The 139,744-nt window shown below is 46.4% G+C and overlaps 9 protein-coding genes across 28 annotated transcripts; 6 read left to right on the top strand and 3 right to left on the bottom strand.

Annotated features, from left to right (window-relative positions):
- Window positions 1–5,680: 5,680 nt before the first annotated feature.
- Window positions 5,681–7,660, top strand: LOC103000247 (mast cell protease 3-like). The gene is given in 6 exon segments (XM_057542692.1): window positions 5,681–5,729; window positions 5,948–6,095; window positions 6,575–6,658; window positions 6,660–6,708; window positions 6,903–7,157; window positions 7,496–7,660. Coding segments are annotated over 6 exon segments (750 nt in total).
- A 2,783-nt stretch (window positions 7,661–10,443) lies between these two features.
- On the top strand, window positions 10,444–13,459 carry LOC102999976 (granzyme H-like). Its single transcript, XM_007193762.3, has 5 exons — window positions 10,444–10,525; window positions 11,610–11,770; window positions 12,194–12,329; window positions 12,531–12,788; window positions 13,202–13,459. The coding sequence occupies exons 1-5, from the start codon at window positions 10,472–10,474 to the stop codon at window positions 13,343–13,345; spliced, it is 753 nt and encodes a 250-aa protein (XP_007193824.1). The 5' UTR covers window positions 10,444–10,471; the 3' UTR covers window positions 13,346–13,459.
- A 26,888-nt stretch (window positions 13,460–40,347) lies between these two features.
- LOC103009512 (cathepsin G) lies at window positions 40,348–43,038 on the top strand. Its single transcript, XM_057543191.1, has 5 exons — window positions 40,348–40,433; window positions 41,173–41,317; window positions 41,767–41,902; window positions 42,051–42,305; window positions 42,753–43,038. The coding sequence occupies exons 1-5, from the start codon at window positions 40,379–40,381 to the stop codon at window positions 42,912–42,914; spliced, it is 753 nt and encodes a 250-aa protein (XP_057399174.1). The 5' UTR covers window positions 40,348–40,378; the 3' UTR covers window positions 42,915–43,038.
- Window positions 43,039–54,182: 11,144 nt separating this feature from the next.
- On the bottom strand, window positions 54,183–83,376 carry LOC103010732 (cathepsin G-like). 13 transcript variants are annotated; one of them, XM_057543185.1, is made up of 14 exons: window positions 83,250–83,359; window positions 72,221–72,272; window positions 71,692–71,778; window positions 70,267–70,307; window positions 69,957–70,013; window positions 69,109–69,539; window positions 68,701–68,813; window positions 68,434–68,570; window positions 57,377–57,496; window positions 56,782–56,898; window positions 55,898–56,042; window positions 55,313–55,448; window positions 54,910–55,164; window positions 54,183–54,462 (listed from the first exon to the last, which is right to left on the bottom strand). In XM_057543185.1, the coding sequence occupies exons 10-14, from the start codon at window positions 56,834–56,836 to the stop codon at window positions 54,301–54,303; spliced, it is 753 nt and encodes a 250-aa protein (XP_057399168.1). In that variant the 5' UTR covers window positions 56,837–56,898; window positions 57,377–57,496; window positions 68,434–68,570; window positions 68,701–68,813; window positions 69,109–69,539; window positions 69,957–70,013; window positions 70,267–70,307; window positions 71,692–71,778; window positions 72,221–72,272; window positions 83,250–83,359; the 3' UTR covers window positions 54,183–54,300. The 13 variants fall into 13 exon arrangements, with proteins under 13 accessions (XP_057399168.1, XP_057399170.1, XP_057399172.1 ...); XM_057543187.1 differs by lacking the exon at window positions 69,957–70,013; XM_057543189.1 differs by lacking the exon at window positions 69,957–70,013 and having other exon boundaries at window positions 69,109–69,254.
- On the top strand, window positions 68,727–71,511 carry CMA1 (chymase 1). Its single transcript, XM_007180660.2, has 5 exons — window positions 68,727–68,784; window positions 69,401–69,551; window positions 70,292–70,427; window positions 70,647–70,901; window positions 71,368–71,511. The coding sequence occupies exons 1-5, from the start codon at window positions 68,727–68,729 to the stop codon at window positions 71,509–71,511; spliced, it is 744 nt and encodes a 247-aa protein (XP_007180722.1).
- A 233-nt stretch (window positions 83,377–83,609) lies between the features above and the next one.
- Window positions 83,610–86,771, top strand: SDR39U1 (short chain dehydrogenase/reductase family 39U member 1). Of its 3 annotated transcripts, XM_007180653.2 has the most exons (6): window positions 83,610–83,649; window positions 83,957–84,063; window positions 84,157–84,239; window positions 84,615–84,736; window positions 85,584–85,727; window positions 86,004–86,771. In XM_007180653.2, the coding sequence occupies exons 1-6, from the start codon at window positions 83,634–83,636 to the stop codon at window positions 86,414–86,416; spliced, it is 885 nt and encodes a 294-aa protein (XP_007180715.1). In that variant the 5' UTR covers window positions 83,610–83,633; the 3' UTR covers window positions 86,417–86,771. The 3 variants fall into 3 exon arrangements, with proteins under 3 accessions (XP_007180715.1, XP_028021932.1, XP_057398388.1); XM_028166131.2 differs by lacking the exon at window positions 83,957–84,063; XM_057542405.1 differs by lacking the exons at window positions 83,610–83,649; window positions 83,957–84,063 and adding an exon at window positions 83,665–83,930.
- A 1,337-nt stretch (window positions 86,772–88,108) lies between these two features.
- On the bottom strand, window positions 88,109–95,757 carry KHNYN (KH and NYN domain containing). Of its 2 annotated transcripts, XM_028166130.2 has the most exons (7): window positions 95,557–95,757; window positions 93,616–94,736; window positions 93,327–93,457; window positions 93,144–93,240; window positions 90,406–90,513; window positions 90,096–90,197; window positions 88,109–89,556 (listed from the first exon to the last, which is right to left on the bottom strand). In XM_028166130.2, the coding sequence occupies exons 1-7, from the start codon at window positions 95,755–95,757 to the stop codon at window positions 89,304–89,306; spliced, it is 2,013 nt and encodes a 670-aa protein (XP_028021931.1). In that variant the 3' UTR covers window positions 88,109–89,303. The 2 variants fall into 2 exon arrangements, 1 of the variants encoding a protein (XP_028021931.1); XR_009007424.1 differs by lacking the exon at window positions 88,109–89,556 and having other exon boundaries at window positions 90,332–90,513.
- Window positions 95,758–95,769: 12 nt separating this feature from the next.
- CBLN3 (cerebellin 3 precursor) lies at window positions 95,770–106,201 on the top strand. Of its 4 annotated transcripts, XM_057542406.1 has the most exons (6): window positions 95,770–95,897; window positions 96,764–97,801; window positions 98,095–98,214; window positions 98,554–98,667; window positions 104,966–105,031; window positions 105,987–106,201. In XM_057542406.1, exons 2-6 carry the CDS (start codon window positions 97,502–97,504, stop codon window positions 106,062–106,064), a joined length of 678 nt encoding a protein of 225 aa, XP_057398389.1. In that variant the 5' UTR covers window positions 95,770–95,897; window positions 96,764–97,501; the 3' UTR covers window positions 106,065–106,201. The 4 variants fall into 4 exon arrangements, with proteins under 4 accessions (XP_057398389.1, XP_007180711.2, XP_007180713.2 ...); XM_007180649.3 differs by lacking the exons at window positions 95,770–95,897; window positions 105,987–106,201 and adding an exon at window positions 105,195–105,780 and having other exon boundaries at window positions 96,611–97,801; XM_007180651.3 differs by lacking the exons at window positions 95,770–95,897; window positions 98,554–98,667 and having other exon boundaries at window positions 96,611–97,801.
- A 3,319-nt stretch (window positions 106,202–109,520) lies between these two features.
- NYNRIN (NYN domain and retroviral integrase containing) lies at window positions 109,521–127,704 on the bottom strand. Of its 2 annotated transcripts, XM_007180648.3 has the most exons (9): window positions 127,337–127,424; window positions 121,682–121,731; window positions 119,302–119,945; window positions 117,596–119,182; window positions 116,514–116,644; window positions 116,277–116,373; window positions 114,570–114,671; window positions 114,246–114,347; window positions 109,521–113,014 (listed from the first exon to the last, which is right to left on the bottom strand). In XM_007180648.3, exons 3-9 carry the CDS (start codon window positions 119,787–119,789, stop codon window positions 110,173–110,175), a joined length of 5,349 nt encoding a protein of 1,782 aa, XP_007180710.2. In that variant the 5' UTR covers window positions 119,790–119,945; window positions 121,682–121,731; window positions 127,337–127,424; the 3' UTR covers window positions 109,521–110,172. The 2 variants fall into 2 exon arrangements, with proteins under 2 accessions (XP_007180710.2, XP_007180709.2); XM_007180647.2 differs by lacking the exon at window positions 121,682–121,731 and having other exon boundaries at window positions 127,337–127,704.
- Between the last annotated feature and the right edge of the window lie 12,040 nt (window positions 127,705–139,744).

Raw genomic sequence — 139,744 nt, 5'->3', positions numbered from 1 at the left:
TTAGAACATTTCCTCACACCATATACAAAAATAAACTCAAAATTTATTAAAGACCATAAACCATTAAATTCTCAGAAGAAAACATAGGCAGTGCACTCTTTCGCATAGACCTCAGCAATATATTGGGGTTTTTTGGATATTTCTCCTCAGGCAAGGGAAACAAAAGCAGAAAGAAACAAATGGGACCTAATTAAACTTAAAGGCTTTTGCACAGCAAAGCAAACCATCAACAAAACCAAAAGGCAACCTACTGAATAAGAGAAAGTATTTGCAAGTGATATGTCTGATAAGCAATTAATATCTAAAATATATAAAGAACTCACACAACTCATTATCAAAAAAAAAAAAAAAACCCAATTGAAAAATAGGCAGAGCACAGGGAACTATACTCAATATCCTGTGACAAATCATAATGGAAAAGAATATGAAAAAGAATATATATAACTGAATCATTTTGATGTGCAGCAGAAATTAACACAACATTGTAAATCAACTATACTTCAATTTAAAAAAGTTTTTTAATGGGCAGTCATCTGAATAGACATTTTTCCAAGGAAGACATGCAAATGGCCAACAGATACATGAAAAGACGTTCAGCATCACTAATCATCAGGTAAATGCAAATCAAAATCACAGTGAGATATCACCTCACACTTCTCAGAATGGTTATTGTCAAAAAGATAAGAAATAACAAATGTTAGCAAGGATGTGTTGAAAAGAAAAAACTGGTATCCTGTTGGTGGGAATAAAAATTGGTTAAGCCAGTATAGAAAACAGTACTGAGGTTCCTCAAATACTTAAAAATAGAACTACCATGTGATTCAGCAATTCCACTCCTGGGTATATATCTGAAGAAAACAAAAAAAACTAGTTCAAAAAGTTATACCAATGTTCACAGAAGCCAAGCTATGGAATCAATCTCAGTGTCCATCAACATATGCATGCATAGAGAAGATGTGGCATATATACATGCACAATAGAATATACTCAGCCATAAAATAAACAATGAAATTTACCATTTGCAACAACATGGATGGACCTGGAGGGTATTATGTTTAGTGAAATAAATCAGATAAAGACAAATACTGTACATTTTCACTGACACACGGAATCTAAAATATAAAACAAATGAATGAATGTAATAAAACACAAACAGACTCATAGATACAGAGAAAAAAGCTAGTGGTTACCAGAGGGGAGAGGGTAATGGGAGAAAGAAGATAGAGAAAGGAGACTAAGAGGTAAAAACCACTAGGTATAAAAATAAATAAGATACAAGGATGTAATGTACAACACAGGGAATATAGCCAATATTTTATAATAACTTTATAGTGAGTATAAAAATGTAAAAATACGGACACCTGAAACTAATATAATATTGTAAATCAACTATAATCTAATTTTTAAAAAGTGACTAAGTGGAAAAGTATATCAATTTCTTACATGGATTATTGACTTTAAGGCAAAAAATGCTTTAGTATTTATGGCATATAGTGGTGAAATGTATGACAAAAAGAACTCAAAGGGTGAGAAGGAAGACAAATGAAAATATATCATTACAATGTTCATATATGAAGTGGTATAGCATGAATTCAAGGTTGCCTGTAATATGTGAAGGAGGCATATTGTAATCCTAGAGTAATAGCTAAAATAATATAGAGAGATATAACTAAAAGCCAATAAAGAAGACAAAATGAGATACAACAAAATATAGCAGGAAAAGTAGGGCAAAAGAACAAAGAATAAATCACATTAATAGAAATCAAATAGCAATACGATATTCTTTAATCCAACCCTATCAGTAGCTGCATTAAATGTAACTAGATTAAATACGCCAAAGGACAGAGATTGTTAGTCTGGATAAAAATGCAAGACTCAACTTTGTGCTGTTTAATGAGAAACATCTTAAATATAAAGACATGGATAGGAGGAAAGTAAACTTATGGGGGGAAAAAAGATGTATCCTGCAACACCAATTAAAAAAAAGCCTTACCCATGGTATATGCTGTTTAACTTTAGAACTTTTGGCCATCCAAGAGATGAGATAGAGTAGAATAATTATTTTCTTTTTTTCCTTTTGTTTTTCCTATTTATCTGAATAAGAGTGAAGTTGAGACTCTTTATTATTTTTTACATATATTTTACTGTGAATGCTCAGGTCTTTTGCCCATTCTATCAGGTTTTTGGTCTGTTTCTTCTGGATTTAGAGATCTTTGAATATTAGATTAGCTCCTTAATTGTGACATAGGTTGCAATAATTCTTTACAAGTTTGCTGCATGTAATTTGAATTTTCTTACACTCTGATATACAAACTTTAAAATTTATTTTTTCAAATCATAATTTATTTATCAGTCTTTCTTTTAAAGTGTATGAATTTAGAGTCATTGCTAGAAAGGCTTTCTCCACTCTCACTTTCTAAAGGATTTTACCCATGTTTATTTCTAGGCAATATATGGTTTTTTTTTTCTTTTTTTTTTTTAATATTTATTTATTTATTTATTTATTTATTTATGGCTGTGTTGGGTCTTCGTTTCTGTGCGAGGGCTTTCTCTAGTTGCGGCAAGTGGGGACCACTCTTCATCGCGGTGCGCGGGCCTCTCACTGTCGCGGCCTCTCTTGTTGTGGAGCACAGGCTCCAGACGCACAGGCTCAGTAGTTGTGGCTCACGGGCCCAGTTGCTCCGCGGCATGTGGGATCTTCCCAGACCAGGGCTCGAACCCGTGTCCCCTGCATTGGCAGGCAGATTATCAGCCACTGCGCCACCAGGGAAGCCCAATATATGGTTTTATTTTGTGTATTTCAGTATACAAATATCTTACCTATTTGGACTTTATTCTGGTGGTTTCTGTGAGATACTGCTCCAACTTAATCTCTTAACAAATGACTATCCAGTTGTTCCTAAATCATTTATTAAAAGTCCATCTTTTCCCTTATGATTTGAATTGCTACCTTATTATAAACTTCATTTCCATATATACTTGTGAATGTTTCTGAATTTTTCCATTGTGTTTCACTAGTCTCTCTCTCTGTTCATGATACAACACCACACTGTTTTTCGGAAAGAATTTTTATAGGCGTTCTTAAGATCTGATAGGCTAACCCTCTGCCGTACTATTCCTTTTTCTTTTTGACAGTTTCCCTAGTGATTCTTTCAGGCTTATTTTCCACACCAATTTTACAAACAATCTAGACCTTGTGTAACACCAGGTGAAAAAACTGGGTGGGTTTTTTAAAATCACATCATATATATTATTTTTATAATCCCATTTATATATTAGCTTTGGGAGAATCAGTACCTTTTTGGTGTAGATCTGTCATATGTGAGAACTAAGAATATCTTGCTGTTTCTAAAGTCTGCTTTTGTGTTTTTCAGAAGTTCTTTAACATTTTGCACAAATAGGTTTTTCACAATTCTGGTTAAGGTTTTCCTAAGCCCCTCATCTTTTTTTGCTGCTACTGTAACAGATTTTCTTCCCAGTTATATCTTCAAAGTGGTTATTATTTGTATATATGAAAGGTACAGATTTCCTTTTAATTTTGAAAAAATCTCTAGCTTATAGAAAAGTTGCCATTGCAATACAAAAACTTTTGTCTTCCAGACCCATTTGCAAATAAAGTTACTGACATGATGCTCCACCAACTTCCCAAATACTTTAGAGTGTAATCCCTACAAACAAGGACACTCTTACATAACCACAGTCCTACGATCAAACCCAGGGAATTAACATGGATGCCACCAATACCATCTAATCCTCACACAGTGAGAAACCTGGCTCATTAGCTTAATATGTTGACTTATTTGATTAATCCCCACAGAGATTTATATAACAGATCTCTCACTCATCTTCTCCAAGTGCCTCCCCTGCTTCCCCCAGCCCAGGCTCTGGTGATCCACATCAGGCAGCCCCTTCATACCAATGCCCACCTCACCCTATTTATCCTGCTCTGACACATCCTGCCAGACTCCCCTCCCGCCCCGCCCCGACTCCATGAAGGCCTTTAAATCTCCCTTGAACTCCGATACCACCTAATAGCCAGTCCCTGTTTGAACACCCTCTTCAACCCACTTGGGCATCCACTCCCTGCCTCACATGTATTCTAATTACTCATCCAGGCTGCCCAGTGCAGGGTGTCCGAGCCCATGTAGGGAGTGTGTCCACACAGGAGAGAGGCCTGGCGTGGGCACGTTCCCACCCCACGCAGGCTTGGCTCGGACACCACGCTCTCATTTACTGTGGCTCCCCTGCCAGAATCCCTACTGAGAGCGTGCGTTGTTTCTTTAAGGTTTTGTTGCTTTTTAAGAGACTTGGGATCAAGATATTTAGAACCAACGATATTTTCAATTCCATGACTCTCTCCTTCTTTTCCATTATGGGAACATGATCAGGATAATTTGTTTAGCAAATGGTACAGGGACATCAGAATGCAATTCTCTGGTTAGTGGTGTGGGAATCCTGCTTTGGCACCCTGGCATCCATTCTCACTTCACGTGGTTATCAGTAATTCATTAAAAAGAGTAACTCTGGGGACAGGCAAACTTCTTCCATTCTCAGTGCACGTGGGTTGGACAGAGCAGACGCCAACCTATCCAAAGGCACTGACCGAGGCTTAGACGTATCAGTGGTTTCAGTGGCTCTGACTAACTCTCCAGACCCCTAAAGCAGTGTGGCAGATTCTGCTTTGCTATGACTGCCGTTGTGTATCTCCCATCCCACACGCTCTCCTTACATGACTACAACACTCCTCCTGCTGGGAGGTGGGGTCTATGACCCTTCCTTTTTAATCTGGTGGGGGCTCTTGATTGCTTCAATTAGAGGAATATGGTAGAATAGATGCTTCTGCCTGGCTCGTTCTTTTTTTAGCAGATGCTCATTCTGGGAAAGCCAACCACTGTGTTGTGAGGGAGCCAAACAATCCCATGAACTGAGACTACTTGAGGGGACCTGGTGAAGAGAAACCAACGAACAGCAAGCACTAACCACTGGATAGGTGTGAGTGAGCCCTCGGTTGATTCAGCCTCCAGGATTCAAGCCTCCCTGACACCAAGGGGAACGGAGGGGTACCATCCACACTGTATCCTGACCAAAATGCAGATTCGTGTGTAAAAGCACTGTTGCTGCTCTTCTTAAACCACTCAGTTCTTTATAACTGGAATAAGTCCTCTTCAGCATCACTCTCACACCATTCTGTCCATCCCATACCAAGGATCTCACCATCCTTGTCTGATCATGATGGCTTGTCTCCTCCACCAGAAGCAAGAGATCTTATCTCCAATGTTTCCCACAGTCTCACACCAAAAGAGGCCTCAATACACAATCACCCTGGTGATCTAAAGACAACCAAGAAAATTTATATATTCTTGAATCTATCATCATGAGACCCAGGTTGCTAGGGCTCAGGGACCTGCTATTGGCTGATACAACATCTCCAACTACCCTTACTTGGAGCTGCCTTTCTTGTTTTCTGCTGCTGTGGTGGCGCTGAGCCGAGAGCTACGGGTCCTTCTGTGGTGACTGATAGTTCATGCTCCACTCAGACCCCAGGACTTGATCAGACAGAGCTGTGAGACTTTCAGAGAAACCTCATTTGATAAAGGTCACAACACCAGAGGGGACACTCAGGGTTAAAAGACCAGAAGGAAGCAGCGGCAGCTCAGATGTGGGCAGCCTTACTAGAGAGATGCTCTCGCTCCTGCTGGCCCTTCTTCTGTCCCCCACTGGGGAGGCAGGTAAGTGACTGTCCTCACCATCAGAGGCCCAGTCCCATCCTGCACTGGAGCAACCCTGGTCAGGTGCTCCACTCATACATGTCCTGGCCCTGGTCCATCTCCAGGAACTTTCTGAACTCTGGTCAAAATCCCTCAAAGACCAGCAAATCTGCTCCCATCTCCCCTCTCCAGCCTTTGGCTCCGTGAGCACAGCGGGCAGGCTGCAATCTTTCTTCCAGGGAAAATCACTGGGGGCCATGAGGCCAAGCCTCACTCTCATCCCTACATGGCATTTCTTGAGTACCATGTTTCAGAGAAAAGTTTCATCTGTGGGGGTCTCCTTGTGCGTGAGGACTTCGTGCTGACAGCAGCTCACTGCTGGGGAAGGTGAGGAGCAGCACCTGGGCCCCCACCCCTCTGTAGACCCCTCACAGGGAACCCCCTTCTCAGGGGCTGCAGACCTGGGCCACTAAGTAACATAGGAGAGCTCTTCAGAGGACAGGTGAGCTTTGGGGAGAGAGGAACAGGTCAATGCGAGTGGCCCATGGAGAGAAGGGACTGATCAAAGGTGGGATGGAAGGAAGCTGAGGTTGCACCCTGGAGTCCAGAGTGCAGATGTGAGAAATTCCTGGTTTTCCTTAGAGACAGTCAAGCTCTGTGCACGACTGAACACCCTAAGTGGACTCCAGGAACTTGCACCCAGCCCTGGCTGCCAGGAAGCAGACAGCACAGAGATGCTCAGCCCTAGGTCCCATACCTAGAATTTTCTCCCCTCCAGTCCCGCCCTGTCCCAAGCTGTGCTCTTTCCTTACGGCTCCTGGCCCGTATTTCCTGTGACTCCACCTCCCTCTCTGCTCTCGGTGCAGCTCAATCAACGTCACCCTGAGGGACCACAACATCTACCAGCAGGAGAGGACCCAGCAGGTCATCCCAGTGAGAAGAGCCATCCCCCCGAGGCTATGATCATAATAAGTGGGTCAACGCTATCATGTTACTGCAGGTAGGGCACGTGGCCGCACTGGTTCTTGCACACTTTCATCCTGGGGTTTTGAATCCCCCATGACCTCATTCCTGTCCCTCCTTCCAGTACGACCCCTTCAGTTGTCCCAGGGAAGTGAGGAAGGCAAACCCACAACTGTCCCTGAGGGCTTTGTGGGCCAAAAGTAGGTTAGAATGCCTTTCCTCTGCCTTCAGCTGAGGAGGAAGGCCTACCTGACTGCCGCTGTGATCCCCATCAGGCTGCCCTGGAGGAGGGAGCTGGTGAAGCCAGGGATGGTGTGCAGTGTGGCCGGCTGGGGGCACCTGGGCGTGAACAATCCCGTGGCGGAGAAACTGCAGGAGGTAGAGCTTGAAGTCCAAAGGGATGAGGAATGCATCTCTCGCTACAAAGATTACAACACCACCACCCAGATATGTGCAGGGAACGCAAGAAAGAGGAAGGGTTCTTTTCTGCTGAGATCCCCAGTGTTATCCATGCAAAGCCCAGGTCACAGCCAAGCTGTGAGGGTCCGGAGCAGTGGGAACTAATCATATCCCTGTGTCCCCAGCCTTTTCTCCTATCCAGTCTCTGTCCTGTTTCCCTGGGGGCATGGAGACTGTCCCACCATCACATATGGGCAGAGGCTTCCTTGGGGAGGAGAAGGGGAGATTGTCAAGGCCAGGCTGAATCCTCAGGACCAACAGCCCCTGATATCAGCCAGGGCCCCCAACAGAGACCATCCACCCTGGGGCGGCACGGAGGACCACACCTGAAGAAGGTCCGGCTCAGCCCTTCCTCTCTCTGCCCACAAGGCACCTCTGGGGGCCCCCTTGTGTGTAACAGCATGGCCCAGGGCATTGTCTCCTTTGGAGAAGAGAATGGGACACCTCCAAATGTCTACACCAGAGTCTCGAGTTTTCTGTACTGGATCCAAAAAACAATGAGCTACTACAAACTGCAGGGAGCAGATTGAGGTGCCCCTGGAATGGATCCCTCCATCTCCTCTGGGCTAAAGGTCAGAATGGCACTGGGCCAAAAAGGGGTGAAGGGAGGACTGCCTGGAACTTAATAAACTTTCATCTCTTGAGCAGAAATCATTGATTCCTATTTTATTCATTCAAACACATTCATTAGGCACCTAATGTGTCTGGCAACCATCCGTTCACATTTCTGATCTGTTACGGGCTTCCCCCTCCACCACACCACCCACCCTTCCAACTCTAGAATAAAAATTCCTGCTGCACTGACAGCCAGCTCCCTCCAGCCACTCGTCCCCAGTGCCAGCCTCCCCTGCCAGGCTGACCATGGGCTCCATCAGAAAAGGGAGACACCTCCTCAGGAGAACACGACCCTCTTCTCGAGGACCCTCTTATCGCATCCATATGCCCTCCTCCTAATCCACACCCACTCCCCTGCCCCACCCTATCCCAGTGCCAATGTGGCAACATAAGAGAATCCAGATTTGGAAGGAGGACCACCTGAGAAGCTCTGGGGTTGAGGGGGGGCACTTCTCACCCCCAGAAACAGAAATGTGGGGAGGCTTTAGAAATGTGTAGTGCTCCCATGCAGAGTTCCCTCTCCACATCAGAGCAGCCAGAGCTCCCAAGGCTGAGAGAGTTTCAGGGGGGCCTTCAGTATTCCCAGGCTCAGCTCAAGTGCCCGTCCCAGCTCTGTCCTGGAGTCCTGAGCCCAGGACCCTGTGCAACCTCCGGTGTCCGGACAGCACATCCTCCTTCGGCCCCAAGTGGCCTCGAAGGCGCTCTTCCATCTTGGTCTGAGCCAGCGTCTCCTCAACTCCCACTCTTTTCACCTATGTGTGTTTAAATATATTTATTTCCAAAGGAAACTCACTGTAATGAAAATTATTGGTTTCAAGGGTATCCTAATGTTTCAAAGGTGTCTGTAGCCCATATTTTATTGAGTAAATTTTTTCTTCTATTTTTCAATAATCTCTGAATTTTTAATATAAGAACGTATTCAGAAAAGCAACCTCATTTTTAAAACATGCAGCTTCGAGATGGCTGGGCTGAAGAGAAGAACTGGTTTGCTGAATGCTTGCATGGTGAGTGAGCTTCATCTCTGGCAAAATGTGTTTTGGGTATAAAAGTAACATGTATTCATCATAACATATTCATCATAGAAAGACAAGTAAATACAGAACATATAAGTAAGAAAATTAAAATTACCAAGAATTCCACCATCCCAAGATCATCATCATTCATGCTTAAGCATGTTTCCTTCCCCTCTTTTTCTATAAGTCCATAGAATGCTGTTTCTTCAACTGACTTGGGTTTGGGTTGTTTAGAACTCCTCATGCCTTCCCTGCCATCACTCTTCCTTCTGTCCTCATACTGGTGAGAGTGGTGGATCATCTGCAAATGTTTAGGATTACTATGCCCAGGGCCATCAGAGACGTGGTTCTCTGGACAGAGAATACTTAGTGGGTAGTAATTATTAGGATGACCGGCATCCGTTTCACCTTCAGTGCACACCAGTAAGCAGCATTTCTATAGAGGAAGCCCCTCCCCACTCACAGGCACCCTGATTTGAGTGGGACAGCCCCCATCTCAGCTCGAGGGGTGCTAAATACCTCAGCACAACCCAATCAGTCACTCACTTCCAATGGACCCAGTGATGGTTTGTTTGGGTCAAGTGAATACCAAGTCCAGGAATTTTGTTCAAGATTGTGGGATAAGAAAAGCTCTCTTGGACTTCCCCGGTGGCACAGTGGTTAAGAATCCACCTGCCAATGTAGAGGACATGGGTTCGAGCCCTGGTCCGGGAAGATACCACATGCCACAGAGCAACTAAGCCTGTGCACCACAACTATTGAGCCTGCACTCTAGAGCCCGTGAGCCACAACTACTGAGCCCACATGCCGCAACTACTGAAGCCCGCATGCCTAGAGCCCGTGCTCTGCAACAAGGGAAGCCACTGCAATGAGAAGCCCGCACACCCCAACGAAGAGTAGCCCCTGCTCGCCACAACTAGAGAAAGCCCGCGTGCAGCAACAAAGACCCAACGCAGCCAAAAATAAATGATTAATTAATTAATTTGAAAAAACCAACTACAAAAACAAAAAACCACCACCAAAAAAAAAAAAAGCTCTCTTTGTTGCAGAATGTTTACATTTAAAGAGGCGATTCTAAACACTTCAAAAATATGAGGCTGGGATGGTGGCAACATCAGAAATGGGGTTGCTGCGTGGGGTACTTGGGTACGTCTAGGTCTATCTGCTCCTAAAGCAAGTCCAGCCTCTACCTCACAATGGCACCAAGCAGACCCCCCTCACCATAGTCCTTGCCATCTTGTTCTCTACCCACAGATTCTAGGTCTACTCCAGCTGACCGCCAACCTCTCAAGGGCAGGAGCTGTGTCTCTCATATTACACAATAGGACCTAGCCTATTGTGTAATTATTCAGGATTTCACCAGAATCGAAAAAGAACCAAGAGTCGAAAAATGAAGATATTCTTGATTCAGTCACTGAGGGGCTTCTGGGACCCAGCCCCTGTGCTGGCTGAACCACAGCCTTCACTTTCTTGTTCTTTCTTCTTGCTTTGTGACTCAGCGGTGGGAGTACAAGTGTGGTGACAGTGTCGTTCTCACTTAACCCACGGCAGAGAACGTGGACGACCATGTTGCATGCTGACACCCGGCTCGGGGGGAGCACAGGTCTGGGAGGTCTGTGTGTGCACTGAGCCTGCCCTTCTTCCTTCCACTGTGTTTTGTGTCTGGAAGAAAGAAACACCAGCAGCTCCAACCTAGGCAGAACTTCGGGGAAGATGCAGCCTCTCCTGCTCCTAATGGCCTTTCTTCTGCCCCCCGGGCTGGGACTGGTGAGTGACAATCCCCATTCTTGAGGCCAGAGCCCATCTCACTAAACCTACCTTCTGCCCAGCTCAACTTTCTCAACCCCAGCTCCCATCCCAAACCCAGACTAACAATTTCGATGCTGCATAGACACTCAGCGAGGATGGATGGCAGAAAGGAAGGGTGGGTCTCAGCCTAAAAGCTCTCGTGGGTCTTAGCCTCTCTCTCACCAGCAGGGAAAGTGGGTTGTGTATTTGGCAGAGGATGTGAAGCTACAAAACACAGGTAATTAAAATCCCTCACTTCAACCCAGGAATAGGCAGCTCAAGTGAACCCACTATAGTATAGGAATTGTCAGTGGACCCAGCTTAAGAACCAATGAAATTTCTCAGTGCCCTCCACCCCTCACTCCTGCCCAGGAGAGGAACCCAGGGGGTGATTGATCAGAAGTGGCTAGATGACAGCACCCAAAGCTCTCCGGTGACTTGACTCTGCCCCAGGACCCAAGCAGCTCATTTTCTGCCCCATCTCCCCCACCTCCCAGGTCCTTGGCTGTCCCACTGCCTTTGGCAGTGCTCTCCCCCCATCCCTATGGCCTTGAATCCCACCAGCACGATCCCCACCAAACCTCAGCCTAAAGCTAATTGGAGGCTATTCACTCTTGCAGCCAAAAAACATCTACTGAGATCCTAGGTTGTGTTAGGCCCAAGGACATGAGGATTTTAGAAAATCCAATTCCGTAAGCTCATAGGTAATTATTAGAAAATGGCACAAATCAAGATGTGAGCAGAGGCTTAGAGGGGTCCCGGAGACTCAGCGGGAGTGAGGGCTCATCAGGGAGTCCCGTCCACGATTCTCTGGGCCTCCACCGTCCAAAAGGCAGACCCGCCCTCCTCCACACATGTGTCTGATGCAGGACCTGGAGAACAAGCACTGACCCCTTTCTCAGAGGGAGATTCTGAGGCTTGAGGTTCAGAAAAGGTTATCCTGCTGCAGTGAGAACCTGGGGGACTCTCCCCCGGTGTCTGCAAGGCGCTGTCAACCCACCTTGACTGCCACCTCCCTGAACCTCCATCCTGACCACACCTCTCCCATCACCCCATCTTCCAGCCTTTTCTTTCAGAGGAGATCATCGGGGGCCACGAGGCCAAGCCCCACTCCCGCCCCTACATGGTGTTTGTTCAGTTTCTGGATAAGGAGAGTTGGAAGAGGTGCAGCGGTGTCCTCGCGCAAAAGGACTTTGTTCTGACGGCTGCTCACTGCAGAGGAAGGTGAGGGCAGCAGCCAGCCTACCCCTCCTGAGACCCCGACAGGGACCCTGTCCTCTCCCCAGGGGCTGAGCCCAGGGGAACCCCTCCCTCACCCTGAGAGCGTGGTAAGTCAGGACCACAAGACCTCATCAAACAAGCCATCTTAAGAGCCGCACTAGGGTGACGAAAAGCTGAGAAATGGGGCAGGTAAGTTTTGAGGTCAGAGGGTCAGAGGTGAGAGCAAGAGGCAAGGTTGAGAAGCGAGGGCCCACACGGGTCAAATAAAGCATCAGTGGAGGATGAAAGGGGGCACAGAGAGTGAAAATCCAAACTCAGAGTAATTTCACCATATTGCCTGAGAAAGCTCCCAGGATCCCTGCCCTCAGGTCATTGAGAAGCACAGGGCACAGAGTCCCCCCAACTCCTGCTCTGCTCTCTGTGCAGTTTAATCAACGTCACCCTGGGGGCCCACAACATCAAGAAACAGGAGAGGACCCAGCAGATGATCCCAGTGAGACGAGCCATCCCCCACCCAGACTACAATCCTAAGAACTACTCCAATGACATCATGTTACTGCAGGCAAGGAAACCTCCCCACTCCTCCTGCCCTCCTGGGGACAGATCGTTTCCCCTCCACTACCGCCTGTCCCTTCCCTCCCCCCCATCTGGCTGCCTGACCAGTCCCAGTGGCTCAGGTGAGGGGGGTGGTCAGTGCGGCCTCATCATGGCACCCAAGCCCAGAGACCATTGGCTGAGCTGGACTCTTGCCTCTTCCCATCAGCTGGAGAGAAAGGCCAAGAGGACTGCAGCCGTGAGACCCCTCAGCCTGCCCAGGGGCAAGGCCCGGGTGAAGCCAGGAAAGGCGTGCAGTGTGGCCGGCTGGGGGCAGGTGGCTGTGGGCACTCCAACCACCACCCTGCACGAGGCAGAGCTGACGGTGCAGGAGGATCCAGTGTGCAAATCCCTCTTCCCCGGCTATTACAGCCAGGCCACCCAGATTTGCGTGGGGGACCCGAGGAAGGTGAAGGCTGCCTTCAAGGTCAGGTTCCTCGCATCTAAGCACACAGGCCCCGGGGAGAGGATCTTGGGGAGGTCTGGGAAGGGGACAGGCCACATCCTCATCCTCAGCTTGAGAGCTTGGGCAGCCAGGTCCACTAATCCAAAATTTAATTCTCTCCCCTGAGTGGATCAGGGTTGGGGGTGAGGAAGGATCAGTCATCCCGTAGCTGCGTTATCACCAGAGTTTCCATGAGGACTGACAGAAAGCTAGACCTGAGTCGAGCTGCAAAGAACAGTCAGAGCCAGGCTGGACCCCAGGAGCGAGGGAGGTGACCAGGCCTCCTCTGGCCCACATCTTCCTCACAGCCCCTGACAGAGACCACCCAGCCTGGGGTGGCAGGGAAGACAGGACCGTGAGGAGGCCCACTCAGCCCTTCCTTTCTCTACCCACAGGGTGACTCCGGCGGGCCCCTCGTGTGCAAAAAAGTGGTCCAGGGTATTTTCTCCTATGGAAAAGCGAACGGGAAATCTCCAGGAGTCTTCACCAAGGTCTCACCCTTCCTGTCCTGGATAAAGAGAACAATGAAGCGCCTCTAACAGCAGCTTGAGACTGACCTTCTTCTCTGCTGACCATCATTCTGCGGCAGCGGCAAGAAGTCCATAAGGCTTAGCAGTGGGATCACAGGGCCACAATAAATGGATCTCTAGAGTGATTACGACTGAATTCCTATTTATTCATTGAACCACCTCAATATGCAACCACACTGCTCCAGGACGCCCTCTGCTGTCAGTTCTGGGTTTTGCTTCCCCCTTTCTCCCCAGCCCTCGCTCCTCCCTAAATCCCATGCTGTCTGTATAGAGTCTCATTGATTTCTCAATCATGCCTCTTTGGTGCTTAGCCTTCTGCCAGGTCTGAGTCTAAAGTCAGGTCCATTAAAAAGGACAATCTTCTCTCCCCCAAAATGGTCCTCTCTGGGCCTTAGAAATTTCTTACCTTCTCTAAGCCAACCACTGTCACCAACCCCTCTTCAATTTGGCAGAACAAAGAACAGGTCAGAGGAAGGAAAATAACTCCAGGGACCTAGAAGGTCAGGGGGTCATGCCATGGACACTCAGTTTCCTGTTTCCAGGGCCTCTCTCTCCAGTGAGGGCAGGCTTCTCCCGTAACCAGGACCGTCTAGAGCTTAGGAGGCTGAGATGTTCCCATGATGGCCCTCAGCCTCACTGGGGTCCCATCTCCCTACTCTGCCCTGGGCCCAACATGGGACTCAGTCAACCTTGCTCCCTGTCTACCGTCCCACACCAGCCCCTGTTTTCTATCTGAGTGCCCTGGCCACCAGCTCCTTTCCATTCCAGCGCACGCTGTTTTGAGCCAGCCTCCCCTCTCATCTCCCTAACAGAGCTCCCAGGGCCCCATGTGAATTCTCCTCCTTTGCCTGTCCCCTCCAAACCTGACTTGCCAGCCAGTACCTGCTGCTTATCAGAGGAGCCAGGACCCATCTCCCACCTGGGTGGGGCCATCTCAGGCCCTGGATCCAACCCAGCATCCTCCAGGGGCTCAGCCACCTCCAAGGCCTGTGTAGTCACTCAGCAGCCTAAGCCCTTTTCCGCCTGGCCTGGCCTCGGACCCCTGACTCTCCCTGCTGACAACCAGGTTATGGCAGCCTTGTGAGCCAGAGGGACCTGGGGCTGCTGGGTGGGAAAGTACCACTTTGCCATCCATCAGTAGATCAAATGTTGACCTCTCTCTGTACCAGCACATAACAGGCTCTGTATCTGCCATTGGGAAACTCACAGTGATGAGAAATTTCCTCTAAATTCCGCTGGTTCCTCTCCTTCCACTAGGAAGTTCAGTTTGACACAGATGGACCTGTATTTGTAATCTGGAAGAAATCTTGTCTTGAAAATAATTAAATTCTCTGTATTTTAGCTGGATTGCACATTAGAGTTTCACATGCATGATCCTGTTTGATTCCAGAAGGGCAATGTGAAATTGGAAGAGGCTTGGTGACCCACAGGTCCTGGGGTTTCCAATCTGTGCTCTGTGGAGTCCATGTCCGGAGGAGAGGGAGGGAAGAAGGAAAGAGGCAACCAGAACAGCCTGATCTTTAGTTCAGTTTAGTTTAGTTTAGAATGGCACATTCACATTATATATTATGTAGCCATTACCATCTACATTATCCACCGCTCTAGAAAACTAGGCTAAGAAAACAGAAGAACAAAAACTAAGCTGAGAAAACAAAAGAAAGTAAACCAGGCTAAGAACATTAATAGGCAAATCATAAATAAACTGAATAAACACTTGGGAAAAAGTGAAAGCTCACTAATTAATCAATGCAAATTAAATAATTAATAATTTTTGCTTATATAATTGAGAAGGATTGACAAAAATGATAATGATATGCAGAATGGACATCGAGAAAATGCACTATCACACAAATATCTTTAAGAAAAAAAGAGAGGAAAAAAGGTGTCTGGTGTAACCATCAACCACACGGAGAAAAGTGGAGAAGGTAATGCCTAAAAAAGTTACACAAGTCAAATCTTAGAAATACTAATTAATCCAACACTAACTGGGGTTTTGCTTTTTAGAAGTTTGATAGCTTTGAACCAACTATGGAAATTTTAAAGTCATGATATAGAATTACAATTGCCACATGAAAGAATGTTCATTAGATTTAAGTCAAAAGCAGGTTAAGAGCAGCATATACTGCAGTCAATTTTTGTTTATACGTACATTTTCCTTTTAGGCCTTTCTTCCTGCACATCCACTTATCTCATTTTTCTACAACATTTATGTATGATTTAGATAAGTTAAGTGCCTGTTTATTAAATATGAAGAGATTCTAAAATGATCTTCACTAATAGATTTTTTAATAAAGTGAGGAAAAGGTTTGTTGAATGAACTATAGGATCCAAAACTGAACGTACTGTAATCACATCTGTAAAAAATACACATGTAAAAAATCTGGATGGAAATACATCCGTTAACAGTGGTCAGTTGGATGGTGAGATTAGGGCTGACATTTTTCTTCTTTCTGTTTTTAATTTATTCACTATTTAAAATTTATCATTAGTAAAACAATTCTATTTTTAAAAACATTCCATGTTAGAAAAAGGCTGGCTTAAGTAAGTTGGCACTTGTTAGTTAAGATAACCCTGACAATTCTAACAGATAAACTTGAGCATTTCGTGGCTAGCACAATAGAAGTATATTTCTTGCTCAGGCACAGTCTATTTCTTGCTCAGGCACAGTCCAAAGTGAGTATTCCTGCTGAGCAGTGCCCCCTTCCACTCTCAAGTGTCCCAGTTGGGTAATAAATTACATGGTCAGCCTAAGATTACGAGACACAGTCTCAGTTCCCTAAAGATGCTTCCAAGTTCCCTGTGTTCATCTGTGTCAAATCCTGGAACGGGAAGAAACTAGATGGTCAGGCATGGGAGTTTACAGCCCAGCTCTGGAAGGGGCTCACAGCGTTTCATTCACATCCCATTTCCTGCGACAGTGACAGAGTCACACCTACCCTCAAGGTAGACTGGGCAGTGCAGTTCACCTATGTCTCCTGGAAGAAAAGAAAACTGGTTTTGCTAAGCTGCCAGATCTTCTCTACCACGGCGCTTAATACTGTGTGCTGTTTAAAAGGATCATGGGCCCTAAATTTTTTTTCTGCTTATTTTTTTATAGAAAAATCAGATTTAATTAGATAAATTTTCATTTATTTGTTTTTGCTTTTAGATTTTTTTATTTATGTCTTTTTATTGAAGTATAGTTGATTTACATTATTATATTTGTTCTAGGTATACAGCATAGTGATTCAGTATTTGACAGATTATACTCCATTAAAAGTTATTACAAGGGCTTCCCTGGCGGTGCAGTGGTTGAGAATCCGCCTGCCAAGGCCGCGGACACAGGTTCGAGCCCTGGTCTGGGAAGATCCCACATGCCGCGGAGCAACTGCGCTCGTGAGCCACAACTACTGAGCCTGCGCGTCTGGAGCCTATGCTCCGCAACAAGAGAGGCCGCGATAGTGAGAGGCCCTTGGACCGCGATGAAGAGTGGCCCCTGCTTGTCGCAACTAGAGAAAGCCCTTGCACAGAAACGAAGACCCAACACAGCCAAAAATAAATAAATAAATAAATAAATAAATAAATTTTAAAAAGAAAAGATTACTATCTCAAAAAAAAAAAAGTTATTACAAGATAACGGCTATAATTCCCTGTGCTGTACAGTATATCCTTGTTGCTTATCTATTTTATACACAATAGTTTGTACCTCTAAATCACATACCCCTAAATGCCACTCCCAGCTTCCCTCTCTCCTTTGGTAACCACTCGTTTGTTTTCTATATCTGTGAGTGTGTTTCCACTTTCCATATACATACATTTGTACTATTTTTTAGATTCCACATATAAATATCATATAGTATTTATCTTCTAACTTATTTCACTAATCATAATATTCTCTAGGTCCATCCACACTGCTGCAAATGGCAGAATTTCATTCTTTTTAATGGCCAAGTCATATTCCACTGTATATGTATACCATTTCTTCTTTATCCATTTGTTTAATTGGCACTTGGGTTGCTTCTGTATCTTGGCACTTGGAAATAGTGCTATTATGAACACTGGGGTGCATGTATTTTTTCAATTAGTGTTTTTGTTTATTTTTCTGGATATATACCCAGGAATGGAATCACTGGATCATATGGAAGTTTTATTTTTAGCTTTTTGAGGAACCTCCATACTGTTTTCCATAGTGGCTGCACCAGCTTACATTCCCACCAGCAGTGTAGGAGGGTTCCCTTTTCTCCACATCCTTTCCAACATTTGTTATTTGTGTTCTTTTTGTTGATAGCCATTCCGACAGGTATGAGGTGCTATCTCATTGTTGTTTTGATTTGCATGTTGAGCATCTTTTCATGTGCCAGTTAGCCATTTGTGTGTCTTCTTTGGAAAAAAATGTCTATTCAGGTCTTCTGCCCATTTATTGATCGGGTTGTTTGCTTTTTGATATTGAGTTGTATGAGCTGCTTATATATTTTAGATATTAACCCCATGTCAGTCATATCATTTGCAAATATTTTCTTCCATTCCATAGGTTGCCTTTTCTTTGGTTTCTTTTGTTTCCTTTGCTGTGCAAAAGCTTTTACATTTAATTAGGTCCCATTTGTTTATTTTTGCTTCTATTTCCTTTGCCTTAGGAGATAAATCCAAAAAAATATTTTTACAATAGGCAGTGTTCTGGCTATGTTCTCTTCTAGGAGTTTTATGGTTTCAGGTCTTACATTTAGGTCTTTAAACCATTTTGAGTTTATTTTTGTTTATGGTGTGAGGAAGTGTCTAATCTAGTTGTTTTACATGTAGCTGTCCAGTTTTCCCAGCACCACTTGTTGAAGAGATTGTCTTTCTCCATTGTAGACTCTTGTCTCTTTTGTTGTAGGTTAATGGACCATAGGTGCATGAGTTTATTTCCTAGGTTAAATGGACTGTAGGTGCGTGGGTTGTATATTCTATTCCACTGTTCTATGTGCCTGTTTGTATGCCAGTACCATGCTGTTTGGATTACTGTAGCTTTGTAGTACAGCCTGAAGTCAGAGAGAGTGATAACTCCAGCTTTGTTCTTTTTTCTCAAGATTGCTTTGGCAATTTGGGGTCTCTTGTGGTTCCATATGAATTTTAGGACGGTTTTTTCTAGTTATTTGAAAAATGTCATGGGTATTTTTTTAATGTCAATTTCTTATTAATTTATTTATTTTTATATTAATTTTTGGCTGTGTTGGGTCTTCGTTTCTGTGCGAGGGCCTCCTCTAGTTGTGGCAAGCGGGGGCCACTCTTCATCGCAGTGCGCGGGCCTCTCACTATCATGGCCTCTTTTTGTTGCAGAGCACAGGGTCCAGATGCACAGGCTCAGTAGTTGTGGCTCACAGGCCTAGTTGCTCCGCGGCATGTGGGATCTTCCCAGACCAGGGCTCGAACCCATGTCCCCTGCATTGGCAGGCAGATTCTCAACCACTGCGCCACCAGGGAAGCCCCTGTCATGGGTATTTTGATAGGGATTGCATTAGCCTGTAGATTGCTTTGGGTAGTAAGGTCATTTTAACAATATTAATTCTTCCAGTCTAAGAGTGCCAGATATCTTTCCATTTCTTTGTATCATCTCCAATTTCCTCATCAGTGTTTTATACTTTTCTATAGGTCTTTTACCTCCTTGGTTAAGTTTATTCCTTAATTTTATTCTTTCTGATACAATTTTATTTTTTTAATACCTTTATTGGAGTATAATTGTTTTACAATGTTGTGTTAGTTTCTGCTGTACAACAAAGTGAATCAGCTATAAGTATACATATATCCCCATATATGGGCATCCTTGACTGTGAGTTTGTCATAAATGGCCTTTATTATGTTGAGATGTGTTCCCTGTATACCCACTTTGCTAGGAGTTTTTATCATGAGTGGATGTTGAGTTTTGTCAAGTGCTTTTTTTGTGTCTAGTGAAATGATCATTTGATTTTTTATCTGTGCTTTTTTAATGTGGTGTATCACATGGATTGGTTTGTGAATGTTGAATGATCCTTGTGTCCTGGAATAAATCCAACTTGATCACATTGTATGATCCTTCTTATATATTGTTGGATTTGGTTTGCTAATATTTTGTTGAGGATTTTTATATCTATATTCTTCAAAGATATTGGCCTATAATTTTTTTTGTAGTGCCTTTGTATGGTTTTGGTATCAGGGTAATGGTGCCATCATACAATGAATTTGGGAGTGTATCTTCCTCTTTAATTTTTTGGAATAGTTTGAGATGGATAGGTATAAGCTCTTACTTATATGTTTGGTAGAAGTCCCCTGTGAAGTCATCTGGTCCTGGACTTTTGTTTGCTGGGAGTTTTGTTAATTAGACATTCAATTTCACTACTAGTGATCAGTCTGTTCAAATCACCTGTTTCTTCCTGACTCTGTCTTGGCAGGTAGTGACTTTCTAGAAATTTGTCCATTTCTTCTAGGTTGACCAGTGTGTTGGCACATATATGTCTGTAGTATTCTCTTATGATTTTTTGTATCTCTGTGATGTCAGTTGTTATTTCTCCTCTTTCATTTCTTTTTTTTTTAATTAATTAATTTATTTATTTATTTTTAGCTGTGTTGGGTCTTCGTTTCTTTGCGAGGGCTTTCTCTAGTTGTGGCAAGCGGGGGCCACTCTTCATTGCGGTGCGCAGGCCTCTCACTATCGCGGCCTCTCTTGTTGCAGAGCACAGGCTCCAGACACGCAGGCTCAGTAGTTGTGGCTCATGGGCCCAGTTGCTCCGTGGCATGTGGGATCTTCCCAGACCAGGGCTCGAACCCGTGTCACCTGCATTGGCAGGCAGATTCTCAACCACTGCGTCACCAGGGAAGCCCTCATTTCTTATTTTGTTTACTTGGGGCCTCTCTCTTTTCTTCTTGGTGAACATGGCTAAAGGTTTATTAATTTTGTTTATCCCTTCAAAAAAATCAGCTCTTGGTTTCATTGATTTTTTTTCCCATTATTTGTTGTCTCCATTTTATTTATTTCCTCTCTGATCTTTATTATTTCCTTCCTTCTGCTGACTTTGGGCTTTTTTTTTTTTTTTTTGAATGCCTTTAGATGATAGGTTACCTTGCTTATTTGAGATGTTTCTTGTTTCTTGAGGAATGCTTGTATTGCATTAAATTCCCTCTTAGAACTGCTTTTGCTGCATCTCATAGATTTTGGAGTGTTGTGTTTCCATTTCATTTGTCTTTCTTTACACATGCAGTGAAAAGACAATGGTGGTGGCAACACAAGCTCATCAGTAGAAGTTCCCCAAGGAGCTTCCAAAATGTCCTTCTAAGAGTGATGTTAAAACAGCCCTGATGATGTCCAGAATGCCTCAAGAGTACACTGGTCTCCTACAAAGCCAAGACCAACCATGTTGATTTTGACCAAAGAAGCAGCAAAAGAGGGACGGGGAAGTGATCCAGCACCATCTGGCAACTGCCTGCCCAGAACATTTGGATTGTTGGTGGTGTTTGGAGCCCAGGGAAGATATGGGAAACACCCTATCTAATGTCCCAACATCCCAGAGAAGAAAAAAATTGTAACTTATGGAAATGTAATAAAACAGTCTGAAGTAGATGTAAGTAGCTATGGATATTGTGAAATGTATCACAGTCTTATTTGTTCAAATATCACACTTTCTTTCATTAAAACAGAAAATAAAAGCATATATACCTCTCTCTACTGTCATATATCCCCTCTCCACCCAAATGTTCTCTCTAATCCCTGACCTCTGGCTTTTGTTTCTCTCTATTTTAATGTCAAAGCCATCAATACTTTTATTGATGATTAATACTTTTATGTAACGTATTTTAAATATTTACCTATCATGAAGATATTGTTGCATTATATTTTCAAATACTTATTCACACTTGGATCTATAATCCACCTAAAATGGATTATTGGGCATGGTGTGAAATAAGGGTCAGGTTTTTTTTCCATGTCTAAATTTGTGTTCTTATAGGACACCATAGAGACATTTATTGTCCTAGCACCACTTACTGATGAGAAAAAAAGAAAATAGTCTTTCCCCCAGTCTCTGCCATAAAACCTCCATCATAAACCAAGTGTTCAATATGTGTGTATCAGTGTCCATATCTGTGTGGGATCTCTTATTTCTTGTCCCTTAGTCTATGTCTCTATGCCCTCATCAATACCACACTATTGTCATTACTATGACTTCATTTGCTAAAGCAAGACCTCCCATCTTATTCTCATTCTTCAAGACTGTCCTGGCTAATGTGGGCCATTGATTTTTCCACATCTATTTAGAATCAATTAAGTTCTATGAAATACATCTTGGGTGCAATGAATCTATAGATCACTTTTTTGGAGAACTGACATTTTAAAAATATTTTCTCTTCCAAACATGAACATAGAATATCTCTAAGCTTAGGTCTTCTTAATATAATTCTATCATTATCACCAAAGAGGTCTTGCACATCTTTTTTTAGATTTATATTTAGTTATTTGATAATTTTCATGATTTAAACATTAACATTTTCAAATTTCATTTTCCAACAATATTACAGTATATATCAAAATATGATTAAAGTTTAAGTTGATTTTGTGCCCAGCAAATTTGTCAAACTGTCTAATTAATTGTAATAATTGATCTGCAGGTTCTTGAGCATTCTCTGGGTACACTATAATATCTCAAATATTCAAAGTTTTATTTCCTCTTTTCCTGACCTTATGCCTTTCACTTCTATTTCCTGCTTAACTGCACTGGGTAAAATCTATAGTATAATACTGAAGACAAATGGTGATTATGGCTATCCACGTGTCCTTGTATTTTTTTGCTCTCAAACAAAAACATTGTGGGTTTCAGCATATAATGATTGCTTGGGGATTTTTATGGAGACATTTAATCAAATTAAAGACATTCTTTTTTTATTTCTAGTTTGCTAGAATTTTAATTAATGAGGGTGAACTTCAGAAATTGCTTACTCTGTTTTGCTTTAATTGAATAATCATTTTATCAGTCAATGTATTGTGTTATAGCAATTGGGTTTGGAATGAAATGCCACCTACTCCTAAACCCAAATTAGTCCTGAGATAATATTTTTCCTTATTGAATGATTTGACTTACCTCAATATTCAAGTGATATTAGCCTGAAATATTCCTTTCCCATACTGTCTTCACTGGGTTTGGCATCGAGGTTTTGCTAGTCCCATAAAGGAGATCAGTAGTGTCTACTCTCCAGAAGACATTATATAGTGTTCTTTGACTATTTTGTAGAGATGTGCAGTGAAGCTTTATGAGCGTGGGGCTCTCCTTGATGGAATGTTTTTGAAAACTGAATCAATTTATTTGTTTATAGGAAAATTCAAACGTCTTGGGTACATTTCATTAACTTATATTTTTAGGGATTTGTCAATTTAATGTATATTTTCAAAATTATTGCCTTCCCAATGACATATAAGATAACATAGATATGATTTATACATATACACACATATCTCCTAGATAGAAACCCTTTCTCAGTTATTGCAAATATTTTCTCCCACCCTGTGGCTTTCCTTTTCACTATCTTAATAGAATCTTTGATAATCAGAATTTCACCTCTATTCATATTTACCCAACAAATTTTTCTTTCTTTTTTTTTTTTTAATTTTTATTTACTTATTTATTTATTTATGGCTGTGTTGGGTCTTCGTTTCTGTGCGAGGGCTTTCTCTAGTTGTGGCAAGCAGGGGCCACTCTTCATCGCGGTGCGCGGGCCTCTCACTATCACGGCCTCTCTTGTTGCGGAGCACAGGCTCCAGATGCGCAAGCTCAGTAATTGTGGCTCACGGGCCCAGCCGCTCCGCGGCATGTGGGATCTTCCCAGACCAGGGCTCGAACCCGCATCCCCTGCATTGGCAGGCAGATTCTCAACCACTGTGCCACCAGGGAAGCCCCCAACAAATTTTTTAAATAGATCAATTTATCCATTTTTACTTTGTAATTACTGAAGTTTAGTACTTTTTATATCTTAAATTTTTTCCCAATGTCATGTTTATAAAGAAATTCTCCTATCTTCTAAAAGTTTTTTCTTTAAATTAATTAATTTGAGGTACAGTGTTAAATGGTCATTTTATTTTTATTCATACATACTCAACATATTTTACTACAAATTATCTTTTTTTTTTTTTTTTAAATATTTATTTATTTATTTATTTATGGCTGTGTTGGGTCTTCGTTTCTGTGCGAGGGCTTTCTCTAGTTGTGGCAAGCGGGGGCCACTCTTCATCGCGGTGCGCGGGCCTCTCACCATCGTGGCCTCTCTTGTTGCGGAGCACAGGCTCCAGATGCGCAGGCTCAGTAATTGTGGCTCACGAGCCTAGTTGCTCCGTGGCATGTGGGATCCTCCCAGACCAGGGCTCGAACCCGTGTCCCCTGCATTGGCAGGCGGACTCTCAACCACTGCGCCACCAGGGAAGCCCTACAAATTATCTTTAACATTATTAATCATTTTGAACTCGTTTTTTTCCCATTATGTTTTATATTTTGACTCATTATTGACACTTGACCATTGAGCAGTATAGGAGTTAAGGGGATCAACCCTCCACCCAGTGGAAAATTCAAGTAAAGCTTATAGTCAGCCCTCCGTTTTGCGGTTTTGCATTCTCTTATACAATCAACCATGGATAGTGTAGTATGGTAGTATTTACTATTGAAAAAAACTCGTGTAGGACAAGAGACAAGACGGTGGAGTAAAAGGACTTGATCTTACCTCCTCTAAAGAAAACACCAAAATCACAACTAACTGCTGAACAATGATTGACAAAAAAGACTCGAACCAACCAAAAAAAATATTCAACACAGAAAGACAAATAAGAAGCTGCAATGAGATGGCAGGAGGGGCACTTACACAATATAATCAAATCCCATACCCACCAGGTGGGCAACCCACAAACTGGAAAATAATTATATTTCAGAGGTTCTCCCACAGGAGTGAGACTTCTGAGCCCCATATCAGGATCCCCAGCCTGGGGGTCTGGCATCAGGAGGAGGAGCCCCAAGAGCAATAGACTTTGAAGGATGGGGGGCTTGAATGAAGGAATTCCACAGGACTAGGGGAAACAGAGACTTCACTCTTGGAGTACGCATGCAAGGTTGCACATGCACTAGGACCCAGGACAAAACAGTGACTCCATAAGAGCCTGGGTCAGACCTACCTGTGGGTCCCGGAAGGTCTCCTGGGGAGGCAGGGATCAACTGTGGCTCACTGTGGGGGCAAGGACACTGGTGACAGATACCCAAGGGACTCATCAGTGTGAGATCTCCCAGAGGTTGCCATTTTGGCACAGAGACCTGGCCCTACCCAACAGCCTGCAGAATCCAGTCCTGGGACCCCTCAGGCCAAACAACCAAAGGGTGGAAACACAGTCCAACCCATCAGCAGACAGGTTGCCTAAAGTCGTCCTGAGCCAAGATCTGTCTATAAACACCCCCCTTGACATGGCCCTGCCCACCAGAGGGAAAAATCCCAGCTCCACCCTCCAGTGGGCAGGCAACAGTCCTGCCTACCAGAAAGCCTGCACAATCCTCTAGACCCACCTCACCCACCAGGCAGCAGACACCAGAACCAAAAGGAATTACCATCCTGCAGCCTGAGGAACAGAGACCACAAACACAGAAAGTGAGACAAAAAGAGATGGTGGAGAAATACGATCCAGACAAAGGAACAAGATAAAACCCAAGAAGAACAACCAAGTGACGTGAAGACAGGTTAGCTAACTTAAAAAAATGTCAGAGTAATGAGAGTAAAGATGATCCAAGATATAGGAAAAAGAATGGAGGCACAGACAGAGAGGATACAAGAAATGTTTAGTAAAGGTCTAGAAGCTTTAAAGAACAGAGATGAACAATACAATAACTGAAAACTACAATACAGTAACTGAAATAAAAAATACACTAGAAGGAATCAATAACAGAATAAATAAGGCAGAAGAATGAATAAGTGAGTTGGAAGACAGACTGGTGGAAATCACTGTTGCAGAACAGAATAAAGAAAGAAGAATGAAAAGAGATGAAGACAGTCTAAGAAACCAACATTCACATTATACGGGTCCCAGAAGAAGAGAGAGAAAGGAACTAAGAAAATATTTAAAGAGATAATAGCCAAAAACTTCCCTAACATGGGAAAGGAAATACTCAAGCTCAGGAAGCACAGACAGTCCCATACAAGATAAGCCTAAGGCGGAATACACAAAAACACATACTAATCAAATTAACAAAAATTAAATACAAAGAGAAAATATTAAAAGCAACAAGGGAAAAGCAGCAAATAACATACAAGGCAATCCCTATAAGGTTATCTTTTGATTTTTCCGCAGAAATTCTGCAGCCCAGAAGGGAGTGGCATGACATATTTAAACTGATGAAAGGGAAAAACCTACAACCAAGAATACTCTAGCCAGCAACGCTCTCATTCAGATTTAATGGAGAAATCAAAACTTGACAGACAAGCAAAAGCTAAGAGAATTCAGCACCACCGAAAACAGCTTTCCAACAAATGCTAAAGGAACTTCTCTAGATGGAAAAGAAAAGGCCACAACTAGAAACAAGAAAATTACAAATGGGAAAGCTCACCAGTAAAGGCAAACATACAGCAAAGGTAGGAAATTATCCACACACAATTATGATATCAAAACCAACAATCATGAGAAGAGGAGAGTACAAATGCAGTATATTGGAAATGCATTTGAAATTAAGAGACCAGTATGTATGTATGTATGTATGTGTGTGTATATATATATATATATATATATATATATATATATATATATATATACACACACACATACATATATACATATATACATGGCTGGCTGTATCAAAACCTCACTGGAACAACAAACCAAAAATCTACAATAGATACACACACAGAAAAGGAAAAGTAATCCAAACACAACACTAAACATAGTCATCAAAACACAAGAGAAGAGAACAAAAGAGGAAGGGAAGAACAAAGGGCTTCCAAAACAAATCCAAAACAATTAACAAGATAGCAATAAGACCATATGTATCAATACCTACCTTAAATGTAAATGGATTAAATGCTCCAACCAAAAGATATAGACTGGCTGAATGGATACAAAAACAAGATCCGTATATATGTTGTCTACAAGAGACCCACCTCAGATCTAGGAACACATACAGACTGAAAGTGAGGGGATGGAAAAAGGTATTCCACACAGATGGAAATCAAAAGAAAGATGGAGTAGCAATACTCATATCAGATAAACTAGACTTTAAAATGAAGACTGTTATAAGAGACAAAGCAGGACACTACATAAAGATCCAGGGATCAATCCAAGAAGAAGATAAAATAATTGTAAATATATATGCACCCAACATAGGAGCAGCTCAATATACAAGACAAATGCTAACAGCCATAAATGGAGACATCAACAGTAACACAATAATAGTGGGGGACTTTAACACCCCACTTACATCAATGGACAGATCAACCAGACAGAAAATCAATAAGGAAATATGGACCTTAAATGACACAGTAGACCAGATGGATTTCATTGATATTTATAGAACATTCCATCCAAAAGCATCAGAATACACATTCTTCTCAAGGGCACATGGAACATTCTCCAGGAGAGATCACATGCTGGGTCACAAAGCAAGCCTTGGTAACTTTAAGAAAACTGAAATCATATCAATCTTCTTCTCTGACCACAACACTATGAGATCATAAATCCACTATAAGAGAAAAACTGTAAAAAACCACAAACACTTGGAGGCTAAACAATATGTTATTAAACAACCAATGGATCACTGATGAAATCAAAGAGGAACTCAAAAAATACCTAGAGACAAATGAAAACTAAAACACAATGATCCAAAACCTATGGGATGCAGCAAAAGCAGTTCTAAGACGGAAGTTTATACCAATCCAATCTTACCTGAGGAAAAAACAAAAATCTCAAATAAACAACCTAAAGCAATTAGAGAAAGAAGAAGAACAACAACAACAACAAAACCCCAAAGTTGGCAGAAGGAAAGAAATCATAGAGATCAGAGAAAAAATAAATAAAATAGAGACACAGAAAACAACAAAAAGATCAGTGAAACTAAAAGCTGGTTCTTTGAAAAGATAAACTCTAGCCAGACTCATCAAGAAAAAAAGGGAGAGAACTCAAATCAATAAAATTAAAAATGAAAAAGAAGTTACAACAGACACCACAGAAACACAAAGGATCTTAAGAAACTACTACAAGCAATTATATGCTAATAAAATGGACAACCTAGAAGAAACGGACAAATCCTTAGAAAGGTACAATCTTCCAAGACTGAACCAGGAAGAAATAGAAAATATGAATAGACCAATCACAAGTACTGAAATTGAAACTATGATTTTAAAATTTCCAACACACAAAAGTCCAGGACCATATGAGTTCACAGGTGACTTCTATCAAGCATTTAGAAAAGAGTTAACACCTATCCTTTTGAAAGTATTCCAGAAAAAATTGCAAAGGAAAAAATACTCCCAAACTCATTCTATGAGGCCACCATCACCTTGATACCAAAACCAGACAAAGATACTACAAAAAAAGAAAATCAATATCACTGATGAACCTAGACGCAAAAATCCTCAACAAGATGCTAGCAAACCAAATCCAACAATACTTTAAGAGACTCATACACCATGATCAAGTGGGATTTATGTCAGGGATGCAAAGATTTTTCAATATCCGCAAATAAATCTGTGTGATACACCACATCAACAAATTGAAGAATAAAAACCGTATGATCACCTCAAAAGATGCAGAAAAAGCTTTTGACAAAACTCAGCATCCATTTATGATAAAAACTCTCCAGAAAGTGGGCATAGAGGGAAACTACCTCAACATAATAAAGGCCATATATGACAAACCCACAGCAAACATCATTCTCAATGGTGGAAAATCTGAAAGCATTTCCTCTAAGATTAAGAACAGGACAAGGATGTCCACTCTCGCCACAATTATTCAACATAGTTTTGGAATTCTTAACCGTGGCAATCAGAGAAGAAAAAGAAATAAAAGACATCCAAATTGGGTAAGAAGAAGTAAAACTGTCACGGTTTGCAGATGACATGATCCTATACATAGACAATCCTAAAGATGCCATCAGAAAACTACTAGAGCTAATCAATGTATTTGGTAAAGTTTCAGGATACAAAATTAATACACAGAAAACTCTTGCATTTCTATACACTAACAATGAAAGATCAGAAAGAGAAATCAAGGAAACAATCCCATTTACCATCACATCCAAAAGAATAAAATACCTAGGAATAAACCTACCTAAGAAGGCAAAAGACATGCACTTGGAAAACTATAAGACACCGATGAAAGAAATCAAAGACTACTCAAACAGATGGAAAGATATACCATGTTCTTGGATTGGAAGAATCAATATTGTCAAAATGACTATACTACCCAAGCCAATCTACAGTCAATGCAATCCCTATCAAATAACCAATGGCATTTTTCACAGAACTAGAACAAAAAATACTAAAATTTATATGGAAACACAAAAGACCCCAAATAACCAAAGAAATCCTGAGAAAGAAAAAGGGAGCTGGAGGAATCAGACTCCCTGACTTCTGACTATACTACAAAGCTACAGTAATCAAGACAGTATGGTACTGGCACGAAAACAGAAATATAGATCAATGGAACAAAATAGACAGCCCAGAAATAAACTTACACACCTGTGGTCAATTAATCGATGACAAAGGAGACAAGAACAGTCTCTTCAATAAGAAGAGGTGCTGGAAAAACTGGACAGCTACATGTAAAAGAATGAAACTAGAACATTATCTAACACCATACACAAAAATAAACTCATATGGAGTAAAGAACTAAATGTAAGACTGGATACTATAAAACTCTTAGAGGAAAACATAGGAAGAACAAACTGTGACATAAATTTCAGCAATATCTTTTTGATCCACCTCCTAGAATAATGAAAATCAAACCAAAAATAAACAAATGGGACCTAATGAAACTTAAAAGCTTTTAGGGGCCTCCCTGGTGGCGCAGTGGTTGAGATTCTGCCTGCTAATGCAGGGGACGCGGGTTCGGGCCCTGGTCTGGGAGGATCCCACATGCCGCGAAGCGGCTGGGCCCGTGAGCCACAATTGCTGAGCCTGCGCGTCTGGAGCCTGTGCTCCGCAACGGGAGGGGCCACGATAGTGGGAGGCCCGTGCACAGTGATGAGGAGTGGCCCCCGCTTGCCGCAACTGGAGAAAGCCCTCGCACAGAAACGAGGACCCAACACAGCCATAAAAATTAAAAATAAATAAATAAATAAATAAATTTAAAAAAAAAAAAGCTTTTAGACAGCAAAGGAAACCATAAACAAAATGCAACCCACGGAATGAGGGAAAATATTTGCAAACAAAGCAACCAACAAGGGATTAATCTCCAAAATATACAAACAGCTCATGCAGCTAAATATCAAAAAAAAAAAAAAAATCAAAAAATGAGCAGAAGACCTAAATAGACATTTCGCCAAAGAAGACATACAGATGGCCAAAAAGCACATGAAAAGATGTGCAACATCACTAATTATTAGAGAAATGCAAATCAAAACTACAATGAGGTATCACCTCACACCAGTCAGAATGGCCATCATCAAAAAGGCTACAAACAATAAATGCTGGAGAGGGTGTGGAGAAAAGGGAACCCTCCTACACTGTTGGTGGGAATGTAAATTGGTACAACCACTAGGGAGAACAGTATGGGGGTTCCTTCAAGAACTAAAAATAGAACGACCATATGATCCAGCAATCCCAGCCCTGGGCGTATATCCAGAGAAAACCACAATTCAAAAAGATACATGTAACCCAATGTTCATTGCAGCACTAGTTACAACAGCCAAGACATGGAATCAACCTAAATGTCCATCAACAAAGGAATGGATGAAGAAGATGTGGTACATATATACAATGGAATATTAGTCAGCCATAAAATAGAATGAAATAATGCCATTCGCAGCAACATGGATGGACCTAGAGATTATCATACTAAGTGAAGTAAGTCAGACAGAGAAAGACAAATATCATATGATGTCACTTATATGTGGAACCTAAAAAAAAAAATGATACAAATGAACTTCTTTACAAAACAGAAAAACACTCATAGGCATATAAAACAAACTTACAGTTACCAAAAGGAAAAGGAGGGGGGAGGGATAAATTAGGAGTTTGTGATTAACATATACACACTATTATACATAAGATAGATAATCAACAAGGACCTACTGTAAAGCACAGGGAACACTACTCAATAATCTGTAATAACCTATATGGGAAAGCATCTGATAAAGAATGGGTATATGTATATGTATAACTGAAACACTTTGCTATACACCTGAAACTAACAAAACATTGTAAATCAACTATACTCTAATATAAAATAAAAATTAAATTTAAAGAAAAAGAAAAAGAAAAAACCTCGCGTATAAGTGGAGCCAAGCGGTTGAAACCCGCATCATTCAATTGTCAGTTGTATTTAGCAGTCTATTTCTCTAGTTTTAAAAATATAAGGATTTTCTTCTCATACTCTTTTTAAGGATTTCTAGCTTAAACTCATTGCGGCCTATAACAAATGATGTATCATTTTTTTTTTTTAAAGGATTTTCTTATTTATTTATTTATTTATTTATTTATTTATTTATTTTTGGCTGTGTTGGGTCTTCGGTTCGTGCGAGGGCTTTCTCCAGTTGCGGCAAGCGGGGGCCACTCTTCATCGCGGTGCGGGGACCGCTCTTCATCGCGGTGCGCGGGCCTTTCTCTATCGCGGCCCCTCCCGTCGCGGGGCACAGGCTCCAGACGCGCAGGCTCAGCAATTGTGGCTCACGGGCCCAGCCGCTCCGCGGCATGTGGGATCTTCCCAGACCAGGGCTCGAACCCGTGTCCCCTGCATTAGCAGGCAGATTCTCAACCACTGCGCCACCAGGGAAGCCCATGATGTATCATTTTAATCCTTTAAACGTTTTTAGACCTAATCTATGGCCTAATCTATGGTCAACATCCATCTCTGCTTGTAAAATGTGTAGTCTGCCTTTGTTGGTTAAGATGTTCTATATGTGTTCATTTTTTTCATCAGCCATTTTAAATTCTATATCATTACTAATCAATTTATAAGATGTGTTTTTAAATCTTCCCAAATGACTATGAAAATGTCACTTTCTGGGTAGCATCCACTCACTGTGGCTGTTGAAAACTCAGCCTTGATCTGCCAGTCACTTGAACATAATCTGCCTTTCTTTCTCTAGATGCTCTTAACATTTCTGCAATATGATTTCTTGATATGGATTTCTTTTTATTATTTTGCTTGAGATTTATCTTTTTAACCTCTAATTAGATGTTTTTCTCCAGTTATTTTAAAAATCTCGGCCAATATCTGATTATATATTGCCTCTTCTCATTGTCTCTCATTCTTCTAGAACTTTAATTCAACATATGTTTAACCTTCTAATTCTACTATTTTCTATTTTTTTTATCTTTATACCTGTCTGGGATCCATCCTTTACACTTCTTTCAGAATGATTTTATTTTATTTATTTATTTATTTTTAACATCTTTATTGGAGTATAATTGCTTTACAATGTTGTGTTAGCTTCCACTGTACAACAAAGTGAATCAGCTATATGTATACATACATCCCTATATCCCCTCCCTCTTGGGTCTCCCTCCCACCCTCCCTATCCCACCCCTCTAGGTGGTCACAAAGCACCAAACTGATCTCCCTGTGCTATGCAGCTTCTTCCCACTAGCTAGCTATTTTACATTTCGTAGTGTATATACGCCAATTCTACTCTCTCACTCCGTCCCAGCTTACCCTTCCCCCTCCCCGTGTCCTCAAGTCCATTCTCTACGTCTGCGTCTTTATTCCTGTCCTGCCCCTAAGTTCATCACAACGTTTCTTTTTTTTAAGACTCCATATATATGTGTTAGCATACAGTATTTGTTTTTCTCTTTCTGACTCACTTCACTCTGTATGACAGACTGTCTGTAGGTCCATCCACCTTACTACAAATAGTTCAATTTCATTTATTTTTATGGCTGAGTAATATTCCACTGTGGATATGTGTCACACCTTCTGTATCCATTCATCTGTCGATGGACACTGAGGTTGCATCCATGTCCTGGCTATTATAAATAGTGCTGCAATAAATATTGTGGTACATGTCTATTTTTGAATTGCGGTTTCCTCAGGGTATAGGCCCAGGAGTGGGATGCTGGGTCGTATGGTAGTTCTATTTTTAGTTTTTTAACGAACCTCCATACTGTTCTCCATAGTGGCTGTATCAATTTACATTCCCACCAACAGTGCAAGAGGGTTCCCTTTTCTCCACACCCTCTCCAGCATTTACTGTTTGTAGATTTTTGATGATGGCCATTCTGACCGGTGTGAGGTGATACCTCATTGTAGTTTTGATTTGCATTTCTCTAATGATTAGTGATGTTGAGCATCCTTTCATGTGTTTGTTGACAATCTGTATGTCTTCTTTGGAGAAATGTCTATTTAGGTCTTCTGCCCAGTTTTGGATTGGGTTGTTTGTTTTATTGATATTGAGCTGCATGAGCTGCTTGTAAATTTTGGAGATTAATCCTTTGTCTGTTGCTTCATTTGCAAATATTTTTTCCCATTCTGAGGGTTGTCTTTTCACCTTGTTTACGGTTTCCTTTGCTACGCAAAAGCTTTTAAGTTTCATTAGGTCCCATTTGTTTATTTTTGCTTTTATTTCCATTTCTCTAGGAGGTGGGTCAAAAAGGATCTTGCAGTGATTCATGTCATGGAGTGTTCTGCCTATGCTTTCCTCCAAGAGTTTTATAGTGTCCAGTCTTACATTTAGGTCTCTAATCCATTTTGACTTTATTTTGTGTATGGTGTTAGGGAGTGTTCTAATTTCATTCTTTTACATGTAGCTGTTCAGTTTTGCAACACCACTTACTGAAGAGGCTGTCTTTCTCCATTGTATGTTCTTGCTTCCTTTATCAAAAATAAGGGACCATATGTGTGTGGATTTATCTCTGGGCTTTCTATCCTGTTCCATTGATCTATATTTCTGTTTTTGTGCCACTACCATACTGTCTTGATTACTGTAGCTTTGTAGTACAGTCTGAAGTCAGGGAGCCTGAGTCCTCCAGCTCTGTTTTTCTTTCTCAAGATTGCTTTGGCTATTTGGAGTCTTCTGTGTTTCCATACAAATTGTGATATTTTTTGTTCTAGTTCTGTGAAAACTGCCATTGGCAGTTTGATAGGGATTGCTCTGAATCTGTAGATTGTTCTGGGTAGTGTAGTCGTTTTCACAATGTTGATTCTTCCAATCCAAGAACATGGTATACCTCTCCATCTGTTTCTAACATCTTTAATTTCTTTTATCAGTGTCATATAGTTTTCTGTATACAGGTCTTTTGTCTACCTAGGTAGATTTATTCCTTGGTATTTTATTCTTTTTGTTGCAATGGTAAATGGGAATGTTTCCGTAATATCTCTTTCAGATTTTTCATCATTAGTGTATAGGAATGCAAGAGATTTCTGTGCATTAATTTTGTATCCTGTTACGTTACCAACTTCATTCATTAGCTCCAGTAGTTTTCTGGTAGCATCTTTAGGATTCTCTATGTATAGCATCATGTCATCTGCAAACAGTGACATCTTTACTTCTTCTCCGATTTGGATTCATTTATTTCTTTTTCTTCTCTGATTGCTGTGGCTAAAACTTCCAAAACTATATTGAATAATAGAGGTGAGAATGGGCAACCTTGTCTTGTTCCTGATCTAAGAGGAAATGGTTTCAGTTTTTCACCATTGAGAATGAGGTTGGCTGTGGGTTTGTCATATATGGCCTTTATTATGTTGAGGTAAGTTCATTCTATGCCTAGTTTCTGGAGAGTTTTTATCCTAAATATGTGTTGAATTTTGTCAAAAGCTTTTTCTGCACCTATTGAGATGATCATATGGTTTTTATCCTTCAATTGGCTACTATGGTGTATCACCTTGATTGATTTGCATATATTGAAGAATCCTTGCATTTCTGGGATAAACCCCACTTGATCATGGTGTATGATCCTTTTTTTTTTTTTTTTTTTTTTAAATATTGGGCATTTTCTTTTTCTTTTTTTTTTTTTTAATTTTATTTATTTATTTATTTATTTATTTATTTATTTATTTTTGGCTGTGCTGGGTCTTCGGTTCGTGCGAAGGCTTTCTCTAGTTGCGGCAAGTGGGGGCCACTCTTCATCGCGGTGCGGGGACCGCTCTTCATCGCGGTGCGCGGGCCTTTCACTATCGCGGCCCCTCCCGTTGCGGGGCACAGGCTCCAGACGCGCAGGCTCAGCAGCTGTGGCTCACGGGCCCAGCTGCTCCATGGCATGTGGGATCTTCCCAGACCAGGGCTCGAACCCGTGTCTCCTGCATTAGCAGGCAGATTCTCAACCACTGTGCCACCAGGGAAGCCCATGGTGTATGATCCTTTTAACGTGCTGTTGGATTCTGTTTGCTAGTATTTTGTTGAGGATCTTTGCATCTATGTTCATCAGTGATGTTGGTCTGTAGTCTTCTTTTTTTGTGACAGTTTTGTCTGGTTTTGGTATCAGGGTGATGCTGGCCTCGTAGAATGAGTTTGGGAGTGTTCCTCCCTCTGCTATATTTTGGAAGAGTTTGAGAAGGATAGGTGTTAGCTCTTCTCTAAATATTTGATAGAATTCGCCTGTGAAGCCATCTGGTCCTGGGTTTTCTTTGTTGGAAGATTTTTAATCACAGTTTCAATTTCAGTGCTTGTGATTGGTCTGTTTATATTTTCTATTTCTTCCTGGTTCAGTCTTGGAAAGTTGTACTTTTCTAAGAATTTGTCCATTTCTTCCAAGTTGTCCATTTTATTGGCGTAGAGTTGCTTGTAGTAATCTCTCATGATCCTTTGTATTCCTGCAGTGTAAGTTGTTACTTCTCCTTTTTCATTTCTAATTCTGTTGATTTGAGTCTTCTCCCTTGTTTTCTTGATGAGTCTGGCTAATGGTTTATCAATTTTGTTTATCTTCTCAAAGAACCAGCTTTTAGTTTTATTGATCTTTGCTATCATTTTCTTCATTTCCTTTTCATTTATATCTGATCTGGTCTTTATGATTTCTTTCCTTCTGCTAACTTTGGGGGTTTTGTTCTTCTTTCTCTGATTGCTTTAGGTGTAAGTTTAGGTTGTTTATTTGAGATTTTTCTTGTTTCTTGAGGTAGGATTGTATTGCTATAAACTTCCCTCTTAGAACTGGTTTTGCTGCATCCCATAGGTTTTGGGTCATCATGTTTTCACTGTCATTTGTTTCTAGGTCTTTTTTTATTTCCTCTTTGACTTCTTCAGTGACCTCTTGGTTATTATGTAGTGTATTATTTAGCTTCCATGTGTTTGCATTTTTTACAGTTTTTTTTCGTCTAATTCATATCTAGTCTCATAGTGTTGTGGTCAGAAAAGATACTTGATATGTTTTCAATTTTCTTAAATTTACCAAGACTTTATTTGTGACCCAAGATATGATCTATCCTGGAGAATGTTCCATGAGCACTTGAGAAGAAAGTGTATTCTGTTATTTTTGGATGGAATGTCCTACAAATATCAATTAAGTCCATCTTGCTTAATGTGTCTTTTAAAGCTTGTGTTTCCTTATTTTTTTCATTTTGGGTGATCTGTCCATTGGTGAAAGTGGGTACTATTATTGTGTTACTGTTGATTTCCCCTTTTATGGCTGTTGGCATTTGCCTTATGCATTGAGGTGCTCCTATGTTGGGTGCATAAATATTTATAATTGTTATATCTTCTTCTTGGATTGATCCCTTGATCATTATATAGTGTCCTTCTTTGTCTCTTGTAGTAGTCTTTATTTAGTCTATTTTCTCTTATATGAGAATTGCTACTCCAACTTTCTTTTGATTTCCATTTGCATGGAATATCCTTTTCCATCCCCTCACTTTCATTCTGTATGTGTCCCTAGGTCTGAAGTGGGTCTCTTGAAGACAGCATATATATGGGTCTTGTTTTTGTATCCATTCAGCCAGTCTATGTCTTTTGGTTGGAACATTTAATCCATTTACATTTAAGGTAACTATCAATATGGTTGTTCCTATTACCATTTTCTAAATTGTTTTGGGTTTGTTTTTGTAGGTCTTTTCCAGCTCTTGTGTTTCCTGCCTAGAGAATTCCTTTAGCATTTGTTGTAAAGCTGGTTTGGTTGTGCTGAATTCTCTTAACTTTTGCTTGTCTGTATAGGTTTTAATTTCTCCATTGAATCTGAATGAGATCCTTGCTGGGTAGAGTAATCTTGGCTATAGGTTTTCCCTTTCATACTTTAAATATGTCCTGCCACTCCCTTCTGGCTTGCAGAGTTTCTGCTGACAGATCAGCTGTTAACTTTATGGGGATTCCCTTCTATGTTATTTGTTGCTTTTCCCTTGCTGCTTTTAATATTTTTTCTTTGAATTTAATTTTTCATAGTTTGATTAATATATGTCATGGCATGTTTCTCTTTGGATTTATCCTGTATGGGACTCTCTGCACTTCCTGGACTTGACTGACTATTTCCTTTCCCATGTGAGGGAAGTTTTCAACTATAATCTCTTCAGATATTTTCTCAGACCCTTTCTTTTTCTCTTCTTCTTCTGGGACCCTTATAATTCGAATGTTGGTGCATTTAATGTTGTCGCAGAGGTCTCTTAGACTGTCCTCAATTCTTTTCATTCTTTTTTCTTGATTCTGCTCTGTGGTAGTTATTTCCACTATTTTATCTTCCAGGTCACTTATCTGTTCTTCTGCCTCAGTTATTCTGCTCTTGATTCCTTCTAGAGAATTTTTAATTTCATTTATTGTGTTGTTCATCATTGTTTGTTTGCTCTTTAGTTCTTCTAGGTCCTTGTTAAACATTTCTTGTATTTTCTCCATTCTATTTCCAAGATTTTGGATCATCTTTACTATCATTACTCTGAATTCTTTTTCAGACAGACTGCCTATTTCCTCTTCATTAGTTTGGTCTGGTGAGTTTTTACCTTGCTCTTTCATCTGCTGCATGTTTCTCTGTCTTCTCATTTTAACTTACTGTTTTTGGGGTCTCCTTTTCAAAGGCTGCAGGTTTGCAGTTCCCGTTGCTTTTGGTGTCTGCACCCAGTGGGTGAGATTGGTTCAGTGGCTTGTGTAGGCTTCCTTGTGGAGGGGACTGGTGCCTGTGTTCTGGTGTGTGGGGCTCGATCTTGTCTTGCTGGTGGGCAGGGCCATGTCCTGGGGTGTGTTTTGGGGTGTCTGTGAACTTACTATGATTTTAGGCAGCCTCTCTGCTAGTGAGTGGGGTTTTGTTCCTTTCTTGCTAGTTGATTGGCATGGGGCGTCCAGCACTGGAGCTTGCTGGCCGTTGGGTGGAGCTGGGTCTTAACGTTGAGACAGAAATCTCTGGGAGAGCTCTCACCGATTGATACTGTGTGGGGCCAGGAGATCTCTGGTGGTCCAATGTCCTGAACTTGGCTCTCCCACCTCAGAGGCTCAGGCCTGACACCAGGCCGGAGCACCAAGTCCCTGTTAGCCACATGTCTTAGGCTTCTAAATATGTATTCAGCATCCACTACATAGAGGTCTGATTTTCTCCTGTTGTAATTCACTTTCCAGTCCTTGCAGATTGGCTCTATTAGATCACTCTTCTGATGCTCAATAAGGCTGCTCACCGCTCCAGTCGGCAGCTCATTTCCTTCCTTAAGCGGGAAGATCTCTGAACTATTTTAGGTTAGTAATTCTCTTTTCATCTTTGTCTAAACTGTTATTAACTCTATTCACTGAGATTTTAATTTTAGTTTTTCTTTTTTTCACTTTTGAAACTCTTATTTAGTTCTCTTTCAAATGTTATGTCACTTTTTTTAAGGATCATGTTCCCTGGAATTCTTTTAGGGTTTGTTTTTATTTCAGCATAATTGCTTTTCAATCTGTATTTTATTATACTAATAATAATATCCCAATAATTAATGCGGTTTTTTTCCCTCTTTTCTTATCTATTATTTCTTAGTCATGGTGTCTTATATCTTTGTTTGCTTGTTGATCTGTTTACATTTGACTATATGTTTGTCATTAAACTTGAAAAATAAATTTTTAGGTGTCAAATTCTGGAATTAAGTGAATTTCCTCTCGATTTATATTTGACTCTGTCAGGTACTTTGGGACACAAGATATAACCACATTAATGGCAGTTCAAGGTTTGAGAGACCATAAAAAGTCCAGGTAATTACAATCTTTCACGAAATTATTTGCAAGAGCTAGCCCAATACCTTTTTTTGTTACTTTAAGCATGTAGACTTTTAAGTTCCCAGCTTATTTTGGGGAGGGTTTGACCAGACCTGCTTGTGTGGGTCTTGGTCTTTCATTTCTACACCCCTCACCTTACATGGTCATCAAAACAAAAGTGCAAATTTTGTGGGTTCAGCAAATTACCCCAGAATAATAGTAGCTACCGCTGGATTCCCATTATTCCTTCTGTTTTAACCGAATAATCTCTCTTGCTTTGGGAGTTCTTCAAGACTTCTAAGGTTTTTATACATTTTAAACAGGTTTGTTTTGGGTTGTTTTTGGTGGGAAAATTGGCATGGAATCCTAGTCACTGTTAATGAAATCCCCTATCCACATCTCTATGCAGATCACTGGAAGCATATATTTTACTCCTCTTTTTTCACATGGGCAGTCTGGTTTATACTTTCCCCTTTGTTTAAGTTAGAGTAATAATTTTAAAACAAAATTAAGAGTTAAAAATTAAAGTAACAATAAATTAAACTTACCCAAATACTAAGGCACTAATAAAGCTCTTATACTATTTTTGGTGTTTTTCCATTTTCTGCATATTAGTTTTCAGATTCATGAAGAAATTTCATGAGGTTGCAATCATTGAGAGTGTAATAGAGAAGGAATTAAGATCTTTACAGCTTTAAAATTGGTGATAATCTGTGTATATTTATATATAGGGAGGAGATCCGTAACTCTCATAAGATTTTCAAGTGGGTTATCACAATCCATAAAAGACTGAGAATTGTATTAGTTTTCAATTCTGATACTTTTGCAAAAATTTTACCATACTATGTTTTTCTGTGCCAACACAGACTTCTAAGTATTTTTAAGAGTGTCTCACAGCCCCCTGTGTTACTCTGCAGGACTCTGCCGTGCCTTTCTCCCAATGATGAATGCCTGGGTCCACTTCTTCATGTGTTACAGGAAGCACAGCAGTGACATACCTCCTCCTTAGGAGCTATCACCCCTGGGGCACAGATGGGATTAGGTTGATGGGTCTCTTATATCATGGAAGAATAGGATCTGAGATGTTTTTCCACCGGGGTCTGATGGTTTGCAACAAAATCAAGTCACTAGGCCTTTACTGCATGCAGAGAACCTTCTGGGACATAAAGGCCTTTGCCTTGAGTAGAAAGCAGGAAAACAGAAGTCGTCCACAGTGTCAGGATTTCACTGACAGTTTCTTGGGGCTCAAGTGACCTGAGAGCGTAATGGTCAGTGGCAGAGCCTCATTCTTCCCTTTTCTTTCCCTGACAGTGTCCTCCACACACTCAGGAGAGAGAGCTACTCAATCTGCATGACAACTTCTAGAAAGAAGTGGGAGCAGCAAGGGTCTCAACAGGGGGCTAAGACCAAAGGGTGAAGACATGCAGGCTCCAGTCCCTGAGGGAGAGGAAGGAGGAAATAGACAGCTCCCAGCTTTGATGCTTGTAGTGATTATTGAATTAGGTGGGTTTGAAGTTCTGGGACACAGTGACCCAGTCCCCATCCCTGTTGACCTGGGTTCCCATTTCCGCGGCCAGCACTGACTCAGCAGCTGTGCGGGATATTATGCTGAAGGCTTGGGTTACTATCTTCCCCCAGATCACTGGTAGTTGGTGGGCAAGCCTCTTGGGCAGCCTTGGGTGATGAAACCTATCACAGCAGCAGGAGAATGGGAATGCGAATTCTCAAGCCCCCACCCGCACCCTTCCTTCCTCTTTCAGGGGCTCAAAGTCTGGCAGGAGGAAGCACCAGCAGCAACTGACTGGGCAGACTTCCCAGGAAGATGCAGCCACTCCTGCTCCTGGTGGTCCTTCTCCTGCCGCCCAGGGCTAGGGCAGGTGAGTGACCGTCCCCATCCTCAGAGGCCAACCCCAGCCCATAGACTCTGGAGCCAGACCACTCAGGCCCTTCCTAACCCTGTATCATTGGGCAGCTTGTATGAGTTCAAAGTTCCTCAGCTTCATCATCTATAAAACAGGCATTATGTCAGGCCTACCTCAGAGAGTTGATATGAGAGTTAAATGACTTAGTGTACATAAAACTCTTGGAGTCGTCCTGGCACGTACTACTTGCTATATAAACATGCTCTCTGAACTCAGTCTGCAGCTCCTGTGGCAGAGCCTCGGAGATAAAGATACAGCAATAGCAGGCCCGCCAGCTCATCTTTAGAGCCCTAAATTCATGAGCTGACCGTGAGCTGGGCTCACAGGGATGTGGGAGGCTCCCTGAGGAAGAAAGTACCACGGAACTGCAGGGAGAGGCTGCGCAGAGGGCTCCGGATTTGCCGTCCCCACAGCAGAGGAACCTTCCTCATTATGGGAGGCTGCAGCTGGCCTTGCCTTGTGGGGAGGTGGGAGGGAGCTGAGGCCGGGATGGGGAGCCAGCAGCGTTTCCTGCAGAATCCTGGAGCCTCCCCCCAAGGCTGGTGCCCTGCAGACCCAATTCTCATGAACCACTAGCTTCTCCGGCCCCTGCAGCACCTCTACTGCCTCGCCATCTTCTAACCTTTCTGGAGCCACCAAGCCGAAGCCCACACACCTGTCGGTGCAGAGATAAGTGCCTAATGCTTCCTTCCAGGGCAGATCATCGGAGGCCAAGAGGCCGGGCCCCATTCCCACCCTTACATGGCATATGTTCAGATCCCAATTCCACGTCTGAAAACTTGTGGGGGGTTCCTGGTGCGAGAAGACTTTGTGATGACAGCAGCTCACTGTTTGGGAAGGTGAGGCACTAAGGGGCTTCTGGGCACCAGCAAAGCAGTTCCAGAAGATTTCATGAGAGGAGCCATTGAAAGCAGGGTTCTAGCAATAAAGGGGTGAAAAAAGAGCAGGTAGGGCCTGGGGGGCAGGGAGCAGGCCAGTGTAAATGGGGAGAAAGCAGGACCTGATCAAAAAGAGCAAGATGGGGAGATGGAAGGCACGCATTGGGGCTCAAAATATGAATTCAAGCTCCTTTTTTATTGTAGGGGAGGCCAAATATAAGGTCCCTGGGTTTCCCACCACCCCCAGCTCAAGGCTGTGGAGGCCAAGGGCATAGAGCCCAGTCCCAGAGCCCTCCTGTCCCCACGTTCCCTTGGCTGAGGTCTCACCACCCTGGGCTGTCACGTGACCTGCATCGGGGACTGCAGTTCCTGCAGCTCAGACCTACCTCTGGGCTCCCTTTCCTTTGCAGCCAAATAAGTGTCATCCTGGGGGCCCACAACGTCAGTAGGTCGGAAAGGACTCAGCAGCGCATATCGGTGCTCAGAGCCATCCCCCACCCCGGGTACAATCCGCAGAACAACCAGAATGGCATCATGTTACTGCAGGTACCGACCCTCTGGTCCTTCACCCGGGCTGCTCCCTCCCAGCTTGGGGGACCAGGGAGGGGGAAGCCGAGCAGACTCCCAGGGTGGTGGTGGGCGTGGGGTGAGCACGGCATAGACAGTCCCTGAGTGCCTGCGTGCTTCCTGCCAGCTGAGGAGCAGAGTCAGACGTAATGAAGCTGTGAGGCCGGTGGCTCTGCCTCAGACCCAGAACAGGCTGAGTCCTGGGACCCTGTGCACCGTGGCCGGCTGGGGCCTTGTCGGCCTGGACAGGAGAACAGACACTCTCCAGGATGTATGGATCAGAGTGCAGAGGGGTGAGGAGTGCAGTAGACTCTTCATGTTCTACATTGACCGAACACAGATTTGTGTGGGCGACCCAAGAGAGCGGAAATTCGCCTTCCTGGTAAGACCACGGGCATCTGCCGACACTGTCCGAGACAAAGGGATGTGGGCAGACTGGGCAGTGGGGACAGACTACATCCCCATGGCCTCAGTCTGGGGCCCAGACCAGAGTGATGTGGGGGACTTTTCCCCATCAATCCGGTCTCTGGGGGAATAGCAGGTGCACCAGACACAGGACATACACGTGCAGCGTTTTCCTGGGGCCGATGAAGGTACCTTGACCTGGGTTGTTCTGGAGAATAACCATAGCCAGGGCTGAAGCCCAGTGATGGAAAAATCCAGAAGCTCGACTTCCGCTCCCCCTCTCCCTCCTATCTCACACACAGCCAGCAGTGGAAGGATCCCACCCACCCCTGTCTTCTCTGAGGGTGGGCCTTAGGGCCGCAGGAGCGGGGAGGCCTGGAGAATGGAGGCCCGGCTTAGTGTCCCTTCCTCTGGTTGCCCACAGGGGGACTCCGGGGGCCCCCTTGTGTGTAACAACGTGGCCCAGGGCATCGTCTCCTACGGAAATGAGATGGGGACTCCTCCAGCAGTCTTCACCAGGATTTCCAGCTTCCTGCCCTGGATACGGAGAACGATGAGACGCTTCAAAGAGTGGGGGCTGGAGTGACACGCCCTGTCACTGACTCCCCTTCTCTGGGGCAGAGCCCAGATCCAGGGCGGTTCCCAGAGCCTTAATAAACATCCACATCTAGAGTGGAAATAACCGATTTCTCATTTGTTCATTAAACATGATTCAGTACACAGCAAATGTGTGCCAGGACTGAGTGTGATTTCCTCCAGGAAAGTGGGGCCTCTTCCCCAGGACAAGTGAATCCCCATCCCCACCATCCTGGGAGTCAGGGTGAGCTTCTTCTCTCCTCCAAGCCATCTATTCCTCCATCTCCCCTCCACCCGCTCTGGGGAGTGATGGAAGGACCTCTCTCTCCCCAGAGTAAGGTTCCTCATTCTCCACCCTACCAGAGACTCTCCTTTAGGTATTAAAGTGTGCCCCAAAACTGTGTGCCATTGGCGTGGGTAGGACAGGCAGATCAAAGAGAGAATTGAAATTCCATACAAGGCCCAATTTAATATATGGTAAACGATTCTCAAATCACTGGGAAACAATGAACTTTTAATAGACGACATTGAAACTAAATAGAGAATCATTGGGGAAGAAAGATAACGTTGGGTCCACACTTCTCATCATAATCCAAAATAACACTCAGATGGGATCAAAGATCTAAATGTAAAAAAATCAAACCATACAAGTACTAGAAGAAAGGAGAAAAACGGTTTACTTTCTTAAAAATATCTAACAAAACACCCATATCAAAGCTGCGCTATTCACAATGGCCAAGAGATGGGAGCAACCCAAGTGTCTATGGACAGCCAGAGTTTCTGAAACCTTTACCCATACCAGCCCTGACTGTACTATAGACCAATGTTCTCATTTTCAATGTGATGAGGGCCTCCTTCCGGTTTCATTACTCTAAAATTATACAGTACAATACGTTGGCTAAAATAACTTGAATTTATACTAAAGATTAGCTTATGACTGATACATCAATATTATATTCAAATAATAGATTTCTGAAGTCACATAGTTTAAAACCGTGCTTTTAGCACCTCAAGGTAACTGTAAAGAATCAGCTGGGAAGTTCTTCTATGTTCATCAAAATGGTAATTACTCCTCACAGTGTGACATTTCCCACCTGAATTTTTGCAGTTTCCATAATCTTGAATAATCACTGAACACATAGCAAAGCAACTGATATGCAGAAATGCTTTGGTAAATTTGATCATTCTTTTATAGGCCTTTCTTGCCAGAAAGTCATTTGCCTAACATTCAGTGTAAGTCACTTATCAACAAAATTTTAATCAATAACACATCTTTGAAATTACTCAGTCATTTTTCCTATATTTGCTACCACCTACCCATAGGAATTCTCTCTTGCTTGTATGTTCTGGGGGAAAACAGTCTCATTGTTAAATGTTTGCATTGGCAGGTGGAAAGAATACTTGACAATGGAGGGGGGAGGAGAGAGCTGTGGAAGAGCCCTCATCCAGCCCTTCCTCTCTGTGACATTTACTTAGAGCCCCAGAGCACCGCCCAGGTCAGGACTCAGTCCCCAGGAAACTCCCAGGGCAGACCCATCTCTCCTCTAAGCCTCTCCCTGCCAGTCAGCACTTCCAAGGCAGCTCTCTGCCTCCAGCGGCCCTGCTGGAAACGTTTCTACAGACCTCACTGTGCTCACCTCTAGAGGACAATTCCCTTCATGATCATCCCAGAAGCCAGTTCCACCACCTCTCACAGCTCAGCACCCTCCCCCGATAAGTAAACCTCAGCAGCAGAGCTTTGGCAAGAAAGCATTTTGCACACCAAAAACTAGAGTAAAAGAACACAACTCCTCCCACTTTCTTTCTCCACTTTCCACCTCTGTGTCTTGAAAGCCCTACTGACTTGTCTGGAAAGTCACAAAACCATGGCAAGCTCATGGACAGAAACGCCACCGGGAACTTCTCTCCTGACCCCATAGCTCAGGCAGACTTCCGGTCCCGCAGAGGCCTGGTGCCTGTGTCCTGGGGCAGAGCATCAGAGTCAGGAGAAGCTAGCCACTGGTGATTTGTCATAACTATAGCAACATCACAGAAGTGAGGTCTGGTAACCTTGATAATGGTGGTCTGAGTTTGTCTGGGAAATGGTGGGTGCCCCAGGGGAAAGCCACCTGAACCTCGGGTTGGAGAAGAGAGGGCAGCCCAGGAGCAGTTCCAGTAGCTCAAAGGAAATGTCTTTCTTATAGAAATGTGAAAAAACTCTCAGAAGTGGATGAAATCTTCCAAATCCATTATGAACCATTTCAAGATTTTAGGTGGCATGACCCCCAGAACAACTAAAAACCCCATTCGACTGATACCCATCAAGATTGCTTTTTCGCCAGCAGTCCCACTCCTGGGCATATATCCAGACAAAACTCTAATCCTAAAAGATACCTGCACCCCTATGTTCATAGTAGCACTATTCACAATAGGCAAGACATGGTAGCAACCTAAATGTCCATCAACAGATGAATGGATAAAGATGTGGTACACGTATACAATAGAATACCACTTGTTCTTTTTTATGACTGAAATAGCGCCATTTGCGGTAACATGGATGCAACTAGAGTTTATCATATTAAGTGAAGTAAGTCAGAAAATGAAAGACAAAAACCATATGATACCACTTATATGTGAAATCTAAAATATGACACAGATGAACCTATCTACGAAAGAGAAACAGACTCAAACATAGAGAACAGACTTGTGATTGCCAAGGGGGAGGGGGTTGGGGGAGGCCTGGAGTGGGAGGTTGGGCTTAGCAGATGTAAGCTATTACATATGGAATGGATGAACAGCAAGGTCCTACTGTATAGCACAGAGAGAACTACATGCAGTATCTTATGATTAACCATTATGAAAAAGAATATTTTTTAAAAATAATGTATGTATAACTGAATCACTTTGCTGTACAAAAGAAATTAACACAACATTGTAAATCAGCTATACTTCAATTAAAAAAAATAAGATTGCTTTTTCAAGTTTCCACCGAATTTTCAGAAGTATAATTTTCCCAGGCTACATTATAATCCACTGTTTTGTTGTACAAAAAATTACTAAACCATTTTGACATCCGTAAATTTAACAGGCCTCTCTCCAAACATTCCTCCCCAGTATCCCACACTCACTTTGCCCTGGCCGGAGCAGATCAGATGGCTCCACTGATTAGCCATTGGCTCTGCATGCTCAGGGACCTTCCTGAGTTACAAGCCCTGGGACGGTACTACGGGTTCCCAGAAAGACAAGACTCTTTTGTGCTCCTCACCTTCTGTCCCAGTGAGCCGCAGTCAACACGAAGTTGTCTTATGCCAGGAAACCCCTACATCTGCTCCAGTCTTGTTTGTTGTCATAGAAGCATACAGAGACCACGTAGGGTGGGGCTTGCGGTCTGGTCTTTCTGCCCCATTTGATCTCCCCTGAAAGAGAAAATTTCCGTGGATCTCTCTGTTCATAGGAGACAGGACGGGCACTGCCTGGTGACCTAAAACAATGGGATGTCCAGAGGAGGATAGTCTGCAGTGGTCTTCAGGGACCCAGCACAATGAGATGGGGGCTCCAGCCTTCCCTGGGCAGCATGGCGGGCTGGCAGCATGACCTGTTTCCTTGCTTAGCTCTTATCTCCCTGTAGAGATGAGGAGCTCAGCCCTTGTTCTGGAGCACTTCAAATACATGTGAAGGGGAAGTGATCTGTCTTCCGGATAAACCATCTGGAAGACCTGGAAATAAATCTCTCTGACCTACCCTGGTTATTTCTTTGTCCCTGAGATTTTCAGACCCCCTGTGTCCTGCTTACTTCCAGGTGAGACTGGTTTCTAAAACCTGAATATTTGAGCTCATGGAGCGGAATTCTCTGGCTTCTTTCTCCCCCATCATGAGCCAGGCACATAGTAAATGGCCCATAAATACTTGTTGGATATGCGAATGAACAGTCCCCCAAATTGCTTTTGGTCCTAATGCAGCCTGAACCTCAGCACCGATTTATCTTTTTAAGGAATTTAACCATCAAGATAAAGAGGAACACATGTACAGGATTAGAAATCAGAGTGAGGTTGGGAAATGGGAGGAGGCGGTCTGGGTGGAAGCCAGCTTCCATTAGGGCCATGATCAGTGGTGAGGCAACACTGAGAGGCCCACTTAGGTTCTGGATATCTGCCCTGGTGGAGCAGGGTGGCTCAAGAAAGTGGGGAGAGTGAGAAGGTGACATCTAGGAAACAGTGCAAGATAGCTCTTTCATTCTTGGTCTAGACAATAGCTCTTGGGATAGAGCCACCCACCCACTCTTAGCTTTGGAGAATGGGAAGTTATAAGCCTCATTTTCAGCTTTCCCTCCACACCAGGATCCTGTGCCATCCTAATTATAAGTAACTTTCCATGTGCCAAGCTGCGACCTATGGAGAGGAGAAGACCCACCAGGTCTCCGTGGGAGTCTTTCCTGTAATCTGTGCACCATATACCCAGCGGCAGGTCTGGGGTTTAGCAAATTTCTGGGAATGGACTGAGGCAAGGAACAATCATAGCAATAGTCTTGCTGGGGCACTGGGGAAGTGTTGCTGCTGGAATAAGCCAGGGCTCTGAGGATAGGGAGAGTCACTTACCTCTTTCAGCCCTGGAGGTAGGAGATTGGCCACTAAGAACAGGAGAAGCAGCATATTCTCTGAAAAGCTGAGCAGGCCTGAAGTGGCATGTGATTTCTCCTTCCAGGCTTTTTCAATCCTGAGTTTCAAAGGGCAAGCTCAGGGCCCACCAATTTACTCCTGGTTCTATTGATTCTCAAGACATGCGCTTTCATCAGAAAAATCTGTATGGTGAGGGTGTTGCAGGAACCACATTCTCAGGCCCTTGGTAGTCAGCATGATCACGTTCACCTAGAGAAAATCCTGAACTCTGAACGGAGGAAGGGCTTTAGGGGGTTTGGGCGTTAATCAGAAATGGTGTCCCCTTCCTCGAAACTCAATCCTCCAAGACCATAAATCTGACCCCACCATGCCTTTTGTTTGTCATTAGGTAACTGTCTACTTCCTAAAAAAAAAAAAAAAAAGCATACAACTATCCAATTATACTCTTTGCAGAGCTTCGGAGTTTTTTTTGATAGCTGAAGAGGTTTTTTGCTGTTGTTCTAAATGCAAAAGTACCAAGAAAAAGTCTTTCCTAAAACACATTAGCCAAGAGCCTAGCCATTAATCAACTTCTTGGTAGTTTCAGGCAACTGCAAACTGTTGGGGATGGGGGTGAGGACCAGAGATTGAGGATGAAGTGGAGGTGGGGTATTGATGAGAGTACCAGGAAGATAAGGTGATGACAGAATAGGAGAGTTTAAGTAGAGGGGTTTGACAGACAAATGCACCTGAATTTATTGTGTGGTCCAGTCCCAGGTGGCCCTTATAAAGCCAGTATTATTCTCAACTTGTTGATATTTCAAAGGTTTAAAAGACCCCAATATTAAAGTAGTTGGGAAGCACCAGGTAGAGATGGAAAGAGGATAAACACACTTTGTCATTCATTCTAAGTTTTCCAGGTCACTCCTGTCCCACCTGGCCCAGGTAATCTGGGCTCCAGGGAAGACCACGATGTGGGCAAGTGTTCTGCCCCCCAAGGCGCCTTGCTCCTGATGAGGAACCAGGCATGTTTGCTCATGCAGTTCTCTGCACACAGGTGCTTAGGGTTGTCAGACTTTAGAAGGGCAAGTTCCAAGCTATGATTCTACTTAGAATACAGGCAATCAGCCGGACAGTTTAGATTACTTCTATTTGTTCTTTTATAATTTAGTACAGACATGAGAAGACTTCTGGAATCTTATCTCAAACTGAACATAAAGTTTAAGCTGTTTTTGCATCTATTGGCTCAGTCATTACCCACAAGGTAGAACATGTATCTTCTCATTTTCATTCTCGGCCTCAAGAATGACAGTGCCTTAAAGGGGATATATTGCCTCTTATCTTTGATGATTTACCTCTCCTCCCCACCGCCAATTTGCAAACCACAAGTATGCTCAGCAATGTTGCAGTAATTTATTAAATAACTGTGTCGACACACTGGTCTTTAACGCACCTATAAAATATTATTTATGATATTTGGGAAGTATAGAAAATCAAAGATGATAGACTAATTTTAGCCCAAAGCAGGTGTTTATCATTTTAACGAATCTTGTCACACAGAACCATGAGAGTTTTCACAGTCTCTGCAGCTGGTTTCCTGTGCATTTGGCAGTGCTATCACATTTTTCTGATGATAGGCAGTTTTCCTCTGAGCTATTTGGACTCTACCTTGGACTCCACTTCCACCCCACACATGGCTCAGGCCTCCCTTCTCCCAGGGTTCCCCGTGGACCCACAAAATAGTGATCAGCTGTTGTCTCTCTCTGCTCTCCTTCCACTCCCCTCCTCCTCCTATCTCACCTGACCCACATCTAGCTCTGCTGCACAGACCAAGGGCAAAAGGCACCGGTGTCTGAGCTTAGCGATTGTTCCAGAAGAGCAGCTGGCTGCTCTTGTGAAGTTACCACTGACAAATTTGTAATTGCTTCAGGACTTTTCAGTGAACAGCAGTAAAAAAGGAAGAGGGAAAATGAACAGGGTGTCAGATGTGTGGGACACTACATGCAACATATGTTTAGGGAGTCCCAGAAGGAGGGGAGACGGTTGAAGAGTTCACAATATTGATGGGAAAAAAAACAACCCTGAAGCATTAATGTTCAAAACCAAGAAGCTCAGTGAACTCCAAGTAGGATAAAGTATCACAGAAGCATGGGCAAGATTTCCCCCATGCCTCCTTCCCTTCTATCCTAGATCTCATCATTTTATTTCCAGTCCAGCCCTCTCTTCAGATAGCACCTCTGGCTCATTCTCTCCCACAGCTGCTTCTTCTGTGTTACGTCCACATGTGAGAAGTGCTGGGATGGAGCTACTTCTGGGGTCTATGACATCATTCAGACATGGGGCTTCTTCTCCTTGATCTAGAAACCTAAGTGCTCTTAAGGGAAAAGTAGCTCCAACAGTGCTGTCCATGTGCAGAAGAGGTAGCTGACCACTTTCTCCAAATGACATCGTCTACCATTAGGGCTTTTTCTAATTGAATTGCAAAAGATTCTTTTCTTTCATTACTATTTAAATTACTAATTAAATTTTGTGGTAAAATATACCTAATGGAAAATTTACCTATTAACCAATTTTAAGTGTGCAGTTCAATGGCATTAAGTACATGCACATCGTTGTGCAACCTTCACCATTAACCATCTTAAGAAAATTTTCACCTTCCCAAATTGAAACTCTGAACCCACTAAACAGTAACTCCCCATTACCCTTTCCCCCTAGCCCCTGGGAATCACCATTCTACTTTGTGTCGCTATGAATTTGCAAGAGATTCTTAAATAAATGCAAGAGTCTTGAGCACGGTCACATCATCAGTCTTATACCTCATTTATCACTTACACCTTAATAGGTAGTAGACAAAACCTATACAAATGGAGACTGTAAGAAAAGAGGAAGGGATGAAGGGAGAGCTGGGGAGGGGGCAAGTCATCACAAACAAGCCTGCCTGAATTCATCCTTCTGCCCCTGACCACCAAGTTGAAGCCAAGGTTCCTCCTACCTTTTCCTGAATGTACAGGTACGCTAGAGAGGCCTAACGCTCCATGCTTTTGGTCATTTTGTAAGCTAAAGAAAGAGATGAGAAGCAAATTTCCTCATCTGGGTGGAGTATCGACGTCATCTGGGACAACTGAAAGATGCCTGAAGCCTGGGAACGGCCTCTGTTCTTGTTTTCAAGGAAAGAAGAGCCCCAGTTAAAAGTGACTGCCCCCACCTGGGCATCCTCCTCTGGCCTTTCTATAAAACTCACTGTATTGAGAAGAATGGCGGATGCAGAGGAAATATTTGTGGAATTGCCTCCAGAAACCACATCCCTCGTCCTAACCCTCAGTGGAGCCCCTCCCTTGAGTGGAGGATGGGATCTTCTCCCACTGGTCCGGTATTCTTCATTGCCTGACAGGTGAGTTCGGCATGAGGCTTGAGAACACTCAACTTGTGGCTTGGTCTAGGAGGTCCCAGCCTTAGGCTCTGAGGAGAATTTCCACAAGAGAGGATACAGAGATTCCAGAAGAAACTCAGGTTAGTCAAACACTATCAATTTACTGAGACGTACAGAACACTGGAAAGCCCCAAGGAGAGAGATTTCATTTCAAAGAAACAGATGGGATGATCACTTGGTCCCGTGATACAAATAGGTCTAAGAACAGCAGGCTGAATGGCTCTGTGGCCAGAGGGACTGGGAGAGGATAGAGTTGAAGAACAGTACATTCTGATTGAGAGAGTGCTGGCTGGGAGTTGGGAGACCGGGTCCAGTTCCTGTGGAGAACACACCACATGGCTGTGTTGGTCACTACCTGGCCTTGTAGTTTTAATGGTTAGTGTCTATCAGTGTATTTCAAAATTTTTCTTTCTACAGTCATGAATATTTTCCTTAAGTAAAATTTGGACACATGCCAAATATTTAAAACAGATGCACAGCTCTGATTAAATGGTGTGGGGTGGAGGTTTGATCTCTTTCTTTTCTTTCCCTTCTAGGCAGTTCCACAATTTGAAAACCATGAGACATGATGAAACTCGATTGACAAACAGCTGGTCTACCAGAGCCATCCTGCAGACCATGGGGCACTTGCCATTTTATCTGGTCTGGGTCTTTTGTCTCCATCAGGATGTGGGTTGTTTTTCCCCACAGGGATTTGCTGTGGATCGTTTCCTCCTCTGTGACATTTTGGGCACCATGCTTCACATCTATTTGTAGTAGAAAAGGTGAGGTGGGTGCACTCATACTGGCTTTCATTAGTCATCTGGTCTCTCCTTGCTTGGGAATTTGAAGTCTCAGTGACGACTGTCATGCCAGCAAAGGCTGTCACTCTCCAGTGTGAATACCTGGAGGTCAGGTCATTCAGGCCATATCAGGGGCTGGCTACGACTGAAACACATACTAATAGTCAACGTTGTAATTGTACAGTCAAGCACTAACACGGCAAATTTTCTGGATTGTTGAAATGATATAGAACTTTTCTATACACAAAACAGTGAATCATACTGTAGCCAGAGAAAATTATACTTCTGGAAATTCAGTGGAAACTTGAAAACGTAATCATAATAGGGTATCAGTCTAATGGGGTTTTTAGTTGTTCTGGGGTCATGCCACCTAAAATCTTGAAATGGTTCATAATGGATTTGGAAGATTTCATCCACTTCTGAGAGTTTTTTCACATTTCTATAAGAAAGACATTTCCTTTGAGCTACTGGAACTGCTCCTGGGCTGCCCTCTCTTCTCCAACCCGAGGTTCAGGTGGCTTTCCCCTGGGGCACCCACCATTTCCCAGACAAACTCAGACCACCATTATCAAGGTTACCAGACCTCACTTCTGTGATGTTGCTATAGTTATGACAAATCACCAGTGGCTAGGTTCTCCTGACTCTGATGCTCTGCCCCAGGACACAGGCACCAGGCCTCTGCGGGACCGGAAGTCTGCCTGAGCTATGGGGTCAGGAGAGAAGTTCCCGGTGGCGTTTCTGTCCATGAGCTTGCCATGGTTTTGTGACTTTCCAGACAAGTCAGTAAGGCTTCCAAGACAGAGGTGGAAAGTGGAGAAAGAAAGTGGGAGGAGTTGTGTTCTTTTACTCTAGTTTTTGGTGTGCAAAATGCTTTCTTGCCAAAGCTCTGCTGCTGAGGTTTACTTATCGGGGGAGGGTGCTGAGCTGTGAGAAGTGGTGGAACTGGCTTCTGGGATGATCATGAAGGGAATTGTCCTCTAGAGGTGAGCACGGTGAGGTCTGTAGAAACGTTTCCAGCAGGGCCGCTGGAGGCAGAGAGCTGCCTTGGAAGTGCTGACTGGCAGGGAGAGGCTTAGAGGAGAGATGGGTCTGCCCTGGGAGTTTCCTGGGGACTGAGTCCTGACCTGGGCGGTGCTCTGGGGCTCTAAGTAAATGTCACAGAGAGGAAGGGCTGGATGAGGGCTCTTCCACAGCTCTCTCCTCCCCCCTCCATCGTCAAGTATTCTTTCCACCTGCCAATGCAAACATTTAACAATGAGACTGTTTTCCCCCAGAACATACAAGCAAGAGAGAATTCCTATGGGTAGGTGGTAGCAAATATAGGAAAAATGACTGAGTAATTTCAAAGATGTATTATTGATTAAAATTTTGTTGATAAGTGACTTACACTGAATGTTAGGCAAATGACTTTCTGGCAAGAAAGGCCTATAAAAGAATGATCAAGTTTACCAAAGCATTTCTGCATATCAGTTGCTTTGCTATGTGTTCAGTGATTATTCAAGATTATGGAAACTGCAAAAATTCAGGTGGGAAATGTCACACTGCGAGGAGTAATTACCATTTTGATGAACATAGAAGAACTTCCCAGCTGATTCTTTACAGTTACCTTGAGGTGCTAAAAGCACGGTTTTAAACTATGTGACTTCAGAAATCTATTATTTGAATATAATATTGATGTATCAGTCATAAGCTAATCTTTAGTATAAATTCAAGTTATTTTAGCCAACGTATTGTACTGTATAATTTTAGAGTAATGAAACCGGAAGGAGGCCCTCATCACATTGAAAATGAGAACATTGGTCTATAGTACAGTCAGGGCTGGTATGGGTAAAGGTTTCAGAAACTCTGGCTGTCCATAGACACTTGGGTTGCTCCCATCTCTTGGCCATTGTGAATAGCGCAGCTTTGATATGGGTGTTTTGTTAGATATTTTTAAGAAAGTAAACCGTTTTTCTCCTTTCTTCTAGTACTTGTATGGTTTGATTTTTTTACATTTAGATCTTTGATCCCATCTGAGTGTTATTTTGGATTATGATGAGAAGTGTGGACCCAACGTTATCTTTCTTCCCCAATGATTCTCTATTTAGTTTCAATGTCGTCTATTAAAAGTTCATTGTTTCCCAGTGATTTGAGAATCGTTTACCATATATTAAATTGGGCCTTGTATGGAATTTCAATTCTCTCTTTGATCTGCCTGTCCTACCCACGCCAATGGCACACAGTTTTGGGGCACACTTTAATACCTAAAGGAGAGTCTCTGGTAGGGTGGCGAATGAGGAACCTTACTCTGGGGAGAGAGAGGTCCTTCCATCACTCCCCAGAGCGGGTGGAGGGGAGATGGAGGAATAGATGGCTTGGAGGAGAGAAGAAGCTCACCCTGACTCCCAGGATGGTGGGGATGGGGATTCACTTGTCCTGGGGAAGAGGCCCCACTTTCCTGGAGGAAATCACACTCAGTCCTGGCACACATTTGCTGTGTACTGAATCATGTTTAATGAACAAATGAGAAATCGGTTATTTCCACTCTAGATGTGGATGTTTATTAAGGCTCTGGGAACCGCCCTGGATCTGGGCTCTGCCCCAGAGAAGGGGAGTCAGTGACAGGGCGTGTCACTCCAGCCCCCACTCTTTGAAGCGTCTCATCGTTCTCCGTATCCAGGGCAGGAAGCTGGAAATCCTGGTGAAGACTGCTGGAGGAGTCCCCATCTTATTTACGTAGGAGACGATGCCCTGGGCCACGTTGTTACACACAAGGGGGCCCCCGGAGTCCCCCTGTGGGCAACCAGAGGAAGGGACACTAAGCCGGGCCTCCATTCTCCAGGCCTCCCCGCTCCAGCGGCCCTAAGGCCCGCCCTCAGAGAAGACAGGGGTGGGTGGGCTCCTTCCACTGCTGGCTGTGTGTGAGATGGGAGGGGGAGGGGGAGCAGAAGTCGAGCTTCTGGATTTTTCCATCACTGGGCTTCAGCCCTGGCTATGGTTATTCTCCAGAACAACCCAGGTCAAGGTACCTTCACCGGCCCCAGGAAAACGCTGCACGTGTATGTCCTGTGTCTGGTGCACCTGCTATTCCCCCAGAGACCGGATTGATGGGGAAAAGTCCCCCACCTCACTCTGGTCTGGGCCCCAGACTGAGGCCATGGGGATGTAGTCTGTCCCCACTTCCCAGTCTGCCCACGTCCCTTTGTCTCGGACAGTGTCGGCAGATGCCCGTGGTCTTACCAGGAAGACGGATTTCCTCTCTCTTGGGTCGCCCACACAAATCTGTGTTTGGTCAGTGTAGAACATGAAGAGTCTACTGCACTCCTCACCCCTCTGCACTCTGATCTGTACATCGTGGAGAGTGTCTGTTCTCCTCTCCAGGCCGACACGGCCCCAGCCGGCCACGGTGCACAGGGTCCCAGGACTCAGCCTGTTCTGGGTCTGAGGCAGAGCCACCGGCCTCACAGCTTCATTACGTCTGACTCTGCTCCTCAGCTGGCAGGAAGCACGCAGGCACTCAGGGACTGTCTATGCCGTGCTCACCCCACGCCCACCACCACCCTGGGAGTCTGTTCGGCTTCCCCCTCCCTGGTCCCCCAAGCTGGGAGGGAGCAGCCCGGGTGAAGGACAAGAGGGTCGGTACCTGCAGTAACATGATGTCATTCTCGTTGTTCTGCGGATTGTACCCGGGGTGGGGGATGGCTCTGAGCACCGATATGCGCTGCTGAGTCCTTTCCGACCTACTGACGTTGTGGGCCCCCAGGATGACACTTATTTGGCTGCAAAGGAAAGGGAGCCCAGAGGTAGGTCTGAGCTGCAGGAACTGCAGTCCCCGATGCAGGTCACGTGACAGCCCAGGGTGGTGAGACCTCAGCCAAGGGAACGTGGGGACAGGAGGGCTCTGGGACTGGGCTCTATGCCCTTGGCCTCCACAGACTTGAGCTGGGGATGGTGGGAAACCCAGGGACCTTATATTTGGCCTCCCCTACAATAAAAAAGGAGCTTGAATTCATATTTTGAGCCCCAATGCGTGCCTTCCATCTCCCCATCTTACTCTTTTTGATCAGGTTCTGCTTTCTCCCCATTTACACTGGCCTGCTCCCTGCCCCCCAAGCCCTACCTGCTCTTTTTTCACCCCTTTATTGCTAGAACCCTGCTTTCAATGGCTCCTCTCAGGAAGTCTTCTGGAACTGCTTTGCTGGTGCCCAGAAGCCCCTTAGTGCCTCACCTTCCCAAACAGTGAGCTGCTGTCATCACAAAGTCTTCTCGCACCAGGAACCCCCCACAAGTTCTCGGACGTGGAGTTGGGATCTGAAGATATGCCATGTAAGGGTGGGAATGGGGCCTGGCCTCTTGGCCTCCGATGATCTGCCCTGGAAGGAAGCATTAGGCACTTATCTCTGCACCGACAGGTGTGTGGGCTTCAGCTTGGTGGCTCCAGAAAGGTTAGAAAATGGCGAGGCAGTAGAGGTGCTGCAGGGGCCGGAGAAGCTAGTGGTTCATGAGAATTGGGTCTGCAGGGCACCAGCCTTGGGGGGAGGCTCCAGGATTCTGCAGGAAACGCTGCTGGCTCCCCATCCCGGCCTCAGCTCCCTCCCACCTCCCCACAAGGCAAGGCCAGCTGCAGCCTCCCATAATGAGGAAGGTTCCTCTGCTGTGGGGACGGCAAATCCGGAGCCCTCTGCGCAGCCTCTCCCTGCAGTTCCGTGGTACTTTCTTCCTCAGGGAGCCTCCCACATCCCTGTGAGTCCAGCTCACGGTCAGCTCATGAATTTAGGGCTCTAAAGATGAGCTGGCGGGCCTGCTATTGCTGTATCTTTATCTCCGAGGCTCTGCCACAGGAGCTGCAGACTGAGTTCAGAGAGCATGTTTATATAGCAAGTAGTACGTGCCAGGACGACTCCAAGAGTTTTATGTACATTAAGTCATTTAACTCTCATATCAACTCTCTGAGGTAGGCCTGATATAATGCCTGTTTTATAGATGATGAAGCTGAGGAACTTTGAACTCATACAAGCTGCCCAATGATACAGGGTTAGGAAGTGCCTGACTGGTCTGGCTCCAGAGTCTATGGGCTGGGGTTGGCCTCTGAGGATGGGGACGGTCACTCACCTGCCCTAGCCCTGGGCGGCAGGAGAAGGACCACCAGGAGCAGGAGTGGCTGCATCTTCCTGGGAAGTCTGCCCAGTCAGTTGCTGCTGGTGCTTCCTCCTGCCAGATTTTGAGCCCCTGAAAGAGGAAGGAAGGGTGCGGGTGGGGGCTTGAGATAGGTTGCTGCTGTGATAGGTTTCATCACCCAAAGCTGCCCAAGAGGCTTGCCCACCAACTGCCAGTGATCTGGGGGAAGATAGTAACCCAAGCCTTCAGCGCAATATCCCGCACAGCTGCTGAGTCAGTGCTGGCCGTGGAAATGGGAACCCAGGGCAACAGGGATGGGGACTGGGTCACTGTGTCCCAGAACCTCAAACCCACCTAATTCAATAATCCCTACAAGCATCAAAGCTGGGAACTGTCTATTTCCTCCTTCCTCTCCCTCAGGGACTGGAGCCTGCATGTCTTCACCCTTTGGTCTTAGCCCCCTGTTGAGACCCTTGCTGCTCCCACTTCTTTCTAGAAGTTGTCATGCAGATTGAGTAGCTCTCTCTCCTGAGTGTGTGGAGGACACTGTCAGGGAAAGAAAAGGGAAGAATGAGGCTCTGCCACTGACCATTACGCTCTCAGGTCACTTGAGCCCCAGCAAACTCTCAGTGAAATCTTGACACTGTGGACGACTTCTGTTTTCCTGCTTCCTACTCAAGGCGAAGGCCTTTATGTTCCAGAAGGTTCTCTGCAGGCAGAAAAGGCCAAGTAACTTGATTTTGTTGCCAGCCATCAGACCCTGGTGGAAAAACATCTCAGATCCTATTCATCCATGGTATAAGAGACCCATCAACCTAATCCCATCTCTGCCCCAGGGGTGATAGCTCCTAAGAAGGAGGTCCCTCACTACTGTGCTCCCTGTAACACATGAAGAAGTGGACCCAGGCATTCATCATTGGGAGAAAGGCACGGCAGAGTCCTGCAGAGTAACACAGGGGGCTGTGAGACGCTCTCAACAATACTTAGAAGATTCTCTGTTGGCACAGAAAGCACTACAATATAGTAAAATTTTTGCAAAAGTATCAGAATTGAAAGCTAATACAATTCTCAGTCTTCTATGGATTATTATAAGCCCACATGAAAATCTTATAAAAGTTAAGGATCCTCTCCCTATATAGAAATATACACAGGTTATAGCTTATTTTCAGAGCTGCCAAGAACTTAATCCTTCCTCTAATGCACGGTTTATGATTGCAACCTCATGAAATTTCTTCATGCATCTGAAAGGTAATATGCAGAAAACGGGAAAAGAAACGAAAATAGTATAACAGCTTTATTAGTGCCTTAGCATCTGGGTAATTTTAATGTATTGTTAATTAAAGATTTTCAACACTTTATTTTATTTTAAAAACTTTAATGTAACTTTTTTAAAAAGTAAAGGATAAAGAGTAGCATGCGAAGAAATGGAAGTCAAATATATATGCTCCCAGTGGTCTGAAGAGAGATGTGGATAGGGGATTTCATTAACAGTGACTAGGATTTCATGCCGATCTTCCCACCAAAAACAACCGAAAGAAACCTGTTTAAAATGGCTAAAAACCTTAAAAGCCTTGAAGAAATGCCAATGTAGGAGTGAATACCAGGCCAAAACTGAAGGAATAACGGGTGTCCAGTTAGACAGTTACTATTGTTCTGTGGAAATTTGCTGAACCCACAAAATTCGAACTTCTGTTTTAATGAGCATATAAAGTGAGAGGTATAGAAATCAAAGAGGGAGGAGATATGGGGATATATGTATATGTATAGCTGATTCACTTTGTTATAAAGCAGAAACTAACACACCATTGTAAAGCAATTATACTCCAATAAAGATGTTAAAAAAATAAAAAATAAATAATTTTTTTTAAATAAAAGAAATTAAAAAGAAATTTTTAAAAAAAACAAACCAAAGACCAAGACCCACACAAGCAGGTCTAGTCAAACCCTCCTCACAATAAGCTGGGAACTGAAAAGTTTACACACTCAAAGTAACAAAGAAGAGTTAATGGGCAAGTGCTTGCATGTAATTTCATGAAAGATGGGAATAGTACTGGACTTTCATGGACTCTCATACTTTGAACTTCAATTAATGTTGTTATGGACTGTTTGCCAAAGTAGCTGGCAAAATCAAATGCCAATGTAGAGGAAATTCACTTAATTCCAGTGTTTGAATTACACCTGAATATTGTTTTTCAAGTACAATGACAAGCATATAGTCAAATCTAAACAGATCAACAAGCAAGCAAAGATATAAGACACCATGACTAATATACAATAGATGATAAGAGAAAAAATACTTTCATTATTGGGATAATACTATTAGTAAAATAAAATATAGATTGCAAAAAAAATTATGCTGAAATAAAAACAAGCTTTAAAAGCACTCCCGTGTTATGTCATAATTCTAGTTATTACTTTAAAACGTATATCTCAGAAATAACTAAATTTCCTTGTCAATTGCATTATGATGAACTTTCATCAAATCTCTAACCGTGGTCATTTTTAAGTGTTTTGTCATTTACAGACAGTTCTGTGTGTACTCTGATGCTTTTGCAAATATGTTCCTATAAAAGGGTTTCATCTTCAAGGAATTCATGGAAAAGACTCTGACAAGTACAGGTTTCTGGTAACTGACTATACTGCTGAACTGAATGAATAAGCATTTTCAGAACTCTAATGGAAAACTGATGAATTCATAAAAGTGCTAACAAAAGATCAAGATGAAAAAAAAAACTAAGTACATGGGACTGAGTGAACTGATGAGGATGATTATAAGTTTTGTGACTTTCTGTTTGAATAAAAAAAAAAATCCCACAAGGACTCAGAGGCAAAAAATATACAAATCAATTTTTACTGCAAAGTAAAGGAGCTGTTACAGTGGAGGATTACTGGACTGAATGTCAATATTATGACATAGTGTGTTTCGTGTTTGGTAATTGCAATCATTGTTGCTTTCGTTGTGGTCATCCATTTACAATGCTTGGTGTCAGTTTATTTATCTCTTGTAAAAATATAATACAGTGTGTGTGTGTGGAAAAAAAAGAAAAAAAAAGCACTCCCGGGAACATTCACCTTAAAAAAATGACATCTGAAAAAGAGCTAAATACAACTTCTAAAATTGAGAAATACGAAAACACCAAAATTAAAGTCACAGTGAATAAAGTTAATAACAGATTAGACAAAGATGAAAATAGAATTACTAACCTGAAATGGCTCAGAAAGAATTGTCAAGAATAGAGCACAGACAGGCATAAAGATAAAAATATAGAAAATAGTAGAATTAGAAGGTTGAAACATATGTTGAATTAAAGTTCTAGAAGAAGAGAGAGAGAATGGGGGGGAAAAGTAATATATAATGAGATAGTGCTTCAGATTTTGTTAAAACTGATGACGAAAATGCAGTCAGAGGTTAAAAAAATACAAATAAATCTCAAGCAGAATACAGAAAAGAAATCTATACCTAGAAATCGATATTATATAGAAATAGCAGAAATCTTAAGGACAAGTAGAGTAAGATAGATTACACGCTTTCAAATGAATGGCAGAGCAAAGGCAGAATTTTCAACAGCAGCAGTGAGTGGATGCTACTCAGGAAGAAATGTCTTCATAGTCATTTGAGAAGATTTTAAAGCACATCTTATAAACTGATTAGTAATGTTACAGAATTTATGAATAGCTGATGAAAAAAACGAACACATATAGAACATCTTACCCAACAAAGGCAGATTACACACTTTACAAGCACATATAGATGTTGACCATAGATTAGGCCATAGATTAGGTCTCAAAAATGTTTAAAGGATTAAAATGATACATCATTTTTCATAGACCACAATGAGTTTTAAGTCAGAATTTCATAACAAGAATATGAGCAGAAAATCCTTATATTTTTAAAACTAATGAAATAGACTGCTAAATACAGAGGATCCTTGAACAACAGGTATTTGAAATGGACAGGTCCACTTACACATGGCTTTTTCTCAGTAGTAAACACTAGAGTACTACACTACCCATAGTTGGTAGCAAAACCACAGAACAGAGGACCAACTATAAGTTATACTTGGATTTTCCACTAGGTGAAGGGCCGATGCCCCTAAACTCCCACGCTGTTCAAGGGCCAAATGAATCATGAGTAAAAACATAATGGAAACAAAAAATGAGTTCAAAATGATTAATAATGATGAAAATAATTTCTAGTAAAATTTGTTGGGTATATGTGAGTAAAGATGAAACTTGACTAACACTATACCTCAAATTAATTAATTTAAAGGTAAAAACTTAAAACTTTGGATATAGGAGAATTTCTTTATACACTTAACATTGGGCAAACAATTTTATACAAAATATACAAAGCACTAACCATCAATAATAATGCAAAAATTGACCTACATTAAATGTTTGTTGTGTATATATGAATAAAGATGAAATTCTGGTTACACAGGACATGTTTTGAATTTTTGAATTTTATTTTATTTATTTTTTTATACAGCAGGTTCTTATTAGTTATCCATTTTATACATATTAGGGTATATATGTCAATCCCAATCTCCCCATTCATCACACCACCACCCCCCGCCGCTTTCCCCCCTTGGTGTCCATACGTTTGTTCTCTACATCTGTGTCTCAATTTCTGTCCTGCAAACCGGTCATCTGTACCATTTTTCTAGGTTCCACATATATGTGTTAATATATCATATTTGTTTTTCTCTTCTGACTTACTTCACTCTGTATGACAGTATCTAGATTCATCCATGTCTCTGCAAATGACCCAATTTCGTTCCTTTTTATGGCTGAGTCATATTCCATTGTAGATATGTACCACAACTTCTTTATCCATTCGTCTGTCGATGGGCATTTAGGTTGCTTCCGTGACCTGGCTATTGTAAATAGTGCTGCAATGAACATTGGGGTGCATGTGTCTTTTTGAATTATGGTTTTCTCTGGGTATATGCCCAGTAGTGGGATTGCTGGGTCATATGGTAATTCTATTTTTAGTTTTTTAAGGAACCTCCATACAGTTCTCCAGAGTGGCTGTATCAATTTACATTCCCAACAACAGTGCAAGAGGGTTCCCTTTTCTCCACACCCTCTCCAGCATTTGTTGTTTGTAGATTTTCTGATGATAGCCGTTCTGACTGGTATGAGGTGATACCTTATTGTAATTTTGATTTGCATTTCCCTAATCATTAGTGATGTTGGGCAGCTTTTCATGTGCTTCTTGGCCATCTGTATGTCTTCTTTGGAGAAATGTCTATTTAGGTCTTCTGCCCATTTTTGGATTAGGTTGTTTGTTTTTTTAATATTGAGCTGCATGATCTGTTTATATATTTTGGAGATTGATCCTTTGTCCGTTGATTCGTTTGCAAATATATTCTCCCATTCTGAGGGTTGTCTTTTCATCTTGTTTGTAGTTTCCTTTGCTTTGCAAAAGCATTTTTTTTTTTTTTTAATTTTATTTTTATTTATGGCTGTGTTGGGTCTTCACCTCTGTGCGAGGGCTTTCTCCAGTTGCGGCAAGTGGGGGCCACTCCTCATCGCGGTGCGCGGGCCTCTCACCATCGCGGCCCCTCCCATTGCAGAGCACAGGCTCCAGACGCGCAGGCTCAGCAATTGTGGCTCACGGGCCTAGTCGCTCCGCGGCATGTGGGATCCTCCCAGACCAGGGTTCGAACCCGTGTCCCCTGCATTGGCAGGCAGATTCTCAACCACTGCGCCACCAGGGAAGCCCGCAAAAGCTTTTAAGTTTCATTAGGTCCCTTTTGTTTATTTTTGTTTTTATTTCCATTACTCTAGGAGGTGGATCAAAAAAGATCTTGCTGTGATTTATGTCAGTGTTCTTAACAAAAAAAACAAAAGAACCAGTGTTCTTCCTATGTTTTTCTCTAAGAGTTTTATAGTGTCCAGTCTTATGTTTAGGTCTCTAATCCATTTTGAGTTTATTTTTGTATATGGTGTTAGGGAGTGTTCACATTTCATTCTTTTACATGTAGCTGTCCAGTTTTCCCAGCACCACTTATTGAAGAGACTGGCTTTTCTCCATTGTATATCCTTGCCTCCTTTGTAATAGATTAGTTGACCATAGGTGCATGGGTTTATCTCTGGGCTTTCTATCCTGTTCCATTGATCTATGTTTCTGTTTTTGTGCCAGTACCATATTGTCTTGATTACTGTAGATTTGGAGTATAGTCTGAAGTCAGGGAGTCTGATTCCTCCAGCTCCGTTTTTTTCCCTCAAGACTGCTTTGGCTATTGGGTGTCTTTTATGTCTCCATACAAATTTTAAGATTTTTGTTCTAGTTCTGTAAAAAATGCCATTGATAATTTGATAGGAATTGCATTAAATCTGTAGATTGCTTTGGGTAGTATAGTCATTTCCACAATATTGATTCTTTCAAACCAAGAACATGGTATATCTCTCCATCTGTTTGTATCATCTTTAATTTCTTTCATCAGTGTCCTATAATTTTCTGCATACAGGTCTTTTGTCTCCTTAGGTAGGTTTATTCCTAGGTATTTTATTCTTTTTGTTGCAATGGTAAATGAGAGTGTTTCCATAATATCTCTTTCAGATTTTTCATCATTAGTGTATAGGAATGCAAGAGATTTCTGTGCATGAATTTTGTATCTTGCAACTTACCAAATTCATTGATTAGCTCTAGTAGTTTTCTGGAGGCAACTTTAGGATTCTCTATGTATAGTACCATGTCATCCGCAAACAGTGACAGTTTTACTTCTTCTTTTCCAGTTTGTATTCCTTTTATTTCTTTTTCTTCTCTGATTGCCGTGGCTGGGACTTCCAAAACTATGTTGAATAATAGTGGTGAGAGTGGACAGCCTTGTCTCGTTCCTGATCTTAGAGGAAATGCTTTCAGTTTTTCACCATTGAGAATGATGTTTGCTGTGGGTTTGTTGTATATGGCCTTTATTATGTTGAGGTAGGTTCCCTCTATGCCCACTTTCTGGAGAGTTTTTATCATAAAAGGGTGTTGAATTGTGTCAAAAGCTTTTTCTGCATCTATTGAGATGATCATATGGTTTTTATCCTTCAATTTGTTAACGTGGTGTATCACATTGATTGATTTGCGTATACTGAAGAATCCTTGCATCCCTGGGATAAATCCCACTTGATCATGGTGTATGATCCTTTTAATGTGTTGTTGGATTCAGTTTGCTAGTACTTTGTTGAGGATTTTTACATCTATATTCATCAATGATATTGGTCTGTCATTTTCTTTTTTTGTAGTATCTCTGTCTGGTTTTGGTATCAGGGTGATGGTGGCCTCATAGAATGAGTTTGGGAGTGTTCCTTCCTCTGCAATTTTTTGGAAGAGTATGGGAAGGATGGGTATTAGCTCTTCTGTAAATATTTGATAGAATTCACCTGTGAAGCCATCTGGTCCTGGGCTTTTGTTTGTTGGAAGATTTTTAATCACAGTGTCAATTTCATTACTTGTGATTGGTCTGTTCATATTTTCTATGTTTTCCTGGTTCAGTCTTGGAAGGTTATACCTGTCTAAGGATTTGTCCACTTCTTCCAGGTTGTCAATTTTATTGGCATAACATTGCTTGTAATAGTCTCTTAGGATGCTTTGTATTTCTGCGGTGTCTGTTGTAACTTCTCCTTTTTCGTTTCTAATTTTGTTGATTTGGGTCCTCTCCCTCTTTTTCTTGATGAGTCTGGGTAATGCTTTATCAATTTTGTTTATCTTCTCAAAGAACCAGCTTTTAGTTTTATTGATCTTTGCTATTGTTTTCTTTGTTTCTATTTCATTTACTTCTGCTCTGATTTTTATGATTTCTTTCCTTCTGCTAACTTTGGGTTTTGTTTGTTCTTCTTTCTCTAGTTCCTTTAGGTGTAATGTTACATTGTTCATTTGAGATTTTTCTTGTTTCTTGAGGTAGGCTTGTATCACTGTAAACTTCCCTCTTAGAACTGCTTTTGCTGCATGCCATAGGTTTTGGATGGTCGTGTTTTCATTGTCATTTGTCTCTAGGTATTTGTTGATTTCCTCTTTGATTTCTTCAGTGATCTCTTGGTTACTTAGTAACGTATTGTTTAGCCTCCATGTGTTTCTGTTTTTTACTTTTTTTTTTCCCTGTAATTGATTTCTAACCTTAAAGCGTTGTGGTCAGAAAAGATGCTTGATATGATTTCAATTTTTTTTAATTTACTGAAACTTGATTTGTGACCCAAGATATGATCTATCCCGGAGAATGTTCTGTGCGCACTTGAGAAGAAAATGTAATCTGCTGTTTTTGGATGGAATGTCCTATAAATATCAATTAAATTTATCTGGTCTATTGTGTCATTTAAAGCTTGTGTTTCCTTATGAATTTTCTGTTTGGATGATCTGTCCATTGGTGTCAGTGAGGTGTTAAAGTCCCCCACTATTATTGCATTACTGTCGATTTCCTCTTTTATAGCTGTTAGCAGTTGCCTTATGTATTGAGGTGCTCCTATGTTGCATGCATATATATTTATAATTGTTATATCTTCTTCTTCTTGGATTGATTCCTTGAACATTATGTAGTGTCCTTCGTTGTCTCTTGTAACATTCTTTATTTTAAAATCTATTTTATCTGATATGAGTATTGCTACTCTAGCTTTCTTTTTTTTTTTTAATTAATTTATTTATTTATTTATTTTTGGCTGTGTTGGGTCTTTGTTTCTCTGCGAGGGCTTTCTCTAATTGCGGCAAGCGGGGGCCACTCTTCATCGCAGTGCGAGGGCCTCTCACTGTCGTGGCCTCTCTTGTTGCAGAGCACAGGCTCCAGACACGCAGGCTCAGTAGTTGTGGCTCACGGGCCTAGTTGCTCCGCGGCATGTGGGATCTTCCCAGACCAGGGCTCGAACCCGTGTCCCCTGCATTGCCAGGCAGATTCTCAACCACTGTGCCACCAGGGAAGCCCCCCAGCTTTCTTTTGATTTCCATTTGGAGTATCTTTTTCCATCCCCTCCCTTTCAGTCTGTATGTGTCCCTAAGTCTGAAGTGGGTCTCTTGTACACAGCATATATATGGGTCTTGTTTTTGCATCCATTCAGTGAGCCTGTGTCTTTTGGTTGGAGCATTTAATCCATTCACGTTTAAGGTAATTATCGATATGTATGTTCCTATGACCATTTTCTTAATTGTTTTGGGTTTGTTTTTGTAGGTCCTTTTCTTCTCCATGTTTCCCACTTAGAGGAGTTCCTTTAGCATTTGTTGTAGAGCTGGTTTGGTGGTGCGAATTCTCTTAGCTTTTGCTTGTCTGTAAAGCTTTTGATTTCTCCATCAAATCTGAATGAGATCCTTGCTGGGTAGAGTAATCTTGGTTGTAGGTTCTTCCCTTTCATCACTTTAAGTATATCATGCCACTCCCTTCTGGCTTGTAGAGTTTCTGCTGAGAAATCCACTGTTAACCTTATGGGAGCTCCCTTGTATGTTATTAGTCGTTTTTCCCTTGCTGCTTTCAATAATTTTTCTTTGTCTTTAATTTTTGCCAGTTTGATTACTATGTGTCTCGGCATGTTTCTCCTTGGGTTTATGCTGTATGGGACTCGCTGCTCTTCCTGGACTTGGGTGGCTATTTCATTTCCCATGTAAGGGAAATTTTCGACTATAATCTCTTCAAATATTTTCTCAGGTCCTTTCTCTCTCTCTTCTCCTTCTGGGACCCCTATAATGTGAATGTTTTTGCGTTTAACGTTGTCCTAGAGATCTCTTAGGCTGTCTTCATTTCTTTTCATTCTTTTTTCTTTATTCTGTTCCACAGCAGTGAATACCACCATTCTGTCTTCCAGGTCACTTATCCGTTCTTCTGCCTCAGTTATTCTGCTATTGATTCCTTCTAGTGTATTTTCCATTTCAGTTATTGTATTGTGCATCTCTGTTTATTTGTTCTTTAATTCTTCTAGGTCTTTGTTAAACATTTCTTTCATCTTCTCGATCTTTGCCTCCATTCTTTCTCCAAGGTCCTGGATCATCTTCACTATCATTATTCTGAATTCTTTTTCTGGAAGGTTGCCTATCTCCACTTCATTTAGCTGTTTTTCTGAGGTTTTATCTTGTTTCTTCATCTGGTACATAGCCCTCTGCCTTTTCATCTTGTCTATCTTTCTGTAGATGTGGGTTTTTTTCCACAGACTGCAGGATTGTAGTTCTTCTTGCTTCTGCTGTCTGCCCTCTGGTGGATGAGGCTATCCAAGACACTACTGACAGTGAAAAGTAAAGCCACAGGGTGGGAGAATTAAGAAAGGGTTTATATCTGGGAGATATATGTTTATATATAAATCATATCTATGTTACCTTACAGGTCACTGGGAAGCCAATAATTTTGAAGTTATACATGGAATTGACAAATCTCTAGGAAATATAACTGAAAGAAACATACTCAGGAAGTTTAAATTGTCCTATAAACATTAAATAAATTGATTCCAGTTTCAAAAATATTCCAGCAAGTACAGCCCCAGGCTCACATGGCTTCACTGGAAATATGTAAAAAAAAAAAAAAAAATTCAAAGAATGGTATACAATTTCTTTTGGAGAGTAGATGCTACCCATCTCCCTTATGAGACTAGCAAAACTTCGATGCCAAACCCAGTGAAGACAATATCCACAAATCAATCACTGTGATACACCACATAAACAAATTGAAGAATAAAAACCATATGATTGTCTCAATAGATGCACAATAAGCTTTTGACAAAATTCAACACCCATTTATGATAAAAACTCTCCAGAAAGTGTGCATAGAAGGAACGTACCTCATCATAATAAGGGCCATATATGACAAACCTACAACTAACATCATACTCAAAGGTGAAAAGCTGAAAGCATTTCCTCTAAGATCAGGAACAAGACAAGTATGTCCACCCTCACTATTTTTGTTCAACATAGTTTTGGAAGTCCTAGTTATGACAATCAGAGAAGAAAAAGAAATAAAAGGAATCCAAATTGGAAAAGAAGAAGTTAAACTGTCACTGTTTGCAGATGACATGGTACTATACTTAGAGAATCCTAAGGATGTTACCAGAAAACTACTAGAGCTCACCAATGAATTCTGGAAAGTTGCAGGATACAAAATTAATACACAGAAATCTCTTGCATTCATATACACTAACAACAAAAGATCAAAAAGAGAAATTAAGGAAACAATCCCATTTACCATCGCATCAAAAAAAAAATAAATCACCTAAGAATAAACCTACCTAGGGAGACAAAAGACCTGTACTCAGAAAACTGTAAGATATTGATGAAAGAAATCAAAGATGACACAAACAGATAGAGAGATATACCATGTTCTTGATTTGGAAGAATCAGTATTGTGGAAATGACTATGTAGACCCAAAGCAATCTACAGATTCAACGCAATCCCTATCAAACTACCAATGGCATTTTTCACAGAATTAGAACAAAAAATTTTACAATTTGTATAGAAACACAAAAGACCCCGAATAGCTTTTTCCTGAAACTCTTGATTCATTCACATGTGTGTAAGTTTATGTTCATGTACACACACATAAATATAGTATATGCATTGGGTCGTTTTGCAAAATGTATTTCCTACTGTGGGTCATGGCCGTAAAAGTGCATGTGCTTTCTGAATGTGCAGTGTAAAGACTTTCCCCCACCCATGTCTGTGATGGGGCTTTAATGAGCTTCCCTACCTGGGAAAGACATGATCCCTCCATCTCCCACCACAGATGAGGCACCAGGCTTGAGAGCTCATCCCTGAAGCCAAGACTCAGGAGTTCAGGACTCAACCTTGTCTCCAGCAAAACAGAGGGCATCTCTGGGGGAACCTCTGATTAGAAAGATAACCAGCTCAGAATGAGAGAAGAAAAGGTGACCATGCAGTTCCTGTGGTTACCAGCCCTGCCCTGCCTTCACTTGCTGGGAGTTATAAACCCAAGACTGGAAAATAGAAGAGGCACCTGTCCTGGACGGCCTCTCTGAGAAGATGCATCATCTTCCTCTCCCCCTGCTGCTCTTCCTCCTCTGCTCCAGAGGTGAAGCTGGTGAGTGTTGGGGTCATTCCATCTGGAAGCTGCAGCATCAAGACTAAATAAGATGTTAGTCTGAAAGTAGCTGACTCTTAAACAGAACCCCAGATCTCTCCCCAAGAGCCCAGAGTGAAGTTTCCACTGGGGTTGTGGCCACCCATTCTCTGCAGCCTGTGGTAGTTCCCAGGAACAAGGAACCCCACTTTGATCGGGGGAAAGCCCAGAGCAGGCAGGATGAAGGGGGTGTCATCTCTTTATATAACGTGTGACACTGTGCTTAAAGTCCTGTGTTGCCTTCACCTTCTGGCCTTGTAATTTGGCCGATCTGTGAGCACTCACGGGCTATGAAGACGGTTGAGACAGGAACCTGGAGAGCTTGTCTTGCACGGTTGCAGAGGAGAGTCGAGCAGGTGCAGAATGGGAGTGGGGGAAATCCGAGGTGAAACACGACGGCATGGCATCTGAGGCCGAGCTGGCTGCCGTGCCTGGAGGAAGAAGAGCAGGTACCAGAGCCCCCAGAGAGGGAGGATGGGCAGATCACAGGAGGAGGATGCATTCGAAAGAAGCCTCTCCCAACTTTAACCCAGCTTGTGCATTCTCTGTGTTCAAGCCCTGGGGTGCTCTGTTCCAGGCGACATCATCGGGGGCACAGAGAGCAAGCCACACTCCCGCCCCTACATGGCCCACCTGGAAATTGTCACTCCCCAGGATACGCTGGTGGCTTGTGGTGGTTTCCTGATAAGAAGGGACTTTGTCCTGACGGCTGCTCACTGTGCAGGAAAGTGAGACAACAGGGTCCTGTTTATCTCCAAATGGGAGGTAAACAGCCAGAGGGGCAACCAGGGACACCCCCTGGGGGGCCTGAGGGGGAGCTCCTGGCTCTGGGTCTCTTCAAGGAGAGGAAAGACTTGGGCTTAAGGAAATCGGTCTCATAATTGAAGAGCTCCCCTGACACTCAGTCACTGTGAGCTCAGCTCCCCTCAAAGGAAAGGCGACCCCATCCCAGCACCCCTCTTCTAAAAGTAGCTCCCTCTCCCCGACCCCAGCACATGAGATATGGACTCACTCTTCAGGGTCCCACCCAGTTCTCTGGGCCACTTCCTCTATGTGCTTTTCAGGAACACTGGCCTTCAGTTCCCAGGGACCTGAACCCATCCTTTCCATGGGAGACAGAGAACAGCACCCACCTGAGACACCAGCACTTCCCCCTTCCCTCTGACACCTCTGGCTCCAAAGGGCTGGCCCTGAGTAGGAAATGCCAATCCTGTCCCCTGGGTCCTCCATGGCCCGCTCAGTCCCCAGCAAGTCCCAAGGGTCTTGGAAATTGTCTCTGTTCCCTGGGAAAGCTCTTCCCTGAGTAAAACCTGAGCCCCTCCAATACCACAAGTGGCCCAGATAAGGGGGGCTGGGAAGAAACCGTTGACCCTGGGAGAGACTCTGTTCCCTTTTCTCAGAATGGGCATATCTCAGGAGAAAATCACACTGTCACTGTTTTACCTTGTCCTTCTTCTCCCTCACGAAGGTCTATAATGGTCACCCTTGGAGCCCATAACATAAAAAAGAAAGAAGACACATGGCAGAAGCTTGAAGTCGTAAAACAGTTCCCTCACCCAAAATACAATGACTCTATTGTTCACCGTGACATCATGTTACTGAAGGTGGAAATTCTTCTTCCCCTTCTCCACTTCCTGTTCTCCAGGGCTTCCCCTTCAGGTCCCATTGCCCTGACATTTCCCCAACCTGCCCCTGGACAGCGCCCCTCAACTCCCCCCTTGGAAGTGGCTGTAATGTGAAACAACCTGCCCTGTCCCTCCCTGATTGCCTCCAGTTGCCCCCAAGCCCATTTCTAGCTCTGACAGCCCTCGTTTCCTTCACAGCTGAAGGGGAAAGCCAACCTGACCCTGGCCGTGGGGACACTCCCCCTTCCACCCCAATTCAATTTCATCCCACCCGGGAGAATGTGCCGGGTGGCTGGCTGGGGAAGAACAAATGTTCAGGAGCCGGGCTCCAACACTCTGCAAGAGGTGAAGCTGAGTCTCATGGAGCCCCAGGCCTGCAGACACTTCACTACTTTTGACCAGAATCTCCCGCTGTGCGTGGGCAATCCCCAGAAGACAAAATCTGCATTTAAGGTGATCCTCAGACTAGGGTTTTCTCCACAATCACTGTTCAGGGTCCGGACATCTCCTGGAAGGAGATGGAGTCAGAAGAGTGTCAGCCGGTGACAAAGTTTGAGATCACAGGACTGAGGAGCTGGAAACGTCCCTGTGCTGATCATCCTGCCGCGGCCCCATGCAGTCTCTGACTATCCCTCCCAGGCTGCTACACAGGGTCATGGGGCGCCAGGAAGGAAAGCAAGAAGCAGCATCAGACAGAGACATAGAACCTCATGAGGAACCAGGGTTCCCGCCACTGATGCTATTGGGTTGCCCAAAAAGTTCGTTCGGGTTTTTCCATAAGATGCTATGGAAAAATCTGAACGAACTTTTTGGCCAACCCAATAGGTCTGACCAACTCAGAGTTGGGACCATGGGGAGGAGTGGGTGGTTCCCTGGCTCACCTTTCCCCTCTCGCTCCCTTTCCCTCTCTGTCCCACAGGGAGACTCAGGGGGCCCTCTTCTCTGCGCTGGGGTAGCCCAGGGCATTGTCTCCTATGGACAGTCGGATGCAAAGCCCCCTGTCATCTTCACCCGGATCTCCCATTACCGGCCCTGGATCAATAAGGTCCTGAAAGAGAATTAACCTGGAACCTGGGTCAGCCTGAAGGGAAATCTGGAACCGGATCCGAGCAGGTTCTCTGTGCCACTCATTCTGGATCTGCCTCTGGTTCCTGCTCAAGTCCCACCACATCCCTAAGCCTCAGGAAGGCTCCTCCAGATCACAGAATTCCCAATAATTCCCAATAAATGCCCGCTTCCAGACCTGAGCGTGTGTCTCCTCTCTCTGCTGCTCTCTCCTCCCAGCGTCAGGCATTCCATAAGCCTTGAAAGGGGTGGGTGTGTGATGTGTCTGTGAGAGAGACAGAGACGGAGAGGAAACGGTGAAGAAAAATAGGAAAGAAAGAAGAGAAAGGGATTCCCTGGAGAGGCAGGACCCGTATTTCCAACATAAAGAAGAAATTACACCAGATCCTTCCTTGCCTTCATCGTCAACTCAACACCAACTCTGATTTATCTTTAAGGATATTCAGAATCACTAAGAACATTTCGAATTGTAGGATGTTTAGAGCATCCCTGACCTCTCCACTAGATGTCAGTAGCAACAGTCTCGTCTCAACCAACTTATGAATCAAAACCATCTCCAGGCTTTGCTGTATGTCCCCTGGGGCTGTGGTTGGGGAGGGGTGAGGGAGCTGGGCAGGAATCACCCTCAGCTGAGAACCCCCAGTTTAGATGCATTTGGCACCGCGTTGGGCCCTCCTCACAGTCCCCCTCGATAGGAAAAGATCTACCATCTGTGGAGCTTTGATCTGAGAGGCAGAGAACATCATCTGTCACTCATTTCTGCAAAACAAAAACATGGAACAGATAAGAGGAGGGACAGCATCACGAGTTCTGCACGAACGACAGTCACAAACGGCTGCTCCGTAACCAGCAGGAAGATGAAGGCCTAGAGCCTGCTTGGCCTCCAACTCTTGCCAGTTGAGGGACCGGCTGGAGGAGAGAAAAAGGGCGGGACAGGGACAGACACAGCAGGAGCCTGTGGCTGATACCACTCCTCGCTTCTGAGGGCATGGTGATTCCCTTCAATTAAGTGAACTCTTCCCAGAAATTCATCTTTAATAAAGAATCAGAGATATACACAAAAGTTTATGAATAAAAATTTTAATCTCAGCATTTTCAGTAGTAGAAAAACTAGATTCCCAGCCATGGAACAAAGTTTAAATAATAAATTCATACGACTGAGTATTTTGAAGTTATTAAAAATTTATTTCAAAACATTGAATCATGTAGGAAAATGCAATGTAATAGAATGCTTTTTAAAAGCAACATAAATATCTCCCTGTAGTAGAATCTCAATTTTTGTAATTATATATCGTATGTATGCATAGAAAGACAACTAGAAGAAATTAACATCAAAATAATTATGGTGGTTATTCTAGAGGCTAGGATTAATAACTATCTTTATTTCCTTTATATGCTGGCTCCAAACCCCTGGTATTCTAACTATAGCTGACTCAGTACCATACATGGACCTACCTGTGCATAAGCACATACACCCATTCATTCTCCCGTTGGTCAAGGTTTGCTCTGTAGGGGGTAAATACCCTTGCACTTCCAGATCGCATCACTCAGCCCATATCCAGGATGTGGCTAAAGAAGCTAAGCCTTCATGGGAGCCCTTGGGTCAGTGCACAGGCATGGTGGTCTCTCCTTGTCAATTAGCGCCTTGCATGGACGTTCTTTTGTCTTTAGCAAAGGTAGTGGTGGCCAGGGATTTATACCCATGGGAATGGTGTGAGCTGGGAAGTATAGCTGATTGAGCTGATCAGAGGTAGTGGATAAAATGGTCCTGACGAAGCCTTCCCTATGCCACCCAAATCCACTTGCACCTTCTTACAGTATCTGGATCTTGCCTGAGAACAAGATGCCCATCCTTCTTTCCTGAGAGGGAAGGTACCAGTTCAAACCTTCAGTTTAATAGCCAATCACAGTCTCCTAAAAAGACCTAAAGAGGGTTGGTAAATCAAGCTACAGGGTCCTGTGCTACAGCTGTTCCCGGGTCTTAATTGATATTTCTCATCTCACCCCTCTACCACCCATTCTAGATTTCCCTCCCCTTTGGCCAACACTTGAGTCGGCCTGGGTTATATGTCTGCTGGGGTTACCCAGACCTCTAACCCTGAGGGGGCTGAGTCTTTAGTTGCCTTATATTTGACAGGTTTGACTAGTTGCCGTTGCCCATTTGTAATGATCACTGAGCACTAAAGTACAAGGGATGTCCCCAGCGAATCCCCTGGGTTCAAGTCATGCTCTTCTCTTCGCCCTTTGTACAGCAACAACCCTAGCTTCTCACAGGCCTCACGGTCAATTACTCCAGCCAGTATAGTACCTCCTTTCTTTGCCTGCTGGTCCACTGGTATGAGGAGCCCAAAATGGCCAGGTGATGGTCACAACTGCCAGTTCATGGAGCCTTTACCACCTCCCTTGGTGAAAGCATTTTCTTCCTAAAAATTCGGACTCACAGCAACATGGCTTTTAACTTTACTCACTCCATGTAACTCCAGTGAAAGCTGCAGTAACTAAAAGAGCCATGCTTTATGGAAGTGAGTGCCCTCTCTCTTTCTCCTTCTCCTTTTCTAACTTTTCGTCCACCTTCTCCTTTCCTTCCATCTCTTCCACCATCCCCACACCTACCCAAACCAGGCCAGGTCACAGATAAGCCAATATCGATTCATCAGAAGTGGCCCTAAAGGTGATCCTCAGTCCCATGGCTTCTGGCAGTCTCTATCCCTTATACCCTCTTATCTACACCAAAATCATGTTTGTGACAAAAACCCAGAGAGCTCTCCTGAGCCCGAGGCCTTAGGACAAAGTGGGAAGCATCATGGGCCTGCAGGTCTCCAGAATCTCAGGTCTAATTAAGTCATCCACAGGAAATGAAAGGTATCAGGCCAATGAATGAGAGGCCAGTACAGGGTAGGATATCTCCAACCCAGGAAAGGGATGCTTAGGCTTCAGCCAAACCTGGCCCTAGAGCCAACTCTGAGTGCACCTGAAATCCAGCCTGTCACTAACACCAGAGTGACCCCAAATTTCTAGAGAATTCTAGCCAGAATTTTTGAAATTAAGCCAAGCCTCCCAACAAAAGCTTTTCTTAACATTCTTTGCCACATACTTGATGCTTATCACCACCTACCGCTGGAACCAGGACTGGGAAACCAGCCCAGAAGCCCTCCAGTCCCAGGATACCTGACTAGAGCCTATGGTGAATGCCGGGCCACAGTTCTGGGATCATCAAACAGACTTCACTCTAATTTATAGGAGACAGGAGGACAGGCCTTCCTGCCTGGCTCCTCCTTCTGAAGTAACTCTCCTGCCTCCATAGCCTCCCACACCTAGGCTCCCCACACTGAGGGACTGCCAACATCTCCCGCTTGCTCCTGCCTCAGAGCTTGGGAGTCCTAACTCCAAATCTAGTTAGAAATGCAATACAATGCGAATTGAAGAAAGCAGAATATTCAAAAATGTACATTCACTTTGACTGCAACAGTGTGGAATACTGTACGTTTTGGGAGAAAACTGGACAGAATTCTTCAGAAATGGACATAATTGTGTCAGAATTATAATTAAATAAATGGCTTATCCATTCTCTTTACAATTATTTCTATATTTTTACAAATGACCAAAAAAATGAAAAATGCAGAGACACAAAAGTGCTTTCTGAAACTGCTTAGATGCTCAGCGAATGATCTTATCCCTGTTACTCCCATACACAGCACAGTCCCCAGGGAGCAGGGAAACCACAGGACACAGTGCCATGCTGTCCAGGAAAGAAGATGGGGGAGGGTAGACTTCCTCAGGATTGTCCAGAGGCTGTGCTGGGAGGGACCAGCTATGGGAGAACTTTAAGGATGCCCTGAAGGCAGTGTCTGGGTCTGCCCCGGGCCATGAGCCCAGAAAATAAGAAGCTCTTCTTGGACACAGAGTGTGGAAAAAGCTGTTGATGCCACACTGATCTCTTCAACCAGCTCACCCAGAAAAGACAAGATCAACCATCAGTGCAGATTTGATTCAGAGATGCAGAGAAAGTCATGGCTCCAGCTGTCAGATGCTGGGGCCTGATAAGAGGAAGGAAAACTTTACAACATCTGCAGGAGAATTAGCCCCAATAGAAGAGGATTTCCCCATGCCATGGAAAAGAACAGCCTAGGACCTGCCCAGCACAAACACTACACAATTACAGTCCAAAGCAGACAGCTTCCCTGGGTTCTACCAAAAAGGCAGGGACAGAAGTGAGGAGGCTAGGGACTTCCCTGGTGGTCCAGTGGTTAAGACTCCACGCTTCCACTGCAGGGGGCACGGGTTCAATGCCTGGTCAGGGAACTAAGATCCACATGCCGCGAGGCGCAGCCAAAAAATTAATTAATTAATTAAATTTTTAAAAATGAAGTGAGGAGGCTCAACAGTGTACCTCCACCCAGAGCTGAGCCTTCACCTAAGGCAATGGGAGCTGTCTCCCTCCCTCTCTGCCTCCCACCATTCCCCTGGCTACCTTGGCGCCCTCGCCATCCAGCCTGATATAGAGAATTGGTGGATAAACCTAAGGAAATCTCCCAGATATTAGAGCAAAAAACAGACTGAAAAAAAACTAGAGAAATAAAAAGAAAATTGGAGCACCAGTCTAGGAAATTCAACACCTGAATGACAGAAGTTTGCATCAGCATAAAATTAAAACATTTTCAAATAGTTTACTTCCCAGCCCCCTTTCTCAGCACTGGAGGATGTGCTCCACCAACACAAGAGAATAAACCAAGAAGTGAAGAGAGATCCCAGGATGACAGCCTTTGGTGTGGGGAAAAATCAAAAGTGGGGAATGGGGCTAGTATTTTCATAACGTTCTTGCAGAATCACTTAACGATTTAACTATCTGCGTGCATATTTGATAATAATAAAGCACAGCAAAAGATAGGTGTCGAGTAGCTGATTTACTGGGGAATAGAGCATTCCAAATGCAGAGGGCTGGGAAGGGGTACATGTCCGCCAGATGGCACCACTGAGCAGCAGGCAAGACAGCGTGGGAGACAACCAAAGAGCTTGTATGTTGGGTGGATGGTGATAGAAGACAGGCATTCCAGGCACTGCAAGGTTAACTGGGTCTCATTTTAGATCTGGTGGGAAGACATTTCTGTGCATCACCAGCAGAGATGCAGGTAATGATTGCTGTAGGCGGTGCTGTCAGCAGCCAATGGTCTTTGCACAGAGCTGCAAACCAAGAGCGGCTGGAAGGCTACTTTATGCCTTCCAACCTGGGAGGCATAAAGTCAACCTGGGAGGGGCGGGGGGTTGTCCCACCTTCTTCCAGGGAGGCCAGCACCACCTGGCTTGGAGAGCCAGATGTCCAAGCTCAGGGCAGAGGATGGGGAGGTGCAAGCAGGCAGGCTTTGTTTGACCTGGTCTCCTCTCCCTGCCAGGCTTCACCTCTTATGTCGTCCCAGGAGTCCCCGCCTTGCTCAACACTCAACTTACAGTGCTTTTCCTTTCCTCCTGCTTTTTGCCTTCTGCTGCTTGGCCTTTGTCTTCACAGAACCCAATTCAAGGTGAAAAACTATGATTCGGACACCAAACCAACCCATGAGGCTCAATAAGGGCACTTGGTCATTCACTCACAGAGGAATGTGCGATTGGCCTATCTGCCTATAAGTATTGATATTATAATATCAAATTATAATATATTATTATGATTCTCATCATCATATCGAGCATCATCAATGTTGTTAGTCGTCATTATTGTGGTTGTTACTGTTGTTATTACTGACTGCTGTTATTGTGGTTGTTAGAAAATGTTGAATAAAGTTTCTCTATCCGTGACAAAAAAAAAAAATGTCAGCCCTAAGCCAAGGAAGAGCAGGCTCAGTGCCAGGCAGGGCTGGGCAGGCAGTCCTCAAGGTCCCCAGGTGCATCAGAATCCAGCCCAGGTCCCAAGGGAAGCACCGCACTCTCTCTGCAAGCCCAAGTCTGTGTGACCTCAACAATGCCCAGCACTTGTGGGGAGGCACAGAGGAGAGAGGCAGTAGGGCACTAGTAGGGCAATGTCGCCTACCCTGGCTGAGAGGGGATCAGACCCCTGATTTAGACAGGGCCTCTTCTCAAAAGCAGCCCAACCCTTCACATCCAGCCCAGCCTCCCACTGGACTCAGAGCCCACTGGAAGTCCCGTCACTAGGCAGCCTCGGCTTCCTTCAGCCTGCCCTGGACTTGGGGCTAGGACTCGCCCAGCTGGCCACCTTTTGAGCAAAAATGTGCCTCTCTGCCATGGCCCTGCCCTCAATCCATAAACAAATCGTGCTGTGCACCTACAGTGTCCCAGGCACAGGGAGACAAGAGTAAATAAGACAGGTTCAGTGCCTGCCCTATCAGAGCTCACAGTCTATGAGGCTTTGCCTGATTTATGTAATAATCTCATTTTGAAAAAAATACAAGATGGGAAGTTGCATCATTTGTAGAGAATAATGCAAAGTTCACAAATATTTTTTCATTTAACCCCAAAAGCACAGTATGATTAGAGCTGGAACACTAAGACTTATCGCTGAAAAGTTGTATGGTTTAGTGGTTAAGCATGCCAGCTCTGGAACTGACTGCCTAGGTTCAAATCCCAGCTCTGCCACTTAGTAGCTATGTGCCGACCATAGGCAAAATACTTAATGTCTTTACGCCTCGGTTTCTTCATGTCTGAAATACAGGTATTTATAGTTCCCATCTCATACAGCTGTTGTTAGCATTAAATGAACCAATATTCTGCTTAAAACACAGAAGAGCTCAATATAAGTTAGCTATCATTGCTATCACCTAATCCAAAGCCCTAATTGTGTAATTAGAACCCAGAAAGGTAAAAGGACTTCTACAGTCATACAAAGTTTCTGACCCTTAACCAAGGTTCTATTCTCTCTGTCACTGATCTTCTCAGGAACTAGAAAATTCACTCAAAGGAACTTAACTTACCCACCTGCCACTCTAACCAAATGCTTAAACCCTCCTACCTCATCCTCAGCTGATGATCACCAAGCAAGGTGGCTACTCCACTTTCTGACCATTCAGATTAGAAAGTTCTCAAACTAAAATCTGCTTTTTGCAAACATGGTTCAAAAGGATACCTGCACCCCAATGTTCATTGCAGTGGTGTTTACAATAGCCAAGACATGGAAGCAATGTCCAGCGACAGAGGAATGGATAAAGATGATGTGGTGCTTATATACAATGGAATATTACTCAGCCATTGAAAAGAATGAAATAATGCCATTTGCAGCAACATGGATGGATCTAGAGATTATCATACTAAGTTAAGTAAGTCAGACAGAGAAAGACAAATATCATATGATACAGCTTATATGTGGAATCTAAAAAAAAAATGATACAAATGAAGCAAAAGATGGGTCACAGAGCAGGGAGGAGGGTGGATCTGAAGAGGTGAGTGGAGAATAGGGCCTTTTTCCTGTCTGCACCCAATCCCTGAGAGAACCTTCCATTGAGTCCTTTGGCCTATTCCGTCTCTCACGTCTTCGGTTGACAGTCCTAAAGCCACACCCCTTCCAGGAATCACATCACAAATAAATTACTTGCACTCAAGTCTTTGTTATCAGGGTCTGTTTCTGGGAAAACCCAAACTAAGATACCCCCCGAAATCAAGATTTATTAAATCTGCTCTAATTAGTACAATGTGATGTTGATGCAAAGACAATCAATTAGAGCAATGAAACAGAACGGAGTCCAGAAAAAAGACACATTCATCCATGGACCCTTGGTTTATGGCAAAGGAGGAAGTACAGGGCAGTGGGAAAGGACACTCATTTCAGTGCATATTGCTGGGTCAAGTGAATATCCATGGGGAAAAATGAAATTTGACCCCTATCTCACACACACACAAACATCAGTTCCAGGTGTCCCACACATTAAAAATAAAATAATAAAACTTCTAGACAATATGACAGGAGTATCTTTATCACCTTGGGGTTTAGAAAGATTTCTTCAAGGCACACAAAAATCACTAACCTTAAAACAAGTTTCTCAACCTTGCTCTACTGATATTTTGAACAGGATAAATTTTTGTTGTGGCGGAATGTCCCATGCATTGTAGGATGTTTAAAAGCATCCCTGGCCTCTACCCACTGATGCCAGTAGCACCACCACCACTGCCCCGGTTATGACAATGAAAAATGTCTCCAGAACATTGCCAAATGTCCCCTGGGGGAAATGTTGCCATGTTTGGTGACGGGGGGGACAGAACACACAGTTAAAATTGAATCTCAGATTCAACAACAACAACAAAAATAGTGTGTGTCCCAAAAATTTCCTGGGAAATAATTAAATGTTTTCATTGTTTATCTGATATTCAGATTTAACTAGGGGTCCTGTATTTTATCTGAAATTCACCCTCAGTTGAGAATTACTGTCTTAAAGGAAAAATGATTTGATAAATTGGATTACAAGAAGGACTTCTCATCAAAAGACATCTTTAAGAGAGTGAAAAGGCAAGCCACCCAGTGGAGGAAGATCCTTACGGCACATATGCCAACAAAGGGCTCACATGCAGAATTTATAGATAATGCCTGTCAATCAATAAGAAAAAAAATAAGACAACCCGAAAGAAACACTGACAGACTTGAACAGGAAATTCACAAAATAAGATATCCAGATGGCCAATAAACATATGAAAGGCACCCAACCTTATTAGTAATCAGGAAAATACAAATTAAAACTACAATGCAACTGGGACTTACCTGGTGGCACAGTGGTTAAGAATCCGCCTGCCAATGCAGGGCACACGGGTTCGAGCCCTGGTCCGGGAAGATCCCACAAGCTGTGGAGCAACTAAGCCCGTGCGCCACAACTACTGAAGCCCGCACGCCTAGAGCCCGTGCTCCACAACAAGAGAAGCCACCTCAATGAGAAGCCTGCGCACCGCAATGAAAAGTAGCCCCTGCTCACCGCAACTAGAGAAAGCCCGCGCACAGCAATGAAGACCCAATGCAGCCAAAAATAAAATAAATAAAAATTAATTTAAAAAAAAAAAAAAAAAGTCCATGGGTTCAAGTCCCAATCTAGGTTTTGGCCAGGTTCGAGTCCCGGCACGTGGGTTCAAGTCCCAATCTGAGTTGCTTGGTTTCACTTCTATCTCCACAAACTCTGGGGTCTAAAGAGACTGTTAAAAAAAGGGACCAGGGCTTCCCTGGTGGCGCAGTGGTTAAGAATCCGCCTGCCAAGGCAGGGGACACAGGTTTGAGCCCTGGTCCGGGAAGATCCCACATGCCGCGGAGCAACTAAGCCCGTGCGCCACAACTACTGAACCTGCGCTCTAGAGCCCACGAGCCACAACTACTGAGCCCGCGCGCCTAGAGCCCGTGCTCCGCAACAAGAGAAGCCACCGCAATGAGAAGCCCGTGCACCGCAACGAAGAGTAACCCCTGCTCACCGCAACCAGAGAAAGGCCGCGCACAGCAACAAAGACCAAATGCAGCCAAAAATAAATAAATAAATTTATAAAACGGGGGACCAGAGGGGTTCTAGGCTCCTTTATCTGTTGGGTCTCCATGTTAGGATCTTGGTTGATTGGTTGGTTGGTCCTATCATACTTTAATTAGAAACTATGTGAAATGATGATGTGAATAGCATCTAGCAAATTACATCCCAGAGCCTGAGAGAAGTTGCAAAAATCTGCCCAAGCAAGATGAAGCAGGGGGCATTCACAAAGAGCTGGCATGGGGGAAGGTGCAGAGTTGCCAGCAAACCCCTCATCCTGCCCTGCCCTAGCCCACGCTGAGAGGAAGATCTCTCCCTGAGTCCTGGCTTCCTGACCCGCCCCACAGTGATGGCCTGACCACCCAGAGAGACTGTGCTCAACTCCTTTTGCTGTTTCAGGAAGCAGCTGTGGGGGAAACTGTCCCATTTCAATGAAAGAAGTCCTTGTGATTGCTACAGACTCAGGAGGGACCCTTGTCTTCCTGAAGAGCACCAGGTGCACTTGCCCCTACACCCAGATGTGCAGACAGAAATTTCTCAGGTCTTGTTGTCTGGCTCGGATTTGAACGTTTTAACTGCCAAAGTGTCAGATGGACTTTGACATCTGCGAACAGTTTCACTTAACTAGATCAGTTGGCAAAGGAGAGGCTGAGGAGGAGGGAGAAGCTGATCCACCCATCTCCAGGACCCCAGAGTAAAAAGACTCTAAGGCATTACAAACCTGCTCTCCATCAGCCTCCCAGGGGAGGAGGAGTGGTTGCTGGGATCAGAGCGCTGTCCCTATGTATGTCCCCTCTTACAAGGGGCACAAAGCTCTGGAAGGGATTCCCACCTCACTTCCATAAGGATACTGATGGACCTCCACCCTCCTGAATCTGTGGTCTAAAGGCATCTGATTTAGCAGACTCTCCTCCCCCTCTCCCCACAGCTCCCCACCCCGCACTGTCCCAGGTATTGTCTCCTGTCAACCAGGTCTCTAGGTTACAAAGACTGACTGACAACGCACAAGATAGCCTCAGTCCCAAAGCACACTTTGTTTTTGGTCTCTGGAGAGTTCTTTTATTTTCTAGCTAACTCGACAATGCATTTAAGTGAAGATGTGTTCAATTCTATCCAGCATATCCATTTGTAACGGGAGTGTTTCAGGATTCATATGCCACAAAGTGTTCCTCTCACATATTTTTTTTATATATATATTTTAAAATATTTATCTATTTGGCTGCGCTGGGTCTTAGTTGCGGCATGTGGGATCTTCGTTGCTGTGTGCAGTATCTTCGTTGCGGCATGTGGGATCTTTAGTAGCAGCATGCAGATTCTTTATTTGCGGCATGCTAACTCTTAGTTGCGGCATGCATGTGGGATCTAGTTCCCTAACCAGGGATCAAACCCAGGCCCCCTGCATTGGGAGCACAGAGTCTTAACCACTGGACCACCAGGGAATTCCCCCACATACTTTTAAAAGATCATTCCACTTGCAGTGTGTGGAACAGTTTGGAGAGAAAAAAACATGCAGAAGCAGAAATCTATTAAAGAGACTATTGCAGAAAATAGACCAAAGAGGAAAGAAGAGTCATGGTGGCAGAGATAGAAATAGATGGATCTGGGAGATATTTAGTAAGTCAAATCAAAAGGGTTTTAGATATCCAAGAAGATATATCCAGTGGGAAGTTTTTATAGGATTCAGGAGCTCTGAGGCTCTCCTATAGTTCATAGGCGATTCGGGAAGTCTTCTTTGAAAAAACTGGTAACCGAATTCACCGAGGTAGATTCTTGGGAGAAAGTGCACAATGGGAAGAAAGGAAGATCCGTAGGATCCAGCTTGGAGGAATATCAACATTGTAAGACCTTAGAGGAGGTGGAGCAAGCAACACAGACTGAATAAAGCTGGGCGAAAGACCCAGAAGAGAGTGTGGCTTTCCTTGAGGCCGAGAAAAGAGCATTTCCAAAGGGAGGGAGGAGTCAGCAAGTGTCCAGTGATACAGAGGTCAAGAAAAACGACTGTAAACTGGGCATTAGTTTTGGTGACACGTGGGAAATTAGTGATATTGGCGAGAGGGGCAATGAATGATAAAGGCAAAGCCAGACGGATGTGAAGTAGAAGTAGAAAATGGACACCACTCTTCTAAGAAGTTTGGCTATGAAGTTAAAGAGAAAGATAGGACATTAGCGGAGGAAGAAGAGCGCTGGAGAAGGGTTATTTTAAGTCGAGGGGAACTTGAGAACGTTTAAATGCCGACAGGAAGGAGCCGGAACAGGGAGAAGAAAAGGTGAAATAATAGGCCGGGTAGAAAGAAATCCATTGTACCTCTGGACGGATTCTCTTGTACTAACGTATCCACCACACTGAAGAGACAGCCAGAATCCGGAGGATTGAGCAGCTTCGAACTTTAGGTCAAAGGTTTTTTCTACACTAAAACCTTCCCTCCTCCGCCTCCTCCCCTTCTTTCCCCGCCCCCTCAGTCTAGTTCTCCACCCCCCGGCCTCCTTGCCAAGATCCCCGCCTCTCCTTGCAGTGAAAGATACAGCCTTCACTACGAATTCTTCCGGGTCGCCAGGCAGGGCCACGCCCAGTCCTGCCCGCCCCACAAGTGGAGGGCGCTTCCCGAAAGACGCATGCGCAGAAAGGCTGCAGTCGTCCTAGAGGAGGTGGACTCTAAATCTTGCGCAGGCGCGTGAGGTCCTGGTCGCTATGAGGGTTCTTGTGGGTGAGGGAGGGCAGGAAGGGGGAGTGGGAGGAGGCCGGTTTATACAAAGAAAACATAGCCAGAAGTTGAGGGCTAGGAGGCCGTTTCTGAGAGAGGGCACCGTCTCGTGCACAGGCAACCTGGCGTTGGCCTCAGAGCCCTAGAAGCCGAATCTCCCTAAGCTCTGTGACCTGTGTCACCTCTGCATCGCGGGGAGGGGGCGAGGAGGGGAGAAGTCTGGCGTCAGATGGGAGGGCACCGGAAGAGGGGGCCACGTGGGGATGCAAGGCGCCCCCGGGAGGGTAAACACCTCTCATTTTCTGATCAGGTGGCGGGACGGGCTTCATTGGGACAGCCCTAACCCAGCTGCTGAAGGCCAGGGGCCACGAAGTGACTTTGGTCTCCCGAAAGCCAGGGCCCGGTCGGATCACGTGGGTGTGTCCAAATTCTGGAAGCATGGGGGGTGGGGGGGCCTAGTTTGGTGGCGCAGGGCGAGGGCTCGCGGGCACTGTGTGCTTTCTCCAACAGGATGAGCTCGCTACGTCGGGGCTGCCCCGCTGCGATGCCGCCGTCAACCTGGCGGGAGAGAACATCCTCAACCCTCTCCGCAGGTCAGCCGGGCCCTGAAGCTGACATCCTTCAGAGCAGAGGGAGGAGAGGGCCGACTCTGAGGAGAACCTGTGAGCTGTGGAGAATGGGACTTCCAGATTGAGAACTCAACCCATATCCCGGACTGCTCATTCCCCCACCCCCACTCCTCCACACCCACTTGCCCTTCTTCCCGCCCAGCTGGTGGACCTTACTCCCCACTCAGGATGCCCAAAGTAGACATACCTTTTCCTTCTACAGAAGAGATGGACCATTTCTCTAAGCTGCAATGCAGGGTTTTATTAGAAACGGATATGGATGGGCCCCAGGGAAAGAGAGGGAAGGAAGGGTATGTGCATGTATTTAGTGGCATTTTATTTCCCTGGTTTCTCCTGCAGGTGGAATGAAGCCTTCCAAAAAGAGGTTCTCAGCAGCCGCCTGGAGACCACCCAAATGCTGGCTAGAGCCATTGCCAAGGCCCCACGATCCCCCCAGGCCTGGGTCTTAGTCACAGGTGTAGGTATGTCCCACACCACCAACCCTTAGACTAGCCAGGGAAAGGAGGGAGCACAGTGAGGGGCAACTCAGGCCCCAGAGTGCTGGTCTTTTCCAAGCACGGGAACTACCTAGGCCCTCATTCCATGCATATTTCTCCTGACTTTTGTGTACTTTCACTGAGAAATGGGGACCTCAGAGAAAGTGAGGGGAGTGGCACTGCTCCCAGTGCCAGGGAAAGTCCCACCTACTTCCAGGTCCCTTATTTCTTATAGCACAGTTCTTTAGGAACAGAATTCTTGATTCTTGTATTTTACCTTTGGGACCAAATAACAAACATATATATATATATATATATATATATATATATATATATATATATATATATATATATATATATATATATATACACACACACACACACACGCATACACACACACACATTAGCCACTATTCTAAGTGATTTGCACATATTACATTTAATCCTCACGAGAAAGCTATGCCGTAGGTACTATTATTCCCATTTTAAAGATGCAAAAATTCTGCACAGAGAGGTCATGTAATTTGCCTGAAGTCAGAGTTAATAAATGGTGGAGCTGAGATTAAAACTCAAGGCAGTCTGGCACCCAAGTCTTTGTTCTTAGCTTCTCACTCTAGCACCTCAGCTTAGCCCCATAACGAAAAATAAGAATGACTCCAGGGCCAGAACAGGTCAGCTCATGGAGAAGATCAAGGGGAAAATATCCATGGCTCTGAGTTCCCATGGGGAGATCCCAAGGGCCAACGAGGGTGAGGCCAAGGGGAGCCTTGACTGCAAAGGGCCAGACAGGACCAAGGACACCCAGAGCAAACAAGTGCTGTTCCACCGGCAGCTTACTACCAGCCCAGCCTGACAGCCGAGTACGATGAAGACAGCCCAGGAGGAGATTTTGACTTTTTCTCCAACCTTGTAACCAAATGGGAAGCTGCAGCGAGGCTTCCTGGAGATTCTACACGCCAAGTGGTGGTGCGCTCCGGTGAGAACCAGGGGCCTGGGTATCAGACAGGGTTGGAATGTCTTCTCTGGGCTGGGAGGGTGGGGGGATAAGGGGAGCTGGGCTTACAGAGGATGCCTCCACTTCTAGCTAACATACAGGTGGGAGGGCGGGACATCCCAAAGAGAGCCACACCCCTTGCCTGCCACAGAGCAAAGTCAGCATGGGGAAAAGGTGAGGAAGGGGAAGCAGGGAGGAACAGTGGGACTGCCTGGAGGCTGAGGGGCCTTCCCGTACCGTCCTTCTTGCCTGCTCTAGGGGTTGTGCTGGGCCGTGGAGGCGGTGCCATTGGTCACATGCTGCTGCCCTTCCGCCTGGGCCTGGGGGGCCCCATTGGCTCAGGCCACCAGTTCTTCCCCTGGATTCACATCAGAGACTTGGTGGGAATCCTAGCCCACGCCCTTGAAGCAAGCCATGTGCAAGGGGTCCTGAACGGAGTGGCTCCAGCCTCCTCCACTACCAACGCTGAGTTTGCCCGGGCCTTGGGCGCAGCCCTGGGCCGCCCAGCCTTCATCCCTCTTCCCAGCACTGTGGTGCAAGCTGTCTTTGGGCGAGAACGTGCCATCATGCTGCTGGAGGGCCAGAAGGTGGTCCCAAGGCGGACACTGGCTGCTGGCTATCAGTATTCTTTCCCAGAGCTGGGGGCCGCCTTGAAGGAAGTCATAGGCTAGGTGGGGGAGGCTCAAGGAAGGGCCTGTTGCCTGTCCCTCAGCGAGGGCTTCCTAATGAGAAACTATGAGCTCAGGTTCTCCTCTACTTGAAACCTGAAACCATCTGGTTCTTAGGGAGTCCTCTTTCTTTCTCATTGTCCTGTTGCCTCACCTTATTGAACTGAGAGACTGTCCGCTGTTTCAAGGTTGCAGTCTCATCAAGTTGGGACCTTAACCTCTTCAACTGCTCCTAAATAAATTCCCAAGTTTGGTTTCCCTGCATGTCCTGTTCCTGGCCCACTTCTCCTTTTTGCTGTGTAGAGAATGTTCCGCGGTTTAGGCAATAAAGATAAATCATCTCACTAGCTTCAGCTCATCTCTTTGGCCTAGGTTCTGAAATTTATTTCAAGGAGTGCCATCCTAGAAGACCCTTTACTTTACACGGGGTTTTGAAAGTTATAATGTGCAACATCTCCCTTCTTGGTCCCTCCATTGCCAAAAGAGCTGGCAACAAATTTGAGGCACGAGGTTATGACAAAGGTAGAGGCAAAAAGAATGGTGATCCATTTCCAGTGGGCTCTGTGGTCACCCTGCATACTTGTTTCACGCAGTGCCATTAGGATGCCAGCAGACGAAGGGACAAGGCCCAAGTCCAGGACAGCCTTCAGTCTGTCACTGAACAGCAGTGAATTGATAAAGCAATCACACACTGGCCCCAGTTCATCAGGCTGCAGCAGGACAAAGCTGTGCAAAGCTTAGGACTCTCAAAAGATAAGGACTTGCCTCTCATCTGACTAGGGCCACTTCAGTCAACCAGGATCCCTAGCACAAAGGGGCAGAAGATACCTCGAGCCCACTGCATACCCACCAGCATTGAAAGTGAAAGGTACAAGGAACCTATCAAAAGCTACAAACTCAATCCTTTCAGGGAAAAAAGAGTCCCAAGTATTCATCAAGGAGCCTCTCCCTTTTTATCGACCCTGGTTTCTGCCACAGTTTGACCAGAAGCAGTTCCCCTAGCCCCCAATTCAGGCCATGTTAACCAATCTCCTTTCTTCTGAGGGGACTATGGGTTGTCTTTGAATCACTGTTACCACCCCGACTAGCCTCTCCAACTCGCCTGCCCCCAGCCCAGCTCAGTGCAGTGTAGTGGTGGATCTCACCAATGGGGAAGGGCAAAGACACTGGGACCCTAGGACCCTCTCCATCATCATTCAGCTCCACATGCTAGTCCCTGTGCCACTCAGGGAACAGAAATCAGCCTAAAAAGAGGGCCATGTCCAGGGACTTGCTGCAGGGCCCAGACAGCACAGAATCCAGGGACACCTGTCTTACTTCTTTATCTGGTTTTGGACTCTTTAGGAAGTTGACTGGCTCTGTACTGTTCCTGACGGAATGACTGGCCTCAAAGGTAGAAGTAACAGAAAAGCATATTTGGGGATGCACTAAAGGAAGGACTGACTAGTACTGTCCACGGATGGATGTGCTGCCTCGGAGGCAGTCAATTCCCTGGTACAGGAGGACTTCAAGCAGATACAGGACAATGACCCGTAGGAATCAAGGAGGAAAGAGAATGTCCTGAGGTGACAGCAGCTGGTCTGGTGGCCAGTCAAGTACCTTCTGACTCTGATTCTTCAATTTTCGTTTTCCAGATTGGTTCCTCTAGATACAAACTCTATAAACCCTCCCATCCGCATACACGCACACACAGAGCAGAAGTGGGTCTCGCTTTATGCAACATATATGTTCTGTAAAGAAGATGCTAGGGTCAGGTCACATGAACGTTTTCCTCGCAGAACATGGCTTCATTGGTTTGGTGACTGCTCAACGCTCGAGCAAGTGCATTAACCGGGGACTGCGGACTTTCTGACACGTTCGTTCAACTGTAAACAAACACCTGAATGCAACAGGAGAGCTGCCATTGATAGGAAGGAACCCTGAGAGTTTTCTGGTAATGCAAACAGTCACCCCTAATTAACCGTTTTGTAAATGTGGATTTGGGGGGGGGGGTTGCCCAAAAGGGACGCAGCCATTATAGGGCACATTATACTGATGCAGTGTAAAAAATCTAGGGCACAGGTCCTGGGGACAGAGGACCCTCAGCTCTCTGAAAGTGAGGTTTTGGTTAGGAAGCCTGTGCAACCACAGACAGACACACCTGAGGCTTGGTCCGAGTACCTTTCCTCCAAGGAGCTTTCCTCCACGTTCTCATCTCTCTTCCCAACAGGCATTTTTACCCCTGACTTGTAGGCGGAAGTAAAGACCAAGATCAATCAAGGTCACAGGCAGGCATAGCTGAGACCAGAAGCCAACTCTCCCTCTGCCTTCTCCACCAGATCCCTGCTGCCCCACTGTGACCCAGAGCCCATAACACTAGCCTTTCCAGGGCCCAGCATTCCCTTTGATGCGCCCAGGAGCCCAGCCAGGCCTGGGACTCGTCCTGTCCTCTGGCCATCAGAGCAGCAGCCAGGAGGAGGAAAGGCTTAGCTTCCTGGCCACCTGTTCTACATTCCCCTCTCACCCACCCTAGCCTCCATCCCCAGCTCAGTGTGGAGGAGGGGCCGACAGTCCCCATCTCCGTGACCCACCCTTCCCAGTAGCCCCCATTCCCTACAGAAACCCTGCATAAGGCAAGGTTAAGAAGTTAAGGCTGAGCAGAACCTCCTGAGAGCTGGTTGAGGCCCTGACTCAAGATGAGATCAGGTCACCTTACAGACCTGTCCCCAAAGTGCCCCAGGCAAGAGCATTCCCCACACACGAATGCGCTTCCTTGGTGCTTCCCTGACACAAAGCACCAACTCAGGGTGAGACTGGGTCAGGGTCTGAGCAGCAGAGGGACCCTCACAGAATGAGCTGAGCTGGATGAGGCTGGAGCTGACGGGGTGGCAGTCACCAAGACAGGTGAGGCTCAAAAGTTGAGACTGAGCAGGGCCTCGGAGAGCTGGTTGATGTCCCGGCAGTATGGCTCCCGCTGCAGGATGAAGTCCACCTTGTGATCCTGGCCCCAAAACACCTCCAGTAGTTGGCGCCGGAGCCGCTCTGTCTCCCGCGTCTTCCGAATGCCACCACTGCCTTTTTCCTCTTCTTTTCTCCCCTGCTGCTGATTACTGTGTTCTGTGAAGCCCTTGGCAGAATGCTTAGCCTTAGAAGACCCCTGTGCCCTGGGAAGAAGCAGAGGGAACAGGAAGAGCTGATAAGCATCCTCGAGGGAGGTTAGAGCCCAGTGGGCCTCCCTGCTCTCCACTCCCAGTTAACTGCCCTGCCCAGTCTGGGCTCTGGGGAGCGACCCTGAAGTTCCAGAAACTGACCACTGAGGGGCAGTATCAACCCACTTCTGAAGGGAAGATGGCCTGTTCCTTTGGAACCTGGAAGGTGAACCTGCCACTATCTAGTTCTAGTCTAATACATTAATCACTTTATGTCCAACAGAGGGCATGCTCAATGCAGCTGGCTATAAGTAAAAGCAACCACCTTCCAAATAACTCCATCCAACACACTGATTAGGGAAAACAGGAAACAGGAGTTTCCCTCCCAGCCAGGAGGGTCTGAGTCAGGATTCCTTGGGCCAAGCCCAAGGCAACTTGAACTACTACAGAATAAAGCTGTCCCAGATTGAGGTCATTCTTCCCCCAATTCTCCAGGCCTGCAAGGCCCCTGCAGAGCAAAAGCCAGGGCTGCCTAGGAGAGGCTGAGGCATTACCTGACCGGCTTCTTCAGGAACTCATCCAGTGTAGGGCCATTTCGCCCCAATGGGTCATCAGGCACCATGAAGAGGTTTCCCACGAAGGTGAAGGGCAGCAGGCTGGATGGGCACAGAGAATGTGTGGTCACAGAGGGGCCTCTGCCCACCTCCCGGACAGTTAAGACCAACACCATCAGAAGCTGCCAGCTACCATCCTTCGCAAAGCAATGTCAGCCCCTTCCCAGAGTCCTCACCCGGTGGCACAGCAGAGCTGGTTTTAGAGAAAGGTCTGAGTCCGTGCCCTGTGCTCAGGGGAGGGCTCCCTCACCGCTCTCTAATGATTGCCATCCACTTCTCAGACTCCTCTGCCAGGTCCCGGAACTGGTCATTGGAGACAATGATCCCATCGGTCTCTTCAGCCAGCTTCACCATGAACCTGTCACGAAAGCCACGGCAGCCATATTGGGATTCTCCAAGGTCCCAACCCCAAAGAGTGTTATCGACTCCCGGGACCCACTTCTGGTGATGGAGATCTGGCCCCCTCACCTTGATCCAGCCACCAGGTGACTCACTGCATACGGGCGCCATGGGGTAGAAAGGAAACCCATGAAAGATGAATCCATCGTGGTTCCCCAACAGCATCCCCTCAAGTCACCACAATCCTCCACTCAACACTTTGTGCCTCATTAGTGTGAGACAGAAAGATCTGGCTCTGGCTCTGTCTTCTTCCACCGTGCCCCCATGAATCAGTCACAGATCCATCATGCTCCTCCTCTGAAAGCCTTTCCACTCTGCTTCCTTCCTTTCCAGTCCCACCATTACCATCTGAGCTACCTGGACATCGCAAGCGTGGTACTACTGCATAGCCTCCTGATGAGGGGCTCCCCTGCCCCCAGCCACTTACCACCCTCCAGTCTCTCCTGACCTCCCCCAAGAACATGGTCTTCCCTACACAAAAGTCTTCCAGACATGCCCTTTATCTACCGAATATTTCCACATGCCCAGGCCTGGCAGCCAAGGCCGTCTAGAACCCAGCTCCAAGCCACTCTTATGGCCTTATCTCGCCCCATACTCCCTAATGTACTCAGCTCCTGCCAAAGTCAATGATCAGATTACACCCTGTCCTTCACACATGCCCCATGCTGTCCGACTTCCATGTTTCTCAAACTATTCCCTCCATCTGGAAGGTGCTTCCCCACCCTCCCTGATGAACGGAATCACCAGGGGAACTTTAAAAAAATAGATGCCTGGGCCCCACTCTAGTAATTCTGATTCCACAGGACTGGGATAGGACTTATGAGGTGAGTCCTTTTTAACAGGTTTAAAACCTAGAGCTCCAACGCATCCCATGTCCTTGTCAATCAATCAACAAAAACTCTCAAAGCCTTCTCTTCCCACAAAACCCCAGCCAGAAGGGGGATCCCTTTCCTCTCCATTCTGTACTGTTTGGTTTACAGTTTCTTCGGGCTCTCTGAAGTCGAGAATCAGGTCTTCCCTGACTCCCTGCATTCCTGCTTCCTTCGGCAGGCCTCGCACCTAGTACTAAGCAGGCAGTCAGTATTTGAAAGACAGTGTGGTATAGAGAGAACTAGTGATCAGGATTCGGTGTGACAGGTGTCTGGTTCTGAGTTTCTGTCTGGGAAACAAATTAAGAAGATGACATAAAAATGTATATGGTATCCTATAATGTACAAAAGGTATTTTCAAGTTAAGCATATTTTAATACTATTATCACGTTGCATCATACGTTGTTCCGCAGTATTCAGTAGGCCTGTGCTACGTGCCACTGTGTTTTTCACTCTAACTAGGCAAAATTCCAAATTCATATTGTGCTGTCTGCCTATCAGGACGTACACAACTGTACAGACATGTGCCTTCAAAATTTATTACAACTGACTCAACCTTCAGTTTTAACTGTGTCAGTGCTGGCGTGTAAAGAAGATTCCATAGTGCAGATAACCTGTGAAATCTAGACATAAAACAGAATAGCATCGGGAGAACGTGAACTTTTTGTAGAATACCATTTTCCTGTTAGGGAGTAAGAGCTAAGTATTTGAAAAAACAAAATATATAATCACTTCAGTTTGGAAACTCGTTTTTAATTTAAAACCGAAAATCCTAGAGAATAAAGAACTTGTCACTAGTTTTTTTAAATTGGTTAGTTAGCTTTTAAAATCTGCCCATCTCCCACGCTGTGCGCACACTGGGGAGGGAATGTGCCCCGTGTTTTTCAGTTAAACCAGCTAGCAGCTCTAAGTTCTCATTTTCCCTTTGCTACTTCATAGCCTTTGCCAAGAAAGTTAACTACTCTGACCCTCCGTCTCCATTTCTGTACAACAGAGGTAAGACCCTCTGCCACACTTGATTGGATCCATGAAAAACTAAAGAACATCACTGCCCTCCTGGCCAGCACCTTGAGTGAGACAAACACATACCTTAGCTTCTTTTGACATTCACAAGGAGGATGAATGAATGGAAGAGGACCTTGAGACAAAGAGATTAATCCACTAAGAGACTCCACAGTCAATGACTGTGCAACCTGGGACTCAAATCCAGACCTGCAAATTCTAAGACCAGTGATCTTTCACTATCTCTTATAATACCATGTTTTGTACAGTCTTATTATGCATGGAATGCATTTCTTCATTTATCGTTATTTTGAACATTTACTCTGGTTTTTCCAGAAGGTTGAGGAATTTCTCTATGTGTTTGGACACCTAGGTTGTAAGAGGCATTTGTCAGCTATTCATGTCATTGGCTTTCCCATCTTTCCATTAAATCAGTATTTTCTAGACAGTAAGGCACTATATAAATATGAGGCATCCTTTAGTTTGATGAGTGAAAAGTGAAGGATGAGTGGACAAACAGAGCTGTCCACCATCCATCTCATCCTGCCTGCAGGGCAGGTTTACCTCCCCAATCATAGGGGCTCACGGAGGACAACTGACCCTTGTCCCACGACTCAGGCTTACAGACAGTGTGAAAGGTCAGGAGCTTCTGTCTCTCCCTCAGTCTCCCACTTGGCTCCTTGAATGTCGAGCCTGTGACCAAGAGAGAAGCAAGTACCTGTCGTCATAGGAAGAGATCCTCTTGCCATCCAAGACCCGGGAGGGAGTGAGGGAGAGCAGGCTGAGGGAATACAGCTTGTGCAGGAAGTGACCCTCTAGAGAAACAGAGGAGCACAATGGGGTTATCCTCAAGGTGGAAGCAGGGCCCACCCCCGGACACAAAAGACCAGGCCCAACTCACCTCTGACTTTGGAGTCCCTACTGAAACGCCACTGAGGCACAAAGACAGTTATGTCGCGGTGGCCACGGTCCCAGAAGTACTGCACAGCAATGGCAATGCCCCGGCTGGAGAAGTAGTGCTGGAGGCCGTGCCTGCAGTGGAAAGGGGTCAGCGTTCTGGGGCCCCCAGGGGGGCCTGGCAGCCTGGCTGTACTGCCCCCCACTTCGCACATATCCCCAAGGTGAACGCAACTGCCCATCTCGTCATCTCATCCCCCTCCCCAGGACTCTCAGCCCCACCAGGTACTCACACCATGGCCACGTTGCTGCCATCGATGACAATATGGCGCAGGTCTGGCTTGCCTGGCACGTTGGCAAGGCACAGGGTGAAAGGGTCCTGGAGGGCCTCCTGGAAACGCTGCGTGCCAGTCACCAAATTACCCCCCCGGGTGCCTCGTTTCCACGGAGACCCCCGACCTCGAGCCACGACCTGCTGCTTGTCTGCCCTGTCTCCTCTGTCCCCTCGATCTCCACAGTGCCACGGGGGTTCAGGCGCTGGTGGGGGGCTGGGCACTCTTGGAGGTGAGGCTTCCCCATTATGAAGCCGCTGCAGGAGGGAGGCTCCCCGGGGCTGAGCTGCCTTCTGACAGGGGCCCTGGGTGCCAGGAGGCTCGCCCTGGACCCAGAACCTTCCTCCTTCCTGAGGCACCCCCTCCTTCCCCAGGGCCTTCCCTTTCAGAGGCACTGCCTGCCCTGCCTCTCCTCCTCCTGACTGTGGCCTGAAGGCCACTTGTCTCTCCCAGGCCTCTTCCCTGGGCCACTCCTTCCACCCCAAATCCATCTCCCCGGGACCACCGTGCTTTGTCCCCTCCTTCTCCATAGCACGTCTCTCTCCCCTTGACTCTTGCCACCCTGCAGGTCCTGTGTCCAGAGACTCCCTGCTGTCACTCAGGGGACTCCTGACTCCCTGGTGCTGAGCACCCAGCAGACCTGGGCTCCCCCACTCCCAGGACGGGAATGCTTGGGGCCCCTGCCCCCTGGATGCCTCTTGCACCAGGCTCAGCAGTTCTTCCTGGACAGCAAGGGGCAGCTGCAGCAGGGCCTCTGTGTGGGCATCCCCCCGGGACTGCAGCAGAAAAGAGAATTCTCTCAGCACTCCAGCACACTGAGAGGCTCCAGGGGATGGCCCCAGCCGAAAGTCCCAGCTCAGGCGCTCCACCAGCTCCTCCACTCGACTCTGGACCATGACAAAGGCCTCGGTCAGGCCGCTGACCATCAGCGAGCCGGGCACCCCCGGCACCAGGTGGGCTGATGTGCTCCAAGTCAGGCAATCAAGGAAGAAGCCCTGGGCTCCCAGAAAGATGCAGTGCAGTTTGGGTGGGTAGTGAATTTCATTCTGTAGCTCTGGGCTGCAGAGACCCTTCAGGTACTCCTGGGGGAAAAGGTGGGGAGGGGAGGTAGGAAAAAAAAAGAGACTGCTGGAATCCTAAGTGGCCCAATAGCTCCTTCGGGGCCGCTGCTCTCCTCTGAGCTCCAGGATGCCTGAGCAGAGCAATGGAGCCCTACAGATCCTGAAAAACGTGGTGGTTAAGAGGGGATCAAGAAACTCACTTCTTTGCCTTTTCAGTTGACAGCCTGTGGCTGAATTTCCATTTAGAACTTGCCTCAACTTAAGAAACTGTTATAATTAATTGGTTAAAAGGCTGTCTCTTCTAAACATTTATGTGTGTGTATGTGTGTTGTATATTTCCATCATAACGATCATCATTGATAACTTTTACTGAACTCACGCTTTACATGCTTTACCTAATTCACAATGAGTTCAGTGAGGTGGATACTGTTACTATTCACATTTTATAGATAAGGAAACAAACTAGGACCACAAGGATGGTATTTGGTCATGCCGTTCTGTAAGTCCTGACTAACTCCAAAGGAATCAGTGTGGCCTCCCACCCCACAGTGAATTCCTTGGTGGGGCCTGCTTGCCCAACCAGATTATCTCTTCTCTCCCAAAGAGTACAAACTGATTTGAACTGAGTCACTTATCTCCAAGCCCTGGCAGAATCTGGGTCATCGCAGCAGAAATGAAACCAAAACTCTTGACAAATAGAGAGTTTGGAAGTTCCTCAAAACAAAGCTCAGGGCCAGTGAGACAAGCAAAGAGTGGAGATCCTCCCCAGCCCCTCCTCTCTTCTGCCTCCTCGGGGGAGGGAGTCATTGTTTCCCCGGAAGGGTCAGGGAGAGGCGTTCACCTTGGCTCTGCTGGCGTTCTCCTTGGGGCCCTCCAGCTGCAGCCAGATGTGAGGGTTCTCAGGACAGTCCTTCGGGAGGACGCTCATCCCCACCCTGAAGATGCGCTCCACGTGGGGTTGCTGTTCCCGCACCTTGTCCTCGGCCTCCGCAGACACCGCAAAACGGTCAGGGGACGGGGAGCCAGCCCCCCAAGTAGGCATGGCTCCTTGGCCGCCCAGCCCTGGAAGGAGGGAAAGCAGCTCAGAGCCTCAATGTCCCCTCACCGCAAATTTGGTCTCCTGGCCTACACCAGCTATCAACAGGTCGCACCTAGTTACCAAACTGGTAAACAACCCAAGAGGTAACCAGCACTTCAGTCCATCTTGGGGATAGGGAGGGAATGTCAGATTATCTGGACACAACGGCCTTCTCTCCGGAGACAAGTCATGGATAAACAAGGCTGTCTCTCTGGGATGGGTGTGTGGCCTTTGGAAAATGACCACAGCCCTGAGCAGGAAGCGGGGGCGGGGCGGTGGGGGGGGGGCAGATCCAGCTGGGTCTGGAGGCCAGAAGGAGGGGACAGGTGACGAAAGAGTCCCTCTCCTCCGGGTCTCTGCAATCTCCGGGTCCAAGACGGCCTCTTAAAGATGAATCCTCACCAGGGCTTTAACTGGGCTGTCCTCTGGGTCCCTTGTCAGCCATTTCCCAGGTTCTAGCCACTCCCACCCCTCCCCCTTCCTCAGCCGTCTGCTGCACCCCTCGGTCGCGCCACGAGCCCCACGCGGGGCCCAGGGGTCGGACCGGGCGCGGGGGAGAGCGCGCCTACCCGCCTCGCCGCCCGCTGCGGCCTCAGTCCCGCCGGCGCCGCTCGGTGCCCGCCGGCCCCAGCTTCGCCCGCGCCCCCGGCCCAGGGAAGAAGGGCGGGGGGCCCGAATCTGGGCGGGCCTTCCCGATTCCTCACCCAACGGGGACCTCTCTTCCCCACATCACGAACAGTTTTTTGAGTCACTTCCTGGCCGGGGGCGGAGTCAGCTGGGCCCCTCCCGGGGCTGGGCCTGCACCGAGCCCCGGCGCGCGCCCGCCCCCGCCAGCTGCAGGCGGCTCCCTGCCCCCGGCCCCGCCCTCAGCCTGCTCGCCCCCCCGGCCCCGCCCACTCGCCCGCTCTTGCTCCAAGCCTGCGGGCTCACGTCTCCGCGCTCTTCTGAGTTTTCCAATCGCTCCACGCAGTTGTTGCTCAGGAATGAGGAACCACTTCATGGAGAGATGGAGGTGAAGAGCGCTCTAAAGGGACTAATGCAGTCCCTTCGGATGAAGATACAGAAGACCAAGGAAAGAAAGAGACGGGCCCAGGGTCACAGGACAGTGACACTGTTGGGCCAAGCGCTTTCCACCAAAACAATTGCGGGGAAAACACAAGGACACTCCCTTTTTTCCAACGGTGGAAAAGATGCTGCTAAGAGGGCTGCTGACTTGCGAGGGATTTTGAAGAGGGGAGGAGTGAGGGGAGGAGCTGTAGGAGCTGTCTCACACATATGCGCGCGCACACACACACACACACACACACACACACACATACACATACAGGAACTCGCAGTCTCACACAGACACCCATGTTCTCCGTCGTCCCAGTTCCAGCCTTCAGTGCTCTCGGGAGGGGCTGCCCTGGGGTTCTGGCTGTAGCCCTCCTGTATGGCTGCCTCATTTCTCCTCTCCCTCCCAGAGCCCAGCTGCTGTCATTTTGTGCCCTGCCGAGGAGGCAGGAACTGCAGTGACAGCAGGAGTGAGAGGCAGGACAGAGTCGTGGGGCACAGAGAGGGATGGAGAGGGAGATGCCAGGACCAGGTGACCATGAGTCCCAGAGAGAGGGCTGAGAAGCAGGGTGAGGGGTGGTGAGAGCCTGGAGGAGAGGTGGGCAAAACCAAGGAGCAGACAGAGAAGGCTTGTGGGTCACAGAGCCACTCAGCCATGCTGGGAGCAAAGCGACACTGGCCACCAGGTCCCTCACTCAGCCCCGGGCTGACCTTGGCCCTGACACTTCTGGCCCTGAGGACCGGGTGGGCCCAGGAGGGGACAGAGCCAGTCCTCCTGGAAGGTGAGTGCCTGGTGGTCTGTGAGCCCAGCCGAGCTGCTTCAGGGGGGCCAGGGGGAGCAGCCCTGGGAGAGGCGCCCCCTGGAAGAGTGGCATTTGCTGCAGTCCGAAGCCACCACCACGAGCCAGCAGGGGAGATCGGCAATGGCACCAGTGGAGCCATATACTTCGACCAGGTAATCCCTCTACCCTGCAAAGACCTGGAATCACTGTCCAAACCCACTCTGCTGCTAAGGAAACAGACCTGCTGCGGCCAGTTGCCCCCAAGCCCGCTGCCCGTCTCCCTTCCCTTCATTCCCACCACACCCTCCTTGCCCTTTCTCACCATTGCTTTTGAATCTGTGCATTCCTCCTGTTTGGTCTACTTGCCACCCCTTCCTTTCCTTACTCACTGCCCCTTCCCCCCAGTCCTGCTTTCCCCGAGCCCCAGGCATCCCCAAGCCCCACTCAGTAGGGTCGCTTCTCACAGGTCCTGGTGAACGAGGGCGGTGGCTTTGACCGGGCCTCAGGCTCCTTCGTGGCCCCTGTCCGGGGCGTCTACAGCTTCCGGTTCCATGTGGTGAAGGTGTACAACCGCCAGACTGTCCAGGTGACCTGAACCCTAGGCCCTGTCCCATCCCCGGCTCAGGAGGGGAAGGGAAGGGGGGAATAAGTGGAGCCCAGGGGATCCCCAGGCAGACCTCCATTGGCCTGCATCCTGGGGGGCCAGGAGCAAGGCGGGAAAGGGCCCGCCTAGCAGAGACTGTGAAGGAGGCACAGAGTCCAACACCGGCCACCTCTCAGCCCTCCCAGGAGGGTGCTCTGAGCCTCAGGTTCCCAGGTTCCAGAGTGTCCCTCTGGGGCTGCAGAGATGGAAGGAAGCCCTCAGGCAAGTGGGGGTCCTGGGACAAGGACTGGGGTGAGGTGCTGACTGGGCTCCCCTCCCCAGGTGAGCCTGATGCTGAACACATGGCCTGTCATCTCGGCCTTTGCCAACGACCCAGACGTGACCCGGGAGGCAGCCACCAGCTCTGTGCTACTGCCCCTGGACCCCGGGGACCGGGTATCTCTGCGCCTGCGTCGAGGGAACCTGCTGGGTGGCTGGAAATATTCAAGCTTCTCTGGCTTCCTCATTTTCCCACTCTGAGGACTCAAGCCTTTCAAGGATGGAAATCTAGCCCCTGACCCCTGCCCTCTGCCCTCTCCTGCCCCAGAAGTAGCATCTTTAGGGCAGGAGAGAGACTCCCTCTGGCTGCCTTTATTCCACGTCCTTGCATGGGACCCTGTGCCAAACATCCAAGGTGAAGAGTAGAGCTCTGGTGTCTCGGGACCTGCCCTTCTTAACCTACCCCTCACGGTTGCCTCTCACTGCATCTCTTTCTGCCTGCACCCCTAGGATCAGGGCAGGGTTTGGCAGGTAGGGAGGCCTGTGCTACTTTGCAGACTCTGCTCCTCCTGTCCCCCAACTCCAACCCAGCTTCCTGCTCAGTGCTATTTGGGAACAGGTGGTACAGGTGAGCCTGACAGGCCCCTACAGGGGACCAGATGGACCAGCCTCAGCATACCCAGCAGGATCCTTCCTGTGAGGAGTGCCAGCGTCACAGAGCTCGGCCAGCACAGTCAGAAGCTGAGCCAGCACCGTGCGGACTAGAGCAGGAGGGAGGCTCAGCCAGTAGCAGAACTGTGGGGGGGGGGGGCCACAGAGCAGCCCAGAGCCTGTGGCTGGTGCGGCAGGAAGGGGGCATGCACCCAGCCTGAGCACAGTATACATTTTCCATGTACATTGGGGCAGCCAGCAGACGGTGAACCGGGCGTCTATTTGTGGCAGATCCCAGATGGACTCTGGCCCTCATCTCCCCACCCAAGACATGGGTGTGTATGTTTGCTTTAGCCGAGAGTGGGTATACAGAGGTTCCTTTGGCAGCTGGAGGTGGAGGTAGGTCACATGTGGGCAATTGTAGATCTCCAGGCATGGAACACATCAATGACCGTGGCCCCCTCCTAGAACTGCTCCACCTTTGTAGTCTTAAGTTCAATCACTTCATGCTCTGACCACCACCTCCTTCCTCCCAGCTCTCGCAGGGACCTTCACTGTACCTGTCCCACACTATCCCACAACCTCTCTTCTTTCTCCTGATTTGTGCTGTCCTATCCTCCTTAAAATTCCTTGGATTCCATAATTCATCCTTTCAACCACTCTCCTGCCAGTATTATAAACTCTGTCTCACCTCTCTGTCCCATTGGCCCAGTATGGATGAATCTATCAATAAAGTAATTAGAGAATGATGCTCAGTGAGACCCTACAGGATCACTAAAGAGAGAACACGACATTACAACTGGGTTCAGGGGTTACAGGATACAAGCAGGTATGCTGTAGGGAAAATAAATGTAAAACTGTATGTCAGAGTCAAATAAAAAAGGATTTGGTAGTGCCTGAGTTAAATAGGAAATACCAATGTGAATTTGTGGTTTTCAAAAGAAATAACTTTTTCAAACTTTGTCACTAAAGCGGCATAGAAACAACATCAGGAAAAAATCTGATATGCATTCTTAGCACCTGAATCTTTGCCTCAAATATTATTCACCTTTAAAAGGACTCAAGGTCCCTTGGAGAATAGCTCCATGTCATAAATAACTCTAGGCCTGGAACCTATTGGTGAAGACAAAAAGTAAAGATACTTTCTTAAATGTAGGGTAGAGCTGAGAAGGCAAAGGAACCAATTTTAATAGGCTTCCACAAATCGACATTCTGTGACAATTTGATAATCAAAAGGAAAATAATATTGTTAATTGGAACAAGGTGAGTTTTTAAAATCCACAACTCTGTTGTGATTTTCAAAAAGGAAAAAGTAACTATACAATGTGCAAAAATGTAGTTAATATACTGAGCGAAGAAGTATGACTATAATAGGATATTTTTAGTTAATTTTGATAAGTAGAAGCGTATAAGTATAGCAGATATTATATCTATTCATAAGGTGCATTTATTTTTCTTTATCTGCATAAGTAGGGAGGGGTGGATCCAGAGAGCTCTCAGTAATTCCAGAAAAAGCTGGAACTGTATCAAAAATGAAAGAGGCTGATTGGCACCATCTGGTCATATATTACAACTAGGAAGAAAGAAGCTCCAACAGTGTGTTACAGGAACATGAATTAGGCAAACATCCAAAAGATAACTGCTCACTGCTCAAACATGATCCTTCATTTCTTGGGAAAGGGGGCCTCTATACTACACTACTAATTATAATGAAATTGCAGTAACAGTAAAACCCAAAATAATAATGGGTTAAACAAGATGGCAGATTATTTCTGTCTCACATAGAAGAATCTGCAAATAAAGAGTGCAGGGTTGGATGGCAGTTTTATGATCACCACAGCCCAGTTTCCTTTCTTGCTGTTCTACGACCTTTAGCATATCACCTCCTGACCCAAGATAGCTCCTTGAGCTCCAGCCATTACTTCACCTTTACAGTCCCAGGAAGGATGAAGGAAGGACAAACCCATTTCCTTTTAAAGAAGCTTTCTGAGAGGTACCTCCAACAGTTCTGTTTGCATCTCATTGGCTAGAATTTAGTCATATCTAGCCACACCAGGCAAGGGAGAGAGGCTAGGAAATAGAGTCTTTATTCCAGGCAGCTATGCCCAGCTAAAAGTCAGGAGTTATATAATAAGGAAGAAGAGGAGATTGGATATTAGGGAAAACAACAATATTGGGGATATTGGGGAAGTTTGTAAAAATGCAAATGAGCTAGATAAATTTGTAAATAATGTCAGTAAAGTTATTGTATTAGTTTCCTATTGCTGTGTAATAATTACCACAAAGTAGTGTCTTAACACAACTTTGAACTATTTATTATCTCACAGTTTCTGTAGGTCAGAAGTCCAGCAGAGCATGACTGGATTCTCTGCTCAGGGTTTCATTAGGTCAAAAGAAAGGTGTAGGCAGGGCTGCCTTCCTTACTGAAGCAGAAGAATCCACTCCCAAGCTCATTCAGAATTCAGTTCCTTATGGTTGTAGGATTGAGGTTCCTTGCCATCAATCTCTGGGCCAAAAACATCAGGCCAAGTCCTTCTCACAGTTTGAACCTCTCTGACCTACCCTTCTGTCATGTCTCTGACTTTAAAAATTCTCTGATTTTAAGGGTTCTTGTGATTAGATTGGGCCCACACAGATAATCCAGGATAAGCTCTCTATTTTACGGCGCGTAACTTTAATTACATAGAAAATGTCCCTTTACTGTTAAACATAAGAGGTTTGGGCATGGACATCTCTGGGACATCTGCATATCATAGTCATTAAACTTAAAGATGACATCGTTTAAAGAAAAGTCATCCAGTTACAATACACTAATTCATGCAAAAAATGTGGACTTGAAAAGTTCTAGTGATATATAAGATAAGCACTGGCTCAGATTTTCATCATCTTAGAAGGTAAAGTATTTCCCAGGTCCCAACCAAGAATTCATTGATTAATAATTCAAAACTTCATCTGCACTGAGATAATATTCTTCTTTTGGATATCCAAATTCAAAAATTGGTCTGAACTGAGATAGTGTCCTTCTCTTGGGTCTACAAACCCATTTTTATAATGAGTATAAGAGTAGGTGTAAAAAATTTTATAATCCTTGTAAGATGTGTGTGCTTTACCAAAATGCTTGATGCTTTTAGAGAAGCTGACATATTATACTGATGATTTGATTGAAATGTATAGGAAGATTTAAGTTTGCAATCAATGTTTAAATAATTTGATTTGTAAAATGTGTAGATTTTGACTTGGTTATATAAATAGTGTTTAAATGTTGTGACAAGTTTTGCTTAAGTAGGTTTATGAAGTAAATTAATTAAACAATAAATAAAGTACAGATGGTGGCTAGTGTTCCTCTCCAGGCACAAAAATCTCCTAGGACTCTAAGGATCCTAAGAATAGAATCCAACTGTCTGCCTTCCCTACACCCACGCCCTGGCAGCTGATTGCTACAGAGAAAAGTCCTGCTGAAGGATATGCTGTGGATCTAAGTCCATGGTCTCCAGCCACCCCTGGAGCAATTCTCCAAGCAATTCTTCTGTGGTTTCCTTTGCCAGCTTCTTTCCTCATCTTCCCCGGAATCCAACTGAAGGCTTCTGTTCTCTCCTTAAAACTTTTACTCCTCCAACTGCCCCCATTGCCAGCAGCAGATTCTTCACCTTCTACTTCACTGAGAAAGCAGGAACCCCAGGAGGAACACTTCCCACCAGCGCATCCGAAAACTCACCTTCCTCCTCATCTCTCCTTCCTGTCTGGCTCAGTAGAAGTCGTGTCCTTCTTTCTGTCAAGGCGGCTATCTTCATCCACCAGTCATGGATTCCATTTCCTGGAAACATACTCTTTTCTTTTCCTCTCCTCCCTCCTGTATGTTCAATGTCTCCCTCCCTACTCACTCCTGTTGAGCAGTTAAATAGACGCAAGTCTCTTAAGTCTAAAACAAAAAATGATGGATATGGAAACAGTGGTAGATATATGGTTACCTTCAGCTTTATATGCTAGTTAGCGTCACCTCTCCTCCCCTTTAGAGCCAAATATCTATGCTTACCAGTTGCTCACCCCTTAAGTCAACTGTGGCCTCTGCTGCTCCACCTAAACTGCCCTCAGCTAGTCACTCACAACTTCTGCGTCACTAATGTCACTATCATCTAGTCCTCTGTCACTCAGGCTCTCCCTAACATTTGACCCTGTTGGCCACACCCTCCTTCTAGAAGCGCTCCTGCCCGCATTTCCCTGACTGTGCATGCTCTGGGCTCTGCTTCCACCTGTCTGCTGAGGCCACTTTCTTTTTCAGCCTCCTGTACCTCTGCCCATCTCCTAAATGTCAGTTTCCCTCAAGGTTCTGCCCTAGGATTCCTTTCATCCTGACACACTCTCAAAAGCCTGAATCTCCATCCATATGCTGACAACTTCCACATTTTTTATCTCTATCCAGGACCTCCCTCCCAAATATCAGACTCCTACTTTGCCTAGCCCACCTTAAAGTCAACCTGCTAAAATTAGAGTCTTTCCTCCCGAAATCTGTTTTCTCCCTTATTCTCTGTGTCTAAAAATGGAACGTCCCTGTTGCCCTAACCAAACACCAGCCATGATCCTCGATTCCTCCCTCTCCCATAACCCCCATAAATCAGTTCCATCCATTGTTTTCCATCCATCTGGCTACCAATATCTCAAGAGTTCTACGAAAGCTTCCTAATTGGCCCCTTGGCCTCCAGTTTTGCTTCTCTGAGTCCATTCTCCACACGGGGGTTGCCAGAGTGGCAACTTCACTGCCTAAAGCCCTTTAGGGTATTGTGGGGAAGGGAGAGGGTCTAGGATTAAATCCATATTGCTTAACATGGTTTTTTTTTTTAGGTCCTTTGCAATCCAGCTGCTGCGACCTCCCCTGATTCATTTTTCACCATCTTACAAAACAGAACTATTTATTAGCTGAGGGAAAATGGCACCCCCTTGTGTGTTGCGGGACCCATAGCTGGTGTATTAAATTAAGGATATGCAGATTATGATCTGCTGAATGCGGAAGCACAGGCCACCACATGGGGTCAGGAGGTAGCTCCCTCGGTTCCCCATCTGGGGAAGTAAAATCTCTGTAGTCGTTTTGATTGAAGGTGTAGTACACTCACACAAAGGAAGTAAAGTTTAAAGATTTATTACTTACAGATCCCAGAAACCAGGAGGGGGAAAAGGGAAGCAGTGAGCCAGGAGAAGGGCAGTCCTCTGTCCCAGTTCACATGTGAGCAGGATAGAAAGAACCTATTATGTGTAAGGTAGTTGGGGTGCAGGTCACTAACTTTACCCGGGCTCAACTATAAGTGGTCGTTTCAAAACGCGCCCCAGGAAAAGCAAGCGGGAATTTGGGGCAGGAGTCCTAAACTCAGGTCCTTATCTAAATGTCCAGACTCTGGATGTGAGCAGGGTCATTATACTGTAAAATGCCTAAGTGGCAACTCAAAATAGAGATTTTATCATTATAGCTCAGAAAACGAGGGCATGGCATTCGTGTCAAAATTTATCAGGGCCAACAGAATTGTTCTTGGACCCAACTGAGGTAAACCAGGCTCTGTTTTAGTTTGTAAATCATCTTAAGCTGGACCAAACTGAAATGGAGAAATCTTAATATACAGTATACTAATGTATATTAATATCATACATTAATAAAGGATAGAGAGGCCATAGATTAGTGGGGAGAAAGTAACTCTAGCAACAAAGTGAATATACTTGCATGAGAAGCAGTGAGCATAGTGGTGAAGGTGGTGGGCACTGGAGCCTCTCACTTAGTAGCTGCATATGACCTTCGGCAAATAACTCAAACTCCCCTTGCCTCATTTTCTTCCTCTAGACAATGAAGAGAAACATGGTATATATCCCACAGCGTTGGAAAGCACAGAGCAAGTATCCACTATATGTAAGTTACTGTTACCATATGAATTAGGAAACAAGTTAAAACTGGTACATGTCCCAGGGATTCTTGGACAATCTTTAAAAAGTGGGTAGGTCTTTAATCCATTTTGAGTTTATTTTTCTGTATGGTGCTAGGAAGTGTTCTAATTTCATTCTTTTACATGCAGCTGTCCAGTTTTCCCAGCACCACTTATTGAAGAGGCTGTCTTTTCTCCACTGTACACTCTTGCCTCCTTTATCAAAGATAAAGTGACCATATGTGCGTGGGTTTATCTCTGGGCTTTCTATCCTGTTCCATTGATCTATATTTCTGTTTCTGTGTCAGTACCATACTGTCTTGATTACTGTAGCTTGGTAGTATAGTCTGAAGTCTGGGAGCCTGATTCCACCAGCTCCGTTTTTCTTTCTCAAGATTGCTTTGGCTATTCGGGGTCTTTTGTGTTTCCACACAAATTGTACAATTTTTTGTTCTAGTTCTGTGAAAAATGCCATTGGTAGTTTGATAGGGATTGCATTGAATCTGTAGATTGCTTTGGGTAGTATAGTCATTTTCACAATGTTGATTCTTCCAACCCAAGAACGTGGTATATCTCTCCATCTGTTTGTATCACCTCTAACTTGAGGACACGGGGAGGGGGAAGGGTAAGCTGGGATGAAGTGAGAGAGTAACATGAACATATATACACTACCAAATGTAAAATAGATAGCTAGTGGGAAGCAGCTGCATAGCACAGGGAGATCAGCTCGGTGTTTTGCAATCACCTAGAGTGGTGGGATAGGGAGGGTGGGAGGGAGACACAAGAGGGAGGGGATATGGGGATATATATATGCATATAGCTGATTCACTTTGTTATACAGCAGTAACTAACATAACACTGCAAAGCAATTGTACTCCAATAAAGATGTTAAAAAGGGCTTCCCTGGTGGCGAAGTGGTTGAGAATCTGCCTGCCAATGCAGGGGACACGGGTTCAAGCCCTGGTCTGGGAAGATCCCACATGCCGCGGAGCAACTGGGCCCGTGAGCCACAACTACTGAGCCTGCGCGTCTGGAGCCTGTGCTCCGCAACAAGAGAGGCCGCGACAGTGAGAGGCCCACGCACCGCGATGAAGAGTGGCCCCCACTCGCCACAACTAGAGAAAGCCCTCCCACAGAAACGAAGACCCAACACAGCCAAAAATAAATAAATAAATAAATAAATTTATTTAAAAAAAAAAAAGTGAGTAGGATTTTTGTTTTATTGTAGCCATTTACCTGTTATAATGCTGCTTTCTTTCAGGTGTGTTCACTTCTACCCAGAAACACAAGGACATCATAAACGGTCCCTAGGAAAACATGGTATAGCAAAGCTTAGGGGGTACCCATCTCACCAGATAGTTAATGTACATTTTTTAAAATTTTTTATTTGAGTATAGTTGATTTACAATATTGTGTTAGTAGTTTTTGTACTTTTTAACATGAGAATGAGATACACTGCAGGACGTTCTTTATATAGTATTTTTGCTTATGTCTGGGACTGTCTGCCTACTGGTGACTTTGTAATTTCTCTGTTAGAGACTTGGGAAGCTCACCTGCCAGCGCCCCAAATGAGAAGGGGAAATCGTGATGGTGTAAAGGAGAGAAGCAGTGACTAGTAGGCTGCACTGCCCATGGCGCTCGACTGTGGACACATCTTTATTCGCTCTGCTAAAAATATGTCAAATCAGACCTTGTAAATTGTTCAGCCGCGAAGAAGAGAAATCTCACCAACACAGGGCTCAGAAGCCATGTGGATAAATTCTGAATATTGCTTAAAGTTCTCTTGAGTAGAAAGTAGAGGTTTTGCTAAGCCACCTTCCTGATCAATCTTTCACTTAGGAGTTCCAAACCTTTCACTTGCTGCCCTGTCCTAAGAGCATGTGCATTATTTTCAGTGAAGGGGGTCAGGAAGACAAGACCTCGCTGGATTGCACGCGAGCCGAGGCTTCAGACCCCTGTGCTGTGGGCTCCTATGCCGTGTTCCTTCCCTTACCACCCTGCAGTGTATTTGCTTGTTGAATTGCCTCCCTCACCTAACGGTGGGCCCCAGAGGGGCACCATGCCATTCCCATTACCTGCCATCCACTCCACACCAGACAGGGCCTGGCACACAGTAGGTGCTCTATAAATACTAAGTGACCACGTCCACATGAGTCAGGGAGTTCTCAGGAAGGACATTTCCTTCCTGCCACTTCATCCCCCTGCCAGTGCTGAACAGACATTCCGGCAGGTGAGAAAACAGCAAGAAGCAGACACCCGAAGTCTGGAAGCTTGGCCAGGGTTAGGAAGGTTTCTGAGCCTAGGCGGCAATAACAGCAAGCACTCCAGGGGCAGGAAGAAAAGAAACATTAGCTAGTATGCGATTGTCTTTATCGGTTCGGGCTGCTGTAACAAAAACCCCAAAGATTGGGTGGCTTCAACAACAGAAACTTAGTTCCGGAGGCTGGGCATTCAAGATCAAGGTGCCAGCAAATCAAGTGTCTGGTAAGAGCCCACTTCCTCACTTGCAGATGGCCATCTTCTCATTGTACCCTCAAGTGGTGGAGAGAGAGGCAGCCCTAGTTTCTTTCTCTTATAAGGACACTAATCTCATCTTGGGTGCTCCACCCTCATGACCTTATCTAAACCTAATTAACCCCCCAAAGCCCCACCTCCTAATACCATCCCACTAGGGGTTAGGGTTTCAACATATGAATTTGGAAGGACACAAACATGCAGTCCATCACAGTGATGAAGGCTTACTCCATACCCGGCACCACAGTAGCCTCTTTGCACGATTACTTCATAAGATCCTTGCACCATCCATAATTTAGGAATTGTTACCCTGTACCTGATAGGTGGGGAGACCAAGGCCCCAGGAAAAGGCTTCATAGGTAGCAGCCGTGGAGTCAGTATTCAAACCTAGTTCTATTGTGTTTCTGATACAGCCAAGCTGGTTCAGCACTGATGCCATTCTTACACCAGCCTTCATTCATCTTCATTCCCACCCTGCCCACTTCTAAGACGTGAACGGGAAAGAGCACTAGCATGGAAGCCCTCAGCCTGGGCTCTCCTCACAGCCCTGCCATGAACCAGTAGGGGGAGAGAGGTTGAGCTCTATCACTACCTGGGCGCTGGTCTCCTCGGTAAAATAAGAGCTCAGGTCAGATGTACTTGGAAAGTTACTATCCAGACTGTCAAATCTGCAAGTCTGCCTGGAAAACATGCAGCACCCATGCCCACAACTGCCTCCCACCATCCTCATAATTGAGGCTAAAGCTAAAAGAAAAAAAAGTTTTCTTAAATACTGGACATTAGCTACTTTTTGATCCGTTTATTGACAAATCAAATGGGGGAAAAAAGGTCACCAAAAGGGGTATAAGGTCATACATGTGGTTAACGGGGAATGGATACAGCACTGAGGAGGGAGAATGAGGTTGAACAGACCATCAGAGGGAGGAGGAGGAGGAGAGGGGCAGGTTCAGGGCGTGAGGAGGAGGGGGAAAGAGGTATCTGCTAAAAACCCCACGGCTCACCTTTCAATTTGTCAGCTGTCACCCAATCATTCTTTCCTGGACAGAATTAACAGCTAGAAATGGTTTGAGGGCAACACCTAAGTAGTTTGTCTTCAAGATCTGGGAGATGAGGAGCTGGAGGGAAGATGGGTATAAGATTTTGAGACCTTCTCTCACTTGAACCCCATCTGTGGCGAACAGAGAATCAGGAAGCTTAATCCTGGTCCCAGCTCAGCCACCAACTATCTCTGTGACTTCGGGCAAGTCACTTCCCCTCTCTGGGCCTCTTTCCTCGGCTGTAAAACAAGCTAATTGGACTCAGTGGCAGGCTCTACTCTGGCTCTAGCAATGTCAAGCGTTTTCGCAACTGGAGCTAGGCCAGGAGACTGGCTCAGTTTTGGAGAAATAAAACTACTTAGAGGCCCAGCCAGAGTGACCCAGTGCTGGCCTCCACCTGGACCCCCCTCTGTCGGCAGCAGCAGCCATTCGGAGGGAGAGTGAAGGCACACACACCCGTGAGAAACGCACTTTTGCAGTCAGTGATCTTTGCAGAGCGGCTCTGGGGGAGGCCGGGATTTTCTCTACCCAGAAGGCAGGGTCCAGGGGACTAGGGTGGGAGTCTGGGGAATCCAAACAGAGCAGTCGTACACTATGCAGGGTCTGGGGATGCAGGGTACAGTGGCAGTGGGAGGAGCGGGCTGCGGGCTGCGGGGTGGGATTGGGAGGTAGAGCCACGCCAGCACCTCACCGTGTGCCAGACCACTCATTTCAGTCACCCTCCCCCTGAAGCCGAGGCCTGGGCCCCTTGGTCTAGTCGAAGCAGCTCTTCAGGTACAGATGCCACACTTGGCATTGAGATCCTTGACTCCTGTGGGCTTGATATCATCGAAGCCGGGGTCAGGGAGCGTCTCCATTGGCTGGAGTCAAATGAGGTAGGCTGACTCCGTCTCCCCCTTGCCCTTCCCATGCTGACGGGCAGGATGCACCTACAGGATGGCTGGCCGGCCGTCCTCCCACCCCAGTTCCGAGCCTCGAGGCCCAGGACTGCCAGCCTTTCCTTGACAGCTGGGCAGGCCTAGCCTGGCCTGAGAAAGCGAACCATGAGACAAGGGACGGGCTGCTCCACAGCCCACATGGATTTGGGTCACAGCTGTGACAGATTCAAGGGCAAAGGGTCCCCAGTTAGGGAAACAGTCGGGGGAGGAGCCCACAATCGAGGTTTCTGTTTGAGAGGGGAACGTGGTTTTGATTCTGAGGTCCAGAGCCACACTGTTTCATGGTAAAGGCAGCCAGAAATAAGATTCTGGGCTACGCGTGTATATGTACACTTTCACTTGGGGAGAGACACTGAACCTGGCCTGCCCCAGGCAGGGATACCTGCCAGGGTAAAATTATCAGAGGCCCACATCTGACAGCCTTCAACAGATTCTCCCAATACCCCATACTGGGCATGTTTCCATAGGGACGCTGGTCCCCAGTTCAAGGCAGTTCAGCAAAGCTTTATGAAGTAACTTCTCTACAAAAGGCACAATGAAGGGCCCCCACGGGGCTGTGAGAGCATTGCTGGGGTCAAGGGGAGGCCTAGCAGCAGAAGCCCAGGACCCTGGGGCGGGGGGCTCCCCCATTACTCCAGCTCACTGCTCCAAGACCTTGAAGGACAGCGGGGTGCCACTCTTGGCAAAGGTCTTCATCAGACTGCTAGGATAGATGCACCCAAGCTTCTCTGGGGTGGGGAAGCCCCAGACCCTGTAGAGGGACAGGCTCAGCCGGTCCCCGATATAGAAGGGACCCACCCACTTGGCACTGCTGCCGTTCCTGGGGAGGGACAGCAAGAGGACCTGGTCACCCACATTCCACTCCTTCTCCTGGCTCTCCCGCTTGAAACGCCTATTCTCAGCCTTTTCACTCGTCTTCTCAGACACCCTCCAGTGGAGCTCTAGCAGCTCCCCCATCAGCTGTAGCAGGAAGACATCCATCTTGAGCCCTTCGATGTTTGCACTGCTCACCTCCCACCACAGGGGCTCGGTCAGCCTCTCCTCGCCCCCCGTCAGGATCTGGAACGGCGTGGCCTGGCTGGAGGAGGCCCTGAAGGCCAGGTGCAGCAAGGGCAGGGACGCCGCCCACTTCTTGCCGTGCAGGAAGATGAACTCCTTGAGGGCCCTCTTGAATTCCCAGTAGGCCCCGGAGCTCGTCAGGCAGGGGAACTGGAGGTCCCTACTCAAGGAGGCCACCTGGGCTCCCAGGGCCAGCCCACAGCTTACCAGGACATGGCGGGCAAATTGGGGGCCCTGGGCGGCCTCCAGCCTCACCGGTACACCCCACCTCGCGAACACGTGCTGAAGCAGCACCTGGGCCACGGCCATGTGCGTGTAGGGCTTCAGCGGGAATGCCTCTACCCACCTGGTGTTGGGGTCAGCCACAATCAGCACGTGCTTGTGGCCCTCCTCGCTGACGGTGACTGGGCCCACCACCTCGATCTGCAGGTGGGACCAGGGGGCGGTGGACCTGAGGGGCCACAGGGACTCGATAACCTTCAACTCACTGCCTATGAGATTCCGGGGGATGCAGAACAAGCAGCTCCTACAGTAATCTCTCACGTGCTCCTGCATGCCCGGCCACCATCCCAGCAACCGCAGCTTCTTGTAGGTCTCCTCGGGCCTCTGGTGGGCCCCCATGGGGAGGTCGTGCACAGCGAAAATCAGATCCCTCCGGAGCTGCCTGGGGACTACCCAGACCCGTGGCCTCTTGTCTCCCTTGAACATAAGCAGGCCACTCTCCTTGTCTAGGCTGAGGGAGTTAAAGGCAGAACTGAAGGGTGAGGAGCTGGATAATTTCTGCCCGGCCTGCAGCTTGGCAATGATATCAGCCAGGGTGCTGTCGCTCAGCTGTAATGCCAGCAAGTTGGGCCTCTTGCCCGTGGTACGGGGAGACACTACAGGGACGGGAACATCGTTCGGCAAATTCCACCACTGGCCGCCCCCCTGGGCACCCTGCTTGGCCAGGGTGTCCACCGTCACAGCAAACAGGGAGCCCCGGTAGGAGGTTCGGTAGATAAATGGAAGGGATGAGAGGCCGGAGGTGAGGGCTATGATGTAGGAGAGCAGGCTGGGGTGAGGTAGCGGAGCCCCATCGGAGGAGAGGAAGCCCCGAGCCCTCCAGAGGGGCAGGAGCTCCCAGAGGAGGCTGAAGATCCAGTTGCAGTGCGTGAGGAAAACCACAGGCAGGTGGGACTGGCCAAAGCGCTCCAGGCCACAGGCCACGGCCGCCAGGTGGGCATAGGTCGGGGTGTAAGGGGAGCAAGAGAAAGAAAGGGAGACAGGGGGGCTGGTGGGAGACAGAACATAGAGACCGAAGCCAGCACACCACTCATCCTCTCGGTAAAAGCAATACCCCGACATGTGGATGCAAACAAAAGTGGACAAGTCAGAAAAAGGAGGCAGAACCTGGAAAAAACGAGGCATGGAAGCCGCAGGAGTCAGCAGCCGGTTTTCCCCTAGCAGGCCCTGGAGAAGGGTCAATTCCAGTGCCCTCTTGCCCTTGTCCTGTACCAAGAGGGACCATCTGATCAACCATGCTTTGGCAACCCTGCGGCCGTCCCATGCCCCAGGGTCCACAGTGGTCCGGGAGGCATAGGAAAGGCCCAGGACCACTGGGGTGTCTCCAATGCAGCGGGAAAAGTGCTTGAGGGCCCAGGCCATGGCATAGGGGCTGTCTCCCCCTGACTGCGGGCCCTCGCTCTCCTCGTCGGGGAGGAGGGGTTTCGAGGTATAGGCTACGGGGTGCTTTCTCCCTGAGCGCTCCTGGTACACAACAGCCGTCAGGGCCACTTGGCTCACCGTCACCTCCAGGCGGAAGGGCAGCTGGGGGTTGGGGGCCGTCAGGCAGAGGGCGGACACCAGAGCTCGCTTCAGGGCCAGGAAGGCCTTCTCGTGCTCCCAGTCCCACTGCCAGCCCGGCTTCTGCTTGAGGAGGCTGTGCAGGGGCCCCACGAGGGCTTCATAGTCAGGGATGACGTCCCGGTGGGAGTCCATGAATCCCACGAAGAAGGAGAGCGCGGTGAAGTTGCTGGGGATGGTCAGCTGGGCCAGCTGGGCAAGAACCTGCTGGCAGGGAGCCTTCCCATCCCAGGGGATGCCCAGGGACGGAGAAGGTACCGCCGGCAGGAGATCGATGTCGAGGGCTTCATCCTGGGGGTCGTGCAGGCTGAGGCACCGGAGTATCTCCTCTGAGAGGGAAGAGCACTCAGCCCTGAACACGGACATCAGCGAAGAGTCCAGGTCATCCTCCTTCTCGGCCGGCTTCTGCATCTCCTGCTCCTCATCCTGCCTCTCCTCCTTCTCCTCCCTGACTTCTTCCACATTCTGCGGACTCTCCGGGGGCCCAGGGTCAGCATCCTCACTCAGCTCAGAGACACTGGCAGAGCTGGGAGGAAGGGTCTTCCACACCTTCAGGAAGTTGCCAATGTCAGTGTCCAACCTACACCAAAACAGCAGGACAGAGGAGTCTGATGGAGGAGGTGGGGGGACAGCCCGCCCCGAGAGGCCATCCAAGGCGAAACCACATCTGTGGAAGCCCCACAGAGCCTCACCCCGTTGCTGAGTTTCCCTGAGGCTGGGCCGAGGGCCAGCCTCCAACACGGCACAGCCTCAGACAGGACCTGCCCGCAGATATTCCCTCCACTCCCAGCATCTGCCGGACGGCAATGTTAGAGATTCATCTGGGCTTTGAAGACTTACCCAATCAAAACCTCATTGACCAAGCGACATGTCCAACCAGTTTTAAGCCAACGGTTTGATAAGAATTAGATGACTGGTACTTCCAATCGGGACTCCAGGATGAGCAAGCCGGGGGAGGTCAAGAGAGGGAAGGAGGCTTGACATGGGGCTTGGGAGCGCACAGCACGCAAACCTCGGCCACGTCACTTTTCTTCAGATTGGAGAAATGGGACTGGGGGACCTGGCCCAGGAAGCAGTGCCCTGCCCAGAAGGTCCTGACCACAGTTCCCTGCTGGGCCCAGGGAACTGGGAGGTGAGCAGCAAGGCGGCTCAGAGTGGGTGGAAGCCAAAGGAACTGAGTTATTGCAAATCAGTTCTGCCGGCAGCAGCACAACGACCTTGGGAAAGTACTTGAGTCTCAGATTCCTCATCTGTAAAACGAGGACAGCGGTCACGTATGTCTAACTCGAGCTGTGAGGATCAAAGCGGGTAATAAATGTGGAAAAAGTTCTACTTGGTATATACTCCAGACACAGCTCCCCCTGCACACAATGAAACAAGAACAAGGCGGTTCACTGCAGCACTGGTACCAACAGCATAACACGGAAACTGTCGAATGGCCCTCCACAAAAGACCCCATAAACCTGTTGGGTACTCACATAATGGAATAGAGCATGGACATTAAAGCCAGCCACATGAACTAACATGGCATACATCTGGGAAAAACAATAAAACATGGCGACAAATGCCAGTTGTGGAATGTTACATATAGTATTGAAGCATGTGTGCAAGACTGTGAAACTGTAAAACCATATTGTAAGTGGTTTATGGATGTGCACATGTGGGTGGAAGTACAAAGACCTGAAGAACTCAAATCACTCTGCTCACTATTAAGCCCTAGACAAACGTTGGCTAGCACCAAGGGGAAGCTTCCAGCCAGCCCCAGGAGCGGCTGGGAGGCGGGGTGTGGAGGGGGGTGCCTGGCCCATTACCTGTTTGGCTTCTTCAGAAACTCATCCAGAGTGGGGCCATCACGGCCCAGAGGATCGTCGGGCACCATGAAGAGATTCCCCGCAAAAGTGAAGGGCAGCAGGCTGGACCCGGGATGGAGGAGGAAACGTCACAGAGGAGCCCTTGACCCACCCACACCCTGCTGCCACCTGCTATCTCCACAGGGGCTGAGACCCACATCTCCTCCCAGCAGGTGCTGATGGAGCACTGCTCCAAGGCCCTTCCCCCTGCCCAAACCCCTCCTGCCAGGGACTGCCCAGCACCCGAGGGGAAGGAACAGCCCAATCCCCTGGGAGCTGCCTCACCGATCTTTGACCATAAGTTTCTTGGAATTATTCATCAGGACATGGAGCTGCTCGTTGGTGACGATGATGCCATCTGTCTCTTCCGCCAGCTTTACCATGAACCTGCAGGGAGAGGGGAAGTCGCTAACGACCCAGTACCCAGACCCTCACCTCCCCAGTCCTCTGAGAAAATGAACTTGCAGCCTCCTGTTGAGGTGTGTTGGGCAAAAACGCTGCCCTTGATAGTCGGGGAGCCAAGACTCAAGAGCCCATCCTCGTCTATGCAGTCGACTGGGATGTCCACTCGCCCCTGGGAGGGAGAACTGGGATGCACATCCCCCAACTGTATATGCAAACACAGACCCCTATTTTACACATAGGCATTCACATACACATGCTCAGACCCGCACACAGAAAGACATGCACTTGTCCACATCCATACGTGCATTTTTACTTCTTCGGTTTCCACATCTGTCAAACTAACATAAAATACCTACCCTCTATTGCTGTGAGGATTAAACTGAATGAGACAATACACTAGACACTGAAGTGTCTAGTTCAGTGCCTGCCACACAGCATGTACCAAGTATTCCATGATTACTCTTTGCCAATGCACAACATTCAGGTACATGCCAAGACACACATACATACATATGGATATGTGTATACACGTATAAAAACACATACCTGAATAAACAAATCCATTTTTCCAAGGATCACTTCTCCTCGAAAGAGGGCTGTGACCAGGAAAGAAAGCAAAGGCCACCTACTTCTCGGCATTCCCTGCAGAGTGCCATTCTGGCTGCCACGAGCATGCAATTCCACAAGTGACCAGCAGAGGGGCCTCCTGCAGGATAGCTACCTTCCCTCAAACCCAGACCTGAATTTAAAGGCACTTAAAGACCTTACCCAGGGGGGGCCAGCTCTTGAAGGAAGGATGCCTGAGCTGCCCTGCCCAGCCCTTCCCAGGCTTGAAGGCTGAGTGGGCGCCAGGTCTTGGGGAGGAACAGAACTTCTCCCTGCCTGGCATGGGAGGTGCCTAAGTGGAGCCAAGACCTGGCCTGCTGGGCATCGAGTCCAGCCCAGGGTCAGTGACCTGGACAGGGCCTTCTCGGCCCCATCATAGGCACCCCTATGCACACGGGTCCTGCAGCCACGCTGGGGATTGGGTGCTGAGGACTGGCAAGTAGGGAGGCATTCAGGCTTTAGCTAGGAGACAGGGCCAATCTGACTCCATTTTCAGAGCCCAGCCAGGGCTCCCATCTCATACCCCCTCCCAGGGCGAGGGCTGGTGGGAGGAAAAGACTGCAGCAATTCCTTGAGAAAACCTGAGCTTCAACCCAAACTGGCACCCAAATCAGCTGCTGGGGGAAGCAGCTCTCTTGAAGAACCAGGAGTCACCTGGGCTAGTCCCATCCAAAGAAAGCAGAGGGTTTCACCCCATACTTCATGGGGGAGAAAGCCTCTTAACTCAGGGAAATTGGGCTGCAGAGTCCCAAATTCAGGAACACCTCTTGCGTTTGAATAGAGCCGACCTTGGAGCCCTCTCCTCTCTGTGTCTCTCCCTCTGCCTACAGAGGGACGGTGCACCACACCACCCTCTCAGACATGACCCTCTGACATATTTGCTTCCATCTCCCCAGAGCAAATGAGGCAAGACTCCACCTGACACACCAGCCCAGCCCAAGCCCCGGGGCCCCACAAGAGAAGGCCTGCAGACCAGCACACCTATAATCGTAGGTAGTGATCTTCTTGCCGTTCTCGAGCTGAGAGGGGGTGATTGAAAGCATCTTGAGGGAGTGTAGCTTCGTCAGAAAGTGGCTCTCTGGAGGTGAAAGGCAAAAGACAGTGATGGTCAGAGGAAGGGCTAAGTGGAAAAGGCCGTGGTGGGGACAGAAAGGCAAGGAAAAGTATGGCATAGAGAGTAAGCCCACTGGAGGGGCTGAGCAGCTGGGGACAGCTCACCTCTCACCCTCCGGTTCTTCTTAAGCTGCCAGGTGGGTACAAACACAGTGACCTCTCGGTGTCCCCGGTTCCAGAAGTACTGCACTGCCATGGCAATGCCCCGGCAGGAGAAGAAGTGCTGGAGGCCGTGCCTGGGGTTGGGGGGTTGGGGGGGAGAAGGGGGGAATTAGTGAGGTAGCAATTTTCTGCCCTAGGAATGGCCCTGCCTCTCCACCCCTCCCTCAGAGCCAGCCTAGGGCAGCACATCTGGCAATGCCAGGGCATCAGCACCACGGGCACCAACAATGCCCCCTCCCCTGTCTCCATCAAACAGTGAGCACCTACTGGGTCCACTCACCTGCTGTGCGTGTGTGTGTGTGTGTGTGTGTGTGTGTGTGTGTGTGTGTGTGTAGGGGCCTCCAGGGCAAAAGGAAGGAGAAGGCAACCTCTACATCCAAAGAGCTCAGTTTAGGACTGAAAGCAAACATTTGCTGACCAGCTGTGTGCTGGGAGTGTGCTCAGCACAGATTAACTATTCTACTGTGTGGGCAAATGAAGACATCCTACATGTATTTATGCTAGCATGTATGCAGCAGTAAGTGCTGTGCAGAGAGGGTGATCTCTGAGAGTTGGCATGGTTGGGAAAAGCTTCACAGGGAAGATCAGTGCTGGACCTTAAGGGCTGGGCTAAACATTTGAAAACTGGCCTGGGGTTGACAGACCCCATGCTATGTGAGGCAGGCTGAAATGGGAAGAGCATGGGCCTGGGCAGTGGGCAGATCTGAACCCAAAGGCCAGCTGGGCCCCTTACTGGCTCTGGGAACTTGGTCAAGATTAATCGTTTCTCTGAGCCTGTTGCTGCTTCTATGAGGGAAGGAGAACAGAAACCTACTTTTGAAGGCTGCTGTGATGATTCCATGAACACCACCCAGCATGCAGTAGCCCCTCAACATGTACCACTTCCCTCCCATCTTTTTCCCATTTGAACCCCATGTCACCCATATACAGAGGTCAAGAAAGGATGCCCACAGTCTATCACCCCAGAGACACCCCGCCCGAGCTCCCCAGCAACCCCAGCCCACCCCAGGTCTGTGGCTACTCACACCATGGCCACGCTGCTGCCGTCAATGACCACACGCCTCAACCCCTGGTTCCCCGGTTCTTCTGACAGGTTCAGCTCAAAGGGTGTATTCAGGGCCTCGTGGTACCTCTGGAAGCTGGTTACTGTGCTGTTCACCTGTGGGTGGCGAGGCGGCTGCCTCGGAACCCCCTCCCACGCCCCTAGGAGCCCCTCCACCTGAGGTTGGCGCTTACTACTGGGAGCCAAAGTGCCACTGGACTGGGGACCCTGCCTTCCAGCTTCCCCCTGGCCCTTCAGGAAGGAAGCACTGCCCCTTGACGAAGGCTGGCCCTCACTTGGGAATTTGGCTGCATCCAGGGTTGGCCCTGGATCTGTGGGTGCCTTCTGAGCTGCAGGCATTTTCAGAGCTCTGGAAGTTTTGGGAGCTGCAGGTGCTTTGGGGGCTGCAGGGGCTTTAGGAGCTGCAGGTGCTTTGGGAGCTGCAGACCCTGTTTTAGCTGTAGTCCCAGTCTGGGCTCTGGGTGTTTGGGGACCTGCAGGTGATGTTTTCGCTGCATGCCTTTTCTGCGTTGTGGGAGTTTTGGGGGCTGCAGGCACCATTTGAGCTGCTGGTGCCAGTTCACCCACAGCTGCCTTTTGTGCCGTGGGCACCACTTGAGCTGCTGGCTTTGTCGGAGCCAAAGGCACTTTGGGGTCTGCAGGTTCTTCATGGACTGCCGGCATAGTCTGGGTTTCAGGCACTTTGGGGGCTTCAGGCAGCACGGGATTTGTGGGTGGGGTTTGAGCTGTGGGCACTGCTGCAGCCATGGGCACTTTGAGAGTTTCAGGCACTGTTTGAGGTTCAGGTCCTGAAGGAGCTGTCAGCCCCCCTTGAGTGGCAGGCCTCCCCTGAGCAGTAGGCACCCCTTGCCCTGTGGAAGGCCCTGGAAACGGCCTCTCTTCGGGCTCCTTACAATCCCACTGCATATTTCCTCGATCCCCCGGCTCACTTCCAGCTTGGAGTTGGGGTGTAGAGGTCAAAGGTGGCCCTATCTGTGGAAGTCCTGGGCTAGCCTTGTCCTTTACCCCTGAGCCTCCTGAGACCACCAATAAACTCATTACTTTTTTAGGGGTCTCTGGCCTTGGGCAATTCTGAAGGGCCGCCTCTCCTCCTGGCCCCCCATCTGGTCTACAATCTGGGCTTTCCACACTGGGCAAAGGAACCAGCTCCTTCTGTTTCCATCCCAGATTTAAGGGCAAAGGATTCTGCCCTGGCAGCTTGAACTGAATGGGGCCCAGTGGCCTCTGCCAGAAAGGGAAACTGAAGCAAGCCTGGGACAGGAGCCAGGCCAGGTGGAGAGAATGCAGTTCATTGATCCTCCAGAAGGTTGCAGCAATAGTCCCCGGCCACAAGGGCCCAAAGGCTGGCCCCGGGGTCCAGGACTTCCAGGGCGAGCACACACTCAGGGCTGATACTGGAGGCTGGAGAGGGAGCTTGTCTTCCCCCCTCCGGGCCTGCCGCTGCTGGGCCGAGGCTTGTGTGCGGTCCGCAGGGTCCTGGCTGCTGCTGGCTTGTACTGACCCTTCCTCACAAGCACTGTCCGTACCACCTTGGTTGTTGGAACCAACCCTGGAGGAAACCCAAGTTTGTTGGAAAGGTGGTAAGGCCAGTTAGGTCCCAAACTATTTCCCTGGGGTTGGGGAGCAGGAGCAGGGGCAGAGAAGCCAAACTGATTCTCCAGAACTTACCGTACCAGCTGGTTTGCTGTCTCCAGCTGAGTGTTCTGGCCTGGGATTAGGGCCCCCATGGCTCCTAGGCTGGTTAACCTCTTTGAATTTTCTGGGCTCCCCATCTCCAGAAAAGGCCTAGGACTGTCTCCCATGGACACCATGGCTGGACCTTCCTTCTGCTGGTGGGTTGGGCAGATCAGGAGCTCGGGGTCCGAGTGGGAGTCGGAGGCGCCAATGCAGCCGAGCCACTGGATGATGTCCTCCTTGCCCGCAGCATCCCGCACCAGGCTCAGCAGCAGTTCCTGGACTGCTGCGGGCAGCTGCAGCAGGTCCCCTGCATACTGGTCACCACGGATCCAGACCAGAGCCCCAAAAGCCCGGGTCACCTCGGCTTCCCAGATGCCCCGGGGGGTGAGCAGAGGGGCAGGGCCCCAGCGCAGCCGCCCTACCAGCTCCTCCAGCCAGTTCTGGGTCATGATGAAAGACTCGGTCAGCCCGCCCACCATCAGGGAGCCCGGCGGGCCAGGCACCAGGTAGGCCAGCGTGCTCCAGCACAGGCAGTCCAAGAAGAGGCCCTGGGCCCCAAGGAAGGCGCAGTGCAGGGCCGCCGGGTAGCGGACCTCCTTCCACAGCTCCGGGCTGCACAGGCCCTTCAGATACTCCTGAAGCCAGTGGGGAGAGCACAAAGGAAGCCAGCCGTTATGGGCCTGCCACTGGCACTCACTCCCCTCACAAGCACATGCCCTGCCCCTGCCCACCATAAGCCAAATGACACCCCCCCGGCCCAACACTCTCTCCCTGGTCCTGACTCCTCACATACTCATCTCTTTCCAGGGAGCTCTGACAGATGGGGGAGGCCAGAGGTGGGGGGGTGGGGAGCACCTGGGCTTGGCGTCAAGGGCCCTGGTTCTAGTTCCAACCTGACCTCAGTGGGTTAAGGTTACCGTGGGAAATTTGTCATCTTCTCAGGGCCTCAGTCTCCTCACCTATAAAATGATGGATTAAATTAGATACTCCTAAGGTCCAGTCCTACCCTGGCGTTCTAGAATTGTGAAATAGCTGGGGGGAGGGGGATGGTACATTACTGAGTACCCTCCATGTGCCAGGAGCTTATGTGACCTGGAGCAAGTTATCTACTATCCTTATGCCTACGTTTCCTCATCTGTAAAATGGGGATAATGGTTCCCACCTCATTAGGCTATTATGAAGCTTCAGTGAGATAATACAAAAAAAGTGCTTAGCTTATGCCTGGCACAGCCTGTTCCCATTTTGCAGGCTCAGAAAGGCTCTATCGCTGACCCAAGGGCACACAGCTAGTGGGTGACTGGGTAAGGACCACAGCCCACATCCATCTGACTCTGAAACCAGAGCTCTTTCCACGTCCTTGGGCTGACTACACAGTGACTACAGGGTAATCCACTGAGATTCTGGTTAATCCCCCTGCAGAAGGTCTCCGGCACAACCTGTACCTGTAACCATGGTAACTCTGTTGCCCAGAGGGGACAGAGGAGAAGGTAAGTTGCTGGGCCAGTATCCAGGGGATCCCCACAGATACACACAATGGCTGAACCAGAAGGGAAACCTCTGGTCATCTGGGCACCAGGTCCTTGTGTTTCCAGGGCTTACACACTCAGTCTTTAGCAGTCACTGGGACAGGAGAGGTTGGGTTCCTCCACTATACGGCTGAGTTCCACCAGCATGACCCCATGAGCTCCAAGGAACCATGAGCACGCCCTCTTAATCAGCCAACCCTTGATGACTGCATTAGCCCTCAAGTCCCTCTTCATGCCTGTGTCAATGACAGTCATCCCACTTCCCGCTTTCCCATGACAGTTCCATTATGGAACAAATGCTCCATTTTGGATCTCCAGCAGCCATCCCAAAGACCACTCTGGCCCCTCTGCTCAGTACCCAGACCACCCTTCCCTCCTCAGGCCTAAGCTTATCTCTGCCACATGGCCAGGCTATGGACCTCCAACACCTTCCCCAAAGGGCCTAAGGTACACCCAGGCACTTAGGCCCATATCTAACGCCTTTTCAGTCAGTCTAAAATCAGCTCAAAATCTGATAGACATCCCAAGCCAACCCCTCCCACCCAGAACCTCAGCTGGTCCGCACTGCCTGGCAAGGGTGAATCTGACCAGGTGGAATAACTCTCATAGACCTGAACAAACTCCCCCACCCCATGCACCCCACGTTCTAACTACATGAAAACAATATGTAAAAATGAAGAGATGTGCTCGGGAAGAAGATGGTGGGTGGTTTCTTTCTCCTTCTGCAAAGACCTTAAAATATTTATTGTTCCATTAACCGTCAATATTTTTAAACAAAAAGATATATTGGAAATGAGATAATTTTCAAAATAATAAATCTGAACTGATATTTATTGAATACTTACTATGTGCCAGGCTCTTTACATACATCAGCTCATTGATTCCTCTCTCAGCCCTATAAAGAAATTACTATTATCCCCATTTTAGGTGGGCAAGGAAGGGCACATGTCCGAGGTCACACAGGTAGTAGGCTGGGACACTTAGGCACTCTGACTCCAAAGTCTGGGGTCTTAACCATGATGCTGTCTATACCTTAGAGCAAAAACAGATATGGAAACAACAGGCATTTACATCCAGAAAATATCTGGAGCAATTTTCCTGCTTAAAGCCCACCCAGACCTTTTTCTCCAAGAGGAGAAAAAATAGAGAAGAGGCAGGAACAAAATAAGCACAGAAAAATGTGCATTTGTTAAAATATGTTGCCCAATGTCCCGCAAGTCATTTGTCAACTTGTAAGTTAAATAAAAACAATACCACCAGGTAGTTTTCTACTGCTCTATACTTGATCAATCCTGTCTTAGGATTCTCCTTTCTCATAAGTCAGTTGCCATACACTGTCTGCTTTCCAGAACCACCCCAAATTACACCGCAGAATACTCAAAAAGCTCAAAAAAGTGGCAGCACCAAGAAACTCTGGAATTAGGAATGAAAGAGAACATTTTTTAAAAGGTGGACTAAGGTAAAGTTGTTTGAGGAGCAGTTAGATCTGGGAGTCCACCCACCCCTCTACACAAAGGCTGAGCAAGTACCTCCCTACCCACTGGAGTTCGTTCTGTGGAAAGTAAAAGACAAGGTCTTAGGATCAGAGGTTGATCAGCATGCTTGAGGGTGTGGGTACCATAAAAATCATGAAGGAAGAGAGGAAGGCCAGTAGTGAGGTCTACAGTGAGTGCTGAGTGCAGAGAAACTCATTCTTCCCATATAGAGACTCCGCAATAGTAACTGATGATGGATGAAGACAGATACTCACACAGAGGGGTCTCACTGGGGCACCTCAGAACAGTGGGGGAAACTACAAACTTCCAGAGAGAAAAAAAACTTCACATACAAAAGACCAGGGACCAAGAATAGCTTTAGATATCCCCAAAGCAAGAAATCAATGGATTAATGCCTTCTCATTTCTGAAGGAAAATAATTTTCCATGTATAATTTGATACCAGCCAAATTGTCAATCAAGTGACCATCAGATATACAACGTAGATATGCATATATGCAACCCCAAGAGTTTACCTCCTATAAAACCTTTCTCAGGAAGCTACTAGAGAGCATTTTCCAGCAAATCAAGAAAAGAAACCAAGAAAGGAGACCCAACATAAAAAAAAAAAAGCAAAGACAATCTCCAGGAAGATTGTGGAGAGAAATCTCAGAATGTACTCATCCATTCAATAAACGCTACTGAGCACCTACTACGTGTCAGACACTGTTCTAGGAGGCATAGAGGACGACTAGTTCAGATTGGAGAGTGGGACTGCAGAAACAACATTCTTGTTTCGGCACCATCTTTCTAACTTGGTGACGCTACTGAAGGACGTGCTCCACCAACTCAAGACAAAGACACAGCGTCCAGGAAACAAGGTATCTAACAAGGAAAGAAGGCAAGAGGATGCCAAGAATGACAGCAAACGGGAGGGAGTCTCAGGATGACAGCTGTGCAGTCCTGACCAGACAGAAAGAAGGAAGCCCCCAGGAAAAAATCTGGAACTGACAGACCACCTTGAATCGATAGATTGTCCTTGTAGAAAATTGTAGTGAGAAGCTACTGAAAGTTATAAGAATTAGCAATGGGTACAAAGGAAAACAAGCAAACTAGAAAGGAGTTGAGTTCTTTACCTCAGGGAAATCGAAAAGTAAGAGAGAAAACCTAATCATAGTACACTTCAACACTTAGATGTAAATGATATTTGCAAGGGCATAATGCTGCAAACACTAAATACAGATTTAACAGAAAAATGAAATATAACTATATTGGGAAGAAAAAAGGGATGGCAATATAAGGAAGCTAAATCCTCATCTATAATAATAGGAAGTAAAAAGATATCTAAAATTGATTAATCAAAAGCTATAGTAGCTACATATTTTTTTAGAAATGTGGAGATGTAGAAATGCCAGAGCAGGTATTTTCTACGGGGAAGAGCACTGAAGAGGGAGTTGGCAGGGACAAGGCAAGGAATCACTGCGTTATACTGTGAGCTTTTTAAAAATTATTGGACTTTTAAATTATGTATTATTTTGATAAAAGAAAAATTAAGTTTAAAATAAAGGAGAAGGATTAGGTGCCCACAACACAATTAGATGTGCTGGTAAGTGTTTAACAATCATCCAGTTATGAGGGAAATAGTCCCGATTTGTAGCATTTGCCAATTTCTGTGGTGTAAATACTCCCTCCATGGTTGACTTCAAACTACCAACAGGACTCCATTGGCTCAAAAACTTCCTGAATTTTCAACGATGGGTCAGCAGGAGTTGGTTCCAGCACACCCCTGGCCACTACCAGCTTCCGTGGTACTTTTCACAGTCAGTGTGGGCCAGGGACAGATCAACTTCCTCCTGAGAGCAAAGCCCAAAGTCAGCAAACCACACCCTGTCCTACAGCTCCCCACCCCAACCTCTGGCTCCCCATCACCTCCCTCCCTCCATCGTGTCCAAAAAGGGGAGAATCAAGCTGTCACCTGTCCTCTCTGTGCCCGAACCTTCTTTACATCGTTGCCAAGGAGGACAGAAGAGCCGAGCAGGGCTTGTCTCTGGGCGACTTTGATCATTAGTAAAAACCCTCCTTTCCACGCTGAGGTGAGGCTGATTTCACCTCAGAAAGGCCAGGCCTCCCCAGTGTTTCTTTTTGCTGCCTAGGAATGTGATTTCCAGCAATGTCTTCATTATTTTTTAAATCCCACCACAAGAAAACTACTTAAAGGCACTTCCGAGTTCTACAGAGTTTTTCCTGGAAAAACAGTGCATATAATGTAGAAAACACCCGGGCTCTTCTCCAGAGAAGCCTGTATCCTTCTTGACCCCTTCTCCCCTCACAGACAAGACACCCCCATCCATCACCCCTTCCCCATCCTACAACCTCCAGTCTCACTGAGCCCTCTCTGCCAGCTGGCCTGTGTATATTAGGCCATTATCCAGGTGCGTGATTCTGTGCCCCTACAGCTGGGACTGGGGTCAGCCACAGCACCTCCACATGGAAACCACAAGACATCCTTATATGTGGGAAATTTTCCTGTATCAGATCGCTGGGCCTTAGAAAGCATTTGATCCAAGGTTCTCACTTTGCAAACAAGGAGACCGAGACTCAAGAGAGGGAAAAGAACTCATTCAAAGTTATACAGCTAGTTACAAAAACAGTAACTGACATCTCTACTCTGTAACTCTCCACATTTGCAAAAGTCCATAAGAACGCCTTATTTCAATTGACTCTTACAACTCTGCTATGAAGTGGGTATTATTATATTGATTTATAGATGAGGAAATAGGCTCAAGAGAAGGTCAATGATTTGACCGAGATCAGCCAGTTAGAAGGTAGCAAACCCCAACCTCCAACTCTCTCCACCACGCCCCTCTGTCCCAGCAGTAACTTGGTGACAGCAAATTGAACCCAGATCTCCTAACTTCTGGAACAAAACCTTATCCTCCCCACCTTCCCTGCTCTCCTGCTCCAAAGCTCCAAAAATCTCTTCTTTCTGCTCATTCTGTGCAATAAGGGAGGGAGTTACCCAGAACCCCTCATGTTGTTTCCATTTTAAATCATGCTTTTCCGTGGGGGAAGACAGAGGGGAAAGAGATGATAGGATGGGGGGAATGGAGAAAGCCACTGGTTACACTAGCAGGGCCTGAGGTGTGAGGGAAAGTCGGTGGGTCCAGGAACTCTGAGGCAGCAGTGGGAGCAGGAGTAGCCAAGCCTGGAGAAGCTGATGGAGGATGTAACCAGGGGACAGGTGAGCTAGACACTTCAGAAAGCACCAGTCCCATAAAAGGGTGAGCAGGTGTATTTCAAATTAACAAAAAGATTAAGAACCCGGGACTTCCCTGGTGGTGTAGTGGTTAAGAATCCGCCTGCCAACGCAGGGCACACGGGTTCAATCCCTGGTCCGGGAAGATCCCACATGCCGCGGAGCAACTAAGCCCATGCGCCACAACTACTGAGCCTGCGCTCTAGAGCCCATGAGTCACAACTACTGAGCCTGCATGCCACAACTACTGAAGCCCACGTGCCTAGAGCCCATGCTCCGCAACAAGAGAAGCCACTGCAATGAGAAGTGCGTGCGCCACAATGAAGAGTAGCCCCCGCTCGCCGCAACTAGACAAAGCCTGCGCGCAGCAACGAAGACCCAACGCAGCCAAAAATAAATAAATAAATAATTAAATAAATAAATAAATAAATAAATAATAAACAAAACCACTCTTACTTAAAAAAAAAAAAAAAAGATTAAGAACCCAAAACAATCCAAAGGCTCCTCTTGTTAACCTACCCTATGCCAGCTACTGAAAAGTCTCCATCTCAGGGGTTTCTGCACATCTGCTCTCCAGGCAGGAACCCCTCCCCTCCCCCAGTACCTCTGTCAGAACTGGAAAAACTGCTGACGAAGCAGCTCAACAGAGGGGCTGAGGGAGGAACTTTCCAGCCTGCCTGCCTACTGGCCAGCGTGTTCTGGGCCTCCCCCACCCATGGCCTTGACCAATTAGGATATTGATAGAGACCCAGCTAGGGAAGGGGTGTGTGTTGGGGTGGGTGGGTGCATGGGGGAGCAGGTGGTCTGGGGCTGAGGGAGGCTGCAGCATTCCTACCAGGAAATGATAAGATAAGGGAATCTGGGGGAAGAGGGAGGCCTTGGCCACGACTGGGGGGTCAGAGGGAACCTGAGAGGCCCAAGCGGAGGAGAAGCTTATGAGAGAAGCCAGGGCACATGCGAGAGAGGCACACTGTGACCTGGCCTGTCCAGCGTCCAGCCCCACACAGCAAGCCCTTTCATCTGAAAGCCCACAGCCCTCCTCCCAGATTCCCACCCATCCCCTAGGGCTGCTGCCTTCCAGGGCTGCTGCAGCCCCACCTCTGAGCCCCTGCAAGAGGCTGCCTAGAGCATCAAGAGTGTGGAGTGCGGAGCCCAGAGCCCTGGGTTCTGGTCCCAGCCCCTGCCACGCCCCACCTACCCGACCCTGAGTGCTCAGGGAGGCCCCTTACCCTCTCCAGCCCCCAATTCCTCATCTGTAGAGTGCCAGCATTGCTCTAGAAGCATCTTTAATGGCCCTTCCAGTCCCAGCACTCTGAGAGGCTCCAAGGGGCAGCCCAGGATTTAAGGAGACTTAAAAGGCGGCAGAAAGACCTGGGCCTTCCAGGCTCTTGGTGGAGAACAAAGAGGTATGTTGCACAGACTACAGAAATGCAGGACCTTAAGTTGCTCCCCAGATGGAGGAGCAGGCTGTAAGTGCGGGGCCCTGGCCAGGGAAGGCTCACGGGGGGACACACGACGCCGAGCCTCTCTTAGCGCACTTGAGGGACAGAAGTGACACGCAAGAGAGGGGTGGGGCAGAAAAAAAAGAAGAAACCAGATGGAAGGACCCAAGGCTGCAGATCTGGAAAGGCAGGAGGATGGCCCAGTACCTGCCCGCCATACTGCCGAATCCAGGTCGGGGGACCTCTGGGGACCCCTGGGGGGGGCGGGGGGGGCGAGGAGCGGGAGAAGGGTCTGGCTGGAAGTGATAGGTGGGGAGAAGCTTTTTACCTTGGCTCTGCCCATGTTCTCCCTGGGCCCCTCGAGCTGCAGCCAGAAGTAGGGGGTGTCCGGGCGGCTCTGGAAAGCGTTCAGCTTGACCCTGAAGATGCGCTGCACTTGCAGCCGCTGCCGCTGCACCCGGGGCTTCGACTTGGTCTGCACCATGAACCATTCCTGCGCCGGAGGGTCGCCCCCGGACAGGAGCATGGCTGGCCCGCCCGCCCCAGGAAGGAGGGAGCCGACAGTGCCACCGGGGTCCCCCGGCCGAAGGCGCCTAAGCCACGCCCCCTCCTCCCGGCGGCGCGCCCCCGCCTTGGCCCGGGTCCTCCCGGCTCGCGGACGCACCCGCCGCGGCTCGGGCGCCCTTCCTCCAGAGCTCCGAGCCTTTCAGCGGCGGCTCCCGCTACAATCTTTTCCTGCCAGAGGTTACAGCCGGGGGTGGGACCAGTCGGGCTCCCTTCCCTCCGCCCCCAGCCTTCCCCCCTTCACCACTGCGCCAGCCCCTCCAGGATGAACTTTAGCTGAGTCGGCTGGGTAGCTTCAAGGGGCGCGGAAGGAGGAGGGAGGCGGCGGGGATGGGGGCGGGGAGGGTCTTGGAAACCTCTGCCTCCCACTCGAGTTTTGGGCCCAGAGCCAGAATCCGGGGGTCAAAGTAAATCTCCTTCCACATTCCCCTTTCCCCAGTGGGAGGGAAAGGGAAGGAGGGGCATCGGGTGGGGGAGAGGGGGTATGGTTTCGGGGACCGGCCTTTCTCTCAGTTCCTCCTGCCCACCCTGCCGCCTCCCAGGCCTCCCTGGAGAACAGAGACCTGCGCCCCTCCTTCCCTCGGAGGAAAGGGTTAAGGGAGAGCAGGGTGGGGAGCCTGGGAGGCTGGGGCCTGTGGAAACTCTGGGCCGGAGACCGAGCAGGAAGGAGAGGGTAACAGCACCGCCTCTCCACTCCCCATCCCCATGTCTGGGGACAGCCCGGGCTGGCAGGCAGCCCAGACCCTCCTGAAGCCCCCAGGGCTGGAGGGGCGGGGAGAGCGCCCGAGTTTTCAGACTTGCGTTGTTTATGAAAGCCTTTTTGAGCAAGTTTGAGCTAAGCCAAGAGGGAAAGCTTTAGGCTAGGAGTGAGGGTCTGGTTGGTGACAACCTCTAAGGGTTCCCTCAACCCCCGACACGCAGCCAGTCCGCTGCTTGGCTGGGGGGCCGCCTCCAACACCCTGCCCTGGAGGCATCCCCAGCACAAAGAACACGTTTTGCAGCCCTGTGGCCTGAACAGAACCTGGCTCTGTGGAGGGCAGAGTCTGCATCCTGGGCCTCGGTGAGCTTTCTTTTCCAAACCCAAACCCAGAGCTGCTGTCTGACAGGCACAAGTGTACCTATGGGGACAAAGGGCAGTGGACTTCAAATTCGTTCCGCCCTGGCACATCTGGGCTGCAGGGGCCGTGGCATGTTTGTGTGCAGGTGCAGGCAGAAAGCCAGGAGCACCCCGCTGCAAGGAAAGGGCCCAACTGGGGGAGGGGAGAGGGGCTTACACTGAGTCCTAGTCTGGCCTGGACTCAGCCCCTCCTGTGCCACCCACCTCCACTCCTGCTTCTTCTCCCTAGATTGGAATCCAGAAAAAGAAAAGGGTATCTGTGTCACCTCTGGCTCCAAGGTCTGCCCGCTCTGGTGTCCCTGTGCTGCCTCTCCATAGCGCCTTGAAGAAGAAGACCCTCTGGAGGAGCTTCCATCTCTCTCCACTCTTCCCACATCTAGCTCTTCTCCCTTTATCAGAAGAAGCTCTTGCCTTATTTAGCCTTATTGTGCCTCAGTTTCTCCTCTGAAGCAAATGAGAGTCTCGTACCTGTGTTCCCTACTCCTTCCCTGAATAAACACTTATTTCTTGGTGCCCTCTTCCAACTGACTGTGGACTCCATGCACAGTGACATCTTGAAGGAAAACTCTCAGCTTTAACCCTATGTTCAAAGAGGCAGTGTGGAGGGTGGGAAGAGGTCAAGCTTAGGCATCAGGTACTTGATAAGTGGGCAAAAGAGGGTAATTTATTTGAACTCTTGTGCCTCCATTTCCTTAGCTCATAAAAATGGGGATGATGGTATCTGTAACACAGGTTGCAAATTAGACCACACAGGTACCACACCTGGCACATCACCTGGAACAGAGCAGGCACCCAATTCACTTCATTTTCCCTTCCTTGATCTTGTCTCTTCTCCCCCACCTCACCTCTGGCCAGTACATCACAATACCTTCCCAGAGATCCCCTCTTTCCCATCCTTTTACATCTCACTGTCACCAGCCCAGCTCCTAGATCAGCCTCTCCTCAGCCTTCCTGCTAACCCATCCCCCCCACTCCTTCCTCTCCCCTGGATATAGCAGATTTAGTTAGATACCCTGGTTCCAGTCCCAGCTTTGCCCCTGATGAGTTGTGTGCCCTAAGCAGGTAGCTAATTCCCTTGACCTCTCCAGGCTTCCTCATCTAAATTCATTCATAGGGCCAAATTCATTTACTCACTCAACAAATTCAACACATATTTATTGAGTGTCTACTATGAGCCAGGCCCTGGGAGTATAGCACTGACTAAGAACGATATCTCCCTGCCTTCATGGAATGGGTGAAGAAAGAAGAAAACAGCTCTGATTTCAGGGAATGAGAAATGCTCTGCTGGAAATAAAACAAGGTGTGGTGATGGAGAGTTCCCTGAGGGGGCCTCTCTGGTGAGGTGATATTTCAGCTAGAGGGAGCGCAAGAACATAGGCACTGAGATGGCAACGCACTAAGCTCTTCACAATTTTTTATCTAACTCTTTCCCCAACTCAGATACATTTAGTGAATCCTTGCCTGGAATATTAGGTTAAAACTTGTTGTGTTGGAGGCCTTCCTCTCCTGGGTCCTAATCTACCTTCTCAACCTTGTACAAAAGGATCCCAGCTCAAATCTAAGTAGAATTAGATCTGTCTAGGCATGTCTGGCAACAGGGTAGCACACCCTGCCAGGAGCCTGTTTGCCTAAGGAATGAGAAGCCTCCAAGGAGAAAGCTCATCTTGGTTAAAGGGAGGGCCTGCCCTGTGAGACTGACAGAGTAATAGATTCTTATCCCTCCAAGGCTCTACTGGTAGGTTTTGTCTCTCAAATACCTCCCCGCCTAACCCAGATCCACAACTAGCCCAGTTCCTGGGATAGAGAGTGGGGAGCCCTGGGACCCAGCTGGCCTGCTTGGGACCTTTTGTGAGGGAGTGACCCAGAGGGGAGACAGACTTCTCCTTGACTTTACCAGAGTGCTTGAGCAGTTTACATTCCTGGAAGGCTCCCATCAGAGCAGAAATGTCTTCCCAAAGGCACATGAAATGGTCAGGACTTAAGGTGGTACAAATGAGCAGGTGGAGACAACAGCCAAGGAAACTGAAGTTAAGTGGGGGGCTCCCCATATTGGTCAGGATCTGGGTAGGAAACACACGATCCTCTCAAAAGGAGTGGCTCAAGGAAGCTTAAAGAATGGATCTTTTATGGGCATGTGGGCAGGATTAAGGAAAACCTATAAGAGACTGGTGTAGTACTCTAGGGCTAGTTTAGGGGAAGCTGTTAACACCTGGAAGCCTAAAAGGGAAAAGGGGGGAAGTGGTTACTGGAGCCAACCAACGGGCCAGAGCTGGAGCTGTCGAAGGCCTTAGGGAAAGATGCACAGCCACTGACAAACTGGGCCAGCGGGAGGGAGCTGCCTTCCAACTTCCTGCCAGTGCCTAGCCCTGGCCAAACCCCATCAGAAGCCAAAGGGCAGTGGGGTCAAGGCCAGCCACTGAGGTCAGCCTCCAGGACACAGGGCAGGGTGGAGAAGAGCGAAGAGGGAGACTGGAAGGGACACAGAATAGTCGGCATACCCCTTCGTCTCTTAGCAACCACAGGCTGATGAGGTGTCAGGAAACTGCAATGACACTAATCACCCCTACTCTTCTCCTTACCAACACTCTCTCCCTCGGGAACAGGGATGAATATCCTTGCACTCCTATTCAGAACACAGGACTTAAAAAGACTAGCGTGCAAACCCCAGGTCTGTCACTGCATCAGTTTCTGGGAGGCTGCTGTTACAAGTTACACCACCTGGAGGCTTAAAACAACAGAAATGTATTCTCTCAAAGTTCTGGAAGCTAGGGACTTCCCTGGTGGTCCAGTGGTTAAGACTCCCTTCTCCCAATGCAAGGGGCCTGGGTTCGATCCCTGGTCAGTTAACTAGATCCCACGGGCCACGACGAAGATCCCACATGCCACAACTAAGACCCGGCTCAGCCAAATAAATAAATAAATATTTAAAAAAAGAAAAAAGTACTGTAAGCTAGAAGTCTCGAATCAAAACATACAAAGCTACTATATGCAACTGACTATATGTAACTGGTGTATGAAAAGACAAGCTGTTCAATGGAACAGACTAAAAATCTAGAAAAGAAGAGCAACTGCATACTGGAATTTAGTATATGACAAAGATAGCCTCTCAGTCAGTGGAGAATACCATGTATTTTTCAATAAATAATCTGGAGACAATGGGACAGCCTTCTGAGAAAAAATAAAATATGCATATTTCACCCCATATGGCAAAATAAATTCCTGAAGAATCAAATATTTAAATATTAAAAATGACATCATGAAACTACTACAACAAACCGTGGGAGAATTTTTTTATTGTTATATTTGGGAGAGGCAGGCCTTTCTAAGAATGACACCGTAGTAGAAGTCATTAAAAACTTGCTTAATATGTTCAGTTACATAAATATAGAATTATTTTCCCATGGGAAAATAAACAGCATAAGCAGAGTCAACAGACAAATGAGAAGCTGGAATAATATATTTGCCAATTATATCACAGACCAAGAGCTAATTTCCTTAATATTTAAACAGCTCTCACAAATCAATAAGAATACGACTAATTCAACAGAAAAGTGGAAAGGCTATAAACAGTCCACAAAAGAGGAAATATAAATGGTTCTTAAACATATAAAAAGATGCTTCTCTTCACTCTTAACAAGAGAAATGCAAATTAAAACTACAGCAAGACAGCATTTTTCACGTACAGGGTGGCAAGGGTCAGTAGTGTTTGCTAACACACGGTGTTAGCCACTCTCTTATCCTGCTGGCATGTCCTCACAACTCCCAGAGAGAGCAACTGGTAAAATCCATCAGTTGGCAATATTTTAACTGGATATACTCTGTGGCCAAACAATCGCACTCTAAGATTGTATTTTACAAATATATGCTCACATGTGCTTAAAAATATATATATGAGCAAAGATACTCTTTGCAGCAGTGTTATGGCAGATCAGAAATAATCTAAATGTGGACTCACACAATGGAATACTATCATTCGAAAAAACAGGGGGTAGAATTAAGGTCCTCTATTTGTCCTAATATGGAACTATGTCTAAGACATATAAGGGTGAACTTATAAAGCCAAGTGCAAGGGAAGGAGGGCTGAGGGAACCATCAGACGCTGGCTGCCCCAGCCTACCAGCCAGCACCCACACCCAGACGTACATTCACCATGTCCCTAAGGAAGCTGAGCCTTCTGGGCTGCTCCCTCACGTAGGCCCCTGCCAAGGCCCTGGGAGGGGCCCTGGCAATGTGCTCACACAGTCCTGTGTTTTTGTAAAATCTGCAAAAGATATTTTAACCCCAGCTGATAAGACCACTATGTCTTTCCTTTCACCCTTCCCTCTGTCACACTTCCCCTTGAGTCAGGTGGCATTGGTACAGCCAAGGGCATTTGGGGGATTTGGCTAAGGGGAAGGTGGGCTGGAGACACATTAATTGCAGGTTGATGGGACAGATTTATGTGGCTTGCAGTAACTTCCCCACAGAGTCAAGTTATTGCTTGCTGTCCCTGTGTTGAAATGGCTTCCAGAAGTATTCCTATGGCCCGCTGTGTCACCTCATCTAGGATGGTCACACCAAGGTATAGGTCACACAAACTGCACATCAAGCAATTAGTAAGAATTTTAGAATACCATATTTTTCTGGATATTACAGCGTTTGTGATATTCATGTTTTTTAAAATGTGCAATTTAGCTTGACTTTTCTATGTTTTGTACCAAAATTAAAAGCAAAATGCTGAATCCCTTGCTAACCTCTATTTTTGGGGGGGAAAAAAAGTCTACTGTCCGGAGTGTCCTTTCTATTGGCTTAGACCTCAGGAGTCCAGGTAGCCTGATACTACCTGTTTGGATCACCCAAAAGGAAACATCTATTAGCAGGAAACATATGTCCTCTATTTGATAACGGCCCTTTGTCTCCCCTACAGATTCCCCAAAGCCAAGTTTCTCATACCTAAAGCATTTGCTCCCTGTCCCTCCTCAATTACATTACAAATTAACAGACTATCTCCCGTGTTTCACTGTTGGCAAACGCTCAGGTAATACAACCTTTCAGCGGGTGCTGGTATTTCTGTGGGACAGACTCCTAGAAACAGAATTGCTACACTAAAGGCTGTGCTTGCTTAGATTGTTCTCCAGAATTATGGTGCACTCAAACCATGGAAAATTATGTGGCCAATAAAAATAATGAGGTAGATGATTGACCAATTCCTCAAAGTCGGGGAGCAAGGCACAGGCTGCGAAACAAAACATAGAGCATAATTTTAAAATGAGGGTGGGTGAGGGCAGGTAGGCAGTACTGGAGAAAATTTCCACTTTCTGCTTCAGAGTCCATTACCTCTTTTCAATATTTTAAAATATTTTTTAATGAGCAGGCACTGCCTTTATAATTTTTTAATATTAACTGGATGAAGGCATACCTGTTGTTATGCAAATATATCACTACCTAAGGAGGAGAATCTTCCTTCTGTTATTAAGAATGTTCTAACGGACATCTCGCTCTCAAACTCACTTCTGAAACAGAGATCATCCCTAAGATTTTAGGATTACTGTTTATCTTGGCTTGAGCTGGCAAAGAGAGTCTCTGTCTCCGACATCATTCCAGATACGGCGATTTCTGCCTGCCTCGATCCTGGCATGTTTCCAGCCCTTCCTACAACAAGGCCGGGGCGGGGCTCATGGGGATCTGCTCCCTAGCGTCCTGGGGACACCGGTGGACGCTGGTGGCTACCACGTTTTCCCCATATTTATGGCCATGAGACACTGGTGCACTTTTGGTAATTGTTGCAAAATACCAAGAGCTCTGTGGGTGTGAGGCTATGGCTTTGAGGCTGGGCGGAAGGAATTTTAGGGTGAGTAGCTGTGGAGAGGCTGGAGGTCTGGCGGTGGAAACAGCACAGTGTGTGCTGGGGCAAATGCAGACTTGCCTGGAGGCCACCGATGGCGGGGGGCACAGCTGGTCAAGTGGGACTCCAGCGGTCAGAGGCCATCACAAGTCAAGCAGAGCAGGGTAGGCTGTGGGGAGCTTTGAGGCGGGGTCTCTAACAAGGCTATGACTAATTAAAACCACTCTGAAGCTATAACCACCTCCCAGTCCCTGGCCTCTCCCATCCCATCAATCATCAAGTCTTGTAGATTGATTTCTCTTTTCTTCAACCAGTAAGTATTGAGTGCCTACCGTGTGCCAAACTGTGTTCTGGGTGCTGGAGGTACATCCGTGATCACGGTCCCTGCTCTCATGGAACCTGTTTCTAGAGATGAACAACAACAACAAAAAGACATAATGATTTCATTGTAACTGTATTAAGTGTTATGAAACTAAAGGAGAACTAAAAGTCCTGCAGGTTTTTTTTTAATTAACTTTATTTGCCTGTGTTTCCTAAACTGACCTCAGAAATTACCACTCCCCCTTATTTTGTACATATAGACTTTATTTTTAGAGCAGTTTTAGGCTCTTAGCAAAGTTGAGTGGAAAGTACAGGATTCCCACGTCTCCTCTCTTCACATATGCACCGCCTGCCTCACTATCAACATCCCACATGGTACTTTTGTAACAATAGATGAATCAACATTGACACATCATTGCCAGCCAAAGTCGATAGTTTACATTAGGGCCCTATTTTAAAATATATATATAACAATGTAATAACACTGAGACTCGCAGCTGCAGGCAGGAGGGAGCCTAAGCGCTTTCTAAGAAGGAAGTGGCATTCTTAGGTTAGTGTTTTGCACAAACAATTCATTCACTGCTTCTTCTTATCTGACCCATGAATGTGTCCTTATCTTCTGAGATTTATTTGGTTTAGATGCCGCAGACTGCATTTGCCCAGGCTACTGCAATGACCTTTAAAGTAGTCTGCCAGTCACCAGACCATCCCCTCCACCTTCACCCCTGATTTGACTCAGAATCCAGATTCCCCAGGTAACAGAAGAATACTACTTTCTCTGTGGCATGAGTTTGCTCAGACATTTTCAGTAACTCTCTACCAGTGATTTTCCAATATTCTTATCTGTGGAACCCATTTGGTGATGGCAGTAGACTATAGTGATTAAAAGCATAGGCTCTGATATCTGTAGCCCAGAGATGACATTCTAGCTTGAAGAATCCCAATTTCTTCATCTTTAAAGAGAGGATGATAATACTACCTGGTCATGGAGACGGGAGATCGTGGGGTATTAAATGAGATAAAACACACAAAGTGCTTACTAGAGTATGAAATAAACACTTGATAATCATTAGCTCTTAGTGTTGTTGTTATTACTACTGCTCATAGGAAATCTTAAAGGAAGTCTAAAATATGAGATATAATCAGTGCATATGATTTGAGCACCACGGTCCTACTCAGCCTGCAGGACTAATCTCTCAGCCCAGTCTGATACCCCTCTACCCCCAAATTCACTGTTCACCTTTACAACATTCATACCATACTGATCCATTCACTTTGCACAGATATGTCACAGACTCTCTGAACTTTTGTCCATGCTGTTCTTTCACTTCCTCTCTACCCATCGAAACCCTATCTACAATCTGAGGTCTCAATCAAATACTACTTCCCACTTCCTTCTGAAGACTCTCTTGGCCATTCCAACCTCTTCTTTGACCAAGTAGCACTCACTATCTTTGCCAGCTGTTTCCAACCTTCCCCTTCTCGTTCTTCTTCCTCCCACCCTGGAGAATTCACATGCCAGATATACTCTCTGAGTATGACCACAGTTGTGCAAAATTCCTAGTTACAATGCTACTGGTCTCTCACGCAATAAGGTATATTAGAATGCAAGTGAGTGTGAGTGGCAGTTTTTATAGGCATAAACGTAAAGATGCTCTGTTTCATCAAGAAGAATTATTCACTAGTGTAGTGGGTTGAATAGTGTCCCACCAAAATTCATGCCTACCTGGAACCTCTGAATATGATATTATTTGGAAATGACGTCTGAAATTATTTGCAGACGTCGTCAATTAAGATGAGGTCATATGAGGTCATATTGGATTAGAGTGGGCTCTGAATCCAATGGCTGGTGTCCTTGTAAGAAGAGGAAAGGACACACAGAGACACAGAGGAGACACGTGGAGGAGAAGACCATATGAAGATGGAGACAGAGAGAGATTGGAGGATGCAAGTGGGGAACAAGCCAAGGATCACCGGGAGCCACCAGCAGCTGGGAGAGGCAAGGAAAGATTCTTCCCCAGAGCCTTCAGAAGAGCATGGCCCTGCTGACACCCTGATATTGGACTTCTGGCCTCCAGAACTGTAAAAGAATAAATTTCTGTTGTTTTAAGCCACTCAGTTGGTGGTAAGTTTTCAAGGCAGCCACAGGGAACTAACTAATACAACTAGCTTCAACATTTAAACTATTTTTAGTAAAAAAAAAAAAAAAAAAAAATTTGTGCGCCACTTTATAATGCCTCAGGTCTCCCCACCGTGGCAAGTAATCGAATGATCTATAGGATGCATTTGACCTCATCACGTACCGTCTTCCAGGGTTATCGCCTAAAATTCTAGAAGACAGCAGTCACAAACAGTGGTCAGCAAGAGACCTACTGGCTGAGCAGAGCCTGGGATAAGCAATAGAGCGTGATGGGGGCTCTGATGAGCTGGAGATGGAATGTCTAGTCTAAATGGGCCAGTAGGTACTCAGCTCTAGAAGCTTGCTGCCAAATCTCCCCTTTTTGCTGTGCGGCACATGGGATCTTAGTTCCCTGACCAGGGATCGAACCCACGCCCCCTGCAGTGGAAGAGCAGAGTCTTAACCACTGGACACCAGGGAAACCCAAATCTCCCTATTTTTCAAGAAAAAAAATAGTAAACCTGATCTTTATGTGAAATAGAATTTTTTTTATTTTGGCCACTGTGGTAGACTGCAAAACATGGCCACACATTCCTCTCATCCTTATATGCACCCCCTTTGCAATGAGACCTTGCTGCTCCTCCCATCAGAGATGGAGTCTATTCCTCCACCCCACCCCACTGATTCTGGCCCAGCCTTGTGTCTTGAGGTGACCAATAGGACGCAGTGAGAGTGACATTTGCAATGTGAGCCAAGACCTCAAGGGGCCTTGAGACTCTGGCTTTCACCCCCTGGGAATGCTCTGCCATCACATAAAAGAGCTCAGGATCGCCTGGAGGATGAGACCCCAAGTGTGGTCAGAGAGAAGCAAAGTCACCCCAGCCACTCCAGGCATCCCAGCTGAGGCCTCAGACATGGGAGTGAGGCCATCTAGGACCAACCAGCTGAACTGCTGACTGATGTAGCTGCCTAACGGTGCCCAGGTGAGACCAGCAGAAGAACTACCAGGGTAAACCACAGGATCGCCAGGAAAAGTAAAGCATCATTGTTTTAAGCCACTAAGTAGGGGTGGTTTGTTACACAGCAATAAACAGGCAGAATTATTAAAGCACCATGCCAACCAAACAAACACCTCAGTCACCAGTTAGTGATCTCGTAAATGTGAACCCCTGGAAGACAGGAATCATATCTTATCAATCTTGATGTCCTCAGTGCCTACCATTACCTGATACTATTTAATCATTGCTTTGAGAACAATAAATACAGCTATGTGGCAAACTCCTGCACAGCTGCACTGTCTATGAGGATAGGTCTTTGCTGTACATGCCTTTTCAATCCCAGCAGAGACCAACACTTTTCCCTGCAGTTCTATATTCCTTACAAAAAGAGTGATTGTTAGATAATGAATTAGTAATGCAAATTGCATAATAGAATGGAATTTGGGATGGCTAATGAGCAATGAAGCCAGAGCAAATTTTGGTGACAGTGTTACATTTGGGAGAACAAGAGGTCACCCTGACCGACTACAACCTTAGAGAAAAAATGAGGAGTCTTGATGGAGACAGGAGGTGCAGCGTAGCCAGAGCCACCCAAAACTGGGAGACCCCAAAACCAGGTGAGACTGTGGTCAGTAGCCATTGGGGTGCTAAGTTAGGAAGTGCTAAAATTTTCAGGATGGAGAAAATAATACCAAAACAACCTAAAATGGAATTGGAACTTAATCTCCTCTGCCTTGGAAAAACATTTCATGCTCTATATCTTCACTCATGTCAAGGGTAATAAAATGTCTCAACGCCTGGTTGAATCTAAGTACTATGGCTTCTTCTGCACAGCCAGGGCATGCGGGGCTGGCCAAGTACGAGGGCAGGCCAAGGCCTTGGCCAGCTTTCTTCCTCTGCCTGTTGCCACCATGAGGGACAAGGTACGAAGGAGACTTCTCTGAGACTGAGCAACATCCTTAAAGGGCCTAAGAATGGAGGGGGAGGGGGCACAGTGGGAGCTCAAAACAAGTTCTGCCCCTCATCTGTACAGACACCCAGCCCGTATAGCCATCTCCACTCCACCCTATCAGGGAGGGACTGGGGGCTTGGACATCCTGTATTTTATCTAGCAACCTTGAGAAGGAAGGTCACCTTCTGCAGTCTCCTCTGCATGCTGCCATTTGTTACATAACCCCCTGGCTCATTAGAATTGGAAGCGACCTCAGACACTGTTTGGACCAGCCCAATCCCTGCATTTTACTACTTAAGAAGTGAGCGATATCCAAACAGGAGCATGAATCCCAGGGCCTTCGATTCCAAGTCTGAAGTTCAATCTCTGGACTGTCTCTCTGCCTCATTTGAAGGCAACCCTGCATGTTTACTTCTCGTCTGATTTCACTCATGTGATAAGGAATTGGCTGCAGTACCATGGAAAAGATTGCTTGACCTGGAGTTAAGAGATAGCCTTAGAATCCCAGCTCTGTCCCTGCGGAGCTGTGTGACTCCTAGCATTACTTAAGCCCTCTGTGCTTCAGTTTCCTCATCTATGAAAAGGGAAAGAGTAATAGGAACAACTCCCCAGGATTGTTGGGAGAGGATTAAATGAGATGGGCTTTGCAAAGGGCTTGATGAGGCGCTTGGATCAGAGTGAGCTCTACCCAAGTGTTATCTACTTCTGTTGCTGCTGTTCTTAGCACATATTTCTGAGCCTTGGTTTGGGGTTGCAAAAAACTTGGAGTTAAAACACATAAAGCATGCCCCTAATACATATCACAAAAAATGGCAGCTTTTATTATTCACTGCACAAGGAG

This window comes from Balaenoptera acutorostrata, chromosome 3 (genome assembly GCF_949987535.1).
Source record: "Balaenoptera acutorostrata chromosome 3, mBalAcu1.1, whole genome shotgun sequence".
Taxonomy (NCBI): Eukaryota; Metazoa; Chordata; class Mammalia; order Artiodactyla; family Balaenopteridae; genus Balaenoptera; species Balaenoptera acutorostrata.
Note: the sequence above shows the minus strand (reverse complement) of the source record. Positions and strands in the feature narration are given on the sequence as shown.

Coding starts and splice junctions, on each gene's coding strand:
- NYNRIN (XM_007180647.2), bottom strand. CDS start 127,534: ATGCTCCTGTCCGGGGGCGACCCTCCGGCGCAGGAATGGTTCATGGTG. Junction 116,374..116,513: donor GAAGAACCGGAGGGTGAGAG/GTGAGCTGTCCC, acceptor TTTCACCTCCAG/AGAGCCACTTTCTGACGAAG. Junction 114,348..114,569: donor AAACTTATGGTCAAAGATCG/GTGAGGCAGCTC, acceptor TCCCGGGTCCAG/CCTGCTGCCCTTCACTTTTG.
- CMA1 (XM_007180660.2), top strand. CDS start 68,727: ATGCATCATCTTCCTCTCCCCCTGCTGCTCTTCCTCCTCTGCTCCAGA. Junction 68,785..69,400: donor CTGCTCCAGAGGTGAAGCTG/GTGAGTGTTGGG, acceptor GCTCTGTTCCAG/GCGACATCATCGGGGGCACA. Junction 70,428..70,646: donor GTGACATCATGTTACTGAAG/GTGGAAATTCTT, acceptor TTTCCTTCACAG/CTGAAGGGGAAAGCCAACCT.
- KHNYN (XM_028166130.2), bottom strand. CDS start 95,757: ATGCCTACTTGGGGGGCTGGCTCCCCGTCCCCTGACCGTTTTGCGGTG. Junction 90,514..93,143: donor ATCTCTTCCTATGACGACAG/GTACTTGCTTCT, acceptor CTTTCGTGACAG/GTTCATGGTGAAGCTGGCTG. Junction 89,557..90,095: donor TTCCTGAAGAAGCCGGTCAG/GTAATGCCTCAG, acceptor GCTTCTTCCCAG/GGCACAGGGGTCTTCTAAGG.
- LOC103009512 (XM_057543191.1), top strand. CDS start 40,379: ATGCAGCCACTCCTGCTCCTGGTGGTCCTTCTCCTGCCGCCCAGGGCT. Junction 40,434..41,172: donor GCCGCCCAGGGCTAGGGCAG/GTGAGTGACCGT, acceptor GCTTCCTTCCAG/GGCAGATCATCGGAGGCCAA. Junction 42,306..42,752: donor AGCGGAAATTCGCCTTCCTG/GTAAGACCACGG, acceptor GGTTGCCCACAG/GGGGACTCCGGGGGCCCCCT.
- LOC103010732 (XM_057543183.1), bottom strand. CDS start 56,836: ATGCAGCCACTCCTGCTCCTGGTGGTCCTTCTCCTGCCGCCCAGGGCT. Junction 55,449..55,897: donor GCAGCTCACTGTTTGGGAAG/GTGAGGCACTAA, acceptor TTTCCTTTGCAG/CCAAATAAGTGTCATCCTGG. Junction 54,463..54,909: donor AGAGGAAATCCGTCTTCCTG/GTAAGACCACGG, acceptor GGTTGCCCACAG/GGGGACTCCGGGGGCCCCCT.
- SDR39U1 (XM_007180653.2), top strand. Junction 84,240..84,614: donor ATCCTCAACCCTCTCCGCAG/GTCAGCCGGGCC, acceptor TTTCTCCTGCAG/GTGGAATGAAGCCTTCCAAA. Junction 84,737..85,583: donor GGTCTTAGTCACAGGTGTAG/GTATGTCCCACA, acceptor TTCCACCGGCAG/CTTACTACCAGCCCAGCCTG.
- LOC102999976 (XM_007193762.3), top strand. CDS start 10,472: ATGCAGCCTCTCCTGCTCCTAATGGCCTTTCTTCTGCCCCCCGGGCTG. Junction 12,330..12,530: donor ATGACATCATGTTACTGCAG/GCAAGGAAACCT, acceptor TCTTCCCATCAG/CTGGAGAGAAAGGCCAAGAG. Junction 12,789..13,201: donor AGGTGAAGGCTGCCTTCAAG/GTCAGGTTCCTC, acceptor CTCTACCCACAG/GGTGACTCCGGCGGGCCCCT.
- CBLN3 (XM_057542406.1), top strand. CDS start 97,502: ATGCTGGGAGCAAAGCGACACTGGCCACCAGGTCCCTCACTCAGCCCC. Junction 98,668..104,965: donor CCCTGGACCCCGGGGACCGG/GTATCTCTGCGC, acceptor TTCTTCCTCTAG/ACAATGAAGAGAAACATGGT. Junction 105,032..105,986: donor AGAGCAAGTATCCACTATAT/GTAAGTTACTGT, acceptor CTGCCAATGCAG/GGGACACGGGTTCAAGCCCT.